The sequence below is a fragment of the Mus musculus genome, chromosome 3, assembly GCF_000001635.26.
Source record: "Mus musculus strain C57BL/6J chromosome 3, GRCm38.p6 C57BL/6J".
In the NCBI taxonomy this organism is placed as follows: Eukaryota; Metazoa; Chordata; class Mammalia; order Rodentia; family Muridae; genus Mus; species Mus musculus.
In genome coordinates this window covers 19,642,576-19,786,754 of record NC_000069.6, presented here as the reverse complement: position 1 = coordinate 19,786,754, position 144,179 = coordinate 19,642,576, and the positions used below count along the sequence as shown (strand labels likewise).

Below are 144,179 nucleotides of genomic sequence, written 5' to 3'. Positions count from 1 at the left end.
GTGCTGGTCTGCTGCTCCTCAGGAAAGGAGCTGGGTTCTATCATGTTTAACTCCCACATTTGGAATCTAGTGCTCAGAAGAACAAAGCCTTATTTTTGTTAACATATTCTATTTTCAAAACCAGCAACTTATATTTCCTAGTTTCTTGTTTCTCAGGAAAGTGGCATTTCCCTTCCCCAAAGAACCCTTCTGTCCCTGAGCTCCTGCCCCACATTCACTTCCTTGTGGGTGACAGCCATCTCCTTCCATTTGGGATAAGATAAAGGGCCTCACTTTGGTCTTCGTTCTTCTTGGGATCTGCAACCCTATAGGTGGAACAACAATATGAACTAAGCAGTACCCCAGAGCTCTTGTCTCTAGCTGCATATGTATCAAAAGATGGCCTAGTCGGCCATCACTGGAAAGAGAGGCCCATTGGACTTGCAAACTTTATATGCCTCAGTACAGGGGGACACCAGGGCCAAAAAGTGGGAGTGGGTGGGTAGGGGAGTGTGTGTGTGGGGGAGGGTTTGGAGGACTTTTGGGATAGCATTGGAAATGTAAGTGAGGAAAATACCTAATAAAAATATAAAAAAAAAGATAAAGGGCCTCTAGTGTGGTGCTGCTGACCTCATAATAATAATTACCAACAAGCCAGGATGGAGTCCCAGGAATGGGCCCACAAATCTTTAATAATTAATGGTGAAGAGGCAGAAGGTATGATACATGTATTTTGTTAACATAGAAAGTCTCAGTAGACTTTCAGTGTTCAAATTTAAACTAAACAAGAAATGAAAGCTATATTGTTCTGGGCTTTTGTGTGTTTCATGAAATCATTTCAGTTTGGAGAGATAATGACTCCTTTGGGATCAGAGGGGTTTTGAAAATTATGGCTACATCCTGGCTTTGGATAAATTGCAGATAGTTGAAAAAAAGGGTTGATGCTGTGAATAAAGATACTCCAGAGAGGAGGGAGGGAGGGAGAGAGGGAGGGCAAGCAACACAAAATGTATGTGTCTGACGTTATCTAGAAATATTTATAGAAAATAATTGACATGCAATTCTGAAAGTCTGAGAGGCCCTTGAATCTATAGTTGACAGACTAGAAACCCCATAGACCCAGGGGAAGAATTCCTGTCAAGTGTCTGAATGCCTGACAACTTGGAGAACTGATGATATAAATTCAAGCACACATCTGAGTTCAAAGGCAGGAAAGACCAAGGCCCCAAGCTGGAGTGACAGGCACAGAGAATAGTTCTTTCACTCAGCTTCTTTGTGCTACATAGGTCTTTGGCAAACTGAATGACATCCATCCACATTGGGATAGTAATCTGTTTTTTCTATCTATCCGTTCAAACATTAATATTACATACCCTCTCAAACATGACCAGAATACTTCTTAACTAAGTACCTGACATTGCATGGTCATTCATGGTGACATATAACTATTAGGGTAATGTTATATAGATCATTGTGATCAAATATACAAACAGAGAGTCATGGAGGACTGGAGAGATTATTTGTCGTTAACAGCACTGACTATCTTTCAGAGGACTCAAATAGTGTCTTATCAGCACCTATAACTCTAGTTCCAAGTGATCTGATACCCTCTGTTGGCTACCATGGCACTGTATACACATGGTACACAGACTTATATAGTCAGGCAAAATGCCCACATACATAAAAGTAAAACTAAAGAAATTCCTAAAAGAAAAGTACAATATCTGGGAGGCTGGAGACATGGCTCAGCAGCTAAGAGCACTTGCTGTTTTGAGAACCTTGGTTTGATTCCTGGGACCCAAGTCAGGTGGCTCACTGTCATCTCTAACTTTGCTTCAGAAGGATCTGATGGCTTCTTGTAGACTCTGTGGACACTAGGCATGCATGTGGTATATACAAACTCACATGTGAAGGAACTCACATAAAAAGTCAAAAATAAATAAAACTAAAGAACAAAAGTACAACCATTGAAAAAGTACAGCTTTCTTTTCCAATTACATTACTGCTTGGTAATTTGTCATGGGGGAGCATGATGAACATCTAAAAACATGAGCTGTGAGGACTGCAGGGCTTAGTGGCCCAGCCTCTTCATCCTGCAGATGTGAAAGGAAGAGCCAGCGCCATAAAGTACTGGCATGCTCAGGCAGAAGCTGAAGCATACTTACAAGTTAGGCTTTTGACTTGCTCAAAGTCACCTACTTGCTTGGCAGAGATGAACACATGATTAGAAAATGCATGTGTGTACTCTGTTGATCTCCTGTCATCGCAGCATGCTGCCTGAGTTGCTAACTCACTATAAGCATTTATTTAGTCTCCAGGAACCCTAGTTTATTTGTTTATAAAATGCATGAGATTGGTTGACAGTGTTCCCACTGCTCATGTATCCCAGACTGGCCTCAAGCTCATGATCTACCTTAGCCTCTGAAGTACTAACATACAGGCAGATGCCACCATGCCCATCTCGGAGGCTCTTTTCTGAGACAATGAAGATAATGGTAGAAATAACCTGAGGCTTTTCCACAATGATTTTGTCTTGTGCCTCTGTTATCTCTTCAGTCAAATCCCTCATCTCCTCCCTGACCATCATGCCTCCTGAAGTACCTAAGTTCTCTCTACTTGGAGCGTGTTCACATGTGTCTTTTACTCTGCATCTCTAATTTGTTCTGTGAGGTTCAATTTGAGGACCAGCTTCTAAGGTTTTCAGAAAGCCCCCTCCATGTACGTTTTTGTGTGCGCGCGCAAATGAATGTGTGTGTGCCTATACACATGCATGAAGAAACCAGGGCAAGACATTGACATCTTTCTCTCTTGATTTTTCACCTTGTTTTATTGAGATAGAGTCTCTCACTGAACCATAAGTTTGCCATTCTTGCTAGGCTGGCCAGCCAGTGAGTTCTCTAACAAGATGACCTGTTTCTGCACTACCTACCCCACCCCAGTAGTGGACCTACATGCATGCAAGCTACATCTGAATTTTTATGTGGTTGCTAGGGATTCAAAAGCAAGCACTCTTATCTACTGAGCATATCTCCAGTCTCAAGACATGAAGAGGTCAGCATGTAGATACATTCCATGAACATTGGCCACCTACAGACAAGGGAAGTCCTTGCCACCTCATTCCCTAAAGACCAATCAGTTTAAAAGTCACACTGTTCTGCCAATCACATTGTGCCTAATGGCTGCTGCCCTGAAAACTGTATAAATACTCCCCGAACGTGCTGAGCAGGGTCATTTTTCTCTCTCCTTCATGTGTAGGTGATCCCAGCATGCTGGAACAATAAAATCTCTCTTGCTTTTTCATTGATCCCCGACTCCACATTGTTTACTCAGGGGGTCTCCAGTAAATTAAGTCTTGCCAGAGTCTTACAAAAGCATTTCTTAATGACCAATTATAAAGCTTCCCTGCTGTCCAGTGCCTCCTACTCTCTCTCTCTCTCTCTCTCTCTCTCTCTCTCTCTCTCTCTCTCTCTCCTCTCTCTCTCTCGCCTCTGCAGTAGTCAATCTCAACCCTGAGTAACAGTGTGAATACTGTACCTACATCATGGAAGAGGTACAACAGATGTTTAATGTTATGTAGGTAGATGGCTGGTTGACTATTCTGTGTTTTCAAGATTTTGAAATCTGGTAGGCATAAACAATTTTTGTCTTGAGTAAAATAATGATGGTGTTAAAATTATTTTCCATGAACCAGCTTTAAATATTGCTTCCACAAAGCCTTTGCTACTTCTCTGACCGTGGCAGAAACACATGGTAGGTGACTTCTGAGTCTCATCAATAACTATAGCTTGAAACCAACCACTTGCCATCTAACTACACCTGAAAAACATTTAAGACAAGAAACCTCCAGGAAGATAATGCCACTGTCTCCAAAGACTGTCTAAAGTCTGTGTGTTCACATGATTGAGTGTACACAGGCAGCCTCTTCTGGAGAGTAGGGGATTGAGTCTCCCTGAGCAAGTAGAAGATAACAGGTGAGCCATACTAAGAGAGGTTTGAAGGAATTCTAGCCAGACCGTGCATGGAAAACATGGCTCTGGCAGGCCTTGCTCTTCCCCCGTTCCTTCTACCTTGTTCCCTTCCCCTTCCATCTCATTCTCTATTTCCTGTCTTTGTCTCTTGTTCCCTGCCCTCTGTACATTTGGGGCAAATAAATATTCCTTGTACTTAGAACTCAGTCACTGTGTGTCTTGTGCTGACTTCAGGTTCCTTTCAGGGTTCTCCTGGGAGCTTGCCAAGTGCTGTCCAGTGGATGTGCTAACTCAGATTGCTGCAAGCCACTGATAATTCCTGATTAACTATTGGCAGTAGCAGGTGGCTGTCCTGGCAGCAGTGCATTCCAAGACTACAAGACTAGGGAAAGAATGGTCTAAACTGCATTGTGTAGCAGTGTCAAGTCCCAAAGTCCAATCGGCCCAGACAACATAACCATTTATGAAGGTGAGCCCTGAAGAAAATTCTCTTTTAGTAGAAAAAGGCACAGAAACAGGAGGCAAATTCTAGTAGAATTCTGCAACAGTCGTCTTATTTATTTATTTATTTATTTATTTATTTATTTATTTATTTATTTTTATTAGATATTTTCTTCATTTACATTTCAAATGCTATCCCAAAAGTTCCCTATACCCTCCCTCTGCTCTGCTCCCCTACCCACTCACTCCCACATCTTGGCCTGGCATTCCCCTGTACTGGGGCATATAAAGTTTGCTAGACCAAGGGGCCTCTCTTCCCAATGATGGCCAACTAGACCATCTTCTGCTACATATGCAGCTGGAGACACGAGTTCTGGGGATACTGGTTAGTTCATATTGTTCACTTCTGTATTTGCCAGGTACCTGCAAAGCCTCACAGGAGACAGCAATATCAGGGTCCTTTCAGGAAAATCTTGCTGGCATATGCAATAGTGTCTGCATTTGGTGGCTGATTATGGGATGGACCACCGGGTGGGGCAGTCTCTGGATGGTCCATCCTTTTGTCTTAGCTCCAAACTTTGTCTCTGCAACTCCTTCCATAGATATTTTATTCCCTATTCTAGGGAGGAATGAAGTATCTACGAGTTGGTCTTCTTTCATTTTCTTGTGTTTTGGAAGTTGTATCTTGGGTATTCTAGGTTTCTGGGCTAATATCCACTCATCAGTGAGTGCATATCAAGTGACTTCTTTTGTGATTGGTTTACCTCACTCAGAATGATATCCTCCAGATACATCCATTTGCCCAAGAATTTCATAGACATTCATCTTTCTATGAAGTAATTGGACACTGGCCACAAAGCAAAAGGTGCTTCTCACACCCAAGTGCCAGAACTCTAAGAGAAACCAACAAATCAGAGGAATAATGCCAAATAAAACAAAGAAAATTAAACATTCTGATGACCTAATCCTAATTGATGAAGGCTGTGTCACAGAGCTGTAGTAGGATTACTGAAGACTAGAGGGGCCACCTAATATTTCCATTCTCCCTCCTCCTATAACCCACCAAGCAGGAAGGGAGAGATTCTAGAGACACTTGTATCCCTGAATCTGAATGTCAAACTATTGAAACAATAGGCTCCAAAGAAATGAGAATTTTCCCAAGCATCTTATGCTGGGAGAAGGAAGGGGGATCAACCAGAGGAGGAGCTGATCTGGGAAGAGAGTTCACACATATGTATGAAATGAGACTGAAACCCAGATAATGATGGGTCCTTAGTAGGCAGGACCACAACCTGACTGATACTGCTTATATGTGCAAATCTGTCACCCTCCCTTTAAATTTTGATCTCACTTCATGGCCCTGAAGATGGACTGGATGGGTTTTCTGCATTAATTACTCCAACAAGGCCACACTGAATACATCTCTTTTTTCTGCTTTCCACTTTCATCTGGCTCTGTTTATTGGCTTATGGAGGATGTTGGCTGGACCTTACTTGGACCACAACTTTGATGGTCAAGTTGATAAAATGCTCTCCAGTATACCTTTCCACCCCAGCTTTTCCTTTGTTCCTGGCCTGGAGGGATCTCTCTACTGAGCAAACATCTACTGTGGTCAGTGACTTCATCGCACCAGACTTCATGAGTAAAACACAAGATCATATGTCATTTAATTAGTTTTAGTTCTCCCTGCTTTTTCATTACTCCTCTGAATATTTAATAGAACTACTGACCATGCCTGATGTTCCTTCTTATTCTGTGGTTGGGATGGGGTGGACAAGGGTGGTGGGCTAATGGTGTTTCAACAGGGCGACCAAGCACTTGCTTGGTAAGTGGGAGAACCAGGCATGAAGGAAGGAAAGGTTTTACCTCTGAAGCATGTCTCCACTGTTGCCTAGGAGGTCCAGCTGTACTGTAACTGTCAGGGCCAAGTAACTGCAGCTAAGGAACAGTGACTGCCCTGCTGGGACTCTAACAGGAAAGAAATGGCACATTGAAATAGATAGTTGAAGGGAATGAGATGAATGGCGTTTTTACAGCAGGACTAAGGAAATCAGACAAGGATGGGGAAGCATCAGAGTACAGTGACAGGAAGATTGACAGCTGGATAATGCATGACAGTCTCATGGGGTTGCCACTGTGAGTCTTGTCTCACCAATGACTCTGAATCTATGGTATAGTTTCCCTTATTAACTGGAATTCTTATGGGGATAAGCAAATCCATCATATAGATGAGACATGCCAAGAAGTTTCCATATATCCAAAGGGCAGCAAACTGAGAGTTGACTCCAGATGTCATGTTGTTTCAGGCCACAGCCATTTCATTGTTCACTCAAGACAATATGAGAGGGAATTAGAGGTAGGGCCATCCTAACCTTTGTCTTTTATGAAGAAAGAAAAACTGCCTTAGACATCTCGAGAAGACACCTACTTATTTCTCACCAGAAATATGCTGTGTTGTGGACGACTTTCACGACTCCCTTATATATGCCTTCTACTCTTCCACATGTGTCTTCCATGCTGGTTTCTGGGGCTGCAACAGGCTGAGGAAATCATCACAGTTATATAAGCCAGGGAATGCAAACTCAGGGTTAACATCTGCTCAGCACCTTCCAGCTGTGTCATAACACGGCAACAGATATACTGGGAGGACAAAGGCATTGAGGGAAGAACAAAGGCATGGAAAGGAAGCAAAAGAATGGGGCCACCACTTTCCTTAAAAACTAACCTGTTCCATTAATCCATTCACAAGGGTGATGGCTCATGACCTAGTCAGTTCCTAAAAGTACTCCTCTTAAGAGTTTACAATGAACTTTGGAGGAGACATTCAAATTATAGCAGCAGAGACAGCGATGCTTGGCTCTATCCTACATAACAAAAACTGACAAGTTAGGGATGAGCTTTTGAGTTGATTGGATAGTGGTTGATTTTTCTTTTTCACTAAAATTTTTCTTTTGTGATGCATTCTTTCATGGCAGCACTCTGAGTTTCAAGGATGACAATATCTCTGGGCTATTATGTATTGGTTTTGTAGCTTAGCTCTCAGCTCACTTTAGTTTCACTGGTTTCTGAGTTCATGAGAGATATTTCATCAGAAGCCCACAAATGCTGATCATAATTTACTTCGTCCCAGGATCAGAGTCCAAGAATGATAGGCCCTGAGTACATGTTCTCTCACATAGCAAGCATTTAGAAAATGGGTTAAATGACTAAGTTCTGGTGAACTCACGATGAAATTCAATTTCAGCTATAATAAAATTAAAATATGGCATTATTAATAGGTTATTAGATCACATAGCTCTGACTGCATGCATGGAAAAATACAAATGATAAAGATGTCTGAGCGTGTGGGTAACATCTGCCTTCTGCCTTCCTTCTTCTTCATCCTATGGTGCCTTCCTCTATGTTATGATACACCAGGGAACCCCTTACCTGATTCAAACATGGGCTTGGTACTAGAATTCTCAACATCCACATCATAAAAAGTAAATGTTATCCAGTGAGTGACAGTCCAAAGGGGACAGCATCTCTGATCATTATTTATCAATTCTACCTTCTTGTGAGATACAGTGATGGATGAAGACCTTGGTTGGCTATGAAGATGGGTTGACATATGGGCTTTGGATGTGTGATGAATCCTAGTTTAAGACTTCAAAGCTATGCATCCTCATGAATGTGGAAGGGCTGGAGAGAATGCACTACTCATATGGCAGCTGACAAGCACCGTGTACTGACTTCACAGGAAAGAAGGAGAGACAGCCATTGTGGACCAAAAATAAGCTTAATAGAGAATAGCAACTGTGAACTTAAAAAGGGCAAAACCATAGAAAGTTATAGGGAGTCATAGGAGACCATTGAGGGCCTCCATGTTTTGTCCCTACTTGTCCTTGGCTCTCAGATTGCACCATGTTATCTGTTTACCTTGATATATGAACACAATGTGTCCTTTCCAGTTACTTCAGTTGGTCTAAACCTCTTCCAGGCAGCTCTGCTGGTATCTGCTTCTTCTAGGCAGCTGGTCTGGTCTGAGGTGTTTTTGTTGTTGTTGTTTTTGTTTTTTCCAGCTTAGCTTTTTCCCTCTGAGAGGGACTCTCTGCTTTTATTTCTTATTCTGGCAGGGAGAGGCCTCCTGAATTTGGTCAGTTTCAGGAACTTCCTGAAGTTGTTTTGTGTTTTTACCTTCCTGATTAAGAAGCTTCCTGCAGAATGCAGTGATTTAATCTTGGAGGAAACTGTTAACACATCCTCAGACACGTTTCCATCATTTTTGTTCATTTGTCTTTAAGACATGGTCTCTCACTGACTTGTAACTTGCAAAATGAATTAGAGGGTTGTCAGTGGGCCCTATAGATTTGCCTGTCTCTACCTCCAGATTGCAGAGTTTATAAGCACATAATATTACGCCGGAACTCTTTTTAATTTAAATGACTGACTGATTGATTGATTGATTGATTGATTGATAGACTGACTGACTGACTGACTGACTGACTGACTGACTGAGATAGGGCCTAACAATGTAGTTCTGGATGTCCTGAAACTCGCTACATAGACCAGGCTGATCTTGAACTCTGCCTGCTTTTGCTTCCAAAGAGCTCGGAATAATGACCTACACAACTACACCCAGCCTTGCTTTCTTATTTCTTTATGTGGGTTCTGGGAATCAAACTCGAATCTTCATACTTGCAAGCTAAAGTAAGTACTTTACCAGCTGAGCCATCTTCCCCATCCCTTGTGAACACTTTTTTGTTTTGTTTTGTTTTGTTTTGTTTTTGAATCTTGTGTAAGGCCATGTATGATAGGATTGTGCATGTGAGTACAGATTCTGAAGAGGACAGACCGGGCATCAGATCCCCTAGAGCTGAACTTACAGGCATTTGTGAGCCACCTGACATGTGTACCAGAAACCAAACTCTGGTCCTCTGTAAAAGCAATATGCACTCTTAACCACTTAGTCATCTTTCCAGCCTCCTTAATGAACATTCTTAAATGCTAAAGACACATAGCACATATGTGGTACAAAATACAAAAATGCATAGTATATTAGCTGAGCATGCTGGACTATCTATGAAGCCCTAGTTCTATTTATTATTAAGTTATTTATTCATTCTTATTTTATATACTACATCCCTGCTTCAGTTTCCCCTTCCTTCTCTGTTCTCAGTCCCTCCTTCTAGTCCCCTCTCCTCTACACCTACATTTTTCTTCAAATAAAAAAGGAAAAAGGCAAGCCTCCTGAGGATATCAACAAACCATGGCCTATCAAGTTGCCGTAAGACCAGACAACTCGTCTTGTATCAAGGCTGGATGAGTTGATCCAGAAAGAAGACAAGGATCCAAAAAGTAGGGAAAAGTGTCAAAGGCAGCTCCTGCTCCCACTGTTAGGAGTCCCACAAGAAGACCAAGCTATGATAATATATGCAGAGGGCCTAGGTCAGACCCATGTAGGCTCCCTGATTGTTGGTTCAGTCTCGGTGACCCTCTATGAGCCCAAGTTAGTTGATTCTGTAGGTTTTCTTATGATGTCCTTGACCCCTCTGGCTTCCTAAAATACTTCCTCCTTTCTTCCTCAGGATTTCCTAAGCCCCACCTAATGTTTGGCTGTGGGTTTCTGTGTCTGTTTTTATCAGTTGCTAGATGAAACAGCTCTAGGGACAATCATGCTAGGCTTCTGTCCGTGAATATAGCAGAATATCAATAAGAATTATTTTATTGTCTTTTATTTTTATTTTATCTATCTATCTGTATGTCTGTCTATCTACCTATTTATTTTTGCTGGTTGTGTTTGGTTTTTATCATAGGTCTCTGGGCTCCCAAGTCTTCAGGTCCTGGCCCCCAGGCAGTGATTACGGTACAGGATATAGACACAAATGAATCTTACCAACTCAGGATTTAAACAAAGTCCTTCCCACGCCATCTGTGCTCAGCCCTCGATGTCTTACCTTATTTTGGTTCCTCCCCACCCCCCCACCCCTGTTTCAATGTGTTATGAATTTATTTTAAGAAACATTTCATGACTTACTGCTAGTATATTTGGCATTCATAATGACATCTAGATCGTTTCCCACATGGCAAAAAAATAGGCTCAGGCTATTGAGACAAAACAAGTCCATTGGTCATTACACATGAGGCATTGGTAGATACACAGAAGCTCTGAGGAACCCTAAACAGTAAAACTCTTGGCTTGATGCTGGCACAAGGTATGTGACTAGTGCCTGAGAAGGAGTCTTCAATTCCTGCAAAATCTTGCTGTCTGACATACAGTGTAGGTTGACCAAATGAAAAGATATAGAAACTACTGAAAGCCTTTCATGTTGGAGAGAGATTTCATGTGCTCTGCATCCACCCACTGGTCTGGGGAAAATCAATTCCACTTGGGGGGAAGATAGTGGGGTGCCAGGGGTGTGGAGGTTTGGGGATTAGTCTGGGGAATGTAATAGAGTAGGGGCTTGGAGGTTCATAATAAAGAAATGGGAAAGGATGGCAACCAAGTCTGAAGACTAAGCTAAAGCAGGGAGGAGTGAGGACAGCCCTGCTCCAGGTGTGTGTGGTGGAGAAGGGTAAAAAAAAGCAGGTCCCATGTATGGAGCATCATAGAGCAGGAGGTAAATAAGACCATCCATGCCCAAATTGAAGGCCCAAGACTCTCTGTGAGGAATATAAATGAGGCTGCTTTCACCCAGCTTCCTGGGACTCATGCCCCAGGGTCTGCTTTGCTTATGACAAGCCAAATGGGATCTCTGTACACTGCTAGCAGGCATAGGGGAACGTATATACCTCAGGGCTCCCCGGGAAATCTGACTTTTATTCTTCTGATCAGTTCTTACTCTGGTTTCTTCTAACTCTGAATCATCAGGATGGGGACTTCAGAACCTGTCTGTATTAGTCAATATTCTCCAAAGAAACAGAATTGATAGAATGAGTACATGTATATTAAAGAAGAATTTATTTGACTGGCTTACAGGATGTTGTCTGAGTAGTTCAACAAAGGCTGTCTCATGATGGAAAGGCTAGGAATCTGGTAACTGTTCCCTCCATGAGACTGAATGCCTCTGAAGTCTGGTGTTTGAGTATGGGGAGTTCCTGGACAGCTGCCAGCCTTCAGTCTGTGCTGAATGCTGAAGACACTGGATTTAATGTTAGTCAACAGAAGAGGGTAGACAAGCTTGCTAGGTAATGAATGCAAGGAGACAGCAGAAGATTCCCTCTTCTGTGTTTTTGTTGTTGTTTTGTTTTGTGTTTATTGCAGGCTGCCACAAGATGAAGGTGCAGCCAAGATATAGGGTGGGTCTTCCTGCTTCAGATAAATCTCATTAAGAAAACCCCTCACAGGAATGCTCAAGGGCTTGGACTTTAGTTGATTAAGGTTATAGTCAAGTTGACAAAATTATCAATCACACTAGTTTTTCCTAAAGAAGTAGCTTAAAACTTTTTTTGTCCTTAACTCACAGTAAGAAAGACATCATAATGCATCTTATACAGATCAACATAACACATAGGGAGCCAACACAAAGCACTACAAAATTTACTTCTATCTCTAATAGTGAACTCCAAGCTGATTCGTTGCATCTCACTAAAAAACAACCAAATGACAGTAAACTAAATTGACAGACATTCCAGGAGTGGGGCATGCCCTGTGGTTGGGGAAAAAGAACAGTGTTCAGTGATTCAGACTTGGCTTTTGTCCTTTCTGCACTTCCAGACCCTGTGCTGATCTCAGAGAAACCAACCTAAGATCCTCCAGTTGCCTTGTCATTTACTGGAGAGTACAAATATCTAAAGCCCAAAGAAGTCACTTCCATTTTGGTTCACATACCCATTCTGGTTGGTTATGTATTTTCTCATTTGAAAGTGAATGAAACAAAGGTAAGAAAACAATTGGGTAGTTTCAGAGAAAATAAGTGGAATAATTGAGATTGCCTAGAACTATTTGAAGGCAGCTTCAGGACAGGTATTCTTCTCTCCCACCAAAATTTTTACTCACAAATCTTTCCTAATTGAGAGTCTGAATTTCTTTCCATTTCCCACCTTAACCCTAAGTCCTCTTGGCAACATATGACAGTAGAATAACTTGAGGGTAACCAGCATTTTTACCACTGTTCTAGTTGGCTTTTCTATTTCTGTGATAAAATACTGACCAAAAACAACTTAGGAAACGAGGAAAATACCTAATAATAATAAAAATAAATAAATAAATAAAACCCACAAAAAACAAAACAAACAAACAAAAAAACACAACTTAGGAGATGAGACTTCCAGGTCACAGTCTATCACTGAAGGGAGTCGGGACAAGAACTCATGAAGCAGAAACCAGGAAGGAACACTGTTCACTGATGGCTTATTCTCCTATCTTTCTTACATAGCTCAGGACTACTTCTACCTAGGGATGATGCTGCCCACAGTGAACTCAACTCTCCTATATCAAGAAAATGCCCACAGACATGTCCAGAGGCCAAGCTGATATTAGGCAGCTCTTCAATTGATCACCCTTCTATCCAGGCATCTCTGGATTGTGTGAAGTTGACAAAAATTACCAGGATATAAAGGCATATTCTATAGCTGCCATTGATACACTCTATGATACAGTTGATACAGTCTATCATATAGTCTATCTGGGCAACAGTGCATCATAGACTGTATCTTCACAGGTGTTTCCTAATTAGTACCTTGGCTGATGAAAGAGCTGAAGCAGCTGTTTGTTGTTTGAGCTCTGACTACCTTCCTCCTTATTTAAGAATATGAATATTTGGTTTATATCACAGGGCCACGCCTCTATAACAGATGACATCTCAGTAGTTAATATTTCCAATAGTTCCTAAAGCTAATGCAATGACATAAAAAGAGAAAAGGGACTAGTTTTGATTAAATTCCATATATTTCTATATGTTCATGCATGAAATAAATATGTTGAAATACATAGATTTGTAGAATTCTAGCACCTACTATTTTGTTTTGTGGTTCAAAGTATTTTGTACTTAAAGAAAATAGCAATTAGGAAAAAAATGGGCTTACTCCTGATCAAGACATGAACTATTGTGCAGATGAACAGGAAGGATCCTAGAATGATTGTCTTAAAAATACACCATTTTCCTAATTACAAATCAATACATATGGAGGTTTAAATATGCTTGGCCCAGGGAGTGGTATTCTCAGGAAGTATGGCCTTGTTTGAGGAAGTGTGTCACCATGAGCATGGGCTTTAAGATCCTCATCCTAGCTGCCTGGAAGCCAATCTTCTCATAGCATCCTTTGGATGAAGATGTAGAACTCTCAGCTTTTCCTTCACCATGTCTGCCTGAACCCAGCCATGTTCCTGCCTCGATGGTAATGGACTGAACCTCTGAACCTGTAAGCCAGCTCCAATTAAATGTTGTCCTTATAAGAATTGCCTTGGTCATGGTGTCTGTTCACAGCAGTAAAACCCTAACTGAGACAATACACATTTACTTTTACTTTGAAAACAAAACCACTGTTAAGCCCAGAGCTAAATTCTTCTTTTTTTTTTAATCAGGATATATTGTATGATTTTTTTTCTTTTCCATTTTTTATTAGGTATTTAGCTCATTTACATTTCCAATGCTATACCAAAAGTCCCCCATAGCCACCCACCCCCACTCCCCTACCCACCCACTCCCCCTTTTTGGCCCTGGCGTTCCCCTGTACTGGGGCATATAAAGTTTGCATGTCCAATGGGCCTCTCTTTCCATTGATGGCTGACTAGGCCATCTTTTGATACATATGCCAGAGCTAAATTCTTAACAATTTTTGTATGTTTCCACAAGTGTTTATTTGGTTTATCTCTGAATGTGCCCATATATTTATAAAATTGGAATCAAACTTAATATTTTAAGGGCCTACTGTTATGGAAAATACAGTTTCATGACTATGCCTTTTAAAAATTCAATGTTTCTTTTTAATCTGTGACAACTTTATACATGTATACAATATATTATTATTGTATTCATTGCTCACCTTCTCTTATACCACGACCACTCTTTACTATCCCCCTTTCTTATCCAGTCTGTCCTACTTTTGTGTCTTTTTAAAAATCCACTGAGCTTACTTAGTGTCACTTGTTTGAATATGAGTAAGAGCTATTGACTAGAGCATGGAAATTTGCCAGTGGCTACAACACTGAAGAAAATGAGACCTTGGCAACCAGTGACAACCATTAAATGCCACTGGTGCTTCTGGAAGGGATGGAGTTTCATCATTGCCCAGATGATAAAATGTTGAATGTCCAAGTGTCTGTGCAGTTATTGTGCAGGTGTCCACAGCTGCTGTGTGATCATGACTGCCATAATCAAGTTACATCCACCAGAGAGCAGCCCATAGTACTTCTTCTTACAGTATTTCTACCTCCTCTCCTGTCATAATTCCCTGGGTCTTGAAGAAGCTGACATAAAAGGTCCCATTTGGGACTGAGAACTGAACTTATTCTCAGGACATTGACCAGTTCTAAGTCTTCGCTTCACCCATTACTCCTTGCCAAAAGAAGCTTCTCTAACCAAGGTGAGAGCAGCAATAATGTATGGGTATAAAAATAAATATTTAGAAGAGTATTGGACAGCACATCTATATGGCAAACAACAGTAGTAGGGTTCCTTTCTAGGCCTAAGTAGGGCCTACAGCTGTAAGCTTTGGACCAGATGTACTGTATAACATAGGTATTTTCTCCCACAGAGTGGACCTTGAATCCAATCAGAAAGTAGTGTTTAACTCACAAAGGGTCATGCCACTACTTTACCACTGAACACACATCTGATGCTACCTTGCTTATTTCTGACTAAGTCAAGAGCTTTTCACAGTTATTTTTAACATTTTGTGAGAATATGTGTTTTTAACTGTATTTATTCCTCAAGAATTCTTTCTTTTTAGAATATTAAAGATTTGGTCAAAATTATCATGTTTATGTGCCCAATTATGATATGCTTTCATACATGCAAGAAATAGAAAACAATTACTAAAAAGTTCACATTAACTGTTAACATAAACATTGCCCACAAGCAGTGTTGTAGCTTATGAGGATTGCTTCACTTTTAAGGCCACTTACTGCTCTTACAGAAGATCTGAGTTCACACCAGAAAGCTCCAAGTCTTGTAACACCAGCGCCAGAAGATCGAATGCATTTTTCTGGTCTTTTTTGTCATCCCCACACATGCATGCATATAAAACATAATCACACACATAAATAAAACACTAGGTAATTAAATAATAAAAAGAAATAAATATTGCTTTCATACAGTTGACATTATGCAGCACACATCCTCACACTGTGTCTGTACTCTGTCTGCATGCTAGGCAAGCCCCAGCCATGATCAATCATAGCAGACGGTGCTGAAGAATTAAATAATTGGTGTCAACTTCAAAAGAACACCTTTTATTAATGACATTGCTTGACAAATAGATTTCCTTTTAAATACCAAGCTTCCATAATAAGATGTTTCAGTAGACTTTGTAGTTACTAATTTTTAAAAAAAGTTTCTTCCTCATAAAAATGGAGTGTGAGAGGAAAAATGCCCTACCGTTTCCTCTATCACTATGTATGTGTGTACACATGTGCACATGTGTGAGCACAAGATATATATATATATATGTGTGTGTGTGTCTGTGTATGTAATTGTATATACATATATGTATGTGTTGTGCATATGTCTGTTTATGCTAAATCTTCACTAGTCTACTTCTGCTTTGATAAATTTTATTTTATGGCTGAGAGTGATCTTGAGTATTTCAAGAACATTTAGATCATCTATAATCATCAACATATTAAGTTTCTCCAAACAATTGAACTCATGATACAAACTTATGTTGAAATCCAGCAGGTTTAAGGGGAAATGATTCATTTGACTACATCTGTATGTCTTATGCATTGATATTGTGCTATTTGACCATTTATTAAATTGCTGTCAGTATGAGCATGCTTCTAGTCTTTGAGAGAATCGACTCAATTGAGTTTATATTTTTGAGAGGAAAATATTAACACATGCCTTACACAGTGATAGATGCTATAAAGATCAAGTGAGGAAAACTATGTTTAGGATACATTTTTAGATTGGTTGCTAACGTAAAGCTCCTTAGAGAAAGTGACACTTCACTGGACTGACTGGAGGGACTGAGCCATGGAACAACATCTGGGAATTGACATGCTCCAGACAGAAGAAACAACTTCATCTCTTTATCAAAATGGGACCGTGTAAATATAATTCTGGGGGAGTTTTTCTTATGCCCCTTTTGCTCCCAAATAATTATCGGGTGTTTCTCCCCTCGACTCCAGTACATTTTAGGTCCCAAATACACAGTGACTTAGTATTTGTATGAGCAAACTGTAAGCAGTAATAGCAGAGCAGTTTCTGATCTTTTCTAACCCAACTAGGCAACATCCTATTCAGCAAGGTGTTCCGTTATTTGCCATCTGGCCTTGCCCTAGCTTACTCGGGTCCATATGTGTTCTCAGGTCTGTTCTCTTATAAAGACTTCATGGGGAATCATCCTGTTTCCTACCTATGGTCTCCCTACTACTCCTCTTTTCCTCTCTTTGTTCCCCCTAACCCCTGCATTGGGATTAAAAGTCCCACTCTATTCTGTTCTACCCAAGTAATTGATTGATTAGCTCTTTTATTAACTAATCAGAGGTGATAGAAGACAACTTTTTTTTTTTTTTAAAGAAAATGAGAATTGGTCTCTGTGAAGTTTTAATGCTCAGTTTTCACAAACACAAGTTTTTACCTAATTTTACAACATACAATAAAATGTTCTAGTCTTTAGAATGCACATTATTCAACTCTTCTTCAGATTATTTTCCAATCTTTTAAAATCACCACGAGTTTCTACCTAAGTAATACTCTACTGTATTTACATTTGAATTCCATGTCTTAAGAACAAACAGAAATCCGTGATATTTTGGTTAACTCAGTGTATTTATAAAATGAAAAGCTCTATCAAAAATAAATAGAACAGACAACGGATCTACCAAAGTTCATATTCACTTTAGCAGATGTCAGTGTGGGACAGTTCATTACAGCACAATTTGCTCTTATTCCCCCAGAGCTGACCAGCTTCCAAGCTAACTGTTAAATTATTTTACTGAGATTTTATTTTGTTGGTATCTGGCTCATTCCACATCATCGTCAGCCAAGCCCTGAGCACTTACAATTCTCTGACTAATGGTTGGAAGTTTGGTCAGAAGCATCTGCAATACTGGTGGTGGAAGAGTCTGCTGTAACACTGGCGGAAGCTGCTGAGGCTGTCCACACACAGCAGTGGCATTTGTCAGGTGGTCCACACCCTTCTCGTAGTTACCTTGTGCTAATAACCCTTCACCAAGCTGTGTCTCTTCAAGGAAGAATTTCTGAACTGCTTCAGCATCTTTTAAATCAGGTAACTTGGAAAGTCCAGCTCTCTCCTTAGCAAGCTTCTGTTTCTTCGTTCTCGAAGCCTGTTCTTGAAGTTGGGGTCACTCCGCCTTTTGCGGTCGAAGTAGATGCAGTACCCGATGAGAGGGCACCGCACATTCCTACAGCGATGGTGCCCACCATCTTCACTTGACTGGGGCGTATGCCGGGCCGCAGCAGCCGCCTGGCAGCGGTCAGCACGCCGCGATACAAGACAATTCTTACATAGCATCCAACCAGAGATGCTTGAACATGCCAGTATCCAGACTGTAATTAGATGCCTGGGCATCGAAATCAGCATCTGAATATGCAGTGCACAAACCATCTTCCAACAGAACTGTGTACTCAGTTAATATGTTGTTTTTAATTGTAAACACACACACACACACACACACACACACACACACACACACACATTCTTTCTCAAACAGATCTTGTGGACCAGCCAGATTGTGTTAGTTATCATATATAGTACTTTTTTCCCCCCAGATTTTAAATAAGGGGATTTGGTTTTTCATTTTGTACAATGGCTTTTAGAAATAGCTTTTTTTTTTTTTTTTTTTTTTTTTTTTTTAAGAGGCTGGTGTTTCAGGTAAATTGATGAGTTACTCAGTAATATTGTAGAGATACTTTCTCTGATGGTTTGAATAAGAATGGCACCCATAGGCTCATATATTTGAATGCTTAATCACCAGAGAGTGGCACTATTTGAAATCAGTGGGAGATGTGGCCTTGTTGGAGGAAATATGTCACTGCTGGTGGGCTTTAAGGTTTCAAAATCCCATGCCAGGTCCAGTCAGTCTTTCTTTTTCTGCTGCCTGCAGATCAGGATGTAGACTTTTCAGCTCCTTTTCCAGCACCATATCTTCCTGAATGCTGCCATGCTCCCTCCCATGATGATAACGGACTAAACTTCTGAAACCATAAGCAAGCACCATTGTTTACCTTTATAAGAGTTGCTGTAGTCATGGTGTTCCTTCACAGCAGTAGAACAATAATTTAAGACACTCTCCATTTGACATGAAAGATACAGGAAACTAGGGAAACATCCCCCTTCACACGAAGGGTTGGTGTTTAAGGTTTGAACATGTTATGAGAGGCTCTGGTCATTTGATACTGACAGAGAATTTTAACATGAGAATTTATGTTTTTACTTAGAATCCTATTATTATTATTATTATTATTATTATTATTATTATTATTATTATTGAAAAATGTAGACAAAGAAACTAAAAAGAGCCTGGGCTATCATCAACTAAGAAAGCAGGTTGCCTGTGATAGCTGTTAATAAATGCCTACATTTGTGGTAGAATTTAATCTGGGACCTGATTTTCTTGTAACCTGTCACATATAGAAACATGTATTTGCAAGTTGGTACAAATGTAATGTCAGAAACATTCATTCAGAATTATAACTCAACAAGATTTCATTTTTAAAGCCAACCATTCCATATTATGAGAAATCTATTATTACTATTATTATTATTATTATTGGGTCTCTTAGATGTATTACCTTTTGTTATTGAACCTATAAAGCTATCTCAGTTACATGGTGCTGACTTTATTTTAATATCATTAAATTTCAAAATTTAAAGGCATCTGGGATGCTATTTAGCACAGTGGTCTAGAAAACACACATGCTTTCTTTACAACACCTCTAATAACCAGTTGTCTAGCTTTTGTTTGAAGATCTGAAGTAATACAGAATCGATCAATGCCTAGGGGATCAACACATCTTATTTCCAGAAAACTCTGACTTGTTTTTCTTTTTGCATTTTTTATTAGATATTTTTCTTTATTTACATTTCAAATGTTACCTCCTTTCCTAGTTTCCCTTCCAAAAATCCCCCTATCCTCTCCCCCTCCCCCTGGTCCACAACCCACCCACTCCTACTTCCTGGCCCTGGTATTCCCCTATACTGGGGCATAGAACCTTTACAGGACCAAGAGTCTCTCTTCCCACTGATGATCGACTAGGTTATCCTCTGCTACATATGCAGCTAGAGACATGCTTGTAGGTGTAAATTTTTCAAAACCTAAAACCTACTTTAATAAGAGTTCTTAAGAATTTCAATCTCCCTTCTAGCCCACCTACCAGAGGTAGGATGAAAGAGAAGTTAATAGGAAATGGGGGTGGGGACCTCTTTAGGAGCAGTTCTTTGGGGTGATTCCAATGTTTAGGATACCAGCAGTGCAGTCCAGTAGAAAACATCATATATGAAAAAGTACCAGCAGCAGCACAATCCTGATGAAAACACAAGGCTCAGCCACAAAAGTGACAAGAAGCAGCTGGCATACCACCACGAGAAGTTCTCTGGCATATTTCTCTCTATGAGGGCTTAACAATAGAAGATCAATGAAAACTAGCAAAGCATTCGAAAGCATACCAAAGCAAGAACATCATCAGCGAAGTGTTGCAAGGCAAACCAATGAGTGTCCTCTCACTGTCTGTGGGGGTTATACTGTTATTCTTTCGAAACATCACGTGCCCTCTCAAGCATCAGCCCCAGCAAGACATCATATGCCCTCTCACAAGACAGCTTCCAGGAAAATACCGTGTCTGTCTTCAGCAAAATATTCTTTCACGTGTTTACATCAGCAAACATCCTCTAACAAAACAGGTTCTAGAAAAACATCACATGACACAATTGAGCCTCCAAAGAAACCAGAAATTTTCACTTCATATGCTTGCTGTAAAAACAGCAATTTTCTGTTGTATATATAAGAATAATGTAGATTAAACTTAAGATTGTTTTTGTGTATGATGACTAGTGTATTATTTACCTGACAGTATAATCACTAGCAGCTATGTAGCAGCTATGGAACTGTCTCAAAAATCCCTGGGCCAGTGATATGTGTGTGTGTGTGTGTGTGTGTGTGTGTGTGTGTGTGTGTGTGTGTGTGTAGATATGAATGTATTTTTTGAGACAGGGCTTCTCTGTGTAACCCTGGCTGTCTGAAACTCACTTTGTAGACCAAGCTGGTCTCAAACTCAGAGATTTGCCTGCTTCTGCCTCATGAGTGTTGGGATCAAAGGTGTGGGCCACCACCACCCAGCTAATTAAAGAGCTAACAAAGAAGTACTTCTGCTTTTGAGAAGCTAGAAGACATCCCTTCTCCTATAATGTCTGCCAATGCAGCAACAATAAGATCCCATCCCTAGATAATGTAACTAAAACAACCAAGAATTCTGAACAGTTCAAAGGAGAAGCAAAGCATGCAGAAACATAGTACCTAAGGATGGGCAGCATGAAAGGTCCTTTGGAATTTCTTCTTGCCTGACGAGTCCCAGATTTGAAGCGTCTAAAGATGCCATATCAGAAAACACCAACAGCCAATAAGCACCAACAAGAATACCTCAACATAAATCGGTTATATAGCCAAAGAACTAAAAATGATGCCACATAGCAACAGAGAACTTTGAGAAAAACTATTTTACCAAACACCATATGATAACTATGGCCCACTTTATTCAGTGCCAACCAGTCCATTCTCACCAGAGCCTACCAAGAAACATTGCCACATACGTTTCACAGAAACTTGGATAGAGAGTCAGGACTTTTACCAAAGCTCATTGGTAATGAGGGTACCTTTCTGATTCCATGCAGTGAGTTAAGGTGGAAGTTACATACACAGCTTACAATAACTAAAGCATTCACTAAAACCCATACAAAGAGATATATGCAAAACAATATAGATAAATCTCAATGGAATTCTAAAAAAAAAAGTGAGATAATCAATAGGAAGCAGGGGATGAAATTAGGAACTAATATAAATGATTAAAAACTGAAATGGCCAGATTTAGTCATAACTCATCAGTAATTAGTTTAGGCATGGGTAGCTTAAAAAGACCAACTAGGAAATTGGTCACTCAAAGCAGAACAAAGTAAAAGCATTGAAGAGAAATGGATGCAAAAAGACAGCATGCAAACAATCAAAATAAACCAGGAGTGGCTATGTTAGAGGCACATAATGTGACTTCAGAGCTAAGAAAGCACAGACACAATACAATGTGAAGAGACATTATACAATGACAAAATTATATCAATAAGATATAATCACTCCGAAGGTCTGCACTAGACCTGTAGAATGTGTGAAGCAGAAACTTCAAGGAGAAAATAAAATTCAATAAATATAAAGATCCTCTATAAGGGTTGATAGAAAATAAATAAAATTATCAAGCCTATAAAATAACGTAGCAACATGATCAGCAGGTAGAAACAACTTGACATTTACAAGTATCCCCAATCACACCAGTATACATATCCTCCCAGGTGCCTCTTGAACCTTGTTTTAGTTCATAAAACAAACCTCATAGTTTAAAAGAGTAGATGTCATTTTAGTGCTTTTTCTCTGACCACAATAGGCTAATCTAGAAATTTCAATAAGGCATCATCAAAATAGTCAAACACGGGGAACTAACATCACACATTAGAAATATTAAAGTAAAAAAGAGAAATAAAGGATAGGATGAGAAGAATATACGAGATAAAAATTAGTTGGACACAGCAAAAGCAAGGCCAAGAGGAACATCTTTTTAGCTTTAAGAGCACATGCAAGAAAAATGTTGTCTTAACTCAGCAGTTTAAATTCCATCTCAAGAACCTAGACAAAAAGACAAAAAGAACTGCAAACTATACTCAAAGCAAACACCGAAGGGAAAGTAAAGGTTTAAATCAGATGTGCCTGTACTAGCTTGTGACTCATATTTAGTGAGTAGATTGTTAATAAAACAGTACTTCGTGTAGTTTTACATTCTACCTTTAGTTCTGGAAGGTGACTGCACTATGAACCCCCTCCTGGTTTCCACTGAATCTGAAATAAAAGACACAGCCACACAGTTATTCAATTTTAACTTGCCTTCTTGGCACAATGACTGGATGCTACTATCTCCCACCTGGAAAAGCATGCCCTTACCAATTTCTTATCACCATCTCTCCTACTTGCTCTAAACTCCACTTACTAAACTCCCCTGACCACCCGGCCTAGCCACTCCATTTTGAGATCTCACATGGTTGCCCAGTTCTCCTCTCTCCAAAGCATGGCAAACTCCATACTCCTTCCTTGCATCTCCCTGGACCCAGAAGTCCTGTCTGTACCTTAACCTAGCAATTGACCTATGGCTTTCATTACTGACAGATCAAGAACCAATTGGGGAACAGGACCTTACCATCAGCACTACCTGTTACACCTCACCTTTTCTGTCCAATAAAAAATAAAAATAATAAAAAAACCTTCTCTCAGACATAAATTGAACAAAACCATAACAAGCATATAAGTTGTACAGAATGATATACAAATAACATCCAGTCCATCATATTTGTTAGATGAAGTACTCTGCCATCATTCCTAACTGAAAGAATTATGATTCTTTCCCTAGATCATATTTAGATTTTAGCCCTTTAACACCATCTAAAAATCATGTCTTCCACTCTATAACCTCTCTCTCAATGTTAAACAACTTGAGTTTGATTATGAGACTAAAACTAGTCTTCAATCCCATCAGAAATCTGAGAAAGATGTAAATATTACCTGGGTATATAGGAAGCACCAAACACAGCTTCTCAAACTTACTTGCAGACAGTTGACTACCTGTACAACCCCCGATTCCCCAAAACGTTACAGCATCAGTCTTCAGCCTTCTGGCCCAGAATCATCTGACAGACTTTTGTAAAGCAGGATTATTAAGGACTGTTTACTCTATCTCAGCAGAGACAATAGTCAACTATTCTGCATAATGTGTCCTTTTGTCTGCAGATGAAATAGACAATTTCTGCCTAATGTCTATCTTGCCATGATAAGCAACCTCACCTGAAGGTGAAGATGCTCAATATCTTCTTTGAACCAAGAAGGAAGTGTTGTCTGGACCAGATATGTCTCATTGTCAAAAGATTTAATAACATTAAATGTCACGTTCTGTGACTTTATAGTGTTTTTGAAGACTATCTATATCTGTATCTGTATCATCTGTATCTTTGTGTCTGTGTCTGTGTCTGTCTGTCTGTCTGTATCTCTCTCTCTCTGTATACACACACACACACACACACATATGTGTGTGTGTATATATATATGTATATATATATATACATATATAAACTGTTAAACCTTGACTACTCATAGCTATTTCTAATTGAAATATATTGAAAACAGCTTTTGTTATTAAATAATAATCTAACATAACTATGAGTTTGCTATCTGGCCCTTAACTTGTATTGCTTAATGATTTAAAAACAATTTGCAGTAACAAATATTAGGACTGGTTCTAAGCTCTGTAGACGTAAATGATTTGCATAGGCACAATGTATATCTAAGAGTAACAATATTAATCCCAAATTTTGTGTCAATATAAGAAATTCATACCAATGAAAACCTTAAATTTGTATCCAAAAAAATTCTGTACCAATATAAGAAATTATAAATTAACTTTGTATCAATTATAAAATTTTCTACCAGTTAAGATTATGGCTACACAATCTAGTTCTTCAGGGCGTCCCCCTCTGTCGTATCTGATCCGTATCACTTTGGAAGGGATCCAGAGCCTTTTCTCCTTTCCTGTCAAAACAAATGCAGAGCCTTTCTCCCAAAGTAGCATGCCCTTGGTCCGATAACTGGAAATAATTAAACATTTAACTTGATCTCTCTCCCAGAGGAATTTTAATATAATACCAAACTCAAAATCACACTCATTTTGAATAATTAAAACAATTTCAAGCAAATAAAGCAATCTAAACAACTATAATCTGTTGAGAGACAGTGCTCCTACTGTTCCCTGCCTGGACCTTTATGAGATCAAGGTCTAAATTATTTAATATCTCTATCTACTTATTGTATGATCCTATTTCCAGGCTCTCTCTCTATTTAATTCTCAAGGCCTAAATTCCTACTGTCTGAGATAGGCTAGGCACCCTATCCCCTGCTTATTGTATAAGCCTATTCTTAGGCTTCTAATCTATCATGTCAGAAATATTGATCCCAGAATTCCCTTGTAGCTCACTTTCAAAGAATTTGAGCATATCCTATAAGACCCTTTTAAATCTTCCCTAAAGTATTTTTTCATTCAATCTCTCTTCTATCCTTAAAACAATTAAATCTCATTTAGCTCTATCTTTTATCTGGTTGTTGGAGGCCAGCACCCTCTCTCTGCCTTCCTCCAGTAAATCCTGTCCTTTTTTCACAGTAGAGGATCTCAGTGCCTGTGAACTGGGCCTGCCCATGTGTTCCTTTGTCTAAGTTTTCTCACACACTGGAGCCACCACACGACTCACTCTGCTTCTCTGAGTGAGAAACCAATTTTCCCTCTTCTTAGACTTATATCACTGTGTTTATGTGATTAACCCAAGAACTCCTAAATCAATAGTGGATTCTCACCCCATGTTGTTGCTATCTTTAGCATGTAGCTTTACACTCTATCTACTTTTAGCTCTGGGAGGTGACCACACTACCAGCCCTCTCCCAGCTTCCCTTGAATCCAAGGATAAAAGACACAGACATACAGTTGTTCAATTTCAACTTGCCTTCTTGGCACAATTGCTGGGTGCTACTATCTCCTGCCTGGAAAACATGCCCTTACCATTTTTTTTTTTTCTCCATCTCTCCCACCTTCCCTAAACTTCACTTGCTAAACTCCCTTGACCTATAGGAGCACCTAAGTAGCCACTCCATTTTGAAATCTCACATGGTTTCCCCGTTCTCCTCTCTCCAAAGCATGGCAAACTCCATATTTCTCCCTTGTGTCTCTCTGAAGTACCTCCTTTCCCTTCCACCCAGCAATTGGTTCATAGCTTTCTTTACTGATAGATCAAGAACCAACTGGAGAACAGGACTTTAGCATCAGAACTTCCCTACACTTCCCCGCACCAGAATTGTTTATGCTGCAACAGAAAGGGCCGGGTCATCTATACAGTGACTTGGATGAGTTTTTAGTCAATTATTGTGATAGAAATTTTTGCCTAAGTTATATACTGTCTAATTTTAGCTGTAGAACAAGAGTCTTGAAAAGAAGAAATTCTAGAAGTTTCTAGAACTAACTAGTGGCTGTCAGGACTTAGGTAGGCAGATCAAATGGAAGACATTTAGGAGGGGTCAAAAGAGGTGGTGGGTGTGATTTTGAGAGGGCTGCATGAGAGACTGTTGTGATGAATTGCTATTTACCTTGACAGTCAGGGGTGTTGCAGCTTGGCAGAACGTATCAAAGGCACGTGGCTGTATAACTTTGTAAAGCCTAACTTTATAACCTCCTGTAAATATACAACTATCTCAAATTTTAAAAATAGTCAGGGAGATTGTTACATCTGTTTTCATTTATATTTTCTAGTTAGAGAAAAGAAAAAACTTAGACTCACAATATCCCATTTTCAGGTGTTTTAGCATCTATTTATAGCTATTTCTTTACTTTGGTCAGGATAAGTAACCAGTATCTATGATACTTTCCATAACTGACTTACATTCTTTTGAACCTTGTTAGTCTCAAGGGTCTTCGAGTTACCTTATCTCAGATCCTTCTGTGTGTTTTCACTCTTGTGAAATGCAGTTAAGCCATGGTATTGCTATGATACCCAAGCTCTTGAATGAAGATCATTCTACCTCCTGAGTTTGAGAGAGCTATCATAACTATAATGGTTACTACCTATTCCAGAATGTAAACCATTTTGGCTATCAGTGATGTTTTCCTTAAGTTCCCTGGAAGTCAGGCTGAAGCAACACACTGGTCCTTAGGTGCCCATTGTAAGCTGTGCAGCATTGAACTTTCACCACTGAGCCCAAGAAAATACACCATGTGTGCCATGGTGACCTTCTAGCACTCCACCCCAGAATCAGTAAAAAGGATCAGAGTGACTCCGAGTCTCCATTTTGTTAGATAAATGAAGAAGGGACATAGGGAACTGTCTTAGTTAGGGTTTTACTGCTGTGAACAGACACCATGACCAAGGCAAGTCTTATTAAAAAACAACATTTAATTGGGGCTGGCTTACAGGTTCATAGGTTCAGTCCATTATCTTCAAGGTGGGAGCATGGCAGTATCCAAGCAGGCATGGCACAGGCAGAGCTGAGAGTTCTACGTCTTCATTCAAAGGCTGCTAGTGGAAGACTGACTTCCAGGCAACTAGGGTGAGGATCTTATACCCACACCCACAGTGACACACCCATTCCAACAAGGTCGCACCTATTCCAACAAGGCCACACCTTCAGATGGTGCCACTCCCTGGTCCAAGGATATACAAACCATTACAGGAACTATGAGGCACTGGGATGTCTAATCTACTATTCAAAGTTGCTGTAAGTTTGTGTGTGTTTCAAATTATTTTGTTTTACAAGAGTCTTCAGGCATGAGTAGTGCTTACTTTGTCAGTGGTATTTTAGCATCCACAATATATAATATGCACATATTTATCTAGTCATTTTTTGGTGATAAAGTCTTTAAGATATGAGCTGTTACAGGAGATTAACACTCAGATATAGTTTATAGAAAATTGAATGTCTTTATTCTAGCTGGCTGGGACTACACTTAAGTATTTGGGACCTTAGTGCAAGCATTTAGTGTAAGAAGCTTATTAAAGACAAAACCCATGTCCTTTTATTTTGCTTAGGAGCAGGAGGAGGTTCTACTCCAGCAAGCAGTTTAACAGAAGCTAAGATAAGCAGTTAGCTGGAGGAGGAAGTGTGCACAAGCAGGCTGTTTAAAGAAGCTAAGTTAGTAAGGGTACCTTAACCTCAGGTTCCTAGAATAAAGTTTGGTAATTTTCCCATGGGATTCCCCATCAAGGAAATCAAATTCTATTTAAACATGAAATGGCTTTGGTAAGGACATAGGATGGAGGAACCTCTGCAGCAACCTCTGCATTCTCTTTCCCTGTCACAAGCTGACAAAATTATTCCTAAGAGAAAATTTGGATGTGGAAAAATAAATTTCATATTTGAGGCAAATAAATTTTCCAACACAGTAACAACTTACAATGTTTATTTATAAACCACAGTTCTGTGGGGACCCTGCACTTGAACAATGCAAAACAAAACAAAAAAAAAACAAAAAAAACCAAAAAAACAGTAGTCAAGAGACAAATGGAAACAAAGCAGCAGTGAAGGTCTGCTGTGTACAGGATTTTCTGTTCTCTCTCATTTCCAGGCCGGAAGCCTTAGTTGTCAGGCATGAGAGCATCCCTCGCATTTCCTGGACGAGCTATCACTCAGTGACTCACTGAGGAACAGGGGTGTGCAGCAAAGGCACATGGGGTTGTTCTCACTGAGAACAAGACAAAATGATGTCAGTGTCAGCTCTTGATAATGCGTCATCCATGCATCATTACCAAGCAGTTCCTGCCTTGATTCTGAATCTCAGAAGATTGTGTAAAATTCTGGAGGGGAAAATCTGTCTAACACGATTGTCTTCTGTAGGCATAAAATGAAAACCAATTTGATGCATTGGAGGTACCTTTACTCCCAAAAGATCTGGATGTACTCTGCTCCCGCCCCAGGGGGATTAGTCACACGCCTTAATATGTTGCCTCTATTGTGTCAGAAAAGGCAAGCCCCTCTAGGCAGCCCACTTCTGAATTAGGCTTTATTTTGAGTAAAATATGAAATAGCATTTCTAATTTGAATGGCAAGAGAAATTGTAGAGAAATAAAATGTAATTTCTCTAGCTGGAATTCAACTAAGTTATAAGGATTAATAATTCTTTTTCAAAAGACTGTCTGATTTAAGGGGAAAACCTCCCGTCTATTGCAAAGGAGAGTCTAGGCTTATGGGGAGTTATATAGTTTTAAGGGTCACAACCCAGGTCGGGAAAAGGGTGGATAGAGCTAATAACAACAAGGAGAGGAAATCAAAGATTCAAATATATGTGGAAACTGTATGAGAATGTTTGCATGGTGCTTAGAAATCTTGGCTAGAGTTTAATCAGTCATTAGAGGACATGGTGTGATTTTTTTAAAGATGTCTCTCTCTCCACCCCTTTGTTTTTCTCTGTGTCTCTGTCTCTTTACCTCTGTCTCTTTGCCTCTCTGTCTCTCTCTCTCATGTGCGTTATGTGTATGATTGTGTTGATGTGTGTATGTATGTATCTATGTATGTGTGTGTGTATGCATATGGAAGACATAAGTTGCCATTGGATATGTTTCTTAGTCATGCTCTGCCTTAATTTTGAGACATGGTCTCATTGAACCTGACTAGCTGGCCAGTAGACCCCAGGTAATCCCCCTTTCTCTGCCTCTGCCACTGGCTTTTTCTATGGACCTGATTTTTACATGGTTGCTGGGATTGGACTCAGATCCTTACAATTGCTTGGGAAAGACTTTAATTACTGAACCACGCCCCCCTTGAGCCCTCTTGAAGCTCTTGAATCCCTGCTTTTAAGGACGGAGAGTCCCTGGGGCTGATGAGATGGCTTGGAGTATTAGGAGTGCTTGATATTCTTGCAAAGGGACCAGAGTTAGGTCCCCAACAGGTACATGGGCAGGGTCACAGCTCTCTGTAACTCAAGCTCCACATGATCTGACACCCTCTTCTGTCCTCTGTGGTATTGGCACACATGTGTACATACACATATACAGAGACATATCAATTAAAACAAAATAAATATTTAAATGGAGAGTACTTAAAGATCAAGACCATCTATATTCACACTGAATTGTTTAAAGCCAACTTAGAAAAATGACATGATAACAGAATTCCAGGGAATGGATGACACAAAGGCAGTGAATTATCTGCATGTTCCCTAACTTGTACCAGGTTTCAGTTAAATAGAGCTCTTATTACTTTTTACTTAGAGAAGAGAAGTAGCTTTCCATTGTGTGAAAGTCATCCCTATACCTGAAAGACCTTGTTATAAGACTTTGTTCTAGAAATCCAGGTTCTTACAGGTTTCTAAGATTTTCTATCTCAGCTTCAGCTTTGTAAAGTATCATCTGAAGCTCTGATACTAAAAAGGCCTTGCGGCTTGCAGGGACTCTGGTTATTTAAAGATTTTACTGTTGGATTCATTCTAGGTATTGACAGAGAAGATGGCAGTGAGCTGATGTGCTGACAAAATAGAAAGGAAATGCCAACTAAGCCCTAGAGTTTACCTATGTAGGACAAGAACCAGTGACAAGTTATAAACTGATGATAAGAAAAGTAGAACAAAATTAGCTTTTAATGTGTTGTTTAATTCCAGTTCATGGGGAGGACTGACCCCACAGGCTCATGAGTTTAAACACTTGTTCCTCAGCTGGTGGCACCATTTGTGAAGTTGTGGAACCTTTAATAGGTAGAATCTAGCTGAAGGGCGTGGGCTTCTGGAGGGTGGGCCTCGAGGCTGACACCTGGCCTCACTTCCAGTAGAAGTTTTCAAATTCTTAAATCATTAAGGTATGAGGAACAGCCCTGCTGCAAGCTCCTACTGTTCTGGGCAGAGCTACCTTGGCTCCTCAGCTGTGATGAACTGTATGCCTTTGAGCTGTATGTTAGGAGCTAAAAATAAATTGTTCTTCTCTTAAGTTGCTTTTGCCAACTATTTGGTTATAGTGGTGAGAAAAGTAACAAACAAGCCAGTGTTTTATGAAGGTTATCATTATTTTTAAAATCTATGTCCATAGCAAGAGGCCAGGCAAAAGATACAAAGTTTCAGTTAGAAAGAAGGAATGAGGAAATACTATGATGAGTACTCATTATATATTCTCATCACTAAAAACAAAAATGTAAGTATAATGGATGTCTTAGATTATTTTAATTATATTATAGTGTGTGCATGCCTTACAACATCAATGGTGTCTTATAAACATATTAAAATTATATTTTTCAACAAAAATAGAATAATTCCTCATAATGTTAAAGGTGTTAGCATTCCTTAAACTTTATGTGTGGCAAAGGTGGTATATGTATGTATACAAATGTGTGCATGTGTATCGCTACATGTATGTGTGGAGGCCAGAGGTAAAAGTGTTGGGCATCTTTCTGTATCACTCTCCACTTTATTATTACTATTATTATTGCTATTATTATTATATGAAGTAACTCTCACATCAATTGTAACTCACAGATTTGCTATACTGGCTATCCCATGTGAGTCCCTGGGAGTCTCTCTACTCTCACAGACCTGCAGTTGAAGGTGCACACTACCACTCCTGGATGATTACATGGGCATACATACTCAGTTCTCCATCCTTACACATGTAGAATGTTACCCACTGAGCCATCTCCTCAGCCCTTCTGTTTCTGATATTTTTCTAACCACTAGATGATGCCACTGACTGATCCACAGTTCTGTTTGTGTGTGTGTGTGTGTGTGTGTGTGTTTGGGGCCATGTGTCTGTCTGTCTATCTGTCTTGTCTCTCTGTCTCTCACTCTCGCTCTCTGTGTGTGTGTGTGAGTGTGTGTGTGTGTGTGTGTGTGAGTGTGTGTGTGTGTGTGTGTGTGAGAGAGAGATGTAATTATCTTCAAAACACCAGCCCAGATTGCGAGTAGTCATTCATAGAAGTGAACCTAAATGTACAAGTATAACACACGTCATTAGTTCACCCTGGGCCAAAGTACAGGAAACAGATAAAAATATACTTAAGACACTTAGGCTAATAAAAGATTCTTTACAGAGGGGTGGCCAGCCTAATAGTTGACATTTCAGAGCTTAGGGAGAATGTCAAGGACACAAATCCCGGTGTGGACTTTGTATGAGGGAGGTGCTTGAATTAGGACTCACTGACAAAATGAATGGCCATTCAGACCAAAATGCCAAACCTTCTGGCCTAGTCAAGTCAGCCTTAATACTAAACAGTTCTACTATTCCTCTGCTATTAGAGACCTTCGTGAACAGGGCAATGGTAATTAGCAGCATGTTTTCATTTTTAAAGGAAATTTGATATATCTTTAACCCTAGCAAAAAATTAATATACATCTTAGTGACAAGGTAATGCATGATACTGGATGCCTGTGGAGTTCTCATTTCATTGCACGAGAGACCTCTTTGTTTCCTAGACACAGTATTATAAAATCCAGAGGCAATTTTTCAGAGCTCATGTAGTTACTGGTGTCCTTGAGCTGCTGGGCCTGAATCACTCTGCTCATTTCCAATGCCAGTGTTAAGATCACCCTTGTTATTGATGGTGGCAGGTTTGGCCTTTGGTATCTGATGGATGGAGCCTTGGTGCAGGTTTATGGATTCTAATTTCAATGGAACACAGTAGAAATCCAAATGCTAAGGTGGGTCTTTAGCTTGACCCTCCTCTCGTTTTACAGAGCTGAGAAAGCAATGCTAGCAAGGGTAAGGCACCTCTCAAGGGCAGAGGCAATGCGTCAAGCTTCTGTGCTCATTTGTTTGCCTCATTCACTCATCAGGAAGTATGTTAGCATGATATTGAAACAATATTATGCACAGCAAGAATACAATGATCTGAGCCCTACCTTCAGGGACCTTTCTGCTTGCTAAGAGTAATATTCACCACCATAGTCCTTTGCAGGGTCACCAAAGCTTGATATCAGCGTCACAGGAGTGATTAGTCCAGTTTTCTTAACATGTCCAGAGTCAGGAGTGCATAAGTTAGACATAGATTAAAACGTCTATATAGTTTGCTAACTATTGCTAAGATAAACAGCACAGTCAAAGCTAAGTTGGTGAAGCAAGGCTTTATTTGGCATAAAGGAACAGACCATTACCTATTCTAAAGGAAGCTAGAGAGAAACTCAAGGTAGGAACCTGGAAACTGGAAACTGAAGCAGAGAGCATGGGAAGACGTTGCTTTCTGGCTTGTTCTCCATGGCTCCTCAGCTTGCTTTCCAAATACATCTCAGGAACACCTGCTTAGAGTTGGCACTGCTCACAGTGGACTGTGCCCTTTCATATCAGTCATTAATCAAGAAATGCTGCACAGGCTTGCCCTACAGGCTAATCTGATGGAAGCATTAACTCAATTGAGAGTGCCTCTTCCCAGATGACTCTAGCTGTATCAATTTGACAAAAACTCACTAGGACAAAAATGAAGAAATTTTTGTATGTATCTAGATCTTTCAATTGGGGTTAGATGAAGCCATTTCTTAGCTTCCTTTTTTCATACACACATTTCTGAAAGCCAGTGTGACATAAGGCCAGGACTCCTCTAACTCAGTCTTTTAACTTGGCATACAAATGACTTCTTTTAAAATATGTGATATAATTTCACCTCTTTCTGCCTTGTATAAATAAAGTTTCTTCCTCCGTGAGTGTATGGGGATGACTGTAATTTTTGTAGTCTATAGATGTGCCTGTAGGTGGTACATGATGGGCACCCAAGAGCATATCTTCTACAATGAGGCTATGCAAGGATGATATACTTGTATATATACTTGAAAACTTTACACTTTCAGTCTGTAGACTTCTCACTTCATTCCAAAATTGTAGTAATAACTAGGGGATGCTAGAGAATCGCAAACAACAGAAGAAGATTCTACCTATGTCAGCATGACCAGTTCAAGTGCTCTATATGATATGCTGACATGAAATTCTACTTAGCTCAAAGGTTGGTTCTGACTTTGGTTTCTCAAAATTTGATGATGGTGATAATTTAACCAGAACAGCCCAGGCCAGAATTGGGCTGATTTAGGCTATAATCTTATGTAGATCTGTCACTTTCTGACCACATAAATATTCTTAGAGCTTCTCCAATAAATTAAGGAAGACAACAGTGTCTAACTCAGAAGGTTGCTGAGATACTACTCTTGAAGTGATCACTATATTAATAGAATTATTTTTAACATAAAGAAGCCATTAGCAAACAACAACCAATGGTGGCCAGGAAAGGCTCTAAATACTCAGCCCCAGAGCACTGAAGAGTACTTGGTAGAAGTGAGGGGCTCCTTCCCACATGGGATGGCAGTTCTCACAACATGGTCACCTGTTTTGCTTTCATCATGATTGACCTTGGAACAGCCAAAGGACACATGAAGCAAATTGCAGCTCTGCTGCCACAACAGTCCACCCCACTGCTGTCATTCCAGAGCACACTAGGGGCAAACGTGTGCTGAGTGCGAACCCATCCTTGACAAAGACAGTGTTCTGTCACAGCTTAAGCTAAAGAGTGTATACCTCACCTGGACTTATATATTGAAACCTGCTCTCAATGCAGTAGCCAGAAGAACCCTTGTAAATGGGGTTAGTACCCTTACAACAGGACCAGCGCGGTTGGTCCTACGATATGAGGATACATAGAAGGTTCCATTTTTTAAATCTTGGATCTTCTACCTAACCACTAGAACTGTGAGCAATGTGTTTTCTATTTCTAAATTTCCCAGTCTAACAGGAGAGGAATGGACAGAGACAATGATAAAATGGTAAACACAGAGCCAACAATTAAATGACAATAGCTATTGCTTATACTTCGTAATTTTCAAGTATTTTAATTTTAAGACTTATTTCAGGAAGGGAAGGTGCTATACATAGAGTTTAAGCTCAGCACCAACTTATATCCTGATTGAGCTTATTGTTTCATTGATACAATAGGTGCTGACTCAGTCTCACAGGTTCCTTGTATTCTGGAAGAGAAGCAGGTTATACATTTTAGCACTGAATCTGAATCTTCTGCCATGATGCTACCTCAAAGACCATCATTAAGACACTTCCCAGAGGACAAGATTGATCACTGGGTAAGGAAACCAGAAAAGGAACTCTTCTCATTTTGTCAACCATCCATGAACAGAGCTTAAAAGATGACATTCAAGACAAGAGTTTGGAGTTCCCGCAGCTTTACTCATAGGCTCTTACTCCAAAAGTTTCCAGTTGTCAAGAACAGGCTGGCATAAGACAAATGGTCCCAAAGTGCTGGCTCATCTAGTCCTGAGGGCCATAGTCTGGACAGAGGCCACTGTCCATGTGTTCACTTCTAATCCTGTGGTGAGGGCAGGTAATGGAGCCAGCTCCACAGCTGGTGAGATCTATCACCATCTGCACCCATTCATCAACAAACTCCTGATGCTCAAAGTGTACCTGGAATTGAACTGAAAATGCTCTGGGGACACAGAAAAGATAGCTTCCTTTTTGCCTTCCCAACTTACGGTCATAAGGGAATAAATAACAAGTGGACTCTACCGTATGGCATGCCAAGGACATGACAGAACACCCAAGAAGAAAGGTCATGCAGCCAAGCTTGACCAAAAGTTATGCCAAATTGTAGGTTTCAGAAGCATTATGTGCTGATAGCACCCAAACAAAAGATCCACAGATCTACTTGGAATTAAGGTTTTCACTGAGGTAATCACCAGGATAGGCATTTTAAGACACCATTACTAGTGACTTATAAGTGATCTAGTTTGAAAATGTGTAATGTGACTTCAGCCAAGAAACCATGAAAAACACATCCTCCCCAAACCCACTGTAAAAACTGAGGTCTTGTGCTAATGTATGGAACATAGGAATGTACAGGTGATGTTGTAATAGTTTTTAAGATGAAGAGTCTGATGCAGGTCAGAGTCCCTTCTCCTCTGCTTGGTCTAAGTGTTTGTATCTTGGAAATAAATCTTTTAAGAATTTACATGAGGCATAACCTTTAATAGGCCAATGATAAAAGTCAGGCCTTGAGGAGATGTCTAGGCCATGGGGGATCCTCCCTCATGAGTAGATTAGTAATTTATAAAAAGGCCATATGAATGAGCTTATCATTTCAGTATCCTTGACATGGAAGACAGCATTTGTCCCCTTCAAAGAAATGGGATGTCACCATAGAATCAGACAGCATCCTTCTCCAGATGTGGTACCTCCTCAGACTCCATCACAATGATAAATAATAAACTTCTGTGTGCCTCATAGAAGAAGAGGCAGAAAGAAGGTAAGAGCCAGAGGGTATGGAGGACACTGGGAGAACAATGCCCTCTCCATCAACTGAACAAAGGTCATGTGAACTCACAGAGACTGAAGCAGCAAGCGTAGATCCTGCCTGGTCTGTACCAAGTCCTCTGTGTACAAATATCAAGGCTTCCAGTTTAGTGTTTTTTTGTGGGATTCTTGAATGTGAGACTGGGTGGGTCTCTGATTCTTGTGCCTTCTTTTTGACTCCTTTTCTTCTGTTTGTCTTGTATATGTTAGTTTCTGCTTTATATTATTATATTTTGTTTTATTAATATCCTTTGGAATCCATTTTTTTTAAACAACATAAAGGGAGTGAATCTAGGTAGGAGGGGAGGTGGTAGGAGTGATAGAACCTAGTGGGGAAACCCCCACTCAATTCCCTATTCGGTGTGCACACAAAAAAATCACGAAGGACCACCTTGATGTAATTACATGAGGTCGTTTAATGACGGAGCTCCGGACTGACATGCATCCCACATAGGAGATAACGGATGTCAGCCACGAGGCTCAAAAGCTAGGGGTTGTTATGGGGTAAGGGGCTTAGGGGTGTGAAATTCAGCATAGCGACACACTATTAGCTTATTCAAACATCAGCAGAAAAATTACATGTACGTGCAGGGTGTCAGAGTTCTGTGAGTTGTTGACTCAGTTCAGATAGCCCTGTTATGTCCTCACATTCCTCTTTATCTTTAAGGTTAAGCTGTTCCCAGGAATGTTTTAACTATGGGGCACACCCGGGTTTGTTTTTCTTTTTTCTCAGCCCCAGGCAGCCTCTAGGCTCACAAACAACCAGCAATTTCTGAGTAATTTATATGACTTACAGGTCTTGAAATTTCATCTTTCTTTCAGGAGCTGGGAGGGTGGAGAGGCTGAAGGATATTTTGTGTAAGGGGAAATCTATTTTTCAATAAAAGGGAAAAGGGAGAGAAATTTTTGTTATAAATTACCAAGTCTCAAGCATACTGTTCTAGAATCAGGAAAGAATAAAGATATCCTTTTTGGAGTTGATAGCTGGCTCAGCTGTTATGTAGACCTTAATTTTCCAGAGAACCTGAATAGCATGCATGCTGAGAAGCTGACGATAACCTGTAACTGCAGTTCCAAGATATAACACCATTTTCTTGCCTCGGTGGGCACTCCTCCAATCCTCTGACATGTGCCAAATTGACACATACACATAAATAAAATTTAAAGATATCCCCTTTCACCAGGCATGGTTGTGCATGCCTTTAGTCCCAGCACTCGGGAGGCAAAAGGCAGGTGGATTTCTGAGTTCCAGGCCAGCCTGGTCTACAAAGTGAGTTCCAGGACAGCCAGGGCTATACAGAGAACCCTGTCTCGAAAAACAAAACAAAGCAAAAAAAAAAACATAAAAAAGATATCCCCTTTCTCCTCCAGGATAACTTCTGGACAATACACTTTCCCACTGCCTCTCCAATTCCTGTTATCAGAAAGGCTGGAGAGGGGACTGTTGCTTAATCCCACAAGATGTAAGCCTGGTGTCATATCCAAAAGTGTGTTTTGTTTTAAGAGACACAGACACTGAAGGATCTTTTGGCTTTCCTGTTGGGCAGGACTGCAGAGATGGAGTCACAGCCTTCATAGGCTCATGGTAAAGGAGGCAATAAAGTTTTTCAAGTTTTTTTTTTTAATATTTTTTTATTACATATTTTCCTCAATTACATTTCTAATGCTATCCCAAAAGTCCCCCATACCCTTCCTCCGACTCCCCTACCCAGCCATTCCCACTTTTTGGCCCTGGCGTTCCCCTGTACTGGGGCATATAAAGTTTGCCTGTCCAATGGGCCTCTCTTTCCAGTGATGGCCAACTAGGCCATCTTTTGATACATATGCAGCTAGAGTCAAGAGCACGGGGTTACTGGTTAGTTCATAATGTTGTTGTACCTACAGGGTTGCAGATCCCTTTAGCTCCTTGGATACTTTCTCTAGCTCCTCCACTGGGGGCCCTGTGTTCCATCCAATAGCTGACTGTGAGCATCCACTTATGTGTTTGCTAGGCCCCGGCCTAGTCTCACAAGACACAGATATATCACAGTCCTTGCAACAAACGCTTGCTAGTGTATGCAATGGTGTCATCGTTTGGAGGCTAATTATGGGATGGATCCCTAGATAAGGCAGTCTCTAGATGGTCCATCCTTTTGTCACAGCTCCAAACTTTGTCTCTGTAACTCCTTCCATGGGTGATTGTTTCCAATTCTAAGAAGGGGCAAAGTGTCCACACTTTGGTCTTCGTTCTTCTTCAGTTTCATGTGTTTTGCAAATTGTACCTTATATCTCACTATACTAAGTTTCTGGGCTAATATCCACTTAACAGTGAGTACATATTATTTGAGTTCTTTTGTGATTGTGTTACCTCACTCAGGATGATGCCCTCCAGGTCCAACCATTTGCCTAGGAATTTCATACATTCATTCCTTTTAATAGCTGAGTAGTACTCCATTGTGTAGATGTACCACATTTTTTTTATCCATTCCTCTGTTGAGGGGCATCTGAGTTCTTTCCAGCTTCTGGCTATTATAAATAAGGCTGCTATGAACATAGTGGATCATGTGTCCTTCTTACCGGTTGGGACATCTTCTGGATATGCCCAGAGTTTTTCAAGTGTGAGGAGCGGGTGTGGTGGCGGTCCCAAGATGGCACCTGGGACTGGACTTGCACCTGAGTTCCTCATACACCTGAAAATAAGCCACGTCTATCGTGAGAACTGTGCAGGTGCACCATGATGCAAGATTGGACCATATGTTGAGCATTGATTCTGGCCAATGGACTGCTGTTATGTGTACTGGGCTGATGGGGCGTGGTAGAGGAGATATATAAGGGATTGCAATTGGGGGCGAGAGAGAGAGATTTTTTTCCTGCATGCATGTTGAAAGGTTCCTGAATAAACTGCTTTGAGAAGAACACTGTTGTTGTTCTTTTCTGCTGGTCAGAGACAGAAGCGACATTATGGCCTAACCCAATCAGTGTGTGAGGATGTGCAGTCTTGGGGCTGCTAAAACACAGGGAGAAGGCACTTTGAGAGGATGCTGAGGAAGAAGGGAGGAGGAGGAGGAGGAGCTGCAGGTCTGGGAAGATGTGTGGTATTTGAGGCTTGTTAAGCTTAAGGAACAGAAAAGTTTATCAGCAGAGTTATGACAGGAGTTTTGGTTCCAAATAAGAACTGAAGGAGCCTCTCTCAGTTTCTCCCTGATGTCGATAGTCACCTGTGAAGTATGCATGCCATCTCAGCTCTGCTCTGGAGAGGATAATGGGGCTGCAGGTGACCTAACGGTCGTCTACTGTACTCAGAGGGGTCACTCTGTAAACCAGAGGGGCTTCTTTATCTTTCTGCATGGCCAGGACTTAGACATGAATCCCTGGCCACATCTAACGGACCACTGCTTCGCAGAGCTGAGATGACATGGGCCTGCTTATCCATGCACCTGTCAGTAGAGATGAGCTAGTTTGCCAGTGTGCCCAAACGACCCATTGTCCTGATTCTGCTAATCGCCACTGGACTTCGGTACTGCCATTATAGATACTGCCAGTGTTGTGGAACAACTGCTGGGCTTGGAAAGCATGCTGGGTCTGACACCTCAAAATGACAGCTGTATGTGTTTCTGTGTCCCCATCTCCGTCCTAATCTCACTCAGCACCAAGCAGACACCAGATGGGTAAAGCAGATGGCATGGAAGGGTACTTGGTCTTCTGTGAAGAGCCTCCCAGCTGCCATTTTATTGTGCTATTAGCACTAGTATTGAAACCTCCACCTGGGAGGTCATGCTTTGTATTGGATCTCTTTCCATTCACCTTTTGCCATTTTCAAAATGAGATTACTTTTACTCTTTTATTCATTCATCATAAGCCGTTTACTTACTCTTTTATTTACACCTGAGGTTAGGTCATTTTCCACCAGTGTTTCTCTGACAATTCTTCTCAGTGACTCTTCAGGCCTTTGTTACACCTCCCTGAGACAAAGTACTCCCTCTCCTGTCGGGCCGAGCTGGGCACCAATGTTTCCTGTATCAACTTCTCCAGGAAGAACTTACTCATATCGTATCTCAAAACTGGGTGGATTGCATTACTCTCTGTTTAAGACATGGAGTCTGACTGTCTACAGTGAAAGGGAAGGACTGGATTCATATTAGAAGGTGCTCATATGGATAAATGGTAAAGCTGTATTGTTACTAATATTAGTTGATAGCTACCAAGTAGTTAATAGAGCACAAGGTCCCATGTGGCCAAGAGAGCTGTACAGCTATGTTGTGACCAGAAAATTCTAGAGAATGGCCAAATAGGGGAAGAAGAAGAATGTAGCATTTAATCAATGACCCCTTAACTCTAGTTTCCAGTATTCCCAAACATGTGTTCATCTGCTTCTTAATCTAGGAGCTCAGAGTCGGTAAGGTGGAGCCAGGAGACTGTATGTGTTTTGTTGTTGTTGTTGTTGTTGTTGTTGTTGTTGTTGTTGTTGCTGTTGCTGCTGCTGCTGCTGCTGCTGCTGCTGCTGCTGCTGTTTGAGACAGGACCTCACTATATAGATGTGGCTGACCTGGAATTCCTCATGTATACCATCTTGGTACTGAACTCATGGAGATCCACCTGCCTCTGCCTTCTTAGTGCTGAGAAAGGCATGGATAAGCAGGCGCATGTCATCTCAGCTCCATGCAGCAATGGTCCATTAAATGTGGCCCAGGGATTCCTGTCTAAATCCTGGCCATGCAGAAAGATAAAGAAGTCTGTCCAGTTTGCAGTATGGCCCCTCTGAGCACATAGAGTCTGTTCTTTTAAAAATCTCTTTATGGAGATTCCGCATGTGTTTCAGGCATTGCTGTAATAGTCCTGAACAATTGTATTATAGACATGCTCTCAGAGCAACTTGTTCATTATAATCCTACTCCAGGTTCACTCATTCTTTCAAGAAAAGGTTTTTTAAGGGCCATCACTGAACCAGATGTTGGGCTACATGCTCCATAAGACCTGGCAACAAACCCATGAGAAGACAGGACTCAGATTAACTACTCTTCTAAGATCCACAGACACTCTTTGCTGAATGGGAGAAGGCCTGGAGCTTTGTACAAGGAGCAGAGCTGGGACTGGAAACAGAGGCCTGCAGACACTGAGGAATGTGCACCTCCTCCCTTATGTTCTTGCCTTTCTGACAAGAGAGGCAAGTGAACACTGCAGCTGGATTGCATCAAATTCTTGTAGGAAGATGTCAATGAGGACAAGAAAAGTTTGGCTGGTGATTGTGTCTTGAAAAAGTAAAGCCAAGTAATAAAAAGGACAGCAAATTTTAGGGCTGGGTATAATGCAGGGGCAGAAAGAGAGTCCCTCCACCCTCCTGGCTTCCACAGCTGGGTTCACAAGATAAATATAAAATAGGAATATTTAAAGGATTCACTATTATTATTATATGTATGGGGACATTACAGGCAAAAGAGTAAATGCTCAGGAAAGCATAGCCTTTTAGGAGTTTATGAACTATTTTAATATGGAAGGAGAGGGAACGTGGGTCATTTAGAAGAAAAGAAAGGATTTTTCAAAAAGAGGAATGTGCCTGGGAATAATAGGTGTTATGGTAGACATGACTGCATGTGACAAACGCTATTGTCTGTATGTGGTCCTTTCCTGTGATGGTATTTAATCATCCCTGGTGGGTGAAATGCTCAGAGAAGGCACTACAAAATATGGAACATCTTTCAGAAGACCCATACTTAATCAGAGATGGAGAGCTCAATAAAGCCTCCCCATGCAGACAGTTCTTTCCACAGATCTATAGCTTGATCTGTTTAGTGAAGAGACACATTTCAGCATCTGTCATTTTATGTGACTTTGTCAACGTGGTATTGGCTTCATCTTAGTGGAGATTGATAGCCACAATAGAGATGCATAGTGAATGAGGTATGTATCCAGCTAGGGAGAGAGTGGGTGTTCACCCTAAGAATCAGGCAGAGACTAGACTTTTTGGTGTCTTGGAGGCAAGAGTAAAGGGTTGGAATTTTTAAAAAACTATTAAATGGCAGCCATTGTAGGTGTTTAGGTGTGGAGATAATATTGAATTTACTTTTTTGAAGACATCCTCCTATCTGCAATTAACATAACACCAGCACCAACCAAAAACTCGTGGGATCATAGGGCTAGGTGAACTTCAGACATTTCAGATTTGGCCATGTACTCCTTTGAGTCTGAGAGCTTTAGTGAAGGTTGACTCTTCTTCCTTTGAACCAATGCCGAATTCTCATCTGGAGATTCTTATATGAGTTACAAGTTACCCCTGCTCCCACCCACCCATCTCCTGAGGGGTGCTGGCAGCCATCAGGTAGATGGGGGCCCTGTAGACAAGTTTTTGGACTTTCTTTCCAGCTCTTCATAGCCTTCAGTCCCTGACTCTGTCTTTTCCCTGGGGCCATGCTGCTTCTGGAGGTTGGGTTTCTAAGCCTCTGTTCAACCATCCGGGGCTTTCCCCGACAGTCTACAACTCATGCAGTGTTTTGGGCTTTGTAAGACAGGTTTTTTTTTTTTTTCTTTTTTTTTTTTTAGATTTATTTATTGATTATAGGTAAGTACACTGTAGCTGTCTTCAGACACTCCAGAAGAGGGAGTCAGATCTCTTTACGGATGGTTGTGAGCCACCATGTGGTTGCTGGGATTTGAACTCTGGACCTTCGGAAGAGCAGTCGGGTGCTCTTACCCACTGAGCCATCTCACCAGCCCTGTAAGACAGGTTTAAGAGTCTCATTTTACTATTTCCCTCACCTGCCACTGAGCAGGGGGGTTAGGATTCGTATGAAGCATGGCAACTTGTTCTCCAGGGTAGTTTGATTTTCCCAAGACCTATGATGGGAGCCACTGTGGATGTTTGTCAGGTTACTATTGCTTCTCTCACCTTATTCCTAACATGAAGTAAGGTGTGTAAAGCATGTATTGATATAGCAGATGGACAAAACATGTATGATATAACACATGTGCAAAACATATAAAACAGATGTATAACACATGTGCTGCTGAAAGGAAATAAAATTTGAGACATGTTATTCATGTAATTTATGTCAAATAGCCCAAAGAGTTGTTTGTGAGCTTTGAAACCTGGGGCTGAGAACATAGCAGAGCAGGCCAGGACATGCCCGGGCAGGCCTGTCGTTACATGTCCTGACTGGCCTAGTGCCTCCCTATCTCCCGCCCTTCTGACAGTCTGTTAATGTTTAAATAGACCAATCATGTAAAACCACGCCAATTCCTCCCCAGCCCCACCCCTTTTCTATAAAAGTCCCTAGCTTCCAAGCCTCGGGGTCGAAACCACTGTCTCCTGTGTGAGATACGTTTCGAACCGGAGCTCCGCCATTATGGCTCCACTATGTGGTTGACACCTCTGTCTCCTGCGGGAGATATGTGTCGGCCCGGAGCTCCGTCATTAAACTACCTCATGCTTTTACATCAAGATGGTTGTCTGTTCGTGATTCTTGGGTGCGCACCGAACGGAAATTGAGTGGGGGTTTCCCCACTAGGTTCTTTCACTGCAGATGGACCTCAATTAGGTCCTCAATCCACAGGAAAACTCGGTGTTCCAGTTACAGGTGAGCAAGGAGTTGGCACAGATGTCAGACACAGACACAGAGAGAGTGTGTATCTGAATGTATTTTTTTTCCAAGCAAATACCAGAGTTTTTTTTTGTTTGTTTGTTTTTGTTTTTGTTTTTGTTTTTGTTTTTCAAGACAGGGTTTCTCTTGACAGGACAGGTGTAGCCCTGGCTGTCCTGGAACTCACTTTGTAGATCAGGCTGGCCTTGAACTCAGAAATCCACCTGCCTTTGCCTCCCAAGTGCTAGGATTAAAGGTGTGTGCCAAATAAAGAGGAAAAACAAGAAAGCTAGGTGAATACATTCACCAAGGTACATCTACACAAAACAAAGAATTTGCATAATAAAGGCTAGGGAGAGCCAGGCCGTGTTTACAAATGAGAATAGGAACAACCCTTAATTAAGATCAACTAAACACAGGAGCCAGGTGAATGCTCTGATGCAAAGCTAGTCTATTGTTAAACCCACCACCAGGGGTCCTTTAGTAAATACCTGATTATGCTATTCCTCTGGGTCTAGTGAAAAACATGCACCAGGATAATTCTGTTCTACTAATCCTTTCTTGAATAATACTACCACAACCCATGTATTTCCTAGGCAACCTTGTATTCCTGTATATGGGTGTGACTCGGCTATTGTTCTAAATAATTACTAAGTAGACTAGCCCTGAGCTTTCTAGTTCTTATTCAAGTAAATTGTAATGCCTGATTATTTTCACTGTCTCTACTACAGGTAAATTTTAATGTTACTGAATTGGTAACATTCTTAATGAATTCCAAGCTCAGGGTTGGCTCAAGGACTTTCTAGGACATTGGAACATTGGTGGAGGCTTAGCTATATGTCAAAATCTATCCTTAAAGGCACTTATAATAAAACAATACTGAAAGAGAGCACACGGATCCATACACCAGACTGACTCGGGGACAGGTTTGGAGTATATGTGCTATGGGAATGCCAAGGTTCCAGGAGGCTAAGTTTCAGTGAAACTCTTTGCCTCAGGACTGCTTCCAGGTTTCTAGGCCTGTCACTCGAGTCACTACTGGAGTGTATGTAGCACACATGTACAGTACAACTCATGTATAATAGATGTATGTCATAACAGATGCACAGAAAAAATCAGAAAAGGCTGAGAAAGGTGATAAGCTATGGCCCCAAAGACATTCTTCAGGTAGGACAGACCCACCTCTTATTGTTTCTAGAACTTCCCCCCAAAAATGACACTGCCTGCTATGTATGGCTTCAACAATGAACCTGGGGGCATTTTATATTCAAGTCAGAACAGGCTTTCACACAGGCCAATTTGGAGGGGCATTTTCTCAATTGATGTTTTCTCTTCCCAAATGACCGTGACCTCTGTTAAGTTGACAAAAGGCTAGAGAACACAAGTGGGGAAGGTTTGAGGCATCTAGGCACACCCTCCTGTACACTTCTAGAAATACTTGGACTCTTTGTAATACAAAATATCAATACTACATGAATAATTGTTCTAGTATATTGTTTAGGAAGAAAAATCAAAAGAAGAAAGACTCCATATATTCAATCTAACCCATTCCCCCCAGATTATTTCAGATCTGTAGTTGGTTTTGCATATGAAACTCATGGAAGCTGAACTCCTGTATATGGAGAGCATCCTGATTGTTAGCAAAGACAAGAACCCACACTACTGTGGGAACCAGAGAAGAGAATTACACATTTTTGCTGTGGCTGAAGATTTCAGAGAAGATTCCCATGGGATAAAGGTTTGAACTTGAGTTTTGAAGGCTGATAGAGAGATGTCAAGAAGTACAAAGACACTCTGGGAAGAAGGAATGTAGGTGAAAGGCAGGGAGGCACACAGTCTGTTTGGAACTGCTTGTGAGGCAGTGAGCAGAACAGAGTAGCCATTGCAGTTGAAAGCTCTGTAAGGGCTGTTTAGGTTAGGCCTTAAGAGCTCTAAAGCACCCAAGCAAAAGTGGGGGTAGTCAGAGGGAGAAGGGATTATAGGTAGGGACCCAGCTGCGTAATGAAAATAGAGTTCAATTAACAGATGAAAAATTATTCTGTGGACAGAGGTACTTTCTACAATTATGTCTGTGCCAAATGGAAGGCTGGAAGGTATGTGGCCCCTTACAACAAGCTCTGCAACATCTCCTTTGGCTGGCAAACTTTGATTATTGCTACAGCACATGCATAGGCAGGAAGAGATTATACATAAGTATTTCCCAGTGGCAACTGCTAAACCAGAGGGAAAAGAACATTGCATTTCTTAAAGACATGATTGATATTCCAAAGCCACACTGGAGAGCGTACAGCAAATATTGGACAGTTTGAAAGATTTTTGCTTGTTGGCATGAGAGTACAGACTAGATTCACTCTGCTGGTGACACAGCTTCTAATTAAGTGTTTATAATGAGGCATTGATAGTCACTTAAGAGGCCATTTTGGTCCTTTAGGGAGGAGATATGAAGGGAGGGGAATTCTGTGAGTCTAGGAAAAATTAATGTATAAACATATTTCAATGTGCATTTAGGAAAACTCCACAGAAGCACTTTGTGCACCAAGAGTTGTTACATATATTAAAACAGAATGCAGCCGGGGAACGCTGAACCATGCACAGGGTAAGCATTTTCCCTTTAGGGTATCTCTGTGGGAAAGCATCATTAATACTGATGAAGAAATTAGGAACATGTTCAAGTTAATTAATTTACACTTAATTTTGATCTTAGAAACATTATATTAAAAGTAATAAATGTTTACTTAAAGCAACAGAACTGGAGATCAACTGCCATTATAAAGATAGATCTGTATTCCCAATGGAGCCTTTAAACTCAATCAATGGCTCGACACTAAGTCTACAATGACGTGGCTTGCTAGTTTCACAGGGACTTGTCCCAGCTAGACAAAGTTGTGTTTTTAATTACAAAGGAAATATGTTAAACAGCAGTTAAATTTTCTCCTTTTTTTTTCTTCCTCTAAGTGCCTTATTTTGTACTCCAACTAATACTGTTATTTCTACATGTATCACTGTATCTCAAGCAAGGGACTGAAGCCAGGCCTGATGGCTGTGATTCATGCATCCCAGCAGCTAAGGCAAGACGATCCCTGATTTGAGGCTAGCCCAGATAATACAGTGAGACCCCATCTTAAATACATGTGCCTCACAAAAGAGTCAGTATTGATGTATAATATTTTCTTTCTATCATACTCAGTGTTTACAGTAAACAATTTTAGATTTATGGGTCATTTGATAGTGTTCAGCTCTCTTCAACTTCCATCTGTCTTTATGAAGACCTGAGGTCAAAAACAAAAAGAAAAGGAAAGATACCATTGAGGGAAACTGTTTTTCTAAATTCTTTAAACTGTCAAGTAAAAAAATTGTATTAATTTATGGTATACAGCTCTGTTTCAATACTTGTATGCATTAAATGATTGTAAATTAAACTAATTACCATATGTATGTTGGCACAGTGTGAGTCCTCTCTGTCACTGTAATGAAATACTTCAAATGATCATGTTCTAAAGAAGAAAGAGCTTGGTGTTATGGTACAAGCCTGTAACCATCTAACACCAGCACTGGGAAGGCAGGAGAAGGATTGTGAGATTCTGTTTAAGACCTGGACTTCATAGTAAAGGTCTATGTAAGAAAAACATTAAAAGAAAGAAAGAGATTTATTTTGCCTTGTGGTTTCAAAAGTCTTAGTCTATGGTCCTTGACCCTGTTGCTTTGGAGTAAATCATGGTAAAAACGAATACTGGAAGAAGTCAGCTTGAGGTCAACAGGCATAGAGAATAGCATAGTAATCTGATACAGCACTTGACTCAGGTCATTAAACACACCTGTCCAAACAATAAACATCTATAACCTCACCTACTGGTACCCTGGGGACTTGGACCTGCATCAGGTTGCAGATATACCCACTTTGAACAATGAAAATAAGTTACTCCTCTTACAACCCCTTGGTGATGCTCTATTTTTATTCAAGCATGTACCAGAACACATTCTGAAAGCAAGGGAAATAGTACAATTAGGCCTGGACTAGTTTTGAGTGCATGTACCACTATTTAACATCTTTTGCATGTGCAAGCTTGGGGTACATAGAACTAAACCAGATCCATGATGGAAAAGAACATTACAGCAGATAAGCTTGAGCGGTCCTTGTCTGTCAGTCAAAGCAGAGAACTACCCAAGCCTCACCGACAACAATCAGCTTCGCCTGAACCCTGTTAAGTGAAGCCCCAAGCATTGGCAAGTGGTCTTGAGTACTCCCGCTCAAGTCGCCTACTACCCTGTCTGGTAGCATGTCTGACTTGTACCTTTGCTTGTCTCTTTAGCAATACTTCTGGCCATGTTATTATTTGTGTATGCATATACAATTCTTTAAACAAACAAGCAAACAAAAATCCCAAACCTGGAGAAAATCAGAGAACACCAATAAGAACATTACCTTATGGCCGCAGAGAAGTAAAGAGTTGAGAGGAAGAAACTGTCATCCCAATACTATCTCCCAGGGCCAGCCCTCACTCACCTAATTTCCTCCACCTTACCCTGCCTCTTAAAGGGAGGCAGTAGAACTTCGATCTCCAGCTTTTGATACTTGGGCTTTTGGGGGGCTCCACATCTAATTACAGCAGTGATGTACTGTACTGGCTAGTTTTGTGTCAACTTGACACAGCTGGAGTTATCACAGAGAAAGGAGCTTCAGTTGGGGAAATGCCTCCATGAGATCCAACTGTAAGGCATTTTCTCAATTAGTGATCAAGGGGAAAGGCCCCTTGTGGGTGGGACCATCTCTGGGCTGGTACTCTTGAGTTCTATAAGAGAGCAGGCTGAGCAAGCCAGGGGAAGCAAGCCAGTAAAGAACATCCCTCCGTGGCTTCTGCATCAGCTCCTGCTTCCTGACCTGCTTGAGGTCCAGTCCTGACTTCCTTTGGTGATGAACAGCAGCATGGAAGTGTAAGCTGAATAAACCCTTTCCTCCCCAACTTGCTTCTTGGTCATGATGTTTGTGCAGGAATAGAAACCCTGACTAAGACATGTACCATTACTTTTCTCTGTCTTAAGAACATTTAAAATCTATTCTTGCAGCAATTTTCAAGCATACAATGTACTGTGATTAGGATAGTTTGCAATATTTGTCTTTAAATTGCATATTCTTTGACAGTTTTACTTTTTAATTTTCAAAAAAAGTTACTTGGGTCTAAAGCTCCAGAGTATTGTGATTAAAATAATCCTTTTATTTTATCTCTGTACTCCTGTTATAACCTGTTCATAAAGAGCCAAGGGAAAGTGACTTCATTATTCCATACCCTCCCAGTTTTCTTTCCTTCCCTTATTGGTTTTGTTTTATTTTTATTTATATTTATTATGGGTGTTACATTTCCACATTTCAGTTTCAATATCTGATTTTGATACTCTGTTGTCTTCCATTTAATTCATGATATGGTCATATTAGTACAAATAAAATATATGTTCTCATTACTATTTCTAGAAAGTGAGAAGCTGGAATCAACCACAGCATGAATTATAAGCATTTTCCTAATTAATATTTAGTGATTATTTTATTGAAATTATTGTGTGACAGATTTTCTTATTTTATGACTTCTCTTGTATAAAAATTACCTCATATTCCTCAAATTAGAGCAAATTTATATTCTTCTGGGTATAAAAGGGATAATCACTCTGCAAAAGAAACTTCATTAGGAGTCAAATCTCAAGTCTTGTTTACTTCAAAAACATCATAATGTCTTCTACCTGAGCATCTGCAGGCTGCAAATGCACACACAATTTTGACGTTTCCTTCAAAGACAAGGAGTACTAAATGAAAACTATAAAATTAGTTACAGAATTATTTTAAGAAATCACAGAAAAATACAGACTTTTCAAAGCCTAATTTAAAAAAAAAAATCCCAACAACTATCCAAAAATATGCACCTGACCCTTTGATACAGCATTATCTCCCTACATTTTGGCTGTAAATTTTTACCATCTTTTCTTAGGACAATTTTGAGGTATTTTCTACAGCCAAGAATAGCATAGCAGTTCTGTCTTCTTGTCCATGGTTGAAGACAGCATAATGTTGTTGTTGATGATGATGTTGTTATCATTACTATTATCACTAATGGCTTAGAACAGCTCCTTATAGCCTCACAACTCATTTTGATGCAGTAACCCACGAGCTGTCTCAGATGGGCTCTTTCTTTGCGACCCTGAAGTTTTGTACTCTGATTTTTAAGAACTTTGGCCATGGGTAGAAGGGCAAATCTTATGATGATATTGTTTGACTTCAGAATTACTGTTTACCTGATAATCTTTATTTAATTTTTCTTCATTATTTTATTTATTCACTCTATATCCTGATAACACCCTCCTCCAAGTTTCACACTTATAAATCCCTCCCCCCCCCCAATTATGCCCTCCCCTTCTTCTCAGAGAATGGGAAGCCCCTGCCCCTCTTTGGGTACCACCCTGCACATTCTCTCCCACTACGGCCCAACCAGGTGAATTACTGAGGTAATTCAGTTAGGGTAAGGTGATCCAAAGGCAGGCAACAGAATCAGAGACAGTCCCAACTCCATTGGTTAGGGAACCCATATGAAGACCAACCTGCATATCTACTACAAATGTGTAGAGGGCCTAGGTCCAGCTCCTACATTCTCTTTGGTTGGTGGTTCAGTCTCTCTGAGCCCCCATAAACCCAAATTAGTTTACTCTGTAGGTCTTCTTGTGGTGTTCGTGACCCCTCTGGCTCCATCAGTTATATCCCTGACTCTTCCACAAGACTTCCTGAGCTCCACCTGATGTTTGGCTGAGGGTTTCTGCGTCTGTTTCCAGCCTCTGTTCAATGAAACCTCTTAGGAGACATCAATTGTTAAGGATGCTGATGGCTAAAGTCATTTTGAAAAGGTTGGTCCCTATAAGAAGTAAAACGAGCAGAATGGCCCAAGTGAGGATGCTTTGATCCCACTTAGAAAGGGGAAGAAAATAATCATGGGAAACAGAGGAAGGGAGGGATCTGGGTGGAATAGGGGAGGGGGAGGGGAAAAAGGAACAAGATCAGGTATGATGGGACAGAAGAGAAGCACAGTGGGCCAAGAAAATGAATGGAAATAAGCAGCCTTAGGGGGGTGGGAGGTGGGGGACCTTCTAAAAAGTAGACATTCTGGAGGTGAGAGACTCTCAGGATTCAATGGGGGTGACCTTAGCTAAAATTGCCCACACTGGGGAGAGGGAACTCGAAGAGTCCACCTCCAGTAGATAGACAGGACATCAAGTAAGGGGATGGGGTTACCAACCCACAGTCAAAATTTCTGACCCAGAATTATTCCTGTCTAAAAGCATGGCAGGGACAAAAATAGAGAAGAGTCTGAAAGAAAGGGTGTCCAATGACCACTCCAACTTGGGATCCACCTCATAGGGAGTGAGGGGGGGGGGGGCACACCAAGCCCTGACACTATTACTGATGCTATGATGTGCTTACAGATGGGAGCCTGGCATGCTTGTCCTCTGGGAGGCCCTACCAGCAGCTGACTGAGACAGACAGAGATATTTACACCCAATCATTGGTCTAAAGGAGAGGAACCCTATGGTTGAATTAGGGAAAAGATTGAAGAAGCTGAAAGAGGGCAACACCACAGGAAGACCAGCAAGCTCAACTATCCTGGATCCCTGAGAGCTCCCAAAGACTGAGTCACCAACCAGGAGAATATGCAGGTCTACCTGGTCTGGCTTCAGTGGGAGAAGATGCTATTAATTCCTTTTTTTTTTTTTTTTTTTTGAGACAGGGATTCTCTGTGTAGCCCTGGCTGTCCTGGAACTCACTCTGTAGACCAGGCTGGCCTCGAACTCAGAAATCTGCCTGCCTCTGCCTCCCAAGTGCTGGGATTAAAGGCGTGAGCCACCACCACCCAGCTGATGCTCTTAATTCTTGAGAGACTTGAAGCTCCAGGGAAGGGGGAAGGTCTGGTGGGGGGGAAGGAGCACCCTCTCAGAGGCAAGGGGGAGGAGGAATGAGAGGAGGAGCTGTGGGAGGGGGACCGGGAGGGGGAGGCAATGACTGAATTGTAAATAAATAAAATAATTTTTAAAATAATATAAAAATAAAGCTATTGTTCATACACATAAAACGGTTGGTCCAGCACAATGAATCAACTCATTTCTCTTATTTTGTTTCTGTGCACAGTAAAGCACAAGAAGCAGAGCTGTCCTCTCAAAGGTCAGTTCCATTAAGTGGCCACTGAATGGAGGGCAGTACCTTTGCCACCAACCATGATGCATCCTTTATGCAGCAGCAGCAGCAGCAGCTTCACAATAACCTCCCACAGCTCAGTGGTGATGAGAAACAGGTTGAAAATAGGAGCTAGTATTATGGGTTGAACTGTCTTCTAAAGGCAATAGTGGATGCACGCTCCTTCTTGGTTACCTAAAACGAGGGAGAGGAAAGGAAAGAGAAGAAAAGTTGACAGAAACATTTATTCCAACGTTTACATTTTTCCTGTCATTAAAATAGTTGTTTAGGAAGGCATCATCCTGAGTGAGGTAACCCAATCACAAAGGAACTCACACAATATGTACTCACTGATAAGTGGATATTAGCCCAGAAACTTAGGATACCCAAGATATAAGATACAATTTCCTAAACACATGAAACTCAAGAAGACACTTTGCCCCTTCTTAGAATTGGGAACCAAACACCCATGGAAGGAGTTACAGAGACAAAGTTTGGAGCTGTGACAAAAGGATGGACCATCTAGAGACTGCCTTATCTAGGGATCCATCCCATAATCAGCTTCCAAACGCTGACACCATTGCATACACTAGCAAGATTTTGCTGAAAGGACCCAGATATAGCTGTCTCTTGTGAGACTATGCTGGGGCCTAGCAAACACATAAGTGGATGCTCACAGTCAGCTATTGGATGGATCACAGGGCCCCCAATGGAGGAGCTAGAGAAAGTACCCAAGGAGCTAAAGGGATCTGCAACCCTATAGGTGGAACAACATTATGAACTAACCAGTACCCTGGAGCTCTTGACTCTAGCTGCATATGTATCAAAAGATGGCCTAGTCGGCCATCACTGGAAAGAGAAGCCCATTGGACTTGCAAACTTTATATGCCCCAGTACAGGGGAACGCCAGGGCCAAAAAGTGGGAGTGGGTGGGTAGGGGAGTGGGGGGAAGGGTATGGGGGACTTTTGGGATAGCATTGGAAATGTAAATGAGGAAAATACCTAATAAAAATATTTTAAAAAATAAAGAAAATATCCAAAAGAAACAAAAAAACAGTTGTTTAATGCAACTAGAAGCCTTAGTTGGCTTATCCGTAGAGTGTGTGGACAATCAGAATGCTGGCATCTTGTTGACATTTTACCATGGACTGTAGTCTCCCCTCCCCAAGCCTGAAACCTGCTTGCTCAGGGGTGGAGCTTCCTGCTCATTCGTTCTGCCACGCCCACTGCTGGACCCTGCTGTTTTGCTGTTTGGAGCCACACACGTGCTCACCCTACTACTAGATTCCGAGATTAATTGGCGGGAATCGGGCCCCCTTCCCCTGCTTTATAATTGTGTGTGGAACAGTAAAATTGAGCTTTGATCAGAATGCCTGTCTTAGCTGCATTTCTTTATCTCGCCGCCTAGCCCCTCTTCTCTTCCAGGTTTCCAAAATGCCTTTCCAGGCTAGAACCCATGTTGTGATCTGCTGGCCGGACACAACAATGGACAATCTGAGCAATTTGCTAGCTAGTCATCTCATGCGCTTGTTGCACTTCTGGGACAATGGAAGCTATGCTGTCATTCACACTAAGTTGGGAGACTTCTTCCTTAAACAGAGAGTTCAGTTTTCTGAGCCTTATTGTAATTGCAATGTAGAACCAGGATAAGAGGCCTGTGGAGCTGAGAAAACAAAGATATGATAAAGTTTTTATTTACTTGTCAACATACTATCATAGGATAGTTAATTTTGTGTATCAACTTGACTAGGTTCACAGTATTCAGATATTTGGTCAAACATCAGTTTTGACACTGCAAATGGTTTTGGATGAAATTAACATCTAAATAAGTAGAGTTCAAGAAAAGCAGATTAGTTGACATAGTGTACACAGGCCTCACTCAATTACCACAGAACATATTTTGTCCAGGAAGAAGGACTCCTCTCCACATTGACTGTGGTCTTTAGCCACAACATCAGTGTCTCTCTGGTGCCACAGCTGCTGGTCTGCTATGTAGATTCTGTACTTTGTCAGTTCCCACAATTTTGTAAGCTCATTCCTAAAAATAAATACCAGCATATTTCTAACCCTCTCTCTCTCTCTCTTCATCTTCTTGGTTCTGCTTCCCTGAGAACCATGAATAGTAATACTGATTAACACTAATAAATATTTTGGGCAACAATGTATATAAATTTGTATGAATACCTTGCGTTTATACAAAGGGATTCAGTTTGGTTGGAGCCTTGCTTCTTTTTGGCTTACTTCTTATCCTACACACACACACACACACACACACACACACACACACACACACACACACACACACACATTCTTTCTTTTTCTTCTTCTCCTCCTCGTTCGTCCTCCTCCTTCTCCTCTTCCTTCTCTTCATCTTCTTCTTCTCCCCCTTCTCGTGTATGTGTGGGTACAGGTATGTATGCCACTATTAATGTACATACATATGCATGCTGAGGCCAGAGGTAACCTTGAATTTCTTCCTTATTTTTTTAAATCTTGTTTTAAAAAATGTCTTACTGAATGGAGGAGCTCTCTGTGTGAGGCAGAAGCCCCAAGAACTCTCTTGTGTCTACTTTCCCAGCACTGGAATGACGGGAACATGCCACTACCATGAGATACTGAAGGTCACAACTCAAATCTCATACTACTACCATAATTTCTTTGTCAAATTAGCCATCCCCTCTGCTCCTAGTTTTCTTCTTTTTCACATTATTTTTATTTTAAAGCTTTTAAAGGGTCAGATACTTAATATCTTTGCAAAGAATTTGACCTCTATGTTATGGGTGGTAATTAAAACCAAGAAAATAGAGAGTTTTTAGGCAATTTGTTAAATACATATAAAACATATTTATATGTATTGGCTATTGCAACCTTTAAGAATAATTGTGTTTTAGAAATGAAAGAGTAATGAGGAAGACAACACCAAGGATTTATTCATTCTGTTTTGGGCTAAGCATCTCACGACATTAATATCATATGTGCTCCCTAACAACTCACGTTGTAGGTGGTGTCATTAAATTCTGTTTACAAATCAGCCCTGCAAGGAACATCTTCAACAAATGGCTAGCCAAAAACTTGAACTCTGCTCAGCTGATTCCAAAGAAGCCTGAACTTTTGAGCCCATAAAGATGTGTTTTCTTATCCCCACCCTTTGTGGACAAGACACCCCTGAGTCTTTTGTAGCATGGGTCTTGCACTAGTGTTGTATTTCTGGAACTCGGCTAAAGTCTAGGACTCAATTAGGACAGAGATAGATCAAGTGACCAGGCTACAGAGCTAGTGTATTATCCCTCCTGTGCTAAAGAGTCTCATTTATGACTATTAATATTGAAAGGGATGAAATGCATCTTTAAATCAGTCATCAATTTCCCCTGCCTTCACACTTGCTGCAGAACCACTCCTGAGAACATTCAAGGTAACTGGAAAGTCTGGAGGGTTGAGGCTCCGTGGGGCTCCTGGGAGCTCCTTCTTTTCTCTCATTCGTACAGAGGAAACTGAGGCAGGCATTAAATTATCTGCTCACGGTGCTATAGGAATAGAACACCCGAAGTTTAAGATGCACAAAGCTTCACAAGGTATCTCATTAAAGAGCAGATTCTGCTTTTGTGGCAGTGAAATGGAATCTGTAGTCTGTCTTACAAGCTGCTAGGCAAAGGTGATGCTGCCCTCCTCGGACTGCACTGGGAGGGAAGAGAGAACGGATATGACAACTAAGCTAGGAACAAGAATTAAAGTAACTCCATCTCCTACCACAGAGATAATTGCTCACCTACAACTATCTATTGCTGTTCTACTCACAAGAGCAAGGGGGTAGAAGCAACCTAGATGGATGGATAATTAGAAATGGCTACATATACACATATACAGCAATAACAAAATTGAAATCACAGCATTTACAGGAAAACATACAGATCTGGAAATTATTCAGAGATGTAACCTAGACTCAGAAAGACAGACAAATAAGGCATACTTTCTCATATGTAGGCCCTTGTTTTTAATGTGTGTGTGTGTGTGTGTGTGTGTGTGTGTGTGAGTGTGTGTATCTGTGTGTAAAACAGCAGTCAGCCTCCAGTATTGTTACTTAGAAGCCACCACTTTGTTTCACTAAGGCAGGATCTCTCACTGAGATCTGTAGCTTGATTATTAGACTTGGCTAGTTAGCCAGTGAGCTTCAGGGATCCTATTGCCTCTACCTCCCCATTAGCAGAATTAGGAGTGAGCTACTGAATCTGTCTTTTGTGTGGATTTTGAAGATCAAACTCAGGTACTTAATGGCATGAGATGATATTTATCAATTTCTCTATCTCCCCAATCTCTTACTTCAGTTGCTTTAAAAACATCACTAGACTAGAGCAGTCCAGTCCATAATGAGAGTACCTCAGAAAGCAGTGAATTTGTCACTCGAGAAGGCATTCAAGTAAAATATATTGACCTCAAAATCTGGGGTTGAGGGTCTTTCACAAGTCTGTTTAACTGCCAAGTCATTTGATACACATGAGCATGATTGATAGGTCCCCTTCCATCCTGAGGAATCCATTCAGATGGGTATCACCATCTTTCCCCTGGTTATTAAAATTGCAAGTGGAAAAATTGCTTCATTCATGTGCAGCTGCTCACATCTCTATCCAAGACAGAGGGGCAGAAATAGACTTTTTATTGAGCCTTTTCCTCCCAGTTCCCAAATGGAATTTTTTTTGAGTTCTAAAGTGATATCATTTCATTTTCTGTATATAAGGGACTTGTCTTTATTCAAAAAAATAATATCATCCAGAATTCATATCTCTTTTATGTACCACTTGCAAATAATATCACATCTCTTGGATGATGTGAATCAGGCAAAGGAAAACTCAATCGCCGGAAATCATTTTTCCCATCAGTCTTGCTACATATCTTAAAAATTGTCTGTCATTGTCTTTCTTGTGTATGCAACTATCAAAATGAGAATGAGATACAAATCACTAACACTAGGCTATTATCAGCACAGCTATCTTGGACAGATCAAGTTTGGATACAGAGTTGTGTGCTCATGAGAGCACAGGGTTGAGCTTTGCTGCAGGCAGTGCCACTGGCTGACACCTCTAGCTGTTAACACTCTGGAGTCTCCATAATGTGTGCAAACTGACCCCATTTCCTGAAAGCCACCACTAACCAATGACATACTAATGGAGGTTGATTCCTGAATGATGCAGGGACTTCTCCAACAGTTAAGACTCTTAGATGAGGTTTTCCACCAGTGGACTAAATATTCCTAGAAGTTAATCTACTGTCCCAGATACTTTCTCACCAAGTACCCTTTTACTATTACAGGCGTTCTACTTGCACTAGGATCTCCTTGCTTCCTCTCTTTATCTTTACAGGTATTTCTCCTCCTAAGTCTCCCATGCATCTGACTCTCAGAGGACCCAACCTCACAAGAGTGATGGTGAGAGTGTTCTGAGAAAGCAATGCTAAGCTGGGAACGTGCAGCAGGCCTACTCATAGACCAGAAGGCTAAGAGGACACCTTCCCAATGATACAGAGGACATGGGAGGTCCCTGGCCAAGGGTGGAGGACCAAATACTAAAACTTGCACTCAGAAAGACTGGGACCAAAGGGTTTTAAAAATCTCGAGGAGAAAGGCAGGTGTATACAGGGCAGTAGGGTTTACTGGTTATACTGGATAGTAGGCAGACAATGGTACTGCAACCTTAATGAGAACCAGAGGACTAAGCTGACAGTCAGAGATTCTTATTGTCAGCATACAAAGAACCATGCTCCTGCAGTAGAAGTTGGGTACAGATGCATGTGTGTGACTGATTAGATAGTTGGGGAGAGCTAAGGAGCAAGTCTATTACGCTAAGTTCACAACTCTGGTGTCAGAGTCTGGAATGGTGGAATGTGGGGTAGAATGGTCTAGGTGTACATTTCTGAAGGCTGCTCCAAATGATCTGAATTTTCCAGGGAATCTCACCTTTTTCCTGGGAATGGCCCACAACTCAGAGGTGGAAGACAACTGCATTGATCTCTCTACTGCTCAACAGTTCATTCCAATTCCTTACTCACTAAAATCCTAATATTTGACTGTACCTGCTGAGACCAATAAATGAGAAAAACACTTAAGAAGTTTCAGAATTTACTAGAATATACTTGTCACTGGGAAGGTCTCCTGGTAATAGACTCTGAGGGAGCTTCATTAAGAGGATGGAATAATATATGTGAAGCCTGGTTCATTTCCAGAGCTGAAAAATACGTGTATGTTTTGAAGTATTGTAAGTTACATGAAATTCTATATACGGTACATTATAGATTAAGGACTTTGTATCACTGGGTGTCCGAGAACCTAACCCCCCCAGATACTACAAAATGACTGTACTGATGTGAGAAGACTTGGTATCACATACTATTAACACAACAAAGTTTGGCCATGGGAGAGGCACTAACTAACCAAACAGACAAGATGGCTTAGCCAGTTGACATTTGGAAACCTTCATCATTAACCACTGAAGCTGAGAGAAACACCTATGGAGTGGGCAAGGTCATTGAGCTGCAGCATATGTTTGGAGTACTTGCTGTTCTTACAAATAATCTAAATTCAGTTTGTAGAACCCATTCTGCTTCCTGAATCTGGGGAGGGGGGCAGTAATTGTGCTACACAGTGGGATGACAACAGTTGCCATGCATATGAATAACTCAGATCTCAGACCTCCTACCACAAGGAATATTGACTGCCAGTTCCAGACCACTTGTGGCCACCTTCCCCAGTTGAGTGATAAGCGTGTCTTCCTAAAAGATGTAGGGCTTCTCCTTGCAAATCAAGCTCCCTCTCTCTGTCTCTTTCTGTATCTCCCTGTGTATCTATCTCTCTGTGTGTCTCTGTCTGTCTGTCTGTCTGTCTGTCTCATTACATAGATCAGATTGACCTCAAACTCACTGTGCAGCTAAGGCTACCCTTGAACTCCAGATCCTCTTCTCTCTACCTCCTGAGCTCTGGAATCACAGGTGTTCAACACCATGCTTGGCCTTCCTTGCAGGCTCAAAGCAAAACTAAACAGTGCCCCATCTCCTTACTTCCTTGATGCAGAACATTTATGAGAAATAGACCTACCCCATACCTATTACAGGGGAGGCACGTGGCAGGTACTCCTCAAATGGAATTCATTAAAGATTCATTGCAACTTTAAGAGAAAGATGTATTTTAGTTGATGAGAAAAATATAGGAATGTTTAGATAACATAGTTAATGAGGGCAGTAATAAAAATTGAATCTAGGACTGAGTGAAGAAGTCAGCTGTTTCTCTTTTATTGTATGTGTGTTAGTTTAGGTTGTCTGAGAAGCAGATTCAGGGAATGGATTAGACATATAAGAGACAGTGGCAGAAAAAAACCCCAAACACCATAACATAAAGGAGGGAAAAGGACAAGCAGAAGTCTCCAGAAGGAAACCGTGTCTCAATCCTGTTCCTGTGATGGAGAAGGGAGGGAAAGAAGAGAATGAGACAGGGAGAACCTTAGTCATTTCCACAGTTTAGGAAGCTCCAGCCAGCTATTGGGGAATTCTTAACCACCCCTGTTGGAGGAGGAGACACCTGAAATAGTTCAAGATGATTCTGGAACATTCTATGATGAACTATCAGCAATGTCTTAGAAGAGTCTGTTGCCTGACCCTGACCCAGAACCAGAGCAAGAATCTGTATTTGAATAAAAAAGGGGCTACTATTAAAAGTCACCCCTCCTGTGTGGCTCTTTTCAAGAATCCTCAGACACAGACACAGTACAGGACATGAGGACTTTTCCTTATGCTTCTGTGACCAGGAAGAACCTCCTTGAAGTTGCCTTGGTTACAGAGCACAACCTCAACATGTTAAAGAGCCACTTCACAGTCCTATCCAGATCTTAGCCTGATCTCAATTCACACTGTAGAATTTTCAGGAAGAAGAAACAGAGGTGTGGGGAGGGAGGGAGATGGAGAAAAAGAGAGTCAGAGAGCAATGAACAAATAGTTTAGTCCATAGAGCTGCAAAGCAAGGTGATATAGAACCCAGAACTGTGAGATATCCCAACAGTCTAATTCTCTACTAGTGCTCTTGGATGAAGTGCAGATACACATTAATAATAGAAATTACACGGTTCTGTTTTTGTCAACTGAGTCTATTCAGAATGTCTTTAGCAACAGACCTATCATGTTGAGGAGTGAGATCCCAATGTGGAAGAGAAGTCTTGAACCACCAGGAAAGAGATCAGGAGGTTATCAACATGGGCTGAGTGATGAAGAGTCCTCCCTACTGGAAGCACTATGTAGAAAACAGGGTTTGAAGTAGAAAGGGGGATTGCTCCATCAAAGGTAATCTCTCTACCAAATTTTTAAAAAATAAGTTAAAAAACATTTCTCTAAAAGAATGTAAATCTACTTTTGATGTTTCATTCTATTATTTCTTACTTTCTAAATGTTTCAAAGGCTTGGAAGAGGGACCAGAAAGATGATTCATTGGTTAAAACACTTGCTATGCAAGTCTGGAGAGCTGAGTTTGAGTCACAGAACCCACAATAAAAGCCAGATGCAGTGGCTCCTATCAATAATCATAGCACTCGTGGAGAACAATTGAGAAGCTTAGGGGGTAGATAGCCTAGAGTACACTGAATAGTGGCAGACTTTGACTCAAGACCAAGTTGGGAAGCAAAAACTAACACCTGAAAGTTGTCCTCTGGCCTCCACATGGCATACAGATTCCCACAAATGAACACACAGACACACACACACAGACACACACACACACCTGTAAGAAATAAAAATTTTATAAACACCGAGGAAGTAGGTAAAGTCTAAATTACTTCTTTAAAATGAAAGTGCACCCCTGTGGATAAGTTGTCCCCTTGTATAGCTAGAGCTTTGTCAAAGCAGCTACTCAGGGAACTGCTTCTCTGCATAGATTCCAGACAGCTGTTCTTTGTCATGTGCAATGCAAATTTTCAATTTATTCCAAAGCCTCCTCCCACGGTCATTAGAAACGTAGTTACATCTTATGTCCTGAATGAACCTCTCAGGATTGTCTCACATCAGGTGTGGAGCCCTGACAAATAACTACAATCATTTCACTGGGAAGGCATTTCACTGGGAGGGCCAGCTCCCTTGTAGCATCCCTAAGAGAGGATCCCTGTCTATAGAGCTTAGTGCTTGGAAAGGCAAAGTGTTACTCCAAGGCCAGGCGTTGTTACAGTGTCATTTGTGGTGTTGTGATTCTCAGAATGGAGGATCTTTCCCATGCCTTACTTTTCTTTCCATTCATCAGTCCGTGGAGCGATGTTTTTTAATGAGGCTGGGCTGAGATCATGATGAGAATAGCTTTAGAATCAGGATAGAGAGCAGAAAGAATCCTTGGCCCAGGAGTAGCATCTGCTCTACAGGGATGGACTGGAGAAGATTATCACATGAAATCCTTTGCAGTTTTGCTACAAGACTCACAATTTGAGATTAATCAATTTTTGGAGCTCTATCTAAACGTTCAGGCAAATTCACACAAGAAGACCACATTTAGGGTACTTTACAAGGCATAAGCCCTGAAAATTAAAGAAAAGCTCGGCCCCTTAAATCAAACTCAGAAATCTAATAGGCTACACAGTGAACTCTAAGGACAAGAACTGAAAAGAAATCCAAAGAACAAGGACACACACTTTGGAGTTGCACACATCATTTTATAGCATGGAACATTTGACATTACTCCTTATTAAAAAATATTCCCTCAACTCAGTTCTAAGTTAATATCATCATCCCTTATAGAAATAATTATGTTACCAGGGAAAATGAAGGCTGACTACCAAAAGCAATTAGAGAAACAAGCATGGACTTACTTTAGACATCACTTTGAAATGACAATGACACTGATGTCATTCTTTAGTGAATATTCATGTGAAATTGGATTATCTGAGAAAAGTCTTAAATGTAAGTGAAGTCAAACTGAGCATGATATATGTCATGGGAACTAGAGATGTAAAGAGTAAGTTGTTTCCCCAGAGATCTGCATATTAGTCAGTGGGTTCCCCCAGCAGACTGCCCAGAACTCCACAGCTAATGGTAGTAGTCATAAAAAATATTTTGTGAGATTAAAAGAGATGAAAAAGGAAGTGATCCAGTGTTGCTAACTGGAATAAGTGAAGAGTTGAGGTTAAAGGGAGCTAAACATCTTAGTTAGAAATTAGAATTTTAGGTGAACCAAGGAATTGAAACTCAGCAGTAGGCTGGTTTTGTGAGCATGAACAGCTCATCATATTCTCTCCACTGAGATAAAAATGCTTTATAAAAACAGTTTGAGCTGATGTCTCAGCTAGCATAAAAATTGCTCATCAAATGAGAGATAAAATTTTAGTGGAAATTGGAAAGACAATTGTGTTGCAATGATATGCTCAGGAAGCCTATGCCTGTACAGAAAACTGATTTGGGTGAAATTCAGAAATTTTCATAATTAAGAACTTAAGGATTTCTGAGGAACCAGATACTCAGCCAGCAAATGGGTTGAGCATCTGAACAACTTTGTATCTGTCTATTGTTACTGATTGTATGTGTGTTTCTGGTATTTTTGCACTTATGTGTTAGTAGAAATGTTTACATATCATTTATAATATAGCTGTATATGTACAAACATATATATGCACATAAAATCCATCTATTTAATCATGTTTTTAAGCAAGGGTGATGTGTGTATTAACATTGTACTACAAGGAAGGATATAGAACTTAGTCACTTCACTATGAAAAACACTTATGGAGTAAGGGCAGGCCTGGCTCGGAATTGAAAAAAGCCCTTAGAGTTTGCCTCTCATACTCACTTCCTGCTTACTGTACACTTCCTTGTTAAGTAATTTGATACGTAAGAGAAGTCAGTCCACCGTACTTTCTTCTTGATATGGTTTTCTTTCCAATACTTTAAAAATAATCCTTGATTATTGACCTCACAATGATCACAGGGCAGCTTGTCAACCAAGTTTAAAGAGCTCATACAGGAATGGAGATAGTAATACACTGTGCCTTCTTATAGTCCCTGGTAATGCAAGAACTGACAGAAGCCATTTAAGAAAGACTATGGCAAGCAACTGAATTTTCTGGAGATGGCCACCATTTTGCATGGCTGCAATGGGTATACTCTGGAGAGGCATAGCCCCAGAGCCATTGTCCCAGGATTGCTTTTCATTGCTGATATGTATTTCTGCACTATTACATAGCCCAAATATTCCTGAGCATCAGCACACCCTATTGGGTACATTTCCTGCAGATCAACATGAAGATGAACTTTCATGAATTAACGCTCCTTAGATGAATTAATGACTTTATAGCATTCCTGATTTGATTCAAATACTTTTAAGAAGAAGGTTTAATGACAAAATTTAGTTTTAAGTTTTGGTTGTTTTGCCAAAAAGAGGTAATAAAGTAATAAAATTAGAGTCAAAATAGAATGTAACCCCCCCCACCTCATAGAATAATAAATAAAGGCTGCATAATAAGGAACACAAAGAGCTTTTATAAACTACACTAAGAAGAGACATAGGCTTGGGACAGATTTGTGATCTGGGAAAAGCATTCATCCTAGGTCAGGTCCAAGGATGAAGCCACAGGTGTACACTATGATAAAGCAAGGCATGGGAAACTGTGGATTTGAACTTATAATGAGCTTACAGAGTGAAACACGGCTTTGAACTTAATATCAGCATCCTTCTGAAACTCCCCTTCTGTGTAACATTTTATTTATGAGGTAATTTTATAAAGAACTTATTTCTAAGAAGGTATAAGAAAGGCTGAGATAAAAAAATAAAGTGTGTCTGTCAGGGCTCTGTTCCATTCACCACATGTATATATGCCTGTCTGTCTATATGTATGTACATACATTATGTACATACATACATATGCAGGTGTATGTGTGTGTGTATATAAGTATGCATGTGCACTTGTGTTTTTGATGTAACAGATGTGTTACATCACAATCAGTGTGTGTGTGTGTGTGTGTGTGTGTGAGACCATGTGCATGCCTAACTTTCATCCTTTTCTCTTCAGCTCATGAAAATTTGATGAATCTGAGCTTCTCACCTTGGCCTCAGGAGCCCTTCAGCGAAAGTGAAAAGATCCCAAGTAACTAAGTCTTTTCTCTTAATCCCCTGCTGCTATCAGCAGAAATTAAATTGTCAGACGCCATCAGCCTCTGGCCCCAGAGAAAGAGTTAAGTTGCTGGAAGCCAGCAACTTTTGGCCCAAAAATAGCAATAAAGGCTTACATTGCCAGAAGCCAGCAACTTTGGGCCACAAAATAGCAGGAAAGAGTTAACTTGCCAAAAGTCAGCTGGTTTTGGCCCCACAACCACCCAGACCATACCTGTTCAGTACCTACCTTGGTTTACTCTGTGATATGAATGCAGGCTTTTGACAAAGAACAATATGAAGGGTCCTTCCATGCTGCTGAATGTACTTTGCATGCAGAGGGAAACCATCATGGATGGGGATGGCTAAGTGGTATAAGTAGTAGCTTCGTTACCTAGAATTAGCTTCTGCCTTTCATGGGCTCTGAATACAACCTCATTGCCTTTCTTCATCCCATTCTTCAGCTCCTTTCCTACACTAATATAGCAGATACATTATGAGCACAGTTATTAAAGGGTCTTTCCTATATTAATGTGTTCATTAGGACAGCCCCTCCAGGAGGTAAATGCTATTATTATCTTCATCTTATAAGTGAAGAAGAGTCTCAAAGACTATACAGCATTTATTCAGAATCCCAGCCAGTACATTGCAGAGCCTGCATTCTAAACCACCACAGGGCTCGGTCTGGAGTTGTCCCCAATTGCTAAATACATTGCCTTTCACACCAAAGAAAACTAGATGGAGAAGTGAGATGGTAAGGACTGTGGCTCAGCTATTAACCTCCCAGAGCTGTGTGTGATAGGGGACTGGAGGAGGCTTTCTTCTTGACAGCTTTCTATTTCTATCCGTCCCTATCTCTAGAAAGGACAAAGTCCACTAAAAGTACTAGAGCCCATCTCAGTGGAAACTAGAGTTCTCAAACCATGTTGAATCTGCTCAGGTTGTGGTCCAAGGTCAAGACCTATTGGCTATAGTGAGTTAGCAGAGGTGGGAAAAGGGTCCTCAAAGGAAGATACATGGGTTCTTCCAGAAATGAGTCTCTCAGTATGAAACCAGTAGATAGAGAATTGCTTCCTGATGAGCAGAGACCAGGAACTCTGGCTATGCTATTATCAGTTTTAATGTCTCCATTCCTGACGGGGTCACAGGTATAGAACATGAGAGAAGGTGTTGAGAAATCTGGGGCTCCTGTCAGACCTCTTCATTCCTGAAGGTCATCATGAGAGATGTTGTTCTCTCCTTTTATTACATTTGTTTGTTTGTTTGTTTGGTTGGTTGGTTGATGAGCTGTGTCCATGCATTGCCACAGTGTGCACATGGAACACAAAGTTACCACCACCACCATATTATGCTCTGTCTTTCAGGAACCAGTCAGGGCAAGTAACTCCTGGACTGTATCTGGAGCCAGGAAAGGAAAGCTGGGTTAGCTGGTGTCTGCACTACCGGTGCATTTTGCATCTAAATTACAGGTTCACCTAGAAAATATTTTCCAAAAGAAGCAGACATCTTCTTTGTCTGGAGACACTGTGGGGAGAGCCACAACCATTCCCAACCCAGTCTAGCCCGCTACACATGATCTGTCAGACAGCCATGTTATGGATGTCAGAGACTGTGTTTCAATTACTCCTTTCACCTCATGCCACCACACCACAGTCTGAGGATCTATGAAGAATTCAAAAACTCACTCTTCTTCCATTGCCATTTACAGTGGCATTTGAAGACAGGCATCTGGATGGAAGTATCTGTATAGTTTAGTTTTCAAATTATCAGGGAACTTTAAAGGGTAAAATAGACTTGGAAAATATACTTTTGAGGGGAAAAGGGAAATTCTATATGAGTTGAAAACATCCATGACCGAGGTGATGGCAAGATGCAGTTGGGAGGCAGCAGGAAGGTGCTGGAAAGAACGTGCAACCTCCCAGCCACGAGAAGAAGAGTTGTGTGGAAGCTTAGTTGTTGCTTCTTAATATTGGGGAACAAACTGCCAATATATTGTGATGAGATTATATAAAGTTAAATCATCTTTTTTCCCTTTTAACTCTTTATTATATGATGGATTCCTAAATACTTTCAAAACATAAGTTCTTACCGAGTTTCCTAAGGTAGGACCTAGGAAACAAGGAAAGATCCACTGTTGTCTCTCCTCAGGGCAAGTGTTATTAAAATTACGATGTGTTTCACATTTACCAAAGTCATGTATGAAGATGTGCATTGTGGACATTTGAAATTGCTCTTTTCAGTTGGAAGCTACAGGGTACCCTATACATGAAAATGTGTATAAAATGGTATGTTGTTCTTCATAGGAACTGTACAGTGAAGAAAATGATCACTGTATGCTGGCTTTCACAAATAGTGTTAAAAGAAAACAGACATAAGGCTGTATTATTTCAGTGACATAAGATACATACAGCAAAATGGTTTTTGCAGTATCATAAGACTAGAAAACAGTTATCCCAGAGGAAGAATGACTGGGGGAGGAAAGAGGGGGGACTTCTGGTGAGTTTCTGTTTTTGGGATAAGTGCTGTTAGCATGGGTGTTTTTGGCATATAAGACTATGTGCTTGACTAGAGCATTTTCTCATGTTCATTTTTCTTCTGTTAAAAAATAAAAGACAGGGCTGGAGAGATGGCTCAGCAATTTAGAGTACTGACTGCTCTTCCAGATGTCCTGAGTTCAATTCCCAGCAACCACATAGTGGCTCACAACCATCTGTAATGGGATCCAGTGCCATCTTCCAGTGTGTCTAATAAGACAGCTACAGTGTACTAATATACATTAAATAAATATATATGTATTTTAAAATATTAAAGACAACATATTTATGCTTAAGTAATCAACATGATACGACAAAAAAAGTAGATGATTCAGAGAAAAATATAAGAACTCTTCCCTTCTTCGACTAATAGTGCTTGTATCTAAATACTTGAACACAAAACAAGTCTAAACAGATACAAGAAAGTTGAAATGACATTCGGAATCCTATCTGACCATCATGAATTAAAGCTGGTTATCAATAAAACCAGAAACAGCAGAAAGCTTACAAACTCCTGGGAACTGAGCAATTCAATACTGAATGATAAATGGTTCAAGACAGAAGTTAAGAAGGAGATCAAACACTTCCTAGAATTGAATGAAAAATTAATATAAAATATACCCAAAGTTATAAGATACAATGAAGGAAGTTCTAAGGGAGTTCACAACATTTTGTGCCTACATCAAAAGAAAATGGAGAGATTTCATAGTAACTTAACAGCACATCTAAAAGAGTTAGAACAAAGAGAAGAAATAACATTCAAAAGGAGTAGATGCCAGGAAATAGTCAAACTTGAGGCCAAAATCAATAAGATAGAAACAACAAAAACAATACAAAGAATCAATGAAATAAAGTTGGTTCTTTAAGAAAATCAGAAAGTTGACAAAGTCTTAGCCAAATTAACTAAGAGGCAGAGAGAAGATACAAATTAACAAAATTAGAGGTGCACATGGGACATAACAACAGACACTAAGGAAATTCAGATAATCAGAAGGCCATACTTTAAAAACTGTACTCCTACAAGTAACTGCAAATCTGTAGAACAGTTTCTCTTAGCAATAGGTCTATACTGGAGCCCAATTCTATACTTCCCGACCCCCCAGGGATCCTTTTTCCAGGGCCACTTGGGTGGCTCTCTTCCTGCAAGGTCATCAAAAGCCAGTATGCCTTCTTTCCTAAAATGCATTGTCTACAGGAAAAGGAACATTTACATTACAATAAGGAAGAAATAAAATGAGTGTTTGCTACCTACTCTCCAGGAATTATGATGTTTGGATCCATTGTGTGTGACTAGGACTTGAACACACACAGATATCAAGGAGCTGGAATCTAATCAATGTCTCAGGGTGGGGGTAACTGTGTGCGTGCTTCAGGAACATCTGCTGGCTTTTCACAGACTTTAAATGTTACAAAACAGTAGTGTTCATGCAAAACACACGTCTTATGGCACTGTTTATCCTCAGGAGTCTTGCTATGTCTTCTAAACTGTAGACGCTCAGAGCTGCCCTGATTTACGTCTAGCATTGGTGGGGATGCAGGCAGTCACAGACAATCAAGGGGACAGCCCAGCAGTGCAGACACAGTGAAGTCAGTTGGTGATGTGGAAAGTCCTACTCTTCTCCCATGACCAGCTGTTAAGGGGTCAAGCCTGGGAACTCTGGGAACTTCAAAAGGATGGAAGACTTCAGACAACTAATGTGTTCTGATTGCTTACACACACTCTCAATGTCCGCATCCTATTCCCTTTGGTTATTCACTATCTCTTCAAATGTGCTTCAGATTAGGTCAGCAGATAGACTTTTTATTACATCCTTCCTCAAGACCAAACAACTGGAGGAAGCGTCTCGGTTGTGTTCAAACTATGCTTGTATGTTGTACTTCTTTCTTCAGATTCTAAAATTGCTGCTCAGAGAAGCTAAATTGTGTCCTGAAAAACACAGCCAAGCAGAGTTAGGACTCAATGCTAAGTCATGTGGTGTGAGATTCTGAGTAATACCCAACGTGTCTGCTTATGCTGATAATGCACATTGGAATTGATGTAATAGCTTCAAACATTTTCATGAAAATTAAATTTGCTTTAGCCAATTGAAGGACTTCCCTACAATTTAACATCTGTTTGACTTAGATAAGTTGCACTTCACTATTAGTTCTCTCTTTCTTTCTTTCTTTCTTTCTTTCTTTCTTTCTTTCTTTCTTTCTTTCTTTTTCTTTCTTTCTTTCTTTCTTTCTTTCTTTCTTTCTTTCTCTCTCTCTTCTTTCTTTCTTTCTTTCTTTCTTTCTTTCTTTCTTTCTTTCTTTCTTTCTTTCTCTCTCTCTCTCTCTTCTTTCTTTCTCTCTCTCTCTCTCTTCTTTCTTTCTTTCTTTCTTTCTTTCTTTCTTTCTTTCTTTCTTTCTTTCTTTCAGGTATGAGTGTACTATCTTCAGAGAGCCCAGAGAATCTCTCTATATATAATTCTGAGGATGCTCAAAGACTGCTTCCATGTCCCCTAGATGTATTCTGACCGCCACATGGATCTTCCTGCTCTGCTGCTCACAACTCCTTCTTGGTCACCTCTTGGCACCCCACCTCATGAGAGCTTTATCGACATGGTCATATAATGTGGTCACAGCTCTTTTTTTGTTTGTTTAATTTGACTTCGTTTTAAAACATGGACACAATGCTTTCCTTTTATTCATTAATGCTTATTAATATAACAGCATGATGAGGTGGCATTTCATGAGCTTTGTTATGGAGAAAAGGGAGAGCTAAAACAATATTTCATATATCAATAATTCAGGAGTCCTACCCGGTGATCCTTCTCCACCTATCTCTCTAGTCCACAGAACAACAGCTGTCTTTCCTTTACAGGTATATGCCATGTTTTTCTTCACAAAGTGTATATTCAAAATAAAGGAAAATGATTGTCAAAACAATGGACAATTTGATAGTTGGCTTTGTAATTATTGTACCTTAGACTATGAAAAGATAAAATGCCATTGTTAGAATCATGGACATTCTCCACTTGAAGCATCTACAGTCAGGATACTCTTTCTATTCAGGGTTCCAGCAGGGTGAATAAGTAGGCATTTCTATATATGCATGACTGAAAAAGACTCACCAAATCAACAGCCAAGAATAAAGAATTTACTCTCAAGAGTATATTCTAAATTCTACTTGAGGAGCAGATGCTTCCAACAACTCTCTAAAATAATCCGGGTTTTTTCCTCCCAACCTAAGATACACAAGAGTGATATATAGTTTCATCTCTGAACAACAGGAATGTGTCAGAATCTATCTAAAACATCATTTATTTTCCCAATATTTTCCTTTACAATTTAGTTAGGCAGTATTTGGTGGCCTCACTTTTAACAATTTATTTGTTTTTATTTTATGTCTATTATTGATTTGTCTACATACATGTATATACATCCTATTTGTGCCTAGTGCCCCCAGAGGTCAAAGAAGATATTGGATTCCTTGGAATTGGAGACAGTTTTAAGTATCCAGTGGGTACATGGAATGAAACTTGGGTCTGCTGGAAGAACAGCCAGTGCTCTTGACTGCTGCACCGTCTCTCCAGCTTCTTCCCTTATAGTTTTAATTACACTTGTTTGCTTAATATGTGTGTGTTTGTACATGTCTGTGTGTCATAGTACACATATATAAGTCAGAGGACAGTTGTATGTGTATATGTTTTCAAGACTGAGTATTTTGAATTGGATAATCTATAGTTGTGCTTTTCCCTGGGGAAGGCTATTTCTCCTGAGCTTGGCATTCCATAGTTACCTGTAGCTCATTGTTTAGGGCTGAGGCCTTCTAAGCTTTTCCCCTGTCCATGTTATCTATTTATTGGTGTTTTTCTTGTTCAGCTCATGTTTAGGCAGCCATGTTGGTGAGACTTTATGGATAGTGCTTCTCATATTTCTAGGAAACACAATCTCCCAGCAATCTTCCTGATCCTCTGGCTCACACAATCTGCCCCTGCCTCTTCTGCCTGATTCCTGAACTTTAGGTGCAGTTGTGTTGTAGATGTATCTGTTTGAACTGGGCTCCACAGCTCTGTGTTTTGATTGCCTGTGGCTTTTGTAATTGTCTCCATCTGTTGCAAAGAGAAGTTTCCCTGATGAGGAGTGGTAACTACACATACTTGTGTGTACAATGACAAATCCTATGAATATAGTTTAGGGATTGTGTTGGTTTAGTAAGTGGCAGCTGTAAGTTCTTCTCCAAGATACATGACTTCCATGGCCCTGGGGAGTTGGCTGGGATTCTAGTACCATGAATGACTTTTTTTTTCTTGTTCACCAGGTCCTATATCCAATTACAGAGCTGTTGGTTAGTGACAAATTATGCATGACACTACTATACTCTTAGGGTTATTTTGCCTTGCTGGTTGTTATGGTTCATAGACACATAGACAACAGTCCTGCCCAGGTAGGACTGTGGGTTGCTTCCTACTTTGGAAGCTTCAATGTCACTTTCTGGCTTTTAGATCAGATCCAGCTTGGGTCAGAAAATGCCTTTGGGAATCAATTCTCTCCTTCCACCATGTTGGAAGTTGAACTCAGGTTGTGAGGCTTGGCTGCAAGTGTCTTTATCTGCAGAATCATTTCCTAGTGCCCCTATATTGATGTACTAGTTCTTATATGCTTATACAAATATCAACATTCTACAGCCCCAATTACAGTGTATGGTTGCTTTCCCTTCATGAAATAATAATATGCAATACAATACCCTAGGGCAAAGAGCACTGTACTCATCCTTCTACTGCACATAGTATGTACTCATTGCTGCTGCTGCTGAGTTATTTAGCAAAAGAACAAAATTATTCTCCTCAGTGAGCATTTGTTTTCCAGGCTCCATCCCAACATACTTGCAAATCAAAGGTGTGATTCAAAAAAAAAGAAAAAATAAAAAAATAAAACAAGCAGAGGATGAATCAAATTCAATGCTTCATAAAAATACTTTTTTTGTAAAGGTAGAAACAAAACCAACTAACTGCCTTCCCAGGATGGAGATAACATCTACCCTAGATGTTCTTGAAGCAATGAGAAGTGTGTCATAATTGGAGAGACCTCTCAGAAAATAAATAAAACTCCAACTCTCCTAAGCGAGCCATAAGCACAGAGGGGAATGACGAAGGAGATCATTATCATCCTGGTATTTTTAGAAGTTCTTTGGTGACAGGTTGGGCTTTTGAGAATCGGAAAACGATAAAAATAATCTTGTTATTCCACAAAGGAGGCTCTAAATATATCAGGCCAATTTTGAGCACTGGCTGAGAATGTTGAGAAAATATTTTTAAGTGTTGGTGAAATGATAGGCTTTGGGGGCAGCCCTGCCGTATAAGAGATCTGTCTTGAGGAGATGAGAAATGTTTGCAATGTGGGTGTCACACAGTAGCAGCAGAAAGTGGTTTCTGGGTTTTGTTTCCCAATTTTTCAAGATAAGAGTCCATATGAAAGAATTTTGTGAGATACTGGTAGCTAAAAGTTGCCATTTAAGCCTTTAGTTTTGCCTAATAAGGTCTTTCACTCTCCTGCATGATGTCCATGCTATGCAGATCTGAAGGATCCTGTTCTTAACTCCACTATAGACCCCAGAATTCTAAAGAACTCTCTTATATCTTCTACCAGTAGCTATTATAATATGGAACCCACATTTCTATGGGACTCAGGCTTTGGATTTCAGGCAGAAATAATTGTCTGTTTATTTGAGAAGTTTGCCTCTGTATATATTCAGCTACCAGAGTCTCTTAATTATTTAAGATTAGTCATAAGTTAAATAGGACAAAAATGGTGTTATAGTTTATTGCGTATATATTTAAAGAATTTGGGATAAGTTTATGGATCTAATTATGGAAAGGAGAATGAGGAAAAAGCCCATGACTGACAGTTTGCTTTTCATTCAAAGCACAAGTCAAAGTGAAATGCATTCTCGGAGATTTATGATAGTTGATCTTTTCTCAATACTTATTTTTCTGGTTATGTATTTATTGTCTTCTCTGCCTGAATTTGAGTCTTTAAAGTATTCTGGTTATGTCTCATTTGAGTATTTTAAAATATAAATTAAGAATATAAATTCACATATCAAAGAGACTTTATGAGGAGTGGTTTCTAGCAATATTGACTTCACTTATTTCATGGGATAGTATAATTGTGGTAAGTGAACTTTACTGAGACCAGTGAGACTTGACTATAAAACTGAAGCAATAATAAAATATAAAATTGAAAGATAGGAAGGGAGCTAAGAAAAAACATCCCAGATTTACACAGTAGAACAATAGGACTATAGCCTGCCATGTAGATCTCACTTGTGTGAAAAGCAAGGAGTGTAAACTACACAAGGAGATTTGAGGACTTCTAGTTCATTTGTCCCAAAGTAGGCATGACATCAGTTTACCTACCACAGGGTCCACACAGTGCTTCATCTGTCTGCTGTATAGACCCTATCATCAAAGCCTCTTGAAAACTACTAGTGTAATACTGAAGGAAAAATGAGTCAATGCATAGCAAATGGTATTGTCCACTCAACTTATTTCCTAAGCGTGACTTGGAGAAGAAGAGAAAGAAAAATGAGACCTAAAGAGATAATGCTATTCTCTCCCAACTAGAGGAAAGGCCATGGAGCCTATGCCTGGATAGATAACATGGAGGAGACAACCTGGGGACACTTAAAATGGAAGAAAGAATTAGATTGGGACCAAGAAGGCCAAAAGAAGGTTTTATGAGGTTGCAATATCCAGTTTGGCAGAGTCACTTCCAATAGGCAACATTTTCATCAGGAATCTGCATGCTTTTTCCAGTGTCCTGTGGAGTTTCTACAAGTCAAGAGTTTTATTGTTGGGAAATATTTTTGTTGAAAGTTCTTCAGCCTTATGCACCAAAATGGAATTCACTGTAGTTAGCCTGTGTGGGCCAGCACTCCTTGGAAAGACAGATGTCTTTTTCTCAGGCAGGCCTAAGTGGCATCCCACCGAGAACACTACTTGAGTTTTCCACACCCTAAAGCCATTTTACTGGAAGTGTTCCCCTCCCTATAGTAAGAATGAGAAATACAAGAGTAACTCACCATGGTGTGGAACTTGCAAAAGATGTCCAGAAAGAAGACAAACACTTCTGTAGGGCTGCAAATAAAAGGCTCCAGTCCTTCCAGTTGTTGTATATAAAGTCAGTACTAATTGGCTGAGTAAGTCTTTTGGGTCTTTTAATGAAAGCCTTGCTAAGTTTTCTCAGACTACTGGTATTCATGAGCTCAAGTGAAGAAGGCAGCTACCAGTTCCCAACCTCCATCAGATTCCCCAAAGTGCTAGCCTGTAACAGAGGGCAGTGAATTTCCAGACATCTCAGCTCTTCAGAAGAATATCTTTCTCACTTTTGTCTAGGTGTCCCCGCACCTTAGCTGAAGGGGAAAGGACTGAGTAAATCCATATGATCAAATGCATTGTAGTAATCTGAAGCCCATGTCGTTCATCGTATGATTCTGATGGTTGAAATAATTACTTAATGTAGGTGTTGAGAAGATAAAATAAGATCAAGAGTGAAAACTTGACATTTATTAAAATAATGTTCAAAAGTTTCCCAGTGACCTGAACTGATTGTTTCTAAATGGATAATAGCTTGGATAGACACCAGACATTCTGGAAGACAAAGTTCTAGGGTTCCTGTAGAGCAAGGTGAGCTTCTGGAGCAGTTAGTGTGGGTTTCAGACACAAAGACAGCTTTCAAAATCATCCTACCCAGACCTAGTTTACAACTTTCTAAAACTTAGAATTTAATTTTTAATAAAGTAATGCCAGTAGGAAATATGGGTTTTAATTAAAATATTAATAGTAAAAAGCAAGTTTCTCACCCAATTGCCCCTCAACTCTAACAAAAGATGATGTCTTGATGAATTAAGCCTTATTTGTTATCTAGCATCTACCATTCAGTATTAACACAAGCATTTAGTTCTTTGCACCTATTGCCCTAGATCCTCCCAAAGCTGTCATCACCACGTTTAGTGCCTTTGTGGGATAACTTCAAAATATATAAAACATTATTTTACAAGGCTACTAGCACTCTGTCCTTCTTTTAATACTTTACCCTATCCATCACTAAAGTGGATCTCTTGAGTCCTTCTATGAGCCCTCAAAATCTTCCTTACATTTCCCTTTCCCCTAGTTCTGTCATTTAAATCTTTACCTCTATGTTTTTAAAGTCAATGGTGTAACACTCTTCTGTATGACCATAATTATTGAATGATTTATTTGTAAGTAGCATACAGAGCTTAAAATTAATACCCAGTATATACCCAAGGTAGTTACATACATGCAAGTTATGAGACAAATGGAAGACAATGATTGCATTGTTTTTCTTAAATGGACTTTTGATGGTTTTCCACACATTTATAACTGCCTATATTTTATTATAATTTTGCTCCTTCCAATGGTTTAAAACTGTACATGCTATTTATTAAGGGATCCCTCTACCAGGAATTCTCCATTCTTTTTAAATCTACATTAATTAACTTCCTATATTTGTGCTGATTTTTTTACCCTTGGATTTGACTCTTAATTTTCTGTGTTAAATATCATGTTTTCTGAATGTTAAGAGTTCTTTCTCTGGAATTACTTGATGGACTTGGGTACATTGTTCATTTCCCATAAACAGGGCTGCTCCAATGTGCATGGAACCTTAGATGAGCTTTAAACAAATTATTTAATTAGAATAGGTACCAGGCATGTCCTGGTGTGGTCATTTGTGGTCATGGCACTTAAGAGAAGGGGGTTTGAGTATGATGAATTTGAGGCAATCAGGCTATATAGCAAAATTTTGTCTTGAAGAATAAATTATTTTTTAAATGACAAGTATAAAAGCATTATATAGCTCACGATCCCATATTGGGATACAGTATTCTGCTGAAAACAACTTAAAATAATGAAGATGAGATCATAATATTTATTACTTTGTGAGTATATAAAAATTCTTCATAGTGTCTGATCATAATCTTGATTGGTAACTACACCATTTTTTGAATAGTTTTATACTCCTACCACAAAAGAAAAAAATATGTTTATAGTGTCAAGTATTTAGGAACATGTGGTCACTGAAGACAGACACATATCTATGTGTCTGTATTATTTTTGTAGTACCACTTATTAGATTATGCTTATATAGTCCATCGTGACTCTAAATATCAGCATCCAGTGAGTTCTTCAGATGTTGTGGTTTTGTTTCATTCATGATGGCCACACATATATATAAGCAGAGCTTGCAGGAGAATATAAGCAAAAATTTATGTTCTGATTATATCATATTTACCACTTAGAATTTTACAACATGGAGTAACATGTGTTATAAACAATGCTTTCTTAATGGTATAGTTGCTATGTTCCCAGAGAAAAGTTCTTTTAATATTAACCAGACCCTTCTCTTCCACTCACTATCACCAGTAGAGAGGACTATAAAGAGTAGCCATACTGGTAAAAGCAATGTTTCAGAGTAGGCGGAGCTTTGGCTAATCTGGGAATATATGACATAAGCGTATCCACGGAGGCAGATAGGAGACACCAGTGGGAAGAAACCACTGCTGTTGCAGAGAAAAGGTGCTGAACACCTGGAAGAAAATGACACAGCTACCACAAAGACTGCCTATGTGGTAGCTGCCCTGGGGAATGGCTGAGGGCTCAAATGAATAAAGAATGCTGTCTCCTCATTTGCCTTTGAGTTCTGCACTTTGGTGTTGGAGATCATAGGTAATATGAAAAAATAAAGCTGTAAGAGAACTGACTTATGGGACCAAGTAAGGACAGGTGTAGACTTGTATATGATATATGTATTTGTGGCAGTTTAAATGAGAATGTTAGCATAGACTCAGATATTTAGTCCCTATTTGGGAAAGATTAGGTGTGTCCTGGTGAGAAGAGGCATGCCACTTGGAGTGGGCTTTGAGCTTTCAAAGCTCATACTCTGTCCATATGTGTGTGTGTGTGTGTGTGTGTGTGTGTGTGTGTGTGCCTCCAAGTTGTAGATAAGATGTAACCTGTTAACTACTACCCCTATGCCTTCCTGTCTAATGCCACCACAATCCCCACCATGATGATCATAAACTCACTCTTTAAAGCTGTAAGCAAGCCACAAATTAAATGTTTTAATGCTTTTTTATAAAACAAAACAAAATATTTTACATGCACCTCTACCATGATGTGACACCCTCTGCTGCACTCATGAGAGGCCAAATCAACAGACTACCTATTTAGAATTTGAACCTCTAAAACTGTGAATGAAATAAATCTTTTATCTTACAGGTTATACTTCCTTGGGTACTGTGTTGTAGTAGTGCAGAGCTGGCAGAGGAATTCAACATGCCAGGTTTGGTGGCTCACATCTTTAAACCCAGCACTTGGGAGGAAGAGGCAGGCAGATATCTGAGTTTGAGGCCAGCCTGGTCTACAGAGTGAGTTCCGGGACAGCCGGGGCTACACTGAGAAACCCTGTCTTGAAATACCAAAATAAAAATAAAATTTAAAAATAAATAAATAAAAAGAAATTCAACAAATGCCAATGTCAGCTTGGCAGTTAGTCTCCATGGTTCTGTGAAAGAAATATAGCACTCATCAGTACGAACCCTACTGGAACCAGGGCTTGACCAAAGATCTGAAGATAACACTGTGGGGCGAGTCATCAGTTCCTTGAGGACATCTGGTCAACACTGAGCATAGTGGAGGAGGGAGGGTAGATCTAGTCTAACTAATGGTGAGAATTCTAATGTTAGATTTCTCAATTTATTAATACTATTTTAAATTTCTCTCTATTAATGATTCTCAATATCTTGTCTTTATTCCTGATTACTGGTATTTTATGATAAGTCTAAAGGTATATACAGGTGGATGTGTATACAGAAACTTAGTAGCTAATTGTTCTGAGTATTCAGCTGGCTTCTTAATGTTGAGACTCGAGTCTCAATTCTGAAAGAAGTCCCTTGTGATATTTCTGTGAAGATTTCTTTCTCCTTCTTGTTCTTTCTCTTCCAGTCTTGTTAATCAGATGTGAGGCCGCCTGGAATTTCTTGTGTATCTTATCTTTCCCTTTCATATCTCACATCTCTTTTTCTTTGCTCTATTATTTAACTTTCCTAAACCTCTTTGAACTTAAGGGTCATAAGATTTTGTTGTTGTCCTATTTTATTTTATTTTATCTTCAATTGTACATTGTTTTCCTCTCAAACTCTAGTACAATGGTCTTAGGTTTCCAAAACAGTAAACTACAGATCAATCAAGAAAGACATTCATTGTTGATCTCTGATTTCTACATGTGTGGGCAAATACACACACTGTGCTCACAATCTTCATGAATACACATACACACACTAACCTAAGTGCACACACATGCATGAGCAAGCACACTCACACCCACAGAGCTGCAGGAATCCAGCCCAGGAGAGGGGCAGTGGTTTTGAGTCCCTCTTGCCAATGAGGTTCCCAGCACCTTCAGTGAAGAAGCTAAACCCATCCCCAGCAGCCAAGCCGTACAACCCCAAGAACCTGTTGTTCTTTTTGATGTAGACATTGGTGAGGAGGGAACTGGCCAAATCATTTTAGAATTGTTTGCATATATTGTTCTCAAAACTGCAGAAAAAAAATTGTGCATTGTATGTAGGAGAAAAAAAAGTACTGAATCCAGAACTGGGAAACCTCTCCATTTTAAATGACCTGTCTATCAAATTATTAAGAAATTTATGATTCAGGGTGGAAACATCTCAAATCAGAATGGGACAGATGGAGAAAGTATTTATGGTGAGACAGTTGAAGATCAAAATTTTCATTATAAGCCTGATCAGGAGGGTTGGCTGAGCATGGCAAATGCTGACCCCGATGAAAATGGTTCTCAGTTCTTTATCACGACAGTTCTGACTCCTCATTCGGATGGGAAACATGTTGTGTTTGGTCAAGTAATTAAAGGACTGGGTGTGGCAAGGGTGCTAGAAAATGTAGAAGTGAGGGTTGACAACCTGTCAAACTGTGTGTTATTACAGAATGTGGAGGACGGAAAGAAGGGGATGACCCACAAAGATGGCTCTGATGATAGTCATACAGATTTCACTGAGAATGCAGATACAGATTAAAATATGGAGATAAATTTTATTAATATCTGAAGACTTAGAAAACATTGGAAATTCAAGTCTCAGAACTGGGATGTGGCTATTAAAAAAGGTTTTAAGGTGCTTGGATAGTTCAAAGGTTGTTATTGAGAAAGCAGATTCATCCAGACTGCAGCCTGTAGCCTTAGGCTGTGTGCTGTGTGCCTGTAAATTGAAGGTGTCAGATTGGCATGGGGCAACTGACAGTTGTTTGGAGGTTCCTGAAATGCACCTGTCAAACACCAAAGCAGTATACCAAAAATCAAGGATGGCAAGGATTAAGGTGGTATGATCAAGGAGTGGCTGGTCGTAAGACATCGCAGGAGATAGCCCAGGAGATAAAGCTGTCCGGGCAGAATTGCTTAAAGTTAAACAAATGATAAAGGCACAGAAAGATAAAGAGAGGGCAGTGTATACAAAAGTGATTGCTTAATAAGGGTTAAACATTCCTTAAATACTGTAGTACATTGCTTATATAAGGGATAATGTGAGTTACTGTCTACATAATCCCTGATGTGTTTCCCTTAATTATCTGTCATTGTTTACAAAGAAATGCTGACTCAGGTTCCTTCCTAATAACGTTTTATGAAATAATTAAAAAAAAAAAAGATCTAGCCCAGTTACCTTCTAACCTAGTGTTCTTTCCAGTAACTCACCTCCTTCAGGATGCTGCTGTTTTAGTGAGCAAATTGCTATTCTCAGCAGGATGTCCTTTCTTTAGAACAAAGGCCACCTAAATACTGGTGTGTTGTTGTTGTTGTTTTGTGTTTTAATTATCAATTTTAACAACTGCAGTTTGGGGAATGAATCCTTTAAGTAAATTTCTCAATTAAAATAAAAAACTCCAATATTAATAAATACTATTTTAAAACTCAGACAGTTGGAGTGGGTCACTAGACAAGTGATTCCACTTATTTATTCACTTTTTTATCCTTTTTCCCTAGGAGTGTGCATGTGTTCCTATGTGTCTGCACAAACTCGTATTTCTCTCTGTGTGTTGATGGTGAATGTGACGACTGAGCATTTCTGAGCTCACTGAATGGGTTTGCTTTAAAAGAAATAGATTGACCTGGAAAGTCTACACGGTGCCTCCTGGAAGCCTGCATACACACATCCAATGTTACAAACTTCCATCCTTTACATCAACAGAACACTCAGAAGTGTCTTCTAACACCTCGACAACAGGGACTTGACCCAAGTACCCTTGTCCTAGTTGGGCTGACAGCACTGGCAGCCTGATGCCAACTGCCCATCAAAAAACAAAGCAAAAAAAAAAAAAAAACCTCTCAAGAGGTTTTCAAAACATATAAGCATGTCAGGCTGGTGCAAGGAGTCAGTATTTTTTGGAAGAAAACAGTCCATAATCGTTGTCTACATTTCAGATTGTCAGTCCATTGCTTTCCTCCAAAACATTAAAACTAGATTGACAAATCACACTGTCTCAAGCCACCTTTCCAGAGTCCACTGCCAGACCCCGGAGCCTGCAGGCTACTTTTCTCTGACATCACCTGGCTGCCATTGTTTTGCTGATAAAGGACACTCCAGGGAGACTGAAAAGCTAGAAGAGTGAGAAGGGCTTCTGTTTCCTGTTTGCTTGCTGTGGGTGTTAGCATGACTCAGTAACAATGCTGCATGCCAATCTCTCATTTCCTGCACCACCCCCAACCCCGAACTGCCCTCGGGTTCTCAGTGCAGAGGTTCAACTTGGTTCTTTTGAGCTCATCTTCCTCACTTCCAGGGCAGCAGCAGCTCCACTAAAGCAGGTTCCCTCCCGGACTCTCAGCTCCTTAGGGCCCTTTCTCTGAGCTGCAGGTATCAGGATCAGGTGAGAGGCACCCAGCACTCAGAGGTGGAGCCCCTCCCCTTTGCTTCCTGGCCCCCAGGGAAGGAGTTATTTCAGCAGCTACATTCTCTGTACTTTCTTTATCCTTTCTTTTTTAGTTCTCCAAATCCTGTTTTCCCAGCTCCTATATCAAAGTTTCCCTGTGAACTAACTTTACCTTTGCTGTTCTCCAGACTGGGATAGTTCAATCAGCAAACATTGGCATATCGCCAAACCCAGCGGCTGTCAGCCTTTTTCTCATTCCACAGCCTTCCTCTGCCTCACATTACATTTCTGACTACTCGCCCATGGAGTCAGAGCTCTGTTCTTTCTTGCTTCCCCGGCTATACTCCAGCTATCCCAGCTCAGTCTCCCGAGTGCCGACCTCTTCCTTCAGCCACCCATTACATCTAGGCTTTTCCCAGCTTCAGTTGCTTCCTGAGAATTCTAGGTCTCAGATTTTCATTCTGGTCTTCAGAACCCACTCTTGTGACAGTGGCAAGAAGGACATTTCTATCACAATGTCCCCTAGGCTTTCCACTCTCAATAGCTTCCAAATAAATCTTATCTTCCTTATTCACTGTTCCCTCCTGTGCTTACCATCTGCCTCACTGTCCAAGGCAAAAAATGAGATTCCTTTGGCCATCTTGTCCTGCCCCACCAAGTTCTAACTCCTGTGTCCTACCCATACCATAGTTCAAACAATGAGAATTCCCACTTATCAAAGGTCTTGGCATGTTCCAAAGGTATGTATCAACTCATTTAATCCTCACAGCAATAACTAAAAGGAGCAAGCTGTCCTTTCTTTTATGAATAAACCAACATGTAGAGTGTTACTTGGCTTGCCTAGTTGTATCCATAATGACTCACAGCTGGGATTTGGATCTGGGGAGGCAGATCACAACCTTTTGATTGACAGGTTCTCAAGCACCTTGGTTGCTTCTAGATGGCCTGAATTCACTTGAAGATTTCTACAGAGCGTTGCCGTCCTTCAGTCCACAGCCTTGTGCCTCCCGCACTCAGCACAGTACATGTTTATTACCATCACCAATTTATCTGCCATCCATCAAATAGTCCAGACTGACTGAGTATACTTTCTGAAGTCAGAATCAGCTATTACCACTTAAAGTCCTCACTGGCCAGGCCCCAAAGAGTTGGCCTTTGATGACCGTTCACACTTTACCTCTCAGGTTGTCTTCCTCTGAACTCCTTCACTTCTTCATGTGCTGCAGGAAATTGCACTTCCTGAAACCCGGGCTGATTTCCCTTAGTCTTGCATCTTCCAATCTGAGGCTGCATCTCTGGAATAGCCCCTGTTCTAGTGCTTCTCTTTTCCTAGTTCTTGTCTCATCTTCGTTATTATCTTCTACAGCTTCAAAGAGATCTTTTTATATCCTTACCTGCCTCCTTCCCATGGCAGAGGTCTTCCTCTTTGTCCATGCACAGATCGCATATTGTAAGGTAGAAAATTTAAGTTTGGCCCCTTAGACCACGTTGGAACCAAGAAAGAAAAATAGTTGGTCCCTGAAGCAGCCTGTTCTGAGAACTGGCTGACCACAGAACAGGTAATTACACAAGTTGGTTCAGTGACTCTGATCCAGGAACTGGCCTACCACAAAAGTTAGATTAAAATCCTGAGAACAATCTTGAGAAGCAGGGAGTCTCCGCTTGTGATTTTTAGTACCCCCTTGTGACTTTTCACTGGTATTCTTGGTATTTTCCAATAACGGCCTCCCTACCCTCTTGGGTTGTGTTTTTTTCCTTTAAATACCACCTCTCCCAGCTACGCTGAGCCGACATGGTCCTCTACCCCTGCATGGTGTGCGACTGTAGGCTCCAGCGTGTGCCTGGAATCAAAGTCCTCTTGCAGTTTGCATCAAGACCATTTCTCATGAGTGATTTGGGGTGCCGCCTCTCCTGACTCAGACCGTGGGGGAGTCCTCACATTGTGGGCCTTTCAATATCACAAATGTTCTTTGTTCACATGTCTTCCTCCATGAGCAGTGGGTATCTCAAGAGTAGTAGAGATCATTTTTCTTCTTTGTTTTTACCTCCAGCACAGGGAATAGAGCATGGTAAATATTTGGTTCCCAGTACTTTCTGTCTACTGGAGTCCAGTGGTCAGAGCCTGGTGTAGGGTATTCTGTTGGGCACACATGTAACAGCTGAAGAATACTTCCTAAAGACAATCAATCACATAGCAGAATTACCTGGAGAAAAGCAACAACAACAAAAACTTTGCAAAATGTGACTTGCAATGCAGCTGCAAAGACCCTACCAAAAAGCAAAGGGAAGAAAGAGAAACTAGCCTTTCACCCAAGGCTGAGTACTAATCAGCTCCCTCTGTTTTGTCTTCTAAGATAAGAGAATCACACTGTGCAGAGTAATCGTCTGGCTTCCTTGTGCATGCTTGTTCTTTACTTCATTATGCATAGAATTTACAAGGTGGTTTTTTTGCTTCCCTTCCATTTCAAATAGTTGGTTTGAAATTTTAGTGAAGGTACACACTAATTATCAGCTTTCTATACAGAAAATATTAATTTAGAAACCAGCGTGAGGCACAAACAGCCACATATTCCTACGACAGAATGAGGCATTGCAAACCTTTTGGAGGAGAGAGAGATGGATCAGGGAGATTGGAATCTGTTCTAAGGGTCTCTGTAAAGCACATTTGTTAGTGGCTTGTAACCACTGCCCCTTGGTGGTTGCTGGACAGGATGAGCTGCCCAGTATGGTTTATACATAAGAGGAAGAGAATTCATATTAAAGAAGGAATGTGGTTGTGAGCAACAGAATGATTAGCTATGCTAAGCCAGCTGCCGGAGTCTTCTCTTGTAGGGCAAGCACAAATGGTGTGGCATTTTTTATCATCACACCTTGTGGTTAATGATGAGGAAAGAGGCATCCTGAAGCCTGACACATCTATTGGGTCTGTTTCTTCTAAACCACGGGACTGCCCTTGGGAGGCCTGAGTGATAAGGAGAAGGGAAGATGAGAGAGTTCTAGCTCTTTCCACATACCTGCTGGAAGATGTGAGCCAACTTACCCATTCCGGCCCTCTGCTTATTCATCTCTGTAATGTGGATAATAATTCCTACTTCCCAGCAGGGTTCAGGGATAAAGGATTAGAGGCACAAAAGCAAAGTTTCTGGAAGAAGCACAAACAAAGGAAGCTATTATTGTACTTTTCTTGGCCCAAAAGGAGGGAGCTGCAGTGCCCCAAATTTCTTAGCAGAAAGATATTCGTCTGGCTTTTGAGAAGCTCCTCAGCCCGGGAAAAATCCCTGTAGAGCATTCCTGATAGTGTTCTACAGGATGCTAAGGTGAGTGCTTAATATTTCATAAGACCCCGACTTTAGGTATAGGGAACTTTCGGGATAGCATTTGAAATGTAAATAAAGAAAATATTTAATGGAAAAAAAAAGACCCTGAACACTAATGCTCATCTATAGCTCATGTTGTTCACACTCTTATTCTTGGCTCTTAGTCTAGTAGTCCTTTACCCAGGAAATTTCTCCATGCTGGAGAGAGGTGATGTGGAATACAGGTTTTAATTTCGTCCAGGTTACCCAGCTATGAAGAAACAAAGTCAGGTGTACAGTACACCAGTTGCCAACTGACATTTCAAAGGTCTACATCCCACTAGGGATGTTGGCAAAGCTATTTGAAGAATTTTGTTCTTAAAATATTTAAGAAAAGATACTATGACAACTTCCATAAAAATGTCATTTATTTTAGTGTCATCATGGATTAGGTGGCTTAAACAATGAAAACAAAACCTGAGTTTTCACCATCCTGGAGGACAGAAAGTCCAAGACCAGGCTCTGGTAGATATACTGTCTGCTGTGGGCCATCTTGCTATCTGATGACAAAGAGTTGGAAGGGAAGAGAGACCATCTTTTATGAGAGAGAGGTGTCTTTTACAAGAGTGCTAAGCTCACTTAGGGTGTCTCTATATTCGAATTCTGCTTATCTCACAAAGGTCTCATCTTCAAATCTCATGGAATGAGACTTTGACCTAGGAATTTGAAGATCACACAAACAAAAAGTTTATTACATGGTGCAACTCTTCAAAGACTGAGCAACACTTTACAGCAGAAATCTATGAAGTTATGTAATTATAGTTCTCCGTTCAAATAAAAAAAAAATCCCGTCTTTGCAATCACTGTTGTTTCTGGGAAGATAAGAGAGCATTAGCATATGGAAGAATTTTAGATCTATTAAGAATTAAAGTACAAAGACAACAGGTTGGGAAATTAGGTGCAACTCAGACATCTCCATATTTCACTTCCTGTGAATACGACTATTAAGTCCCACTGCTGCTTGAGGCCATTAAGTCTTTTCCTATTATCCTAGAGATATTACTGCTTAGATCCCTCCTGAAATGTATGCAAAAAAAGGAGAGCAAATGTGGCAAGTCAAACAATCCTTACTCCAGATGTGAGCTTTCCCACAAGCCCCTTCCAAGTGCTCACTGGCCATCAGAAATATAGGGCCAACTAGAACTGATGAGGCCTTTCTACTAAATAGGACACAGTGAGCCTCCAATAGCCAATACTCAGTAGGCATAAGCTCTGTATTAAGTATCCATCTATGAAGGAGTGGGAGGCAAGTTCACAATCAAACTAAGAGGCAAAGGAATGCACGTATGGTAGTACAATTGAAGCTTTTGTGATGAGAGCTAATATTCCATTTTCTACCTATCGACCAAAGAAACCGTGGAGAAGAAAAATAACTTGATGTAAAGTTCACAACAGTCATGAACACAGATCCAGGAATAACATCTTTGAACACAGCTCCTGAATGGTGGCTACTCCATTGCTTATTGCTCCTTGGGTAACCAAATTCCCAGAAAACCAAAACAGTGTCTTCTTGCGGTAGTCAGTTCTGTCTAGGTCACTTCCCCTGAGAGCCAGGCCCAGAAACCTTGCACTGAGACCCTGAAATACCCTCACCTGACAAGGGAGGCTCATGCCCTCATCAGTGCACATCCTGCTGAAAGCTGACCCTTTCAAGGGCAAGAAATTCTGAGCACCCTAAAAATACAAGATTCTCTTCTGGAGTAAAACATGCCATTTTCTGCCCAGAAATGGTAAAAATAACTAGCAAGTCTAAGTGTTGGCTTAAATGCTAGGTGTCAAAGAAAGGAAACATAGCAAGATTCCAAGGAGTGCTGCTGGGGTTACTCTGTTCCCAGTTAGTATCAGGATAACAAGCTGTGTAGGCAAGTCAGCAATAAGAACTAGGACACTACAGAATAAAAATATAAAAACACGAAAAATCCTCCAGTAAAATATATGTTCGAATTTGTTTTAACTCTGCCCCTTCCCTTTTGGAAAAACTAGTAACATCCTTAGGAGCCTTATTTGAGGACCTTTCTTCAAAGCCTAGTAATGTTTATGAATATAAATGTCTCTTCGGGATACTTGTCTAATGGATTTCTTTCTTGTGGCCAACTATTGTAAGATGATTCGTTCCTGAAAATTGCCTTTCTTGACAGAAAGTTCACACACATCCTCCCACTGCCCTCCATCCATTATCTGAGACTAAAACAGAAAATTTGATGTATTGTGATGTAAATAGAAAGGTCATTCATGTCTATCGTGACCAGAGGAGTGGGGCTTGTCAGAGAACTGGACACATTCCTTTCCTGATGTTCCAAGTCATCTCACCAGGCATAGTTACTTCCTAACTTTGCTAAAGAGGTGATAAGATCCTTGCCATTTTCTGGGCAAAGAAGATGAGGCATCCACGGATGACTCCTGGATCTGAGAGAATAATTGACTAGTGGGAAGTGAGAAGAAGCCCTGTCCTCACAGGATGTCCACAGGTGAAGGGTCCTGGGCTCTCTGGGTCCTCTCTTTGCTTTCGGCTGCTGCTGCTCCAATCACCATTAGGTATATGGTATCTACTCTGTAATAAGCATGTGGTGTGTGTGTGTGTGTGTGTGTGTGTGTGTGTATCATTACAGACTGGCCCTCCAGTCTTCTCTCTACAGTGCATTTGGAATGCATTTACATTTATATCCCCTCTTTCAGAACACTAAAATGGCAGTATCATCCTAGTGAGATATAATCCCTAGTAAGACAGGGAATAGAAAAAGAACCATATGTGTGTGAAAGAGCTTGACCATACTTCTGAAGTAATATCAGAGAAAAAAAGAATGAATGTCTAAGGAAGCAAAACGGAGAAACAGATGTAAACTATTGCTCAGGGGCAATAGGATAGAGAATGTGGAATAAGTCCAAGGGAAAAGGGTATGTATGGCAGGCAGGCAAAAGTGCTGAACTAGGGGCCAGACCAAGGGCAGATACTTGAAATTCTAGGTATGCAAGATTCAGACTTTATTCGCTGGAAATGCAAGGCATCCAGATGTCTGCCTAGTATGCCAAAACCAAACAGTATGATTTTATGAAATCTGTTGTTAGGAGCTGAGCTGTGTCTTCCCTGAATTCACATATTGAACTTCTAATTCCCAGGATCTTAGAAGGAACTGATTTGAGAAATGGCCTTTCCAAGGGTAATTCAGTAAAATTAGGTCAAAGGCAAATGCTTGTGCCATATTTTAAGCGGTTGGGAGTAATAGCTGTGGATTTGCTCTAAGGATTGTATTATGTTAATTGGGTTCCAAAATTTGCATGAGAATCCGCAGCATGTAAGACTCTGAGGGTCCCTGCACACAGTTGGTTTGGATTGGTAAATAAAGTTGCTGGAGGCCAATGGCTGGGCAGGGAGGGACACAGAGGCAAGACTTTAGGATTCCCTGGCAAGGGAACAGAGAGAGGATGGAGGAGAAAGATTTGCCCTGGAGGGAAAGGAGAAAGACCAGGCCTGAGAAGTGTAGGACAGAAAGACTGTTAACATGTAAGAGTCAGGTATCCTGGCCCAGAAGGGTTGCAAGCCTAGGGTATGGGGTGGCTAGGATGGAATATAGGTTTTAGTAAGTAATAATTCAGGAATATCATAGGGGAGAGTGTGCTAACTTCATGGAAGTTCGGAGGTGTCCAGCCATTGAGCTCTTTAAGGCATATTAAAACAAAAGTCTGTGTGTGTGTCTTTTATTCAGGAACCCAGAACACTGGGGTAGGTAGAGAGGACAAGGCCAGGCAATTTGAGCAAGAGTAACTGGCCTACCACAACAGGAAATAATAGAATACAGTTGTGCTATTTAGTTATTTTATGATGATATAGTTCTAGATGAATTTTCTGTCCTGCGTTATTCAATGAACTATGGAGTATCCACTGCACTTGCTTAGCTTTTGGAGTGACCACTGCATTAATTCAACAGGCAAGAAATACGAGCTGTACTCAACAGGCTAAGCAATGTCTACTACATTTATTCAAAAGTCTGGGGAGTAGCCACTGCACATATTCAACAGTCTTGGGAATATCCACTGCATTTATTCAACAGGATTTAGAGTGTCCACTGCACTCATTAAACAGAAGAGTGACCACTACATTCTTTCAATAGGCTAGCAAGTATCCACTGAATGGACTCAACAGACAAGGGAGTAGCTTCTGGATTTATTTAACAGGCCAAGGAATGAATATCCATTGTGTTTTGAGAAGGAACTTATACAGAAAACCCATGCCCTGTCACACAGTGTCCAGTCTATGCTGTGCCAGTGACTAGTGAAATGTGAGATTTATGCTGAAAGACATCCATGATTTTAGCAGAACATAAGCATACAGGTCCTAAACTTAATCTCAGAAAGAGTCCCACAACAAAACACTTGTTAATGAAATAATTAATGTGCATTGCCAATAACACACACAGCATGCAACATATTTTGATATATATATAATAGAACATGATAGAACATCTAAGTGGAACCAACTAACCTGTATGTCACCTTACATACCATTTCCTATGGTAAGAATATTTAAAATCACTCCCTCCCTCTTTTTTTCTTTACATTTAAGTTTTAAAATGTAGGTTTTATTTTAAAGTAGAGATCACAGTTAAGACCACAGTATTAGTCCAATTAAGAAAAATATATGATCTCATCACAAACCTTTGGGGACAGGTAACAAAGTGGTAAATGTGATTAGCTTTGGCATTCAGAAGAATTTTGTACAGTGTTGTTTGGCCAAGTCTTACAATTTATGCCAGGCTGACTTCCAGCTTGCAGTTCTGCTGTCCACTGAAGGTGCTGCGATTAGAGATGTGTGCCTCCACAGCTGGCTTACATGCTCCATTGTGTTTTTCAGAATCTTCCATGTTCTCTATAGAGAGGATGTATGGCTTTGACACCAGAAGAGATTGCTAGCAGTTACAATATTGTTCCCAGGAAAGCAGTAAGGTATTTATGTTTTTGAAATCCTTTCTTTATCATCTTATGATGATGGCTCTCAAATCTACCTAAAGTGCAGTGACCACAATGATTAAGCAACCTGACTGTGAGTAAACATGACAGATTAATGTCAACTCAGCAAACTTGGAGAGTGTATGATGGCCTGGATTTTGCCAATAGGAGTATATAAAAGTGCAAAGAGATGCAGGCTCTGAGGAGGTACCTGCTCTCTGTCTCTTTGTGTCTTGTTCTTAAAATCTGTCTCTGTCTCTGTCTCTCTCTGTCTCTCTGTCTCTCTGTCTCTGTCTCTGTCTCTCTCTCTCTCTCTCTCTCTCTCTGTGTATGTGTGTGCCTATGTGTCTATGTGCCTGTGTGTGTGTGTGTGTGTGTGTGTGTGTGTGTGTGTGTGTGTGTGTGTGAGGTACTATGGCTTGAACCCAGGGCAAGTTCTTTGTCACTGAGGCCCATACCCTACCCTCTTGTTTCTCTTTTATTTAATTAATCTGTGTTCCATATTATTTAACTCACTCCTATGTTATATTGCTTTTGATAAAGTATTTTGAACAGGAATTAATCACTACTTGGTGCCCATATTTCTTGAACAGTGTTTCTAGGATATAAAAGCATTTGTGTTGGTCCTTTTATGATTCCTTTCAGTAAGTGAAGTGCTATCTCTTGGTGTGAGTCTTGTAATAGAGATTATTAGTGTCTTGTGTAGATCATATCTACATTGTTATGTCTGTAATCACACATCAATGACATAATTTCAAGAATCCTCCCTACTCCCTATATTCTATAAAAAGATAAAATTAATTCTTTTATTTTTGTGTGAATTTTTATTTTGCATTTTCATTTTTAGGTGCATCAGTGCACTGAAAAACCTCACATCACAAGATTCAGCTAACATGAAAATAGCAGTGTGCACATACAGACATTTAAAGCCAAGGGGCACTGCACAAAGAATTTCTGTGTTCTTGTGCCTTGGGAATAAAAGGAAACCCCACGAAAAGGCCTCCAAGAGCTGATATGTGTGTTGCTCCACCTCGTCCACTCGTCTCTGCTCATTCGTGTGCCTGTGCTGGGAAAGAAAGCACAAAGGATGCCGTGATGCTGTGTAAATAGTGAGGCCAGCAGTAAAGAACTGGGTTCTTGTTCTGACTTTATCACTCGCTGAGTAACTTCAGATTCCCTCTGGTTCTCATTTAAGCCAAGCGAGCATTTCTAACACGAGTTCTCTGAGATTTGCTTCAGTAAATTATGGTACTTCACAATTTATATTCCAGGTAAGCCCCGTGGCAAAGGCTCAACAGCAATAGTGGAGCCCGAGTAAAAACACGTCTCCTGATGGTCCGATGGGAGGGATCTTGAGGGCCAGGAGGTTAGCAAGAGCCCATGTGTGCCACTTCTTCCCCCAGGGACCCTCCCTGACTTCTCCTGGAAAGCCCATAGGCATGTCTCTCTCTTACTTCCTCTTCAGGACTCATTGGCCTCCTTTCCCTCTCCAGACTGGCACTTAAGCTGAACTTTATGAATGGGCAAAGAATTGGTCAGGAATGAAAGTTAAAACAAAACAGAGACCAACAAACAAAAATCCCAAACACTGAGGTGAATTTTAACCTCTAAAATGCCCACTGTAACAATAGTGAAGGTTCTGCAGGCCTCCTGGTCAATGTAAACCCACTTTTCCTCTAAAGCACAATTTGATCATTATTTATTAATGAATCACACTTCTCCTGTGGACAGAATCCTTCCTGTGTTCTCTTCTATCAGAAATGCATCCCATTCATTCACCTATGAGCTGACTTTTCTGCAACCTCCAGTGTGAAAACACCTTCCTCTTGTTTCAAGAAGAGTTATCAATTAGTACAGGCCCCAAACAGGGGTGGAAATCTGCATTGCATTACTTGTGACAGAGAAAATGGCAGACATAACCAGAAACAGGGAACAGGAAATTTTGGATAAACAGTAGTGGTGGTTATGAAGCAGCTGAAGCGAATCCCAGACACTAGAGTTTGTAACAGCATCTTGAATTGCAGGATTAAAGGTAACTACTTCCCACTTAGACATAATCTCCATTCAACTCAAAATTTGAGAGTAGATTTATAGACATGGCATTGTGTTCTATAATAGTGCCAGAAAGCAATAACTAAAGACACTTGTGGTGCACATTTGAATGTGGAGAAAAGAACAGAACACATAATAAATAACTTGAGTGGTTTGCTCTGCATACCATCATGGTTTCACAGTACACGGAGGTGAAATGAATGATTCTCATTTACAGACTCAATAACTGATTTTTTTTCAGGCTATCAAACAGCTTAAGTTTTTTCAACACAAGAGAACAATGCCTCTCTCATTGGGTTTGCGGTGTAGACTCCGAACAGAGTGTTTAATATACACAGCTCACCCTGCTCTTCTTGGGGGAACAGTCCTGATTAACTTTAGATTCTAAGAGAACCATAGGAGGCCTGAGATTCACTTGAAACTGAGGCTTTTAAGAGACTTTGTTTATGGCCTTCCTCGTTAGAATAGCTCTTTTCTTGTGAAGGAAAACACTAAGCTGGTTTCAAAAAAACGTACTGGCCTTGTCTTCAGCTCCATAATTCCTATGTATGCTCTTGGGAGGGCTAAGTGGATAAAAACTCAGACCTGGTTGTCTCTGTCCCCTAGTTCTTCATTCTCCTCCAGGCAGAAAGATGGCAGGCCATAGTAACGACAGATTTCAGATACTGAGATGTTTCCTGAGAGGACAACCTGACAGAAGAGTTAGGTGGGGGTGCTGAGGCACCAGGAAATGTCCAGATCCACCCCTTTAATGGTAACTACCTTCTTGGAAGCTCTGCACTCCCCACCTCTTCTTCTTTCCCCTCCCACTCTCTGTCTCTTTTCTGGTCCGTATCTGGCCTATCATAGTAAGAGGTCAGTCTGTTTTCCACACTTGGATAGTCTCATTCAAAAATTTTTGTCAATGGACAAGTCATAAGAAACCCTTCCATTTTCGGGCTCGTTGACGTCACCAAGGAGGCGATAAATATCTGTTGATATAATTGGATGTGAGATTCAGTGTTGAAATAGCAGAACTCTGTCCCTCGCTCCTTGGCAGGGCCCTATTATTTATGCAGGAGCAGAGGCAGCACGCAATCGAGCTGTCAAGAGAGCGTCAGCTTATTAGGCAAATGCTGCGTGCTTTCTGAAGAGGGTCGACATTATAAAATCTCACTCCAGGCTCTGGTGTGGAGAAACTCAGAGCCCAAGTACGTTGAGAGACTGAAGAGAAAGGGAAAAGGCAAAAGAAAAAAAGAAGAGAAAGGAGAAGAGGAAGAAAACCTGCAGGAGGCATCCTGAGAGAAGTCCCTCTGCAGAGGCAGCAGTGCGGGCTCACCTACCAAGGGAGGAGAAGGTAGGCAGCGCCTAGACGGGCGCCACCAACTTTGTGCTGCCTGAGCTGCTGTGGTGAGCCCCGGAGCCAGCTGCCCATGTGCTGGAATGCCTGTGCCTATGCATGTATGTGTGTCGCTAACTGTGCCTTAAAATTCCGATGACAGTGGCGATTTGAAAAAGCGAAGTTAGACGGCGGCTGCTCATCTTTATCCACTCAATCCAATCTGCCACTCACTGCTCATAGTCTGTGCAAAGAATGGCTCCCCTATTGCATCCCATGTCCCCAAGCAAACGGAGTAAGGGCAGGAATGGAGACAGAGAAGGTTGTTCTCAATTTGGCAGAAAAGGATGTCCGAAAGGGGGCGATTAGGGTGTGCGACAGCTTAAACCTGTGGCACTTGTCCGGGCTCAGGGAAGTCGGTTTAGGGAAGACGTTTGGGAGGTCCTTAGGAAGAGGAGCCAGGGGTTGTCCCTTCTAGGTCTCCAAAGAAGGGTCACCGCGGGCTCGCACCAGTTGAGCTTTGCAGGTACCTAGCTTCAGCACCGCGGACAGCGTCACCGAAGCCTAGAGCCTGTCTTGTCTGTGGGTGTCCGATAGGAAGCCCCGCTGCACCTTCCAGCTGAGCTAAACTCTGACCAATCTTACCTTTCTCCCCCACCTTCTCTCTCCCCCGACCTCAACCTCGGTGCTTCAGAGAGCGCCCCTAACATGCGGCTGCGGCTGCTGGTGTCCGCGGGCATGCTGCTGGTGGCTCTGTCGTCCTGCCTGCCTTGCAGGGCCCTGCTCAGCAGGGGATCCGTCCCCCGAGCGCCGCGGGCCCCGCAGCCCTTGAATTTCTTGCAGCCGGAGCAGCCCCAGCAACCTCAGCCGGTTCTGATCCGCATGGGTGAAGAATACTTCCTCCGCCTGGGGAATCTCAACAGAAGTCCCGCTGCTCGGCTGTCCCCCAACTCCACGCCCCTCACCGCGGGTCGCGGCAGCCGCCCCTCGCACGACCAGGCTGCGGCTAACTTTTTCCGCGTGTTGCTGCAGCAGCTGCAGATGCCTCAGCGCTCGCTCGACAGCCGCGCGGAGCCGGCCGAACGCGGCGCCGAGGATGCCCTCGGTGGCCACCAGGGGGCGCTGGAGAGGGAGAGGCGGTCGGAGGAGCCGCCCATCTCTCTGGATCTCACCTTCCACCTTCTGCGGGAAGTCTTGGAAATGGCCCGGGCAGAGCAGTTAGCTCAGCAAGCTCACAGCAACAGGAAACTGATGGAGATTATCGGGAAATGAAATGTTGCGCTTGGCCAAAACGATTCTGCATTTAGCACACAAGTAAAAATAAAAATTTAAAACACAGTATTCTGTACCATATCGCAGCTCCGATATCATTTGTTTATTTTTATATAGCTTGAAGCATAGAAGATGTACAGGGAGAGAGCCTATATACCCCTTAATTAGCATGCACAAAGTGTATTTCTGTGTCGTAACAAAACAGCGTTATTTGTATTGCCCATGCTTAATTTCTATGTGCAAATAAGCGTCTTTATAGCGATATCTTAAAGAAAATGTGGCCCCAAGGAGGAAACCTTTGAAAAAGCAGATGGGAGTCATCCAGTTGTTTTTATTTGGAGCTGCAGTGGAAGAGAATTCATTCTTGAGGGGTGGCTAGGACGAAATGTGTAAGCTCTTTGAATCAACTTTTTCTTGTAAATGTTTCAGTAATAAAACATCTTTCTGATTCTTGGTCAATTTGGTTGTGTAAGAGAACGTTAAATATATTTTTAATAAAATCTGCAAAGGTTGCTGTGGCTTTATTTTTCCTCTTCAGTGTGCATACAGAAATGGCCCCAGCACAAGACATAAAAACAGCACAACAAACAACTTGCCCCTCAACAAAACACCCTACATTTTATTTTCTCTTAAAGATAGGAACATTTGTCACATAGCTTACATTGGCCCTGTAATTTGTCCTGGGCTTTCCTCTGTACCTCTCAGACTTCCCTTCTGAGATTAAATTAAATAATTTTAGAGGTTCCTCCCACCTCTAAAACTTGATCACAGTGGAAATAACACGCAAGCCTAATTAGCTGAGGACCGAGGAAGTGTGGGCCTCATGGGAAGTGGGTGGAGGTCAGAGGACAACTGGAGAAGGTCAGACTCCTCCTACCATGTGAGTCCTAGGACCTGAACTGGGTTCTTTAGGCCCAAGAGCAAGCCTGTACCCACTGTACTACTCACCAGCCTAGATAGGAGAAACTTAAGAATGCAAGCATCTCAAGTAAATAAACATATTTTCAGTGAAAGGTCACTTGGGAAATTTTTTCTTAAAAAAAAATAGCTACACAAATACCTTTCACATTTCTCTCTATCCCAGTCCTAATAACTGCAACCTGTAGGCCTGTTATTTGCTTCTAAAATTAAACAGCACTTCTAATTTTAATACGTTTGCTTTAGTAGTTTAGTTACCACCCTAAAAATTTTAGTTCCATAATTAATACTTTTAAATTAATTTGTATATATGAAGATGGCACTTCTCTTGAGGCCCTGGAAATATGCTTGATTAATGGCTTAATAATAAAACATGAATCACTGAATAAATTGCTGGGAGACTGAAGTTCTTAAAAACATTTATTTAATAGTTCATTTAAAGTAAAGTTACACTTATGTGATGAAGGCAAGGAAGGAGAGAGGAGAGAGAGAGACCGGGGGGGGGGGGAGGGAGGGAGGGAAGGAGGAAGAAAGGAAAGGAGGGAGAGACAGAGGGGGAGAGAAGAGACAGAGGGAGAGAGGGGGAGAGAGAGAGAGAGAGAAGGCACACAGGGGGAGAATTGTGTGTATACTTAAATCCATGCAGTTGCTCCACAGATTATCAGATTGCTGCTATGGCAGGACACTTAAGAAAGTAGACAGCTCCTCTTTGAAATTCAATTAAAATGCCTAATACATGGATATGATTATGAGATATGTAAATAAGGTTAGAAAAATGTCAAAAGAGTTGCCCTAGATTTTTGGCCTTCTGGACTATGGACGTGTGGCCACATGTAAAGGAAAGTCCTGTCTGCGCACCCATGGCATCCATAGGGAAAGGAACCTCTACAGTGCCCTACATAGCTTTGGTCAGTGACCAATCTCCATATTTTGATAAATCGGTCAGTTTGGAACTGACACTGAACATCACCTACCACCTGCAATGCTAAGGAGAAAAGCAAAAGGCACAAGCGTCCTAAAATAACCAGAAGCCTGAGGGAGGCTGGGAGAGTGTTCTGCCACTTTGTTACCACTTGGCACTTATGGCTGATACACAGGCATGCACCACACCTACACAACCTTCAGAAGGTTTCTCACACAAATGAAAGATTTGCAGAAGATCAAGTTTCTTCAGAAGAGTATTTTCTGTAATTTTGTTCTGAGCATAATCATTTTCTCAATGAGTGAGATAAGTCATCTGGAATTAAAGGGTGGTGGTGTTGTATTGTTTTGTTTTGCTTTCAGAAATCCTGTCCAGAGGTCCCCTTCATATGAATCGTGGTGAATTTCCACCTGTTTCCTGCTGCCTATGTGCTTCTCAGCCAGGCAGACAGGGGGCAGCAACGAGAATAAATATTATTCATTTAGGGAATTCAACCAGGAGAAGGAGAAGACGTGGCGAGCTGGCTCAGGATCAGCCCCACCCCCACTCCCCAAGGCTGCAGACTGTCCCTGGGGAGAAGGGGCCTCAAATCCAATCTGCAAAAGAAGAAAATGTGGATGAGAGGAAGGAGAGAGTAGACCTTTGGGGAATTGGTCCAGTTACTGATCTACGGAGGAGAGAGGATGATGAGATGATGATAGTAATTAGATGAAGCATAATTATTATTAGGGATAGAAAGCAAACTTAGGTCATCTTAGTTATGGTCAAGAGCCATTCAAGTGATTCACGCTCATAATTCAAAAAGAATAGCAATAGCGCATGCAGTGGAATGGAGCTCTGGTGGGGAGAAGCCAGGGTTCCCTGCTTGGCTTTCCTGAGTTAAGTCATTCATGATTTACTGACATGACAGTCTCATTCACACACACAGATATCTAGGTTTACAAAAATCTGCAAAACTATTGAAATCCTGCTAAGTTTTAACTCATAACTCAGCGATAGAGTGCCTTCCCAGCCGTCCTAGGCCCGAGTTTCATCCCCAGTGCCACACAAGACAGAGAGGCCGAGAGGGGGAGGAGAGGAGGGAAGGGGTAGGGGAGCGGAAACTTAAATGATGTTGCTATCTTATGACAGTGCAACTTATACTCATATTCATATAATGTCTCCACTGCTGACGTTAGAAGTTTCTACCAGATTACACTCGTGTGCCATCAGTCGGGGTATGTTCCCAGAACGTCAGCATTAAGTTATATTACTGTAGAGGGGGCACCAGTGCTCGTGCACTGAGACAATAGCAGTAAGCCATACTACCTAGAAGAATCAAACTCGAGGAGATCACTGACAAAATGTTACTATGCACACATTTATATGTTTGTAAATCGCTTCAACTTTGCAAAACCCCTCCGTTTTGCAAAGCCAAAGTATTGATCTTGAACAAATCCTGAAGTGAGTGTCTCTAGGCAATAAAATCTTATAACGTTTAATTCACCTGACCAACTCAATCTTATAAATGAACTTCAATAATTTGTTTTGAGTTTTAAAAATAACAGCTTAATGGAACAAAGAACATTCATATATATATATATATATATATATATATATATATATATATATATATGACTCGCAATTTGATTGTTTTCATTCAAACTGTAAGGAGACCATGATAGATCTGGTTTGTTCCACCGGAAATGATCAAGTGTGTTCTCGCACTTTCCTGGTAAACTCTGCAGTATGGAAATGTCAAAGGCTCAGAAGGAGTGAGGCAGCATGTGTACCCAAGCACAGAAGCCCTGGGGTGAGGGTGGGGTGGGGTGGGGCTGAGGTGGGGGTGGGGCTGGGGGCGGGGCTGAGGTGGGGATGGGGCTGGGGGGGTTGGGGTTGGGGTGAGGTAGGGCTGGGGCAGGGCGGGGCTGGGGTGGGGTTGGGGCTGTGATGTCTGACCAAGCAGGACTTCTGTAAGTATGAGTATATTGTTGCTGTGCAGAATAGTTTTTAGAGGAAATGAGTGCTTGGCAGGCCCCTTCCCAGATCTCACCATAGAGGTGTGAGGTGTCATTCAAAAAAACCCAACACAATTATAGTGAGTTATTTGGTTTTAGGATTCTCTTTTTTGATATTAAATTGCTTTCTGGAAGCAAGTTAATAAGGGCTGTGAGGTCATATAAGAATAAAAGCGAAGCACACTATTTTCAGGTGAAAGCATTAAAAAAAACTAGAATGTCGAGTAAAGTAGGTTTTCTTGGTAATGGGTTAGATATCCCCTGAGGTGAAGCCAGGTGTGGAAGAGTTCGAGCTTCAGCTACATAATATGTTGAGGCTAGCCTGGGCTACTTAAGATTCTGTCTCAAAAAAAGAAAGAGAAATCGAGGTAGATTATCTTCAGAGCCCTATTACTGCCCAGCTATGTTTTAATATTTGTTTTAATATTTTAATATTAAATATTTAATAATTTAATATTTGTTTAATTTTTAAATATTTAATGCTGCTGTTTAAATTTTCAGCTGTTGATACGGATAGCTGTCAAAGCCAGATTAAATCATTTGAGCTTGTTGCACTTATACCTACCATGGTTCCAGACATGGGTTTTGTTGTTGTTGTTGTTATTGTTCAAATTGTGAACTCATAAACTGTACCCTTTCAGAGAAGGAATTGGCAGAAAGATTAGAGATATCTGGAGTATCTTCAGTGCTTATAGTATCTTTTGGGGCTGCAAACTTACTAACCATTTCAGCAAGAAAGCTCCCTCTATCCTCCTCTTATTCCTAACTACAGTGAAGAGACTCTTCAGACCCACAGAATGACTTGGGGACTATTTCTGGTGGAGGTATACAGTACCAGTCATCTCCAGAGAGGAAAGTCTGTGTGGAAATTGTAGTTACTCCCTACCCTTTCCAGAAGTGGGGGCGACTTATATGACAAGACTCTTTGGGCATGTGGTCAAATCGTGGCCATCAATGATGCTCTTCCATGTATCTCAAGTGGTCCAGCTCTCTTAGGATTATCTCAGGAGGCACAGAAACCACCATCCAGTGAACCAAAAGCAGACTTTCTTCCCTAAATGGAGTCCTCTGCTTTGTCTTCCAAAAGTTGGCTGTACTTCATTATACATTATTTTTGGCAAAATGTTTGCCATAGAGCAGAACAATGTGCTGGTTGTGACTCCCTCTGCTCTGTGAAGAGGACAAGGGACTTCCAGTACACATTATTTTTAAGTTTTAACACTTCCCTTAGGTGGCTTCAATGTCAGCCTTCAGTGCCAACCTGACTGAATCTGGAGTTGCCTAGGAGATGCACCGGTACAAACCTGTGAGACCCTTTCCAGGGAGCTTTCATTGAGGACTGAAGATGAACTCTGAATGTGGACAGCAGCATTTATGGGCTGTGGTCCCAGACTGAATAAAAACCAGGGAAAGGAGGACACTTGCTACATGCCAGCTTTCACCTCTCTGCTTCCCAGCTGAGGACACAATGTGAACAGCTGCCTCCTGTCCCTACTCCATGCCTGCCTTGCCACTGTGGGTGGGCTGTGCCCTTGAGGGACCCTAAGGGCTTTTTCCAGTCCCACATGCTCCTTACAGCTTCCTGCTCCTGCCTGGAGTCAACGTTAGGCCAAGTTCCATGCTCCAACCACAGGAACATTCTTGAGTACAAAAATTCTCCGAATGTACTGCCTGATGTCACCTGACCCTATGAAATTTCCCAGGTAGAGTTCAAATGCATGTCATGATCTGCCCATGCTTGCTAGTCAATAGATTTAAAGGTCAATATGATTAGCCAATAAGTTTGAACTGTAACCTTGCTGATGTAACCTGTGTCCCTAAAAAGTATAAAACTGTGTTTCTTAGCCATCCGGGCTCACCTTCTTAGTAACTCCCCTTGAGGAGGGGTTGACCCAGACTCGCCAGAAAATAAACTTCTTCCTTTTGCATCAATCTGCATCTTGGTGTCTCACTTGGGGGCATCTTAAAGTAAGTACCACTGACCGAGGGTCGAGGTCTTACACCGTCAAGTTGTGAGCCACCATCAACTCTCCCTCCCTTCCTCCCTCTCTCCCTTCTTTCTTACTTCTCTGATTCTCTTCTTCCCTCTCTTCCTCCTTCCCTGCCTGCCTACATGTCTGCCTTTCGGCAAGAATCTGGTCACAGTAATAAGAATTTGACAAATACAAAGTTTCTTTAAAAACAAAAAAAACCCCAGTAGTGGAATAAAGAGAAAGAAGCTCACCTTTGTCTCAACTCTTGACGGAATTTGGTCAAAACTTGCAGAAAGAAATAACGTACTTCCCCTCAGCTCTTCCCCTGAGGTGAGTTTGACTGAGTATTCTGGATATTCATAAAACAAGTTTCTCGAGGGACACAGAACATTTCCTTTCCTTTGATTTTTTTTTACCATTGTTATTAAAAGTACTTTGAGAAGGGATAAATGAATGTCAGCGTATGACACTAGCTTATTGCTTTACCCCCCTGGAGAGCAGGGTAAAATGAGGTGCTTCCACCCAGGAGCATGTATCATGCAGGCATCATCCTTGACCTCCTCTGCCACCTAGAATCACCCCTTGCATCTGCCAGAGGCTGTGGGCAGCAGACTCATAAGCAGGTCGGCTCCAGGTTATGGACGGTATATATAGTAACTTAAAAATATGAATCAGTTATAAACGTCAAAAATTCAGGTGTGGAGATACAGAGATAGCTACTGTTTGGTGTTAGTGAGCATGTAAAATGGATATTCATTATGGAACATGGCATAGGGGAGACACAAAACTAACGTGGGCCAGCTGAAGGCTCAGTTGGTAAACATGCCTGTATGAAGTCTGACTACCTGGGTTTCACTCCCCAGGACCCGCATAGTGGAAGGAGAGAACTGACTCGTGCAAGCTGTCTTGACCTACACATATGCCATTTTAGTTGCCCTCCCCTGAAGTAAATATAATAAAAATATTTTGAAAATTAAGCAGACACCATGTGGTACAACAATCCTACATCTGTGTATATGCTCAAAAAAAAAAAAAAAAAAAAAAAAAAAAAGAAACCCTGACAGAATCTGTGCAGGTTTTCACACCATGCCATAACAATATTATTCATAGCAGCCAAGAATCAGAAGCAGTTTCCAAAGGAGGGGATAAATAAGCTTTGTCGTGGACATACAATGGAATATCGTGCCACTTTAAAATGTACTCGGATATATACTAAGACATGTGCGAACCCTGAAGGAACCTTCTAGAAGCTAAGTGAAATGAATCAGATACACCAGGTAAAACAACGAACGCTTCCATTCATGTTCCTAGTGCAGCCACATGCACAGAAACAGAGAGAAGCTGCCAGGGCCTGAAGCTGCAGGAAGCAGGGTTGAAAGGTTTTGTTTAAAAGGTCTTGAGTTGCATGTCTGCAAGATGAAAATTGTCCAGTTGGTTACAAAACACAGTTAACATTGCTGATATGTACAACTAAAAGAGATGGTGACGATGGTGAACGTGCTCTGCTCCCTCCTGTATCCCTGGCACAACTTGGTTTTTTTTTTTTTTTTTTTTTTGTTTGTTTGTTTGTTTGTTTGTTTGTTTTTTAACGAAAGTGACTTAGTATGAAAATCTGGACTTAGAAGTTCTGCAAACAAAGCAGAAATGTGCTTGTGTGGCTTGCATGACAAATGAAGCCGTCCTTAGCTCTGGACAGGGTGTGTGTCTGCCACTCACTTCCTCATCCTGCAAACTTCACCTCCCTCCTGCAGAGCCAGCAAGAACTGTGCCTGTCGCTGTGCTTGCACAGGGACTATGCTTGGAGTGGAACTGAGAGGCTGGGGGTCTCCACCTTGTATTTATGCCGGCGTCAACATATGTCTGTCACCTGGGCCTGTTTGTCACTGATACTACTTTGTTGATTGGTTTGTTTGCTGAGGTTGGCAGCCAGGGCCTCACTGTTCACACTAACCACCAGTTCTGCCATAGACCTCTACCCTCTACCCGCAGTCACAGCTCATAGACCTCTACCCTCTACCCGCAGTCACAGCTCATACCTCTTAACAGGTGTCTTGCTTTGTTTTGTTGGTTGGTTGGTAGGAAATTGTAAAACAAAACAAAACAAAGAAATAAAAATGCTCAGTGCAGATTTTGTTTGATTTCTATGTTCAATGTGACTAGCTAAGGCCAGAGGGAACTAAAGTGACTCTATGGGAAGATTCTTGACAGTGAATGAAGTCAAGAAACTTGTCAGACTCGCGTGAGAGCAAATTAGGCCCTGGGAGCTGACCATGGGGATCTAATGGAGTGTAGCGAGAATGCACGAAGATGCTGTGAGGAGTTAACTCAGCAGCCCCTCTACAGCCACAGTTAGGTGGGACATTCTTTTAAGCTGGTAGAAGAGTGAACTTCAGCGCCCCAAGATGCCTGTCAGCTTCCCAAGGTGTGCATTCTAGCCACTTTCCCTTTCCAAATGATCTCTGTGCCACTTCTGACCGTGACCCATCACAGTTTACCATAGCTGTGCCCTACTCTTTGGGTGATCAAATGCAATACCATGAAGACATCAATGGGACGTGATGACTTAATCTACACCCTCCAGATAACATATTACTTAGGAATGTTGAGAGATCAATGATACCAGGTCACTGAAGGAATGGTGGAGTGGGTGGAGGGGATTGGGATCCAAGTGTACACACTCGGGCTGCCATATCCAGTGCCTGAGAGTTGCAGTGAATGCCAATGAGAAATTCAACCTGGCAGAGTCTGGTTACTGCTGCGTGTTAAATGCCATTCTTCTTAGGTCAGTTCAAAAGAACCCTTGCCCAGCTATAATAAAGTCTGCTTGCCTTGAGGAATGAGGAAGGATAAAGATAGACTTGAGGTTTTCAAATGGGCAGCCATCCAGCATCCATTCTTTACCTGCTAGCCTGGATCAGAGAATCAAAGCCAGATGTTCAAAACAGGTGTGAGCAGAAATCCTAAGCATTTAGAATGCTTATTCAAAGAGAGCCGATTCTAAGCCTTGCATAGCTTATGTATTACACACTCTTTAGAATGCTTATTCAAAAAGAACTATTTCTAAGCCTTGGATAGCTTATGTACTACACACCCTTGAAGGAGAAGCTAAGAACAGCTCAGATCCTTAGCCAGTTACCAGTTGTGAAATCGACAGAAGTCTGTTTTGTGGCTCTAAGCCTTAAAAAATACCATAGGCACTCTGTTCACAAGAATAGAGGCATTCCTCCTAAGAACAAATCAAACAGTGTTATCATGAAGCATAGAGATGGATAAAATGTATCCAGTCTTCATGAATGCTAGGGGAAGAAACAATAGTGAGTCTCTAAACAAGCGAGGTAGGAACATACTAAAGAACACCTCTTCTTGAGAGAGTCTGCATTCTCACACTGAGTGTGAGGTGAACAGGAGATGGACGACCTGGGATATGAATTGCTATAAGCAGAGCCTTCTTGGAAAGTAAGACTAGAGCTAGAGCAATAGTCTTGGGCCTGTCAGATGGAATTAAATGTGCTCACACTTTCCTAATCCTGAGGAGAATGCTGGCATGGGTCCTGCTGTGCATTATTGATGTTGGTATAAAGTCAGTCTTCCTCTCATGTGTGGCTGTCACAGCTGTACCAGTATGGTGGTCGGTGTACATTCCCTCTCTTTCTGAGAATGAGCCATATTTTTTCACAAAAGGGTTTCTCTACATTGTATTAAGCAAACAATCAAATATGAAAATCAAGATGGGCTGACTCAACAATGGAAGACAGGAAGTCTGAGTTTAAATAAAACTCTCTTTTGAAAGGATGTATGTGGAGCCTAGAAACCAACCCCTGGTTCTTTGCAAAGCTTTGCAGCCCATTGTGTGTGGTAAATCAAAGTAGAGGGCTTCTTGGACACAGAGATCCCAGGGGAGAGGGGAGATTCACCCACTTTTTTCCAGTGCCTGTGTTACCTTCATTACACTGCACACCACACTCTGGGTTTAAAGATATAGACAAAAGCCCCGAGCTCCCAGTTGCTCTGTGATCCTGAGCAAGCCCCCAGGGTTCTTCTGTATGGGGCTGATTGGAGATGATTCTAGGCATGAAATGAAGCAATGTGAACACACATTACAGTTGCCACCACAAACCAGGAAATTTGGGATACATTTACAAAGTGTCCCACCTCACCAACAGCATAAGAAAAAGGCTGTGTGGGCTAGAGAGATGGCTCAGTGGTTAAGAGCACTGACTCCTATTCCAGAGGTTCTGAGTTCAATTCCCAACAACCACATGGTGGCTCACAACCATCTGTAATGGAATTTGATGCCTTCTTCTGGTGTGTCTGAAGACAGCTACAGTGTACTTATATATAATAAAATCTTTGAACAAGAAAAAGGATACATATGAAAATCACTGAGACATACAAATAAAGACAAAGCAACAAGCAGGATGGGCAAAGGTCTGAGTTAAGTCAGAACAGCAAGCAAACTGCATCTCTGTCCTAACAGCTCCCCCAGCACCACTCCCCACTCCAGCTCCCCCAGAGAGTCATCCCTAGTGCCCAGAGAGTCATCCCTAGTGCCCAGAGTCATCCCCAGTGCCCAGCTCCCCCAGAGTCATCCCCAGTGCCCAGCTCCCCCAGAGAGTCATCCCTAGTGCCCAGCTCCCCAACAGAGTCATCCCTAGTGCCTAGTTCCCCCAGAGAGTCATCCCCAGTGCCCAGCTCCCCCACAGAGTCATCTCCAATGCCCAGCTCCCCCACAGAGTCATCCTCAGTGCCCAGCTCCCCCAGAGAGTCATCCTCAGTGCCCAGCTCCCACAGAGAGTCATCCCCAGTGCCCAGCTCCCCCACAGAGTCATCCCCAGTGCCCAGCTCCCCCACAGAGTCATCCCCAGTGCCCAGCTCCCCCACAGAGTCATCCCCAGTGCCCAGCTCCCCCACAGAGTCATCCCTAGTGCCCAGCTCCCCCACAGAGTCATCCTCAGTGCCCAGCTCCCCTACAGAGTCATCCTCAGTGCCCAGCTCCCCTACAGAGTCATCTCCAGTGCCCAGCTCCCCCACAGAGTCATCTCCAGTGCCCAGCTCCCCCACAGAGTCATCCCCAGTGCCCAGCTCCCCCACAGAGTCATCCCCAGTGCCCAGCTCCCCCACAGAGTCATCCCTAGTGCCCAGCTCCCCCACAGAGTCATCCCCAGTGCCCAGCTCCCCCACAGAGTCATCCCCAGTGCCCAGCTCCCCCACAGAGTCATCCCTAGTGCCCAGCTCCCCCACAGAGTCATCCCCAGTGCCCAGCTCCCCCACAGAGTCATCCCCAGTGCCCAGCTCCCCCACAGAGTCATCCCTAGTGTCCAGCTCCCCCACAGAGTCATCCCTAGTGCCCAGCTCCCCCACAGAGTCATCCCCAGTGCCCAGCTCCCCCACAGAGTCATCCTCAGTGCCCAGCTCCCCTACAGAGTCATCTCCAGTGCCCAGCTCCCCCACAGAGTCATCTCCAGTGCCCAGCTCCCCCACAGAGTCATCCCCATTGCCCAGCTCCCCCACAGAGTCATCCCCAGTGCCCAGCTCCCCCACAGAGTCATCCTCAGTGCCCAGCTCCCCCACAGAGTCATCCCTAGTGCCCAGCTCCCCCACAGAGTCATCCCCAGTGCCCAGCTCCCCCAGAGCTCCTTCTCCAGTGTTCACTCACAAAACTTGGAGAAATGAATTCACGACAAGACTACAAACAGTTTACATAGTATTTGGCTTTTTATAATGGATACATCAATTTTATCTCCCTGTTAAAGTGGCAGTTATTATTTGCTCCTGAGAAACAGAGCCTATAATTTCAGAGTTGGTTCGTCTATTTGACCTTTCAGTAAAACAGCTAAATTGGTCATTATTAGAATGTCACTTTCTCAGCAGAGGAATAAAAGTGCAAAAATAAATAAAGTTCCAGTGTTGTAAGACACAGATGCAAAAGCAATGTTAATAGAATGAGCTCATTAAAACTTACTTGATACAAAAAACTATATTCCCTCATACAACCTTCTTCTCTGTAAAAGAGACTGCATCTCACTATCACCTCCCCCCCGGATTTCTTGCAATAATTAAGTTCTGACAATGTTACCCAGTAAACGGAGGCCATTCCTGAGCACAATCAGTTTTCACTTTCTTCCTTGTAGTGAGAATTCCAGCACAAGGCACCCACAGAACAGTGAGTGTAAGCTTGCGAGTCCTGAAACACAGTGCTTCTCACAGTGGGGACTCTGCTTGAAAATGATTTGATACCCTGAATACTTCAATTAAATTTAAGGGACATAGCTAAATTTTCATTCACTTTAGTTTGTTTTGGAAAATTAAATAGATCACTTCAAAGAACACAGAACATATAGTCACACTCAAGGGAAAACATGTTCTCTGTCTCCTATCTCTGTTAGCTTTATTTATTTTTTAATCCAATGAATAAATTGTGAAATTAATCTCACATATAGAAGCTTCCTGGCCTTCTCATCTCCTGGATTGCTTACCTCTCAATCTCTAGTTGCAGTTAGAGGGATATTTTCATGCTTGAAATCATAGTGGATGGGTTGGTTATTCTCAAAGGTTATTTATATAAAACCATCTTATTATTTTATTTCTTTATTTTTAGTAGCAGTGGATGGAGATACAGGGCTGGCTATTGGCTCTGGAACTTTGCCCCATTGCTCATACTCACTAGGAGGATGAGGACACTTTCAGGGGTCTAAATCTTGAACGGTATGATATTTGATAAGTGTTCAGGTCTGGATACAGGTACTGCTCTGAAATTCTAAGAAATAAAGAATAGCCAATAGCCCCCCTCAACTTTCTGATCACTACATCTGTGCCCCCCCATTTTTATTTCTGATGATTGCATCTGCCCTCAAAAACACACACACATGCACACGCACACACACACACACACACACACACTTGTATTTTTTATCACTGCATCTGCCCCCCCATACACACACTCATCTTTCTGGTCACTACACACTCTCTCTTTCTTCCTCCTTCCAGTGCCCTTTCATAGTCTTTCTCATTTCTCTCTCTCTTTTTTTTCTTCAGCTTCATTATTTTTTCCTGTGGAGTCATTTTAATAACATGTACATTTTTAGATCCTGGATGAGAACAAGTCAGTTATGAATTACATTTCCCTGATGACTCTTTTCCCTTTGTTTCTGTTTGTAATGAGCCACTGCATCTAACCTGTACATACTCTCTTCTATATTAGGATAATGAACCTTAAGGCACAGGGAACCCACATTGCTACTGGGGCTTTGTCTCTGATAAGATGGTACAAAGGAACAGGGCAGGGTACTATATTTTCTTATGGATCAGTCCTTCTGAGTCAACAGGCCACTGAGTGCTTGAAGTCACCTACTCATGGCAGAGTTGCCTCTGCAGTTCTGTGAAAACTTAAGCATAGGCATATGAAATGATGCTAAACAGAATTAATTGGCAAGAGATTGTGAATTAAAACCATAAGAAAGAACACACAGGTACATTACAATGGCTAAGTGTAGAGGACGATGCAGTACTCCATTGGATAAGATGATAAAAGACCTGGAACTCTCACATTCTCAGTGGGAGGACACAATTAATAGACTGTGAGGAAAACAGATTGATAGTTTCTAGTGAAGTTATTTATACAACTCTACAACCTAATAGTTCCACTCCTGGGTACTTACTCAGAATTAATTAAGGAAAAATCTTGGGCATAGGTATGTCATGAAAATGCTCAGAGCCCCACAGAACCACCGGTTCACCAGATCATAGTTAGCGTAGGTACTGCCCTTGGCCCTGTGTATGGATATAGGAGAATGGAAACCAGGCATTTTGGATCCAGACTATGAAACTTTTCCTGAAGACTGCTAGTTGGAACAACGCCCAAGAATTTTCAACACTATTCTCCTCCTGGCTTCTCCCTTTTTACCAGCACCTAAGGTTTAAACATATCATGGCAGCTACAACCTGTATGTGAACAAAGACCATTTATTTACACTCTGGGGTGTCCCAGAGCAGGCAAGTATGAGCAGAAAACAGATAAGTTTTGTTATTAAGAAGTATTTCCTCTTGGGATCAATTGTTGAAGAAAAACATAACAATGTTAAGTATGAAAGTACCTAAGTAGAACTTTAAAATATCTGAGGAAAATCCCTCATAGACCTGCAAGGTCTAAGTAAATTCATAAGTATAATAAGAGCTCTCAAAATTCCTTTGTCAGCCATTAATAGAACTGAGAACAGCAAATAAGAATGAGCACTGTAGACTTGAACTACATCATCAATCACCTGACTTGACATATTTATAGAAAATGTAAGGCAATCATAACGGGAAACTTGTGTTTCTCAGAACATGTGCATGTTCACCAGCCACATTATGAACGGTAAATCATAATAAATTTAGAAGGATGGAAGCATTTAGAGTAATTCTGTTTTCATAACACAATCAAATAGAATCAAATAGTAAAAAAAAAATCTGGAAAAGAAATCCCCAATGTCTCAAACTTCATCAACCCTCACATAAATAACCCATGCATCAGTGAAGAAATTATTACACCAATCAACAACTGTTTAAAAGAAAACTAAAAAGACACATGTTAAAACTCGTAGGAGCCAACTAAAGCAATGAACTTTATGGCACCGGACATTCATATTGCAGAACAAGAAAAATAGTGAATCAACAAATGAAGCTTTCATCATTAAGAAGAGAGAGAGACAGAGAGAGCGAGTGAGAGAATAAAGATAAGAAACGATAAGAAAAAAATGAAAACAAGAAGACAAACAATAAATAATAGAAAAGGGGCCAAAGATCAAGAAAACCAATAAAACTGCAAATTAATTCTTTAAAAAATTAGTAAAACTAATAAATAGTAAAAATAATTTTAAAGTCAGGTCAAAGGTGACAAACTTACTCATTTGAAGGTTTTTTTTATAGCACAATAATAATCAGTTAGTGAAGAAAATGAAGAAAAATGGCCTAAAAGAGAATTGAGAGAGGCCCATGCAGGTTCAACCAACCACATTTCTAGAAGGAAGCGGGAGTCTCTCAAAAAGGGAAAGAGAATGTGTCATGACAGGTTCATGACAACCAAAAAAGGAAAAAAACAAAAACAAAAAACCCTTCAGTCTTACCTTATATATTCAGACTAACAAAATTCCACTAACACTTAAAAGCTAAAATTATAAAACACTATAGAACATAGGAGTAAGTCTTTGTGATTTAAAATTAAGCAATGTTTCTTACGTAGAATATAAGTCAGAACCGATAAAGGTAAATTTACCAAGTCAATAACAGTCATTTAGTCTTTGAATCAATACTGTTAAAGACCAGGTAAAATTGAAAGGTAGCAGAAACATTTTAAATAACTGTATTGATAGCTACAAAATGACATAAAATTGTCACAGCTCATTAAAGTGTACACTTGCAATGGCTGAGCTTTAGTATATGTATAGCTCAAGAAGGCTGGCTTTAAAAAAATACACATTTTCACCCATCTCGCATCAGACTGCCTCTAACGTGTACATCTTGCCTTTGTCCTACTGAGACATGGGATCTTAGCAACCCTCACATGGACATGGGGCAGACATCACAGGTTGCATGGAGTTTACAGCTTCACAGGCAGGAAAAACACCCGTGCAACCACTGAGCTATAAATAAGTATCTAGGGAGATATTTGTAAATCAGCATGAAAGCATGCAGTTTCTGTGAGAATTTAGCAACAGAAAATGCAATTTGAGAAATGAAAAGAATTGTCTGTTTGCCGGGCATCTTGTGTGGTTATCATTGACTCTGAATGACTCCCCCTATGACAACATCCTGAAATGGACTTCAAATGTCTCAGCACTAGCATCCTCACTTTCTAACATAGCTGGCAGAGAGCAGAATATGATCAAAACACATTGCATGACACTCTAAAAACTCCACAAAAAGTTTTCCCAAAAAAATCAAATTTCAAATAAACATATGAAGAGCATCAAATGTTATTTCTACTCTCTTTGCTTCAGCTAAACATATAGTAAACATGAGCTCAAACTCTGGGTCTCTGCACAGTTTTCTAGCAGAAATAAGGTGAGAAGGTTCAAAGTTCTTCCTGCAAAGGGTAAGAACTAGCACCTTTTAAAATGTGAGTCGACAAGTGGGATGAATCCAACATTTGAAAACAATAATTTTCATAGAAAATGGGGACAAGGATGGTAACAGTCCACCTTTGATCTATTAAAGAGTAGCACATTCACGCCCCTCCCCCAGTGTAGAGGGAGTTGATTTCTGTTTTTCCATGACCAGATTATGTAAGAATGATCTGCTTGTGTTCTGGAGTCAAGGGTGGGATTTACAAGGAATATGTAGAAAATACCTGGGAATAAACCACCTTAAAGGGTTTAGAGCTCAGCCACTGGGGCTGAGGTGAGCTTGAAGGTGAACGATTTATTGTGATGCTTGGGTTTCTGAGGCAACACACCTCCTGTCCTAGGACTACTACTAATGACCATCAGCGAGTTGGGACAGCTCTGGTATCACATTCAAGATATTTAAGAGAAGAGCAGAGCTGGGCATGGTGGCGCACGCCTTTAATCCCGGCACTCAGGAGGCAGAGGCAGGTAGATTTCTGAGTTCGAGGCCAGCCTGGGCTACAAAGTGACTTCCAAGGATATACAGAGAAACCCTGTCTCGAACCCCTCCCCCCCCGCCAAAAAAAAGAGAAGACCAGGAGTGCAGAGTGACATTACAAGCTAAATGTATACTGGGCAATAGTTATCTAGTGGTTCTGTGTACTGAAGTTGCACCAGACGTTGGGACCATTGTGAGGTCTTTACAACCCTGTTTATGTCTGATTTCCTGGGTCCAAGAGTGGTTCCCATTATGATCAGGTTAGCTTTGCTACATAAAAATGCCTTTTCTCAAATATAAAACTCTACAATCAAGACGGCTTTGCAACAACAAATATCAAACCACTGCATCAAACCCCACCCCTCCTGCCTCACTCCCATCTCACCACACAGGTAGCTGAATGCATACAGCCATGAAGCATGACACCCCCTCACAGCCTCAGAGGATATTGTAAGGATACAAGGTGACAGGGTTCCAAACCAACATTCTTGGAATATAGCCCGGAACCCTTTAGACAATTATTCAGATCCACAGTTAGCTCCTGCTTCCAGTAACCATGTAGCTTTCTGTCCCTGTTCTTGTGCCCGAGACCATTGGCTATGATTCCATTTTACCACAGATAACGTGAAGAGCAGGAGTCAGGCCACTGAATAGATGATATGCATGACCAGGACATTTGATTGGATACAAGTTCACAGCTGACTGTTAGACATGAGGTGGGTGGAGGTTTTGCTCACACAGTTAAACAGATACAGCTGGTACACACAGAGATCCTACAGCCACTGCAGAGCAGATGGCTAATGAGACAGAAGAGAGGCCTTTCATGACAGGTTAGGGAACCTAAAATAGCTGGTGCCTTTTAGCTCCAAGGATCCTGGACTTGGCTAAGGGTGCCCGGAGCAAGGGCTTAGGCCAGTAGAGCTCTTCACTCAAAAGTGAATGTCCTTGAGCTCTTCAAATACTGCTAAGTGGGCAAATTTCAAATATGTCACTCCCTAAGCAAACCTCATAGCTTGCCCATGAGAAGTGTAACTGGAAACATAAGGAAGGGACTGTTGAATGAAATGATGGCTTTTCTTTGATTTAGATTCTTATGGTTTTATGTGCCTATTAATGCCTGTCTCTTCGCTCCATGTACCTAATGACTGCTACACAAGCAGTATCTTATTCTCAGAGACCTCCTCTCCAAGGAAAGACCCTGAAGAGAATAAAGGTTCTAAGAAAACTGAGAAATCCCCTAGTCCTAGCCTAGTGCAGAGTCTGACCTGAACAGCATTCTCGACAGGGCGCCTCCTGAGCATCTCTGGGAAGACAGGGGGAATGCTGCTCCTAAGCCTACATTAGACCTACATGCTCCTGAATGGGTTCTTTGTTACTTCTCCCTCTGCTGAGCTGGACCCCTCTAATGACCACCAGGAGGGTTCATCTCTACTGGAATACTGAATAATTGTCTATGGCGTCAGGTTCTCCATGCAAGGGTAATGGAGGGAGTCTTTCTGAGACAGTGCATGGGCCCCTGTACTGTAGGGAGGGAGCTTGGGGCCTTGAGTGAAACAGTTTTAGATGGCTGAACATCAAGGCTTCTGAGGAGTGCATCTCTGAGCCTACAGAAGAGGAACACTATGAAAGAAAATACATGAGATGTTAGTAAATGGAAAATAAAATATTTCCTACCCATTAAAGCAAAAATCAAGCACTGAATCTGACTCCAGATGTAGTAGAGAATAAGAAAAGCCAGAAGTGCTAGGCAGATTGCTAACTCCTGTGAGAAAACAAGAAGAAATCTTCACTGACATCATCACAAATAATTTCTTTTAGACATATCATTTATACAAACCTTTTGCACTGGATGGGAGATCTACTATATGTTACTTGTGGAGATATTGTACAACTGTTAAAGAAAATAACTTCCTCATCAAGTACAGAAATCTCCCTAAAGGGTCTAGAAATAATCAATCTATCTCATCTGTTTTTGTTTCTTGTTTTTAAACTACAACTAGCCCTGGAAAGGTTACTTTGCAAAGTTTATTTTTGTCATTTATTTTGTATCTGTGAATTATTCAAAAGCATGGCACTCAACTCTTCAAACTGATGTCCCTCTGACACCTGGAGAGACTGGGTCCACTTGAGCAGGTACAAGATACTCATGCTATTCACTGTTCATTGACACCTGATGGTGGAGGAGTACAGACTCGCACAAGCTTGTCTAGCAACTCTCACTCCTCACACACATTATTAGGAGTCTGCCTGACTAACATTCTTCCTCCGGAAGAAACTGAAAATTGGCTCTATCAGCTCTTAGAGACACACAAACATCTAATGAAGCATTAGAAGGAAGGTTTGGACTTCAAATTTTCATTATAAAAGTAAACGTTTATCAGGCCATATCATTAATTTTTTTTTTATCAGTGTTTCTATAAAAATACAGGAAAGTCTGTGTTTTCCTGCCTGGAGGAACACAAGGTTAAGAAGCACTGGTTTGATCAAGCCAAGGCTATCTAACCATTGCAAGTGCATTTCTGGAAGACATAAATCCAAGATTATTTTACAAAGCAAATTTAAACTAATTCAACTATGTTTCTTGGTGATTGCTAGGAATGACTCCAAAGCAGGTGATTAGTCTTCAGAAGCCCAAGGGGAGATCATAAAGGCTGAGTAAGGGCAAGTAAACTTCACAAGGAACCAGCAACACCAGCCAGCCAGTCATTGCAAATAAAACAGCTTTGCACAGCATGCCTAAGGGCTAGGCTTGTTTGCACCTCATCTCCTGGATGGGGACACCATGGACAAAGGGAATCCACATCATTTGGTTCTTTGTTTACTCTTGAGTAGAATGCTTAAGTGCAAGCCAGCCATGGAGAATGAGCTAGTGCTGCATTTTCCCAGGGCAGTGGCTTCCCTCTGATCTCTGGATATGCCTATTCCAGCAGGGCTGCGCAAGTGTGGTAAAGCATACAGACACAAGAGCGTCAACACTAACCTGAGAGGTAGCTGCAGTTGAACTAGACTCCTTACCACTCACTGCTGCCTGCTCATTGGTTGCGGCTTCTGCCACTTCTGCGGACTGCACACTGGAATCCTCAATGCCCAGAGGCCCTATTTGACCCAGACCTTCACTCCCATGAGTGCAAGGTGGGTTGGAGCTGGTTTTCCGGCTTTGGCCTTTATACCAACTAGGGTAAAACAAGGGATCCGCAGTTTCCGCTGCTGAAGGGCCTGAAGTTTCAGACTGTGTGGTCTGCTGAGAGCCAATGGGCACCACCTCCCCCTTAATCAGAAGAGATGGGTTGGCAAATTAAAAAAAAAAAAAAAGAAGAAGAAGAAAAAGAGGAAAGAGCAGTTGGTGTCATTTCCCTTTGGGTTTGAACACCCTGAGCTCTTTGGGGTGCTGGGGCAAAATGCTCATCACTGGGCTGTGCCTCTGACTGGCACCTACATGTTTCTGTTCTTGCCTTCCACTAGATGGTAGAGCAGATGGAGCAAAGCACAAGTCTTGAGTGAAATGTTGTATATGCAATACCACGTATGGCAAGTTATTGACCAGAATTAACTCTGGCATTATGAATGGGTTCCAAAACCTGATTTTTAAAAATCAACACTGACCTAATTGATCAAACCCAACGCTCATTAATGTTGTCCCTACTTTCAATGTCAATGCAACTGCGATACTCAGAAGTTCACAATTCTGGGAAATAAAAATCGTTATATCCTGGATTCCTATGGAGACAGAGTACCAAATAGAATTCCATGTCTGAGTTCTCTGGTTTTTTTTTTTTTTTCTTTTCTTTTTTTTTTTTTCTGTCAACAATCTCAGCCCACAGAAGCAGAACCAGAATTTTTGATGAGCCTGTTGTTCCCAGCACATGCAACGACTGGGATTCTGGGAACGGAAGTGCTCTGGAAGTCCACATAAAGCCCCAGACAGGACAGTGGCCTCTAAAAGCCTTGAGTAAGCTGATCAGGTGCCTCTTCAAAGACTTTGGACTATACTTTCTTCAAGTGACAAACAAATGGGAAAACAAGCTCCCTCTGCTTGCTCTCCGAGGAGAAGGAAAAGGTGCCTCAGGATGAGCTACGCTACCTGCTGTGCCTTCTCTAGTTACTTCCTCCATTATGGACACAAGAGTCAAGGTTCTGAAGTAGAATCATTGTCATTTCTCACCTAGCATAATTTCTACACTGTACTCAGGAACAAAAGATACTCTATATTCTCATGAGCAACTCTTATTGCTCTCTCTCTTTCTCCTCCCCCCCCCCCCCCCCCCAGACAGAGATTGCCTCAGATCTGAAAGTGTTGTTGGGAGAAAAGTGGCATTAAATTAAATCTTGCTAACCATAATAATGGTGATGAGCCTTCTCAGCCATCTAGAGGGCATTTCTCTCTGGCATTGTAACTGTCCTGATCTCCTCTTGTCTGCCACCAACAAGTATGTCACACAGTTATCTTTTTCTTAGAGCAGAATAAGTTGTTTAGAGAACTTGGCAGCAAGGTAGTTTAGCAGGAAGGGACTAGTGAATGGTTACCTGTGTCACCAGGACATCTGCAGCAGGTGGCATGGATGAAAACGGTTCTGGAGAGGAAGCAGGTAGTGGCTCTGGGGCGACCTGAAGCTCTGCGGGAAGCTGAGAGGGCTCTGCAGCTTTCTCCAGACTCTCCTCTTCCCCTGAAGATGCTATTTGAACATTTTCTGCCTCTTCTACTTCTACTGCATCCTCTCCTTCTCCTTCTTCATCTATTTCTCCTGCATCTTCTTCCTCTTCCTCTTCTAGAGAGATAAGATATTTTTAAACTTTTTATTAACTACTACCATGGTAGCCATAGAAACAGTTAAAAACTAACAACTACAAGCCTAGGGACACTTAACAATGGACCAGGTCTACGATGTTGAAATCTTGTGGTTCTTACATGCACCTTGGTAGGGCAAATATGAAAGAACCATTGCTTTGCTTTTATCCCCACTATGAAGCTGTGTGCCCTGTCCCGCACACAACCTCACTTACAGATCATATTTCTGACATAGCCAGCATTTCTATAAGCTCCTGGAGAGAGGAGGTTTTCTCCTACTTATTTCTGTCTTGTTAAATGGAAATGCAACCCTCTTCCCTATCAGAAAACACTGGTTTATTTTAATTCAGTGAATGCATTCACTTTTCATTATAATAAATATAATTAAGCACAAATCATAATAAATCATAATAATCTATTATGAAGATTTGGCTGTAAACTTGTGTCTATGGGGCTTGGTGTAATTTCATGGCATAGCTGGAGGTCTAGCCCAGTACTGTTTGCATTTCTCTTTTACATTGCTATGACTCAAGGCAGCAACAACTGGTGTTAAATTCAGAGTTATTGTCTCCCCTCAAGCATTTCATCAGGATATTTCTAGGAATGGGAATTCTGAGCCAAAAGTGAAAGACACAATTATAGCTCATGGACCCTATCCTATTTCCACACTACAACCAACTCTGTGACTTGTTTCTATCTCATTCTCAAGTTGAGGGACTGTCATACCTAGCTCAGATGTCTTCTGTGTTTTCTTTTCAACTGGCATTTAAACGTTTTCCTTTACACCAATATGATTCACACTACATGGTGGATTTGAAGTTGAGTTATCATCCCTTATCAATTATTAATGATTTCATTACCCAGAGTCAAACTCTTGATAATGAATGACATTAAAATACTATAAAAATAAACAGTCAGTGGCCATGTGATCCTGTAGTAAGACTGAGGGTCACGCTGGTTTGTGATCCTGTGGAGGTCTGCGCGTCCATTCTGGAGGGTTTTGCACATTTCCCCCATTCTGCTTACCTGGCAGCTCTTGCACACGTGCCCTTCGAAACAGATAGTCAAAGAAGCAACGCACCTCTAGAAAAGTCAATTTCACGGATAATTTTTTCTTCTCTATTGAGATTGACAGTGAAGTTGCTCATGATCTCATAACCTTGTTCTAGTTTCTCCATCTGAAACGCCTTTGATGCTTCCACGATCCTGTAGTAAAGACACTTGTTATTTCCTGTTACTGTTTCAAGTCTGGTGACCTTGGGTAAAAACTTAAAGTTTGCTGTTCAATCCAAGAGAAAGTACTCACTTTTGCAACAGGGTCTTGGCATTCTGTGAAAGCAACAGAGAGGAGCTTACTTGAATTCTTTGCATGAAGTTGGTGAAACTTAATTCCTCCACTTGTGAGTCTAAATCTCCTAGCTCGGGTCCTAAATGCCACCCTCTCTACTTAATATCAAATGTATGAAGCTTTTAGTTAATGGAATAGGCTTTTAAATGAGAAAAGAGTGAAAATGTAATCACAGTTAATTCTCAGCACCCACCCTTCGGGTTTGGGTCTCTGCTGCCAAAAAACATTACCTGCAGAAATACTGCCATTTCGGGCTCATCCATGAACTGGATTCCTGACTCCACCAACTTGGATACGTTCTCCAGGTGATCGGAATACTTCCTGATAAGAGTTCGGACATGTTCCAGTTTCTCCTCCTGTGTTCGAGTGATGGCTTGGGTCATTTCAGTCTTCCTCTCCTCCAGGATGCCGTATAGGTGATCAAATTTCTCACACAGGTCCTGTTTCTGCTTTCTGCAGCACTCCTGTTAGTTGGGTTAACCAGGGTTACAAATGGGTTGTGAGGAAAATCAGCTGGACATTTTAGGAGACAAGAGTATTTATCTATAGAAGGCATGCACTTTTCTTTCCACTTCGGCTGTCTCTGTAGGTGTAAACACTGTGGCAAAGCTTTGAAAGCGGAATATCATTGTTTAACTTTCTGAAATTCCATAATAGTCACCACCTGTGACACATATCTACCAGTGGAAATAGAATAACGAAAACAAACCAAAACCAAAAAACCACCTTTAAACAAGCAAACAAAAAACAAACCAACACACATACCATTAAACAACTAGAGAAGGGCTAGAGAGATGGTTTGATAGTTAAGGGTGCTGGTTATGCTTACAAAAGACCTGGGTTCAATTTCTGTCACCTACATTGTGGCTTACAACAATCTGTAGCCCCAGCTCCAGGGCATCCAATGTCCTCTCCTAATTTCAATTTCTGTGGGGATAGGCAAAGCACTCAAGCATATAAAATAAAAGGGTGAAAGCCAGGATACAAAGGTATTTGTGTGTGTGTGTGTGCATTTGTGGAGCATACTTGCACTTTTAGGCAGACCCAGAGTCTATTTCCAAGAATGACTATATTTATGTCTATTTATCTATCAATCTATACACACACATATACATATACTCAAGACATAAGTAGAAAGCACGGTCTGGCAACAAAGGAAACAAGGTTTACTGAGCTGAAAGAGTGTGAGATAAAGGTCCCGGTGGGCTCACAGGTGTCAGACATAAATTACTTGGGTTGCCATAGCAGGAGAGTGAAGCAAAATAACCAACTATCTCAACCTACATGCAGCCCTGAGGCTCTGGATGCAGGAACAGTCAGGTCTTAAGACACTGGCGCGCTCGCGCACGCACACACACACACACACACACACACACACACACACACACACACCGAGACTCCTAGAGCTGAAAAAACCAAAGGCAGATGAATGGGAGAGCTGGATGGTTAATTGTGATGTAACATAAATTCATGAGACATATAGTCACCACACATATCTACATCTGCTAAAGAGAGGGAAATGTTGAAAGAAAGCCCCCCTCCTCCTTCTGCAAGTCTGACTCTCACATTTACAAAGTGTGGCAGTTCAGTACAATCTAATCTATAAGTATAAACATACATATTAGCATCCCCATTCTGTAAACAAATGATAGAATAGTAGGTTTCCATTTAGGGTGTATGACCTCCCCAGACATGACCCTTAGATCAGGATTATAGTACCAGTCATGAGCTTCCTAAACTTCAGTAAGAGTGTGTCTAGTTCCTCCCATGGTAGTGGGCCTGGTTAATGTAGATACTCATAACTGGTCAAAGTGTTGAGAATAAGTGGGGGTTGATTGGCCCTAAGTGTCACTCCCTTACTCAAAGCCAAAGAACATCATAGAAGTAGAGGAGAGGAGCGGGGGAGGGGGGACAGAATATGAGTCAGAGACTGGAGGAATGCTATAAAATGGTGTCTCATAGACATGACATGGCTGTGGCACTCCTGAACTCATGGAAGCATAGTTACTTGTCAAGACCTAAACAAGACTGAGCTGCTAACATTGCTTATGGGGAAGAGGTTTTCTGAGTCTTTACCCTGGCTTAGGAGTGTTGTGTGAAATATTAAAAATGGCACCACCCCACACTAGTGCCGGCTACTCTCTGGCCCCGGTGGTCTCGCTGCCTCTATGGCTAGCCCCAGGCAGCGGTCTTCTCAGCTCCAGTTCGCCTGACTCAGAGGCGCTTGCACCTTTCTAGTCATCTACCCCCTGATGCTAGCTGTCACAAATCCCTGTAACCCAATAAATCAAAACTCTAGAAACTTATAATTATCAGTCAGTTTTATATATCTATAACTTCTCAATTCACAAGATGACCACACAATAAATTCAAAGCCAATTGATAATGATACAAGCTTCCCACCTAGATTATACCTTATCCCAATTATTCTATCCTTTTATGATATTTGTAGCTACCTGTGGCTATATGAAGCCACATGGATAAGGTTCATCCTCTTCTCTTATCTCCTCCTCCTCCTCTCTCCCTGCCCCTGTCTCTGAAACTCTTAGATCTGCCTTCCTTTTCCCTGTCCAATCATAGGCTTCTTGTATTAATATTTAAATTAATTGGGGGAAAATTCTGCTACATAGGAGCTATTGGCAGTTAATGGCTGCTGGGAAAGAGGGTAGATTCTTTTCAGAATTATTACCACTGCTAAGTTGTCCATGCTGCAGTAAATAGCCCCACACATGAGTTCATGCAAACAACCTACGGGAATACAATAATATAAAAACAGAAAGTAGGAGAAAGCTTTGGGAAGAAGAAAATATTCATGGAGAGATATTGGGAGGAAGATATGATCAAAGTATATTATACCCATGAAACTGTTAAAAAAATTTTTTTAAAAATTGGTTGTTTTTTGTTTTTTTTGGCTTGTTGTTGTTGCTGTTGCTGCTGCTGTTGCTTTGCTGTTGCTGTTGCTGTTGTTGTTGTTTGAGACAAGGTTTCTTTATGTAGTCCTGGCTTTCTGGGACTCACTATTTAGACCAGGGTAGCTTCAAACTCACAGAGATCCATCTGCCTCTGGAATGCTATGTTTAAAAGCATGCACCACCAAATTCAGCCCAAATAATGAAAAATTTAAAACTTACATAAACTGTTTGTGAACTGAACAAAGGCCATTGATTAGATCGGCCATATCTAATACCTAACAGAAAAGGGGCATGTTCTCCTCTTGCCTATTTGGCCTTTAACATAATTCTCTGCAGACTGTGACAAAATACAAAACCAAAAACCTTCCCCTGGAGTGTGAAAATTCGGCCTTCACCCCTGAAACTCTAATTGGAACTCTGAAGCTTTGATAAAATATGATTTTTAAGTAATCCAATGTGGTTCACACAGGAAACGCTTTAGAATGGCAAGTTTCACTTATTCGTTTTGCTCCCTCTGTGGCGGACTTGGTGTCCCTCGATCTTGGGGACAGGGCCACAAGAATTCTATCAACAAACAAAAAACACCCTGACTGTCAGTTTTCTTAGGTCAGTTAAGGAACAGGCATGCACTACCTACTAAAATAGTCAATCATGCTGAATCAAATCCTTCCTGTGTCTCTGTAAATATGATCCTGCACCCCTCTCAGTGGTCGCCGTGTAGTATCCTGCACCCCTCTCAGTGGTCGCCGTGTAGTATCCTGCACCCCTCTCAGTGGTCGCCGTGTAGTATCCTGCACCCCTCTCAGTGGTCACCGTGTAGTATCCTGCGCCCCTCTCAGTGGTCGCCGTGTAGTATCCTGCGCCCCTCTCAGTGGTCACCCTGTAGTATCCTGCACCCCTCTCAGTGGTCACCCTGTAGTATCCTGCACCCCTCTCAGTGGTCACCGTGTAGTATCCTGCGCCCCTCTCAGTGGTCACCCTGTAGTATCCTGCGCCCCTCTCAGTGGTCGCCGTGTAGTATCCTGCACCCCTCTCAGTGGTCACCGTGAAGTATCCTGCACCCCTCTCAGTGGTCACCCTGTAGTATCCTGCGCCCCTCTCAGTGGTCGCCGTGTAGTATCCTGCACCCCTCTCAGTGGTCACCCTGTAGTATCCTGCGCCCCTCTCAGTGGTCACCCTGTAGTATCCTGCACCCCTCTCAGTGGTCACCCTGTAGTATCCTGCGCCCCTCTCAGTGGTCACCCTGTAGTAAGTATCCTGCGCCCCTCTCAGTGGTCACCCTGTAGTATCCTGCACCCCTCTCAGTGGTCACCCTGTAGTATCCTGCGCCCCTCTCAGTGGTCACCCTGTAGTATCCTGCACCCCTCTCAGTGGTCACCCTGTAGTATCCTGCACCCCTCTCAGTGGTCACCGTGTAGTATCCTGCGCCCCTCTCAGTGGTCACCGTGTAGTATCCTGCGCCCCTCTCAGTGGTCACCCTGTAGTATCCTGCGCCCCTCTCAGTGGTCACCCTGTAGTATCCTGCGCCCCTCTCAGTGGTCACCCTGTAGTATCCTGCACCCCTCTCAGTGGTCACCGTGTAGTATCCTGCGCCCCTCTCAGTGGTCACCGTGTAGTATCCTGCACCCCTCTCAGTGGTCACCGTGTAGTATCCTGCGCCCCTCTCAGTGGTCACCGTGTAGTATCCTGCACCCCTCTCAGTGGTCACCGTGTAGTATCCTGCACCCCTCTCAGTGGTCACCCTGTAGTATCCTGCACCCCTCTCAGTGGTCACCGTGTAGTATCCTGCACCCCTCTCAGTGGTCACCGTGTAGTATCCTGCGCCCCTCTCAGTGGTCACTGTGTAGTAACCTGTACCCCACCCCATGCTCACTGTGCAGTAACATGAAAAATAGAATGGGAAAAATGTGGCCTTTTATGGGAAAATGCAGATTTTCTGTATCTATGTGTCTGTAGACAGGAAACTTTGAAGGATGGTTATTGCCTGAAACAAAAACAAAAACAAAACCAAAAACATGAGCACAATCATATTTCCCTCTTCTCCACAAAACCTTATTCTCTTCCAGAATTCCCCCTTGCTTTTTACCATACTTCTTTATTGTAGAACTTTATCACAGATTAAGGCCAATTTCCCATTCTTCCTCCCCTATTCTCTAGATAGTAATTTAAGTAAGATACATAGTTAATGAACTTGTAAGTTTATTTTTTCATATAGTTTCCATTTTCATCTTTTTAATGTCTCTGGTTTCTATGTTGTATGTGTGTACATGAACGTGTGTGTGTGTGTGTGTGTGTGTGTGTGTGTGTGAAAGAGAAAGTATGTCTCTCTCTCCCTTTCTCTCTCTCTCTCTCTGTGTGTGTGTGTGTGTGTACATGCACCTTGCCCCTGCATGTGTGTGCTTAGCTAGTGAATTAAGATCTCATACATTGGTTGCAGGACATGATCAATGTGGAACCGAACTGGAAGCCGCTCCCTGTTGGAGGAGAAAAGCCATCAGCAGTCTTACCCATTAGTGAACCATACATGCTCCTCAAAACACCAAAGTTATGGGAACCACTTAACCTCACGACAATTGTTTAAAAGATGCTGTGTATGTGGTTGACAGGTCAGATTGGATAATTGATACTGTCTCTCTGAATCTACAGTTCCAAGACCCTGTAACTCAGAAATGTGGAGATATTTTTGATGTTCTTTAGGCTACAACATTCCTCTCTCCATTCCCAGCCAGTTTTAGAGTGTCACCAACAGAAGCAAGACATAAACATGAGACCCAGTTTAGGCATGTGCCATAGGCATGGCAGAGACATTCTAAAGCGATTATGACTGCTGCTTTCACCATGTAAGGAGTCCAGCTCTGTGTCTAAAATAGCCTGAAGATAGAGCCTGAGCCTGGCCACTTGTCACTGAGCAACTGCCATCCCACCACCCATTTATGTCTCCACCACATTCCTCCAGCATCCATCTGGACACACTTGTGCAGAAATGCAGCTGCAAGTGAGATACTGCACTTCAAAAGCCCCATTCCATCCCCACCAAAGAAGAACCAGACATCAAGTTACTAGTCCTGGACAAAGAACCATCTTAAGTGAAATGAAGATAGCAAGCCCAAGCATTCGTTTGCAAGGCTGCAGGTAGTAACACTTAGAGAAGTTCCATGAACACAGAGCAGAATGTTTCCAATAAAGGAACACACTGAAATTGTAGGTACAAGCTGAGCTTCAGGCCCTGCCCTCTCAGCCTGCTCTCTTGCTCATCAGTGTAACTCTGTATTGGCCAGTGTCTGAGATCTCCCAACTGGTGCTCACTCTGTTGAATTGCACTATTCTTTTATGTGAGGAGGATAGTTATGTGACATACGGCATTTATATAATGCTTGCTGATTATATCATTGGCATCATGGCTTTTCTGGGCTTGTCCAGACCATGTAAGATCTAGGTGAACCCTGTGAAGCCCAAGGGCAGGAGAACACAGACTCAGGAAAACGGTGTGGCTTGATGAGCAGAAGTTTAGCTCACTGCATTCTGCAAATAGCGTGAGTCCAGGAAAGGCTCTTCTCCCTTGCTACCAGTATTTAGAGTTCTCACAAGAATAGAGCAAATGCCAACTTCCCATTCATTTGCAATTTTCTTCCTGGTGTGAGCTGTTCAGCTTTGCCATTTTGACTAAGCAGGACCCTGATAATCTTACATCATTTACAATAGGCTCCAGTAAGTCAGCTTATCATTCAGACAAGTGTGCATAGTCCATGATGATTCATGGTGGCACCATATACTGCTAATCTCCCTGAATGTGCCCTTTACCACAATTTTATCATCACAACAGTATGAAGCAGTGTTATTACACCACTGTAAAGCAGGGAAGTTGAAGAACAAATAATGTAAGTTGTTCCATCTCCCACTACCCTATGGGGGTTATAGGAGTGAAAGGTAGATGCTTGCCTGGTCTCAATCCTTTTGAAACAGAGCATAGGAATCACAGTTAATGACCCCTACATCATCTCCACATGAAACACATGCATAGCCACACATCTGCTCATTTACAACTAGTTGTTACGAGCTATTAAAAATTTCAGACTCACTCGGCAATAGTGGGAAACACAGAAATATATAAGTAAGGCATTGAGAATTGCCAGGCATGATGGCTTGTCTCTATTCCCAGTATTCAGAAAGCTGAGAAAGGACATGAGTTCAAGGCCAACCTGGGATATAGCTGATAAACTGCCACAAATAAACAACAAACAAAACCTCCAAGCCCAGTCCTGCTATTAAAAGTCCTGGCCCTTTAGTATTTTCCTCCTGACTATTCTTCCCATGAAAGTACTGGTATAAGACATGAATGTAGACATTCAAAATAGTCATGTTTAGACCAGTATATCCTACACAATATGCATGACCCTATACTGACGATGTTTTTTTTTTTTATCTTATTTTCTTAAGAAGTCCAACAACTGAAATAAACACATGAACAGGGAGAGAGTTTACTTTTCTTCAAAGCACTGGAGACTGGGCTAGTTGACTTTGTGTACCAGAAAATTGTTCTTTATCTTCAGCCAGCTTTTATTTTTAATTTATTTTTATACAGGCTACTCTAGAACTTCTAATCCTCCTGACACACCTTCCTGAGTAGCTGAGATTAGAAGTGTGTGTCACCAAACCTGGTATGAAAGTGAGAAGTTTAAAGACCACCAACATCTTAATGAATTGGAAGTAGTGGTAATATACCTTTGTTAGAAATCTGTAGCTGTTGGATAGTCATTACCAGTAAGAAAGGGTGATAATTCTGACCTTGGCTGCTCTTCATATTGTCCCTAACTAAACACCTTCTGCTGATTTAGCTTTAATCCTGTACTTTCTTGGCTTGCTCTCAAGTGTAGCTAGAGACAGCTGCTTCCTTCTAAGACCCTGGCTGGCCTCTGTGAAAGCGCCTGTTGCCCTTCCTAACACAGCCAGAATCAACTTGTTTCCCTCACTCAAGACTTCAGTGGACCACAGGACTTTCCACACATCTTTTGATGTCTTTATCCCAGACAGGAAGCCAGACTCTCCATTGAGAGTCTCAGGAGGTGGCTAGAGATTGCCTCGCTCAACACAAGTAACAGGCTATTTATAACACACAAGACTCAACCTAGCACACAGTGGACTGCTGATTCATGGCCAGTGACTGACTGATCTTCATTGTAAATAAGAGGAAACAGTTTATATTGTTCATTTCTGAATCTCTTCGGCTCTTTGCCAAAGAAAATATTTCTTCAGAAAGTAAATCTCCAAGTACCCAAGATATTTTTAGCAATATGAGTGTAGAGAAGAAAGGAAATTTATTTTGGTGATGTGTAAATCTAAGATGGGATAATTACAACTAATTGAAGCCCTGAAGCCATCCTCTAGAAAATGGCCTTAGACTTATGATAGATTTTGCCTTGATAATAGAAAAGTAGTAAGACCTCACACTTCATGCCAGATATTGTGCTGAGCATCTTCATTGAGCCTGTAATCTCTACAGAATAAGTGTGATTGCCCCCTTTTCACAGAAAAGGAAACCAAGTCACTGGACACGCTGATAGTAATATGTGTGGATCTTATAAACAGAATTCTAGATTCAAAACACAAAGAAACTATCATGCAATAGCATTTGTAAAATTAAAAGGCATACATAGTATGATGGATTGAACGAGAATGGTCCCCATAGGCTCATATACTTGAATGCTTGGTCCCTACTTGGTGGAACTTTCTCTGGAAGGATTAGGAGGCCTGGCCTTATTGGAGGAGGAGTGTCATAGGGGTCAGCTGTGAAGTTTCAAAAGCCAGGACCAGGCTCAGTCTCTCTCAATTACTGCTACAGTGCCATCCCTGCCTGTTGCCATGCTCCTCACGATCATTGTGATGGACTGAACCTCTAAAACTCTAAGCAAACCCTCAGTTAAATGCTTACTTTTATAAGTTGCCTTGGTCATGATGTCTTTTCCTCGCAACAGAAAAGTAACTAAGACGCACATATATAAAACAATCTGTATTTTATAAGAACACACACACACACACACACACACACACACACACACAAAGAACTGTTATCTTTGGGAAATAGGGACAAAAAGAAATAAGAGGTAATAAGAGAGGCCTGAACACAACAATGAGGAGGGTGTCCCAAAAGCTGAGTGGTTAGTACCTCAGCCTCTTAGCCTCTATTGGGGAGATTTTTCTCCTCCTCAGGGTCCTTATGATGACTGCCAGGAGAGCACAGGTATGTAGCTCACACCTGAAACACCAATCAGCATATCTGAAGACTGTTTAGGTTTTCAGCAAGAAATCTTGTTAAATAATAGCAACAGTACTCATTTCCATTGCTGGCTACTGACTTGTCTTGTTGGTAATCTTTCAAAAGGAGTTCACTGAGGAAGAGCCACACACAAGAACTGTCTGAGCAACTGTGGTAAAAATCTACCTCATCAAGCTGTGTGGTAAGTTCTCTAAAGCACCAGGAAGTGTTTCAGAGATTATTATCGCGTTGGGAGGGGCTTTCCAGTGTGTCACTGAGACACTCACTATCCCCTCGGAGTATCCGGGTTGATTTCGATTCCCTTTGAGCCAGCTGACTTACCTCAATAGTTTTACAGGTGTCCTCCAGCTGGCTGATCACACCCTGGACTCTATCGTTGCTTCCCACAAGTACAGCAATACCATCACTGAGCTCTGACTAATGAAGAGAAAAGAAGACTCAAGAGATTAGGGTTTTCCTAATCATAGATGACAATGGCCTGCTCACACCATTGTCCTCAAAGGGGTGTTATTCCTAAGGAGTAAACAAGCTCCAAGCTCACGGATTTCTCCTAAGACATATTCTTACCATGGATGAAGAAGAGGAAGCTGCTCATGAGCTGCATCTCCAGTTTAGGCTGGAGGGATTGCTGAGTGCTACCAGCCTCAGGTCCCAGAAAGGAAGTCTGAGGATGAAGGTGGCCAAGGAAAGCCAGAATTTTCTGTCATTATTAATTAAGGTGCTAATTGAGGACCTGTAAGAGGTATGTGTGGGATATTACTCTTTATCCAAAACCCAGAAAATATAATTAATCCCATCTAAGGACTGAGGCTGGAGCCAGTCATGAGAAATCTGTGAGCTTCTTGATATTGCAAGAAAACTTTGATATATGCTTGGATTTGTGTTGGATGAGGCTCCATAATTTTAACATTATTGATGGAGAACTAGATTCTGTTAAAAACACAAAGAAAACCTAATTATAAGCTATCTATAATAGTATATTGAAGTTGGAGGCTTCTAAACATTGCGTAAGTGGAACAATGAGATAGACACAAATATGTGACATTTGGAACTCAAAATGAATTGTTTGTCTAGTGCAGTTCAGTACTAGTTTTACTTGAGCAATAAATGCAGTAAGTATTCACCTATCCGGTGTATGTATATTTCAATCCTACTATGCTAATGCAGTGTAGATACATGCAAATGCTCACTAGACTGTCGCACAAACTTAAAACTGTAACATATGGCTGGCTTTAGCAGAGACAATGCAACTCTAAAATCCCTGTGTTCTTTTGACCCCAAAAGTATTTTTCTGTTCCTATTTACCATCCTCCTAAACAGGACTTGGAGCCACAAGAAGTGCAGAATGGGGACTAGGGAAATCTGGCTCTCCTCTCCCTTTGACCTAAACTTCTCCAGATTTTTGAGAAAGACATACCAATATAAACCTGAATTTTCCCACATTTGAAAGGAGATGTTTAATAAATCTGGGTGTAAGGCATTTGAAACCTACAGTCTTCTCTACATGTAGAAGGTAGCTTGGAAGCCTATTATTAAACAAGAAGCTACTCTGACCACAGAAGAAAAGGCTGGAAGTCCAACTTCCTGCCCCTCTGCCAATCCCATGGATTTCCAGACCTGTGATGACTGTAGTCAAAAGCAGATACCATACAATTCTACCATGCTGGGCCTTGGGGCTAAGGGGTCAGGGTAAAGAAAATAAAAAGTAAGTTGAAAATAAATAACACCAACGAATACAAATCATGGTTACTGGTTCTAACAGGTGTCACAGAGTTTGACTTCCAAAATGATATCAACTCTGGTCTCTCATATAAAATTGAAATCAATGATTCTAAGTGGAAGAAACTGAGGCATGATGGGCCTACTGACACATGCACACCTTAACCTGCATAGAAGCATAAATTTTAGGCAGCTGCTACATGGTGCAGAGCTGATGAGATACTATAAAGACTGTATTGAGTTAGAGTGAGGAGACCCAGATCTAGTTCCAGGGGTGAAGGACATGTACTACATTCAAAGAATGCTTTGAAGGCCAGCAAGAGGCACAGATTTAAAGTTGTTTTGTAGATGTGTGTCATGATTATGAGTCTCATAGGCAAGAAATTGTTGAGAAAAGGCTTTGAAGAAGGCAAGAGAACATTTATTGATAAACAATAAAAAGGGAGAGTGAAGAGCATCTCACTCTTATCTGCAGTTTGAACTCTGAGTCATCTTTATCAGCTGGCATTTGATCAGCCCCCTAACACTACATATCTTTAGCCACCTCCAAATGTCACAGAGAGTGACCCAGCCCTTCTGCTCTTTTCTCTCATTTTTCTCTGCACACCTCTCTGGGCAACTCCATAACCTTGAAGAGTATGGAATTTGAGACAAACTATGAGACTACTTCCTGTGAGGCCTTCCACTTTCTGTGGGGCCTTCCATTTCCTGTGAGGCCTTCCATTTCTTGTGGGGCCTTCCCCTTCCCGTGAGGCCTTCCACTTCTTGTGGGGCCTTCCATGAGGCCTTCCATTTCCTGGGGGACTTCCACTTCCTGTGGGGCCTTCCCCTTTCTGTGGGGCCTTCCACTTCCTGTGAGACCTTCCCCTTCCTGTGAGGCCTTCCACTTTCTGTGGGGTCTTCCATCTCCTGTGAGGCCTTCCACTTCCTGTGAGGCATTCCACTTCCTGTGGGGCCTTCCATGAGGCCTTCCATTTCCTGTGGGGATTTCCACTTCCTGTGGGGCCTTCCCCTTCCTGTGGGGCCTTCCCCTTCCTGTGAGACCATCCCCTTCCTCTGAGGCCTTCCCCTTCCTGTGAGGCCTTCCACTTCCTGTGGGGCCTTCCATGAGGCTGCTCCCCTCTTTGGTCACATGGAGCTAACTCACTAGTGCTTAAAGTGGGCTGAAGAAAGGAATTGAACTCCCTACCTTCTGCCTCTGGAACACATGAGTCAGGGGAGCCACCTGGCAGTCCTTATGGGCGCCAAAAACCTTGCACAAGGAACAGGTGGGCACTTCACAGTTCAGACAATAGATGTTGATGCGTTCCTCTTCATGCTCTTCACACATGGGCTGGTCCAATTTTTTTTCTGGCCTGGGAGGAGATAAGACGATAAATAGCTATCAACCTCCACCAGGGCAAAGCAGAGGGGTGACAAACTTTGTAAACCCTATTGGTCCCTAACCTCCCAACCGTATCCTGAAGACTCCCAGAGCCCTTCTATTTGTCCGGTGAGAAGTGCTGACAAATCTCCATCTGCTTGAGCACTTGGGAACAAAGACACTGATGTATGACATTCTTCAATTAGCATTTATCTAATTTGATAGTGTGTTCGCATCAGTTCAAAATTATAAAACTGCCCTGTGGAATTCCTAAAAGTTCAACACTAGTCTCTGGCCAGCCATTTGGAACTCACTCCAGCTCTGTGCCCACAGATGAGCTTACAGGTTCCTCACGCGATCTTCCTATGGGTGAAGAAGAGGAAACCACTGATAAAATGCATCTCCATTTTATGTTAGTGGAATCGCTTGGTGCTGCTCCTCCAGCCTATAGCCCCGGAAACCTTTCCGACCTACAAGTCTGAGAATTGAGGGGCCAAGAAGAAACAAAACTAGATAGGTGTGGGTGCAGCCTCCTTACATAAAACCCAGAATATCTGATGGATCCCATATAAAGACAGCCAGGCCAGAGGGCTTTAATGGGTAAGGAGGACACTTGCTACCAAGCCTGATGGTCTGAGTTCACTCCCAGGACCTACATGGTAGAAGGAGAGAACTGAGTGCTGTAAGTTGTCCTCTATGAATAACTATTACACACACAAACACACACACACACACACACACACACACACACACACACACTACAAATGAGTACATGTAAACATTTTAAAGTTACGGCTCAGATTGTTAGAAATTGAAAATAAACCCAAATTCAAACGTTTCCTCATATTCCCAAATATAGCTATTTTGAAGCATCTCACTACAACCACTACATTTTCCCCATTGCCATTGAACTACGTTTCTTAAAAAGCACAGGATTATATGGATAGGAAATCAATTTATCAATTAATGGACAGGATTGCTAAAATCTGGAATAGAACACCGAACTGAGAGTTACTTGTAGGGAGAATTCAAAGTATTAACACATGAAGGTTTTGTTTCAAGTATGTGTGTGGATTGTACATGTACACTGTATAATGTAAATGTATCTATGTGAAACCAATATATATATATATCATTCAGATGTGTAAAGATAGATTGTGAGTCTGCGCAGGTCAGCTCACAAACTGAGAACAGTGAGTGAGTGGACTGCAAAAGTGACACAGCTTCTGGGACTGGCAGAAGCGATACAGCTTCTGGGACAGATGCTGTTTCAGCTCCAGATATCCCGGTACCTTCCCCGCCAGAGGAGAGGTGGCCACCTGGGAGGGCTCTGACCTCCAGAGCAGGTGAGGGAGCCATCTTGTGTCCCAGGTCCCTCTGAGACTAGTCTGTGCAGGTGAGCGCTCAGACTGCAGAGGAAACACATCTTATGTGAAAGGCTCTGTTTCAGGCCTTCATCTTCAGCCAGTAGGCTGGTCTGAATGCCAGACCTCTGTGCACCTTCCCCGCAAGAGGAGAGCTTGCCTACAGAGAGTACTCTGACCAGTGAGACTCAGGAGAGAGCTGGACTCCCAGGACTACTGACAGAGGCTAACAGAATCACAGGAGGAACAAGCTCCAGCCAGAGACACCTATAACTAAAGCCAGATATTATCAGATGGAGAAAGGCAAACATAAGAATCTTACTAACAGAAACCAAGACCTCTCACCATCATCAGAACCCAGCACTCCCACCTCAGCCAGTCCTGGATACCCCAACACACCTGAAAAGCAAGATTCAGATTTAAAATCATCTCATGATGCTGGTAGAGGACTTTAAGAAGGGCATTAATAACTCACTTAAAGAAATACAGGAGAGGGGAGTGGGTAGGGGGAGCATGTGGGGGACTTTTGGGATAGCATTGGAAATGTAAATGAAATAAATACCCAATTAAAAAAATTGAGAAAAAAAAAGAAAGAAATACAGGAGAACACTGCTAAACAGATAGAAGTCCTTAAAGAGGAAACACAAAAATCCCTTAAAGAATTAAGGGAAAATACAACCAAACAGGCAATGGAATTGAACAAAACCATCCAAGACCTAAAAATGGAAGTAGAAACAATAAAGAAAACCCAAAGTGAGGCAACTCTGGAGATAGAAACCCTAGGAAAGAAGTCAGGAAACATAGATGCGCGCATCAGCAACAGAATACAAGAGATGGAAGAGAGAATCTCAGGTGCAGAAAATTCCATAGGGAACATGGACACAACAATCAAAGAAAATGCAAAAAGATCCTAACTCAAATCATCCAGGAAATCCAGGACACAATGAGAAGAACAAACCTACTGATAACAGGAGTAGATGAGAATGAAGATTTTCAACTTAAAGGACCAGCAAATATCTTCAACAAAATTATAGAAGAAAACTTCCCAAACCTAAAGAAAGAGATGCCCATGAACATACAAGAAGCCTAGAGAACTCCAGATAGACTGAACCAGAAAAGAAATTCCTCCCGACACATAATAATCAGAACAACAAATGCACTAAATAAAGAATATTAAAAGCAGTAAGGGAAAAAGGTCAAGTAACATATAAAGGTAGGCCTATTAGAATTACACCAGGCTTCTCACCAGAGACTATGAAAGGCAGAAGATCCTGCACAGACATTATACAGACCCTAAGGGAACACAAATGCCAACCCAGGCTACTATACCCAGCAAAACTCTCAATTACCATAGATGGAGAAACCAAAGTATTCCATGACAAACACAAATTAACAGAATATCTTTCCACAAATCCAGCCCTTCAAACGATAATAAAGGGAAAACACCAACACAAGGATGAAAACTTACCATAGAAAGAGCAAGAAAGTAAACCTTCAATAAACCTAAAAGAAGAGAGCCCCAAGCACAGAATCCCAGCTTTAACGAAAAAATAACAGGAAGCAACAATTCCTTTTCTTTAATTTCTCTTAACATCAATGGACTCAATTCCCCAATAAAAAGACATAGACTAATAGACTGGCTACACAAACAGGACCCAACATTTTGTTGTATACAGGAAACCCACCTCAGGGAAAAAAGACAGACACTACCTCAGAGTGAAAGACTGGAAAACAATTTTCCAAGCAAATGGTCCCAAGAAACAAGCTGGAGTAGCCATTCTAATATCGAATAAAATTGACTTCCAACTCAAAGTTATCAAAAAAAGACAAGGAGGGGCACTTCATACCCACCAAAAGTAAAATCTACCAAAATGAACTCTCAATTCTAAATATCTATGCTACAAATACAAGGGCACCCACATTCATTAAAGAAACTTATATAAAGCCTAAGCACACATTGTACCTCACACAATAAGAGTGGGAGACTTATGGATCACAGGGCTCCCAATGGAGGAGCTAGAGAAAGTACCCAAGGAGCTAAAGGGATCTGCAACCCTATAGGTGGAACAACATTATGAACTAACCAGTACCCCAGAGATCTTGACTCTAGCTGCATATGTATCAAAAGATGGCCTAGTCGGACATCACTGGAAAGAGAGGCCCATTGGACACATAAACTTCATATGTGTACAGGGGAACGCCAGGGCCAAAAAAAAAAAAAATGGGATTGGGTGGGTAGGGAAGTGGCGGGGAGAGTATGAGGGACATTTGGGATACCATTGGAAGTATAATTGAGAAAAATACGTAATAAAAAATATTAAAAATTAAAAAAAAGAGTGGGAGACTTCAACACCCTACTCTCACCAATGGACAGATCCTGGAAACAGAAATTAAACAGAGACACATGGACACTAACAGAAGTTAGGAAACAAATGGATTTAATAGATAAATACAGAACATTTTATCCTAAAACAAAAGGATATACCTTCTTCTCAGCACCTCATGGCACCTCCTCCAAAATTGACCATATAACTGATCACAAAACAGGCCTCCACAGATACAAAATTATTGAAATTATCCCATGCATCTTATCTGGTCACCACGGGACTAAGGCTGATCTTCAATAACAACATAAATAATAGAAAGCCAACATTCAGGTGGAAACTGAACAACACTTTACTCAATGATTCCTTGGACAAGGATGAACTAAAGAAAGAAATTAAAGACTTTTTAGAGTTTAATGAAAATGAAGCCATAATATGCCCAAACTTATGGAATACAATGAAGGCAGTCCTAAGAGGAAAACTCATAGCCCTGAGTGCCTCCAAAAAGAAACTAGAGAGAGCATACACTAGCAGCCTGACAGCACCCCTAGAAGCTCTAGAACTAAAGGAAGAAAATTCACCCAAGGGGAGTAGACGGCAGGAAATAATCAAACTCTGGGCTAAAATCAACCAAGTGGAAACAAAAAGAACTATTCAAAGAATCAACCAAACCAGGAGCTGGTTCTTTGAGAAAATCAACAAGATAGATAAACCCTTAGCCAGACTCACTAGAGGGCATAAGGAAAGTATCCTAATTAACAAAATCAAAAATGAAAAAGGAGACATAACAACAGAACCTGAGGAAATCCAAAACATCATCAGATCCTACTACAAAAGGCCATACTTAACAAAACTAGAAAACCTGGATGAAATGGACAACTTCCTAGACAGATACCAGGTACCACAGTTAAATCATGATCATATTATCGATCTAAACTGTCCCATTTCCCCTAAAGAAATAGAAGCAGTCATCAATAGTCTCCTAACCAAAAAAAGCCCAGAACCACATGGGTTTAGTGCAGAGTTCTATCAGACCTTCAAAGAAGACCTAATTCCAACTCTCCTCAAACTATTCCACAAAATAGAAACAGACAAACCAATTTCCCTTATGAATATAGATGAAAAAATACTCAATAAAATCCTTGCAAACCAAATCCAAGAACACATCAAACCATCATCCACCATGACCAAGTAGGCTTCATCCCAGGGATGTAAGGATGGTTTAATATACGGAAATCCATCAACGTAAGCCACTATATAAACAAACTCAAAGACAAAAACCACATGATCATCTTATTAGATGCTGAGAAAGCATATGACAAAATCTAATACCCCTTCATGATAAAACTCTTGGAACGATCAAGAATTCAAGGCCTATATCTAAACATAATAAAAGCAATGTACAGCAAACCAGTGGCCAACATCAAACTAAATGGAGAGAAACTAGAAGCAATCCCACTAAAATCAGGGACTAGACAAGCCTGCCTACTTTCTTCCTAACTATTGAATATAGTACTTGAAGTCCTAGCCAGAGCAATTCAACAACAAAAGGAGATCAAGGGAATTCAAATTGGAAAGGAAGAAGTCAAAATATCATTATTTGTAGATTATATGATAGTATATATATAAGTGACCCTAAAAATTCCACCAGAAAACTCTTAAACCTAAGAAATAGCTTCAGTGCCATAGCTGGATATAAAATTAACTCAAACAAGTCAATGGCCTTTCTCTACCCAAAGGATAAACAGGCTGAGAAAGAAATTAGGGAAACAACACCCTTCTCAATAGTCACAAATAATATAAAATACCTTGGTGTGACTCTAACTAAGGAAGTGAAAGATCTGTATGATAAGAACTTCAAGTCTCTGAAGAAAGAAATCAAAGAAGATCTCAGAAGATGGAAAGACCTCCCATGCTCATGGATTGGCAGAATTAATATAGTCAAAATGGTTATCCTGCCGAAAGCAATCTACAGATGCAATGCAGTCCCCATCAAAATTCCAACTCAATGCTTCAATGAGCAGGAAAGGGCAATTTGCAAATTCATCTGGAATAACAAAAAAACCTAGGATAGCAAAAACTATTTTCAACAATAAAAGAACCTCTGGTGGAATCACCATGCCTGATCTAAAGCTTTACTACAGAGCAATTGTGATAAAAACTGCATGGTACTGGTATAGAGACAGACAGGTAGATCAATGGAATAGAATTGAAGACCCAGAAATGAATCCACACACCTATGATCACTTGATCTTTGCCAAGGGAGCTAAAACCATCCAGTGGGAAAAAGACAGCATTTTCAACAAATGGTGCTGGCACAACTGGCGGTTATCATGTAGAAGAATGCGAATTGATCCATTCCTATCTCCTTGTACTAAGGTCAAATCTAAGTGGATCAAGGAACTCCACATAAAACCAGAGACAGTGAAACTTATAGAGGAGAAAATGGGGAAAAGCCTCAAAGATATGGGCACAGGGGAAAAAATTCCTAAACAGAACAGCAATGGCTTATGCTGTAAGATCAAGAATTGACAAATGGGACCTCATAAAATTGCAAAGCTTCTGTAAGGCAAAAGACACTGTCAATAAGACCAAAAGACCACCAACAGATTGAGAAAGGATTTTTACCAATCTTAAATCTGATAGGGGACTAATATCCCATATATACAAAGAGCTTAAGAAGCTGGACTCCGGAAATTCAAATAACCCCATTAAAAATGGTGTACAGATCTAAACAAAGAATTCTCAACTGAGGAATACCGAATGGCTGAGAAGCACCTGAAAAAATGTTCAACATCCTTAATCATCAGGGAAATGCAAATTAAAACAACCCTGAGATTCCATCTCACACCAGTCAGAATGGCTAAGATAAAAAACTCAGGTGACAGCACATGCTGGTGAGGATGTGGAGAAAGAGGAACACTCCTCCATTGCTGGTGGGATTGCAAGCTGGTACAACCACTCTGGAAGTCAGTCTGGTGGTTCCTCAGAAAATTGGACATAGTACTACCGGAAGATCCAGCAATACCTCTCTTGAGTATATACCCAGAAGATGCTCCAACTGGTAAAACGGACACATGCTCCACTATGTTCATTGCAGCCTTATTTATAACATCCAGAAGTTGGGAAGAACCCAGATGTCCCTCAACAGAGGAATGGATACAAAAACGGTGTTACATTTACACAATGGAGTACTATTCAGCTATTAAAAACAATGAATTAATGAAATTCTTGGGCAAATGGATGTATTTGGAGGATATCATCCTGAGTGAGGTAACCCAATCACAAAAGAAGTCACTTGATATGCACTCACTGATTAGCCCCAAAACTTAGAATACCCAAGATACAATTTGCAAAACAGAAGAAAATCAAGAAGAAGGAAGACCAACATGTGCATACTTCATTCCTCCTTAGAATAGGGAACAAAATACCCATGAAAGGAGTTACAGAGACAAAGTTTGGAGGTATGACGAAAGGATGGAATATCCAGAGACTACCCCATTAGGGGATCCATCCCATAATCAGCCACCAAATGCAGACACTATTGCATATGCCAGCAAGATTTCGCTGAAAGGACCCTGATATAGCTGTCTCTTGTGAAGCTATGGCAGTGCCTGGTAAATACAGAAGTGGATGGTCACAGTCATCTATTAGATGGAACACAGGGCCCCCAATGGAGGAGCTAGAGAAAGTACCCAAGGAGCTGAAGGGGTCTGCAACCCTATAGGTGGAACAAAAATATGAACTAACCAGTACCCCCGGAGCTCATGTCTCTAGCTGCATATGTAGCAGAAGATGGCCTAGTCGGCCATCACTGGGAAGAGAGGCCGCTTGGTCTTGCAAACTTTATATGCCCCAGTACAGGGGAACACCAGGACCAAGAAGTGAGAGTGGGTGGGTATCGGAGCAGGGCGGTGTGTGTGTGTGTGTGTGTGTGTGTGTGTGTGTGTGTGTGTCTTGGGGGGCGGGTTACAACGAACTTTCCGGATAGCATTTGAAATGTAAATAAAGAAAATAGCTAATAAAAAAAGAAAAAAAAAAAGAAAGAAAAGATAGGTTGCAATGTAAAACATTCTGTCCACTATGGGTCATAAATCCAAGTGTTTGAACACCATAGTATTGGTGTGTGGGATTATGTAGCTGCAGTTCCAAACCCCGAAGGCAGAGGACAGACAATATATCTCTACTGTACTAGGCAGTATTTAACATTGGCCCCAATAAATGCTGGGAAATATCTATTATTTCATCTTATAGAAGAATCTTACAGTTCTAAGGAAGCTACATGAGGTTCTAGGCCCAAGATGTTGCAAGAGGAATTTTTGTCTGCTCCCATAGCTGTATATGTTAATGAAATCTATGGCCTCCAGATTCACCCACGAATCTGGGACTCAAGCAAGGAAGCACGGCTATGAATGGGAAGATTGTTCCCCTTCCCAGGTCTGCCCCAGAATTCAAGGCTTTGCTTTTCTTTTCTCTTTTTTCTGAATATCCTGTGCCTGGAGCAGAGCCTCAGAGAGAGGAGCCCTGCTGAAATATTGAGAGGAGACCAGAATTGATTGAGACTTTGTGGTCATCTGGAGAGTAGGATTCACAAGCGGGCCTGGTCAAAGCCTTCTATGTGTACATTATGTTAACTTGGGCTTTGCTGAAGTCTGGAGCATATTTGCCAGCATATCACAGCACAGGCATGCCAACGCCCTTTATCTTCCCTGGGCAGGCCCACATGAGCGCATATTGCTAATGCCCTTGCGCTCTTATGATATCAGCAGATATGAACTTACGGAGTGGGACTGCAGAAAGCACACACACACACACTGAACATATGGAAACAGCCATGGTGATATATTTTATTTTTGTTCATGATTCACTTTACTCTTTTTTTCATAATACATTGAGAATTGCTTCCTTTATTTCATTGGTTTGGTTTGGTTTGGCTTTTTGTTTTTGCTTTGCTTAGGGGCAACATGGCTCTAAAGTCACCAATCTCTTCTAAATAAATACATATGAAAAATCCTGCATACAGCTTACACCAAATAACAGATCTGAAACAAGTCTGGCGTAGAGAACTGAGGGTGTAAGCGCTGTCTGTTAGAGTGGCTGGGCCCACAGCCGTGGCTCCAGGCTCAGGGATGAATGTTGGAAGTGCCTCTCGATGTTCAATACTGTGGAGACCTATAGGTTGTTCGCTGTGGTCTCCAGGTCTCTGGGGTTAGCAGAGCCTTTACTGAAGAGTGAGCAGGAAGTCCTGGTGAGAAAGTTCAGTTCATGCTGCTGTAGTTAGAGTGAGCTGAAAGTTTGATTCCAGCTCAATTTCTGCATGTGTTGATGTGTGGCCTTAAACGCAGGATTAAACCTTTGACATCAGTTTCTCTCATCTAGAAAAAAGACTAAGGGTCTTCTAACTAAATGTGGCAGAATGAGCAGCGGCAGTTGTTTGTGTTTCCTGTGGAAGTCTCCCTAAAAAGACCAAGGAAATAAAACTACATAAAGCAATAAACACAAAGGGCAAGATGACAGGAATAGATGTCTACCAAATGCCAACAACTGGAAACAGCTAGACAATTTCTGCTGGTTGCCCACTATACAGATGCCTACAAGAAGCTGGGAGTCCTAGGAAATTTCAAGAACTGCAGCCAGAATCTTCAGCAGAACTTATGGGATATCGTGAAGGTGCAAGTGTAAGGGCAGGACATTTAATGAGGAGGAAGATAAGGAGATTGCATATGGAGATTGCATATGGAAATGTGCTCCATAAAAGCAACACTGTAAGCCAAGAGAGGAAGACATGGGTTGAAGTGGGAGTAAATAAGAGCAATTCCCAAGCAGAGAGTAGGGCCCAGCACTGAAAAGGCTCAAACTGCAGAAGAAAGCTGATAGTCTGTGCGCAACACGAAAAACAAAAACCAGGGAATAGGAACATCACAGTAAGATACACATGGGGTGGGAGAGTTGTCCCAGTGGTTAAAAGCACATATTGCTCTTGCAGAGGACCAGAGTTTGGTTCCCAGCACCCATGTGGTAAGCTCATGACCATGCATAACTCCAGTTCTAGAGGACCTGACACTCTCTTTTGGCCTTTACGGGCATTAGGCACGTACATAGCACACATACATGCATCCAGGCAAAACATTCATACATATAAAATAAAATAAAATAAAATAAAATAAAATAAAATAAGTCTAAAATTTTTTTGTTTTGTTACAAAAGGACAAACCAGTAACACAGTTATCATTGGTGATGTACAGCAGGATGTCGCTTGGAAAATTGAGTTCTAGCATTTGGGAAATGAGAGTTGAGAGCGTGAGAGACCCCACACATATGTAACAGATATGCAGCTTGGTCTTCCCGTGGGTCCAGAACAACTGGAGCGGGGGCTATCCTAAAAGCTGTTGCCTATATGTGGAGTCTGTTCTTCTAGCTGGACTGTCTTGTCTGCCTCAGAGGGGGAGGTTGCATTGAACCTCACAGAGACTGCTCAGAGAGAAGGGGAGGGAAGGATGGGGGAAGGATTGTGGGAGGGGATGACTGGGCGGGGGGCAGTGAGTGAGATGTAAAGTGAATAAGCAAAAATATAAATAAATAAAATTTTTGAGGAGTGTGAGAGATAAAGATTGGAACAACCCTTCTCACTAAAGGCCTTGTAGTCTTGTTTAAGACTCATTTAAAATTAAAATATTTATAAATTTCATTCCCACTGAAGCATTTAAAAGGGCTGGGGAAATGTCTGAGTCAGTAAAGTACTTGCCATGCAAGCGTTAGGACCTGAAATTGATTCTAAGCAACCTTTAAAAAGGACAGGAAACAGTATAGTGGTGTGTGCCTATGGTCCTAATTCTGGCGAGGCTCAGGCGCACTAGCTAGGTGTGCTCCTGTTTCAGTGACAGACTCTGTCTTAAAAGATAAAGTGGGGAGTAACAGAGCAAGACATCTGATCCACCTCTGGCCTCTACACACATGTGTCTAAAGACCTGCCTGTACATGAACATGCAGACGTGCATCACACACACACACACACACACACACACACACACACACACACACACCACAATTTGGTAGGTTGATAATAGAACCCACCTCAAAAGTTTTTGGGAAAATCAAAGAATCCCACCTGAATCCGAGGTAAAGCTTCTGAAAAGAGTGTAACGCACAACACAGAGCCCTTTTGTTAATTACATTAACAAATTAATCACTATGTTCAATAATAATATAAACCAAATTAACTGTGGATAGTGCATCATCATACAAAATGCTAGATAAGGCCAGCATTTTCAAGAGTCCAGCTGTTCTGTATGAGGCCAGAATTGAAAGATACTTCAAAAACCCATTGTGGCAGTATTTCCCCTTTCTGTTGACAGTACTAAAGTCTATACCTGGGGTTAGTTTATTCTGTGCACCCAGAGTTATTCTAAGGTCATCTAATATATCTCAAGGCTTGGAGTTCAGGTCTGTTATGACTTCCCAATTTCAGGAACATCTAATTTTATGTGACTAAGCACAATTTAGCCAGCTCCAAAAGCAACTTGAGTTTAATAAACAATGTAAGAATTTTATAATCACAAAAATATCCCTGTTTCACTTGGTTTTTGCTTTAGTGGTAGGGATTTGACTCACTGGTTCTCTACAGTTTGGTCCCCAGCCCTTGAAGGGACATCAGGCTGACTCCATTGGTTAGGCAGTTTTACTAACACACGTTTTAACATTTTCTGTCCTCAAGATTTCATACCAAATACCAAATGCTATTATGTTCATATCTGAAGTTCCTACCAGGTGAGTAGAGAGACAGAAAAAGCATTATAATAAATAAAACACAGAACACTGTACTATGCTTGCCTGTGCTGCTTACAGAACTAACATTGTGGAGCCCCTGCTCTGTGGAAAAACACTGGATCTGATACTGAAACTGCTGTCACAGAAATGTCTTTTAATAACTGGTTGCTTACTAGTTGCCAGGATTATCTCTTAAGTAGACACCATCTTTCCTTTCACTTTTCTCCCTCCAAACCCTCCCATCTAGCCCTCTTGATCTTTCAAACTCATAGACTCTTTTAAAATTGTTATTGCATGCATATATCTATACATGTGTACATTACTAAATAAGATCTGCTCAGTCTATACAATTTTACTCTTATTATGTTTTCAGGTATGACCATTATGGTGTTGGATAACCCTGTGGGTGTGCTCTTCCCTGGGGAAGACATTCCCCACTCTCAGCACTTCTTAGCTGCCTGTGATTCTTTGCAAGTTGAAGTCTTTCCCCATCCACTTTTGCATGTCTACTGTTGTTTTCCTTGTTCACCTCATGTTTAAGCAGTCGTGCTGTAGGGGCAGTAACGGGTGTAGCTTCTAATACTAATAGGAAACATAGCCTCACAGCAAACTCCCTGATCTACTGGCTCTTAGAGTCTTTCCACCGCTTCTTCTGCAATGTTTCCTAAGCCTTTGGTGTGGGGATGGTTTATAGATGTATCCATTGGGATAACTCTGTTGAACACAACAAAATACAATGCAATCTGATCTGGAACATGGTAACACTTTCCTTCTCAAGAGATTAGGAAGCAAGAAAACAGGTGGCTGCGGTTCGTCATCTGCAGATCTTCCTCAGTTCCATCTATAGCCTGGTGCTATCTAATTTAGCTCTGAATCTTGAGCAGAAACAAATGGCCATAATAATCACAATAATTACACGTTATATTAATTGATTGACTTTCCTGCAAAGAGTGCAAGGCGTTTATAGTCCTGCAGATGTTTCATAAGCACAGGCCTCTTGTAATAAGGATCACAACGGGCCCATTTCTACACAATTTCCATATGGCTACCAAGGCTTTAGACTCAAATGACCTGTGCAGAATGGAGATCAGGGTCTTCACACCTTCATGCCTTTTAGGAATAAACTCTGTAGTTTTGTCTCTAGGAATGTAAAGCTTATGTGGTGTGATAAATAAGAAGCCCTTTTAAATGTCCTAGTGAATGGATTCAGGTGACATACCAGACAATCACCAAGTGCCTGCAAAGAGTATTGTATAGCAGGGAACCAGCCTGAAATGTGTCCCCCTTCCCATTTCTGTAAATGACACTCCTTCAGGCCAGCATTATATCTTGCCTTGAATGTTCCAATGAGCCAATATTATGACAAGTGATGAGGTCAGCGTGTTTTTAAAGTATAAGTGTTACTGTTGTTTAGACTGTTTTAAAGCAAGATAACTAGGAACTGGAATATTTTGGAAGATGATGTTTCTTAACTTATATGTGCTTGTGCTAGGATTTTTCTGTATCAAAGGATCTGGAGTTTACAAACTGGTCATGTGTCATCATGTCTATTGTTGTGTTTTATAAAAAAGAAGCCAGGGATATGTTTGGTGGAGGCACAGTATGGTATGGGGAAGGAGGGCCCATGCTGAGCCATCCCTTCCTCCTGAGATACCAGCCACATGAAGGAATGTAGTATAGAATAGTTTATTTAGGGCATGGGAAGGGGAGTTGAGGGAATAGGAGAGAGAGAGAGAGAGAGAGAGAGAGAGAGAGAGAGAGAGATGGCCAGTGAGCACCACATGGAGAGATGGGGGAGGGGAATGAGGAGAGACAGGACAGAGGGGGAAGAGGGGAAGAGAGCAAGAGAGCAAGAGCAAGAGAGGAAGAGGATGGGGAGGCAAGCAACCCCTTTTATAGTGAGTCTGGCATATTTGGCTGTTGCCAGGTTACTCTAGGGCAGAGCCTAGAAGAAATGCTAACGTCTATAGTGAATGTAATACAAGGCTGTGAGGTGGATCCCACCTCTATCAACATGACTCTCTTTGATGGCACAGAAGCATGCGCACTAGCTCCCTTCTTTCCTCCACACACAACTCTGTCTCATTGAAAAGAAGTGACGTGGAAAAAGCCTTTTAGTGAACAGTTAACACATGACTGGGAACAAACATGCAGTGTATCAGCCCACTAAGACGAAAACAAAACATCCAGTAAGTCTAGCTCTCAGAGCCGCTCTTACCTGGTGGATTCCTGCTTGTAGATATCAATAATGTTTTCCACGAGCAGGTTCCTCTGCAGTCCATAGACCCCATGTCTGTCTAACACCACCTCATGTCTGCAGGAGGGACAGCGGAAGCGGCCCCCTGATGCCACGGTGGTGCCTCCTCTTGTGGGTAAGTACGGGTTAGAGGCCTGTTCTTGCCAAGCAAGAAAAAAAAAAAAAAAAGGAACTGAGTAATCCCACAGACAGCTTTTTGGAGACTTATTTTCACTCTCTGACACTCCATACAATATGAACTCCTTAGGGCTTACTGTACCTGGTCCTGAACCACAAGGCCCTCCCTGGTCCATAGCCATCTCCAGTACATCCTGGCCAGCAAGAGCATTTTACCCCTGCCGTTCCCTAACCCAGAGTTCCAACCTGAAGTTCCAATGCTCAGACATGAGCGGTAACATTTTCAATTCTTAAACAGATTCAGTGGATCAGTTTTGTTTTACTACAAACAAATCTGCTTCTAAGAATTAAAAACACAGCAGGACTTGTGAGGAGCAGGTTGACAATCAAACCTGGGGAAACAATTCAAATACACGAACAGTCTCAGAAAACTCTCTAAGGGAACTGGGCTTTGATCTCAAAGACTGCAGGAGACAGGGACACTCTACAGCTTCCAGATTCCAAACAAACCTACCTGGAAGATGTCACTGGCACATTTCCTGCACAGGTTGTGCTGGCAAGGGAGAATGACCACAGGCTTCGTGAACATCTCTAGGCAGATGGGACAGATCAGTTGCTTTTCCAAGTTATCCATGGTCTGCTGCTCTTTGGAGAAAGACTTGTAATTCAGAGAAGTGCTCATTTCCTTGCCGTCCCTGTCCCTGAGTGTGCTGCCAAGGGAAAGGTGCTCCCGAACGGCTTCTGTAAGTGGTTCCTGGAAATAATTCCAAGGACTGTATGATCAAGTGTCCTTTATGTCTCTCTCTCTGTGGAGGACATTGTTCCAGGCCTGGCTCAGATGGGTGACGGAGCTGTTTTTAGCAACCCAAGGTCACATGACCCTGGACTGACTTGTCCATATAAGCCAGTGACAGGCAGATGGATTCTGACAGGTGACAGAGAACAGGAGTCAACATTCTTGCCCTGGGGAGTAAGAGAGTGGGTGGGAAGGGGATTACAAGTCCCATTTAGCAGGGGTTATGAAGGAGGGCAATCTGAAGCCCACAGTTGTTAACAACAAAAGCAAATGTGCATGCTTAGTATCTGAGCCATGCCCTCGTGAGCACTTGGGAAGAACTTAGTGACAGGCTTCTGTAGAATGCAGCGCTACAGTGTAACTGTATAAGAAGCATTGTTTCTTCAGACAGCAGGAAACAAGCCAGCCAAAGGAACATGGTAGCAACTTCTCAGGTGCAAGTAAGCAAAGCTTGTTCTGTAAAAACTCCATCCTGATCTGACCAGGGCAATAGTGTAAAAAGCCATCCATGATATTAAAAATTTCATGTTTGCCAATATTACAGTATAGGAAAATTCCAATTTAAGAATGCTTTCACCATAAAAGAGTGTACTTAGACACTTACACATGTATGTGTGTGTGTGTGTGTGCATGTTTACATGTGTGTGGGTGAACATGTTGTGCACATGCATGTGGGGGACATGTGGCTGCTATCAAGAATCTTCCTCCATCACTCTATATTATTCATGAAGTCAGGATATCTCAAGTGAAGCCAACATTAGCCAAGAGGACAAGTCTGGCTAGTGTCTTGCTTAGAGGATTCCTCTGGTTTCCCTGAAATTACAGGTGGGCAGCCACAACTGGCAGGCATTTACGTGAGTCCTGGGGATCTGAACTGGAGTCATCACACTTGTATATCAAGGGATTTATCCACAGAGCCATGTCCCCAGACCTCTTTTTTAAAAAAATTAAGAACCAAAATGTTGAGTATGTGGCTCTCCACACACAGCCCTCGTTCATCCTCTACCCACCCCACATACACCCTAAAACATAGAGACAATCTGTAAGAGTCTTTTTAAAATTAAGCTTGCTCTGTGACAGTAAGACTCAATGGGATAACAGTTGGCATGTGCATTACACACTATAATTGCACTTCTCCACCTGTTGGAGGAAGATACCAGTGCCTTTGATAGCTGCAGTGAATAAGGTGTCCTATATAACTTCCCAATCTGCTCCTAAATGTTTGGGCATTTTAGCCTTCATTCAAGGTCATGTTTTAAAATGATAATAACCCTGGTAATTTCTCATATTCTTGGTCTGCTCTTGAATCATGAACACAAATTCTGACATTTGCCAGGAATTTGTAAAAATGTTAATCAATATGTGTTGTATGTAAAACCAGGAATCAAATAAAAATGCAAGAGAAATTTTATGCCAGTTTTTTTTCCAAATAATGTGCAAGAGAATCCTTATTATAAACAAAACTGAGAGCATAGCCAGAGCCAGGGGCATCTGGGAGAGTCTAAGACAGCAGCCCATTGTCTTCTAGTTCTGCCTAACTTAATTCCACACGGCATAAGCAGAATAAGAAAGATTGGGGGCCAAAATATCACAGTGATATCTAGTTGAATTTCTCAAGGAAACTATGTTCCACTGAAATCTTATGACCAGGCAGTCCCTTGGTCTATACAACTCCCGACACACCGACCTTCCAGGTCCTACAAGAAGAGCCAATTGAGCCCTCTGCAATTTTCTATGCCTTTTGCCATCCCAAGTTCTTATATTCCCACATTTCTCAAAAAAAAAAAAAAAAAGATTATTCCCAGGTTCTGTCCAATATCAGAATCAGTTCTGCAGGCCAATTCTTTGTTAAAACTTGCTACTCTGGTGCTGGGATTAAATCCTCTGACCAAAAGCATCTCAGACAATGAAGTTTCTTC

The 144,179-nt window shown here is 41.4% G+C and overlaps 2 protein-coding genes, 1 long non-coding RNA gene and 2 pseudogenes across 7 annotated transcripts; 2 read left to right on the top strand and 3 right to left on the bottom strand.

Annotated features, from left to right (window-relative positions):
* Positions 1–17,420: 17,420 nt before the first annotated feature.
* Gm7442 lies at positions 17,421–17,920 on the bottom strand (annotated as a pseudogene).
* Gm18864 (predicted gene, 18864) lies at positions 77,373–78,665 on the top strand (annotated as a pseudogene).
* On the bottom strand, positions 79,401–92,482 carry Gm42189. Of its 2 annotated transcripts, XR_880694.3 has the most exons (3): positions 92,216–92,482; positions 82,941–83,042; positions 79,401–82,073 (listed from the first exon to the last, which is right to left on the bottom strand). It is a non-coding gene; the product is annotated as a predicted gene, 42189 (long non-coding RNA). The 2 variants fall into 2 exon arrangements; XR_003954440.1 differs by lacking the exons at positions 79,401–82,073; positions 82,941–83,042 and adding an exon at positions 87,406–89,266.
* Positions 91,359–93,354, top strand: Crh (corticotropin releasing hormone). The gene is made up of 2 exons (NM_205769.3): positions 91,359–91,588; positions 92,265–93,354. Exon 2 carries the CDS (start codon positions 92,279–92,281, stop codon positions 92,840–92,842), a length of 564 nt encoding a protein of 187 aa, NP_991338.1. The 5' UTR covers positions 91,359–91,588; positions 92,265–92,278; the 3' UTR covers positions 92,843–93,354.
* Positions 93,355–94,170: 816 nt separating this feature from the next.
* Trim55 (tripartite motif-containing 55) lies at positions 94,171–142,411 on the bottom strand. Of its 4 annotated transcripts, XM_006535489.4 has the most exons (11): positions 141,979–142,411; positions 141,309–141,481; positions 127,462–127,627; positions 124,875–124,970; positions 115,598–115,831; positions 115,326–115,348; positions 115,101–115,225; positions 113,758–113,999; positions 112,214–112,501; positions 110,908–110,995; positions 95,185–95,278 (listed from the first exon to the last, which is right to left on the bottom strand). In XM_006535489.4, the coding sequence occupies exons 1-11, from the start codon at positions 142,144–142,146 to the stop codon at positions 95,268–95,270; spliced, it is 1,614 nt and encodes a 537-aa protein (XP_006535552.1). In that variant the 5' UTR covers positions 142,147–142,411; the 3' UTR covers positions 95,185–95,267. The 4 variants fall into 4 exon arrangements, with proteins under 4 accessions (NP_001074750.1, XP_006535553.1, XP_006535552.1 ...); NM_001081281.2 differs by lacking the exon at positions 110,908–110,995 and having other exon boundaries at positions 94,171–95,278; positions 141,979–142,295; XM_006535491.3 differs by lacking the exon at positions 112,214–112,501 and having other exon boundaries at positions 141,979–142,328.
* Positions 142,412–144,179: the final 1,768 nt, after the last annotated feature.

What these genes read in the sequence shown, in the direction of transcription:
- Crh (NM_205769.3), top strand. Translation starts at nt 92,279, where the DNA reads ATGCGGCTGCGGCTGCTGGTGTCCGCGGGCATGCTGCTGGTGGCTCTG.
- Trim55 (NM_001081281.2), bottom strand. Translation starts at nt 142,146, where the DNA reads ATGAGCACTTCTCTGAATTACAAGTCTTTCTCCAAAGAGCAGCAGACC. An exon ending in TACAAGCAGGAATCCACCAG is followed by an intron (nt 127,628 to 141,308) that starts GTAAGAGCGGCT and finishes ATCTCCTCCCAG; the next exon opens with GCCAGAAAAAAAATTGGACC. An exon ending in GCCAAGACCCTGTTGCAAAA is followed by an intron (nt 115,226 to 115,325) that starts GTGAGTACTTTC and finishes TCTTTACTACAG; the next exon opens with GATCGTGGAAGCATCAAAGG.